Source organism: Pelmatolapia mariae, linkage group LG18, assembly GCF_036321145.2.
Source record: "Pelmatolapia mariae isolate MD_Pm_ZW linkage group LG18, Pm_UMD_F_2, whole genome shotgun sequence".
Taxonomy (NCBI): Eukaryota; Metazoa; Chordata; class Actinopteri; order Cichliformes; family Cichlidae; genus Pelmatolapia; species Pelmatolapia mariae.
Window position 1 is genome coordinate 25,861,685 of NC_086243.1, and position 129,466 is coordinate 25,991,150.

The 129,466-nt window shown below is 39.1% G+C and overlaps 1 protein-coding gene across 1 annotated transcript; it reads right to left on the reverse strand.

Annotated features, from left to right (window-relative positions):
• Positions 1-8,940: 8,940 nt before the first annotated feature.
• st6galnac3 (ST6 (alpha-N-acetyl-neuraminyl-2,3-beta-galactosyl-1,3)-N-acetylgalactosaminide alpha-2,6-sialyltransferase 3) lies at positions 8,941-111,295 on the reverse strand. The gene is made up of 5 exons (XM_063461622.1): positions 111,067-111,295; positions 78,677-78,856; positions 66,638-67,047; positions 21,161-21,268; positions 8,941-15,416 (listed from the first exon to the last, which is right to left on the reverse strand). Exons 1-5 carry the CDS (start codon positions 111,082-111,084, stop codon positions 15,227-15,229), a joined length of 906 nt encoding a protein of 301 aa, XP_063317692.1. The 5' UTR covers positions 111,085-111,295; the 3' UTR covers positions 8,941-15,226.
• Between the last annotated feature and the right edge of the window lie 18,171 nt (positions 111,296-129,466).

The window sequence follows — 129,466 nt, forward strand, 5'->3', positions numbered from 1 at the left end:
TTCGCTTATCATTGCCTACGGGCTTCAAAATGATGAGAACAGGTCAGTGAGGAAGCGTACTACCTACGGATCTCTGTGTACATGTACATGTATTTATCCATGTGAAACATTTCAGATTCTTATATATTCCACCTTGTTGGTGATCTTTTCTCCTCCCTGTTATTATGTGCTCCTCATAGCCTCCTTATAATATACAGAACCGCACTGCACACTTAACTACACCCTAAAACTGTTTGCACAGCATCTTTTTGTCCTTCTGTGTAGTATGTAAATTTATGTTGTTTACCTCAGGCTCTTTACTTTTTGTGTGTTTGTCATATTATTGCACTAGTGGTCTTGCTAAAACAATCAAAACTCAGTGTGCAGGAAACTTAATTCAAGCACAGCTGATGCAGTTGTCCATCCATCCATTTTCTGCCATTTATTCAGATCCGGGTCATTGGTCGTTACCCAGTACTCCCTCACCATCCACGTCCTCCAGTTTTTTCAGTGGGACACTGACGTGTTCCCAAATCCACTGAGACATAATCTCTGCAGCGCATCCCAGGTTCACAGAGGGGTCACTTCTGTGTAGGACACTCCCAAAATGCCTCACCTAGGAGGAGTCTGAGTCAGATGTCTCAGCCACCTCAACCAGCAACTTTTGATGATACAGTATAATCTACGGTTTACATTCCAGTAAATTTAAGCTGTTTTCAGACATTAAATCTGGAAATTGTCCAGGACCTCCATCCTGCGCCATGTGATAGTTGACAGAATCAAGAACTGGCAGGATAAAGACCATTTAAAGTGTGATCTGAATGAGCAGACTTTTATACAAAGCAATAAAGTCATTTATTGTTCACAAGTTTAAGACTGCAGTGAATGCACGAAAGATGCTCAGAATAACTGCTTGATAAGTCCTCCACTTATATCAGATGATATCAATCAAAAGAATATAGCTTTTAGGCAGACTGCTCCATCAGCTGGAGATATCACTAAGTAGTTATGAACTCATTTAATCAGGGTGGTGCTGCATTGCTAAAAAGATGTATAGAAGGATAGATTCACTTTGGAACAGCAACAAAAGTCAACATAAGGATGCTGGAAAGATGGTGGAAGAAATCAGATGATTTACAGCCAAAAGGGTTGGCTTCGTTCCCACGTGGGGCTGTTATTTATTTATTTATTTTTTCCACATTTCTTTTATTGTTGGACTCAGATAATTTTTCTTGCTGTTCAGCTTTGGTCTCACTTGCTGCTTGGTTAGTTTTTGGCAGTAAAATTATTTGGTTACAAAAGAAGAACAACCCTCTTTTTCATAATGAAACCGAATGTTAAAAAGCTAAAAAAAAAAAAATTGTTTGCAGTGTCCACCAGATATTTTACATAGCTTTTACTTTTCATACTTTTGTACCAGTAAAGAAAAATGGAAGATAACACACATCTGGTCTTGTAGTAGATACACTGGGGCACATACTTGTGGGACCGGTTACTGATAACAGGAATTACACGGGGAGGAAGCTGTTACCTATACAACAAAAGGTATAATATAATAACAATAGATATAGCAATTACAGTTACCTATGCACTTGCTGTTGAGGGGAAGGGAAGCAGCAGTTTTCAACTTAAAAGCAAGATGATGTCCATAGTTGATGGAAACACAAATAAAAGAGGAGGACCCATGACCCATGAAGAGTTTCTATAAGCTATGCTGAATGCTTAAATAGGCAGCTCCTCTCAAAAATATTACTGAAAAAAAGGATCACTATTAGATAGAAGTGTAAGCAGGAATTTAAGAAATCAAGACGACTATAGATAGTGAAGTGAGAAAAAACAGTTTTTCTATCTGAAATATAATGGAATCAAATGTACCTTGAAATTGTAGTACATGTTGTACTTCAGTAAACGGTTACCACCTACTGGGTTTAGTGGAGCTACTCGGTAGCCAACAGCAGAACACTCTGGGTGTGCTGGGAGGCTCCCAGGGGAGACTGTATGAATGTGAAGCAGGGTGTTCTGAGGAGAAGCGTTTATTTCCAGGAAGCGTTCTCAGTCAATAAGAGCTCCCCTTGATCCTCATGCACCTTGAAAGCAGCTGACGCCTCCCAGCAGTAGATTTGACAGAGCAGTCAATCAAGTCTGTCGGCTGTCACACACACCAGGGCGTCATCTGCATAAAACTGAGAAATGGAAACATGGAAAATGAATAAAGAAAACCTGTGGCTCGTGTATTTGCTGAAATATAAATAGGCATCTGAGGTTGGTGTGATTGATTGAGATGAGCAAAGGGAGGATTTCCAGGGAGAAGACCTTTTAGAACAATTCAATTACCTCCAGGCCCACAGGAAATGTGGGTTGCTATAAACTTTGATTACATCAAGGCAAGTGAAAGGATGGGTGGAGAGGGTTGTAAACAGGAACATTAACTGAAATGTTATGGCTTATGATCATATATTGCTCAGTCTTTACTCGAGTCAATGCAAACCACTTATTTCTGCTTTTAAAGTGCTTGAATAATTGTGCAAGATTATTGAAAGAGCACCAGCACAGACTCCAAAATAATATACTGTAGACATGCATGACAATACAGAGATTTATTTTGTCAGAGCTACGGCTGCAATTAGTCACAGTTGAATGTTTTCTGTTGCCTCAGATAATCTGAAAATCGTTGACATTTAGTGCCAGCCCATACACTTTATCCTCCCGATTCTTGACAGGCTCGATATGCGCGGAGAAAACGAAGACAGGAGGATGAGGGACTACTGGAGGAGGTGGGTGTAATCAATATAAACATGAGGTAATTAGTGTAGCACTCATATTTCTTTAGGGAGGTGGGCGTAAAAATGTGGCGATCAAAGTGATGTGTGCTCCGTGCAAGTCATTAATGAGGCACCAGCGCGGCTACAGGAATATATTGTTAAAGAGCCTTTAAGAAACCTGTATGGAATTAAATAAAACACTAGCTCCTGCTCAGTCTTTCACTCGCTTCGCAGTCTTTTTAAAAGCGTTACCAGACAGTGAAGGAACATATGACTGGACTCTTACTCCCACTGGGACTCTCATTTATTTCTGCTAAAAACTGGACACAGCTTCTAGACTTGTTGGCTGCGTTGAAACCAGTGAAATACACCAATTAACAGGATCTGGCGACAAAAACACGAGTGCTTTGCCAAGTGGACAGGAGAGAGTCCAAAAATCATGACTCCCATTCCGTTCACAGTCCACATGAAAAATACAAATGAGCAGAGACGGGGTTGCAGATATTTGAAGGTGCAAACAAGGAGCTTTACACAGCTGGAGATCAGCACTCGGGGGAAGGTGATATGTTGTGATGTGTTTTGGCTTGATGTTTTCCCCACACACACACCTGACTAATTGGCTGCATCTGTCAACAAACAACAAAACGGTCATTAGTGCAGGAGTAAAACACGAGGAAGACATAAGAGGAGTTTTCATTTGAGACAAGCAGACGGCTGGACTGAAATAAGTGTCAGAAACATGGTAATTTGGTTCAGTTACTTATTAAAAATGACGTTTGCATTCAGGGCACAAAAATTATGTGATGCAAGTAGAGATTTGTACAGATATCTTTGCCTGCAGGCTAGAAAAAGATCGGCATGATAACATTTTGCAGAAAACAACTCAGTGAGCCAGCAAACCACAACTGGTTATTTTCCACGGCATATATTCCACAGTAGCATGGATCTCCTTGCTCTGTGACTATATGTGATTGAAAACTGATTTTCAAATCATTTGTTAAAAACAGAAAGTGCTGAATAGGATGAATTTAATATGGGGAGTTTACCTGATAATTACCATGAAAAAAATGGGTTTTTTTCAGGCTTTATTCCCTTTTGTGTTTTATATTTTGTAAATTCCAAAGATCAGCGACAAATATCACTCATGTACAGTGCTACCTTAGGTCTTCTTCTTCTTTCGGCTGATCAACAGCAGATCATCTGCCTACATCTCACCCTTGCATCCTCTTCTGTGACTACAGTAATGAATCTTCTTTCTGTTTGACTTCTATCTGACAACTCTATTTTTTACATCCTTTACCTAACATGCCTACTATCTACACCTCCAAACCATCTCAAACTGAGCTGTCCGTCTGATGTACTGATTTCTTATCCTATCCATCCTGGTCACGCCCACAGAAAATCTTAGCATCTTCAGCACTGCCAGCTTGGCCTCCTGTCATGCCTATCAGCACCATATCTACTAACAAATATTTACCAGCAAGTTTTAATCAATGTTCAAATTCATAGCAACAAATGTGCTGTAAATATTTGTCAGTAAGAACAATGCTCTAATTAAGAAGTCATTCATTACTGGTATTCTGTTTGTCAATAAATTTTTGCAAAAGTGGCAAACTCTGGAGCTGAAAAAAGAGCCAACGCCTAAGTGATTCCACACAACTGTGAAAAGTAAAAAAAATAATAATAAAAAAAAATGTATGCATTAATATAGCTTGGCAGATGTTTATGGCTTTTTTTCTCTAATATACAATTCAATAGCTTTTTTGAAAGTTGGAGAACAACAAGAATGCTCATACTGGGTTACACTCTTTGTCTTCAGAACTGCTTTAATTCTTTGAGGCGTAGATTCAACAAGGTGCTGGAGACATTCATCAGAGATCTTTACATGACAGCATCACACAGTCAAAGCAGATTTACTGGCCACACATCCTTGATTTGAATACACATCCCAAAGGTGCTCTATTTGATTGAGATGTAGTATGTACTGGGCTTGTGCACAGCCAGTGTATTTATTCAAACATAAAATATGTCAGTCTCATTTTATATTAGGCTGTAACATTTTTTAGAGGCACGTAGAGAGAGACAGAGCTACTTTAGACTTTTTTGTTTCTTTTATCTGTTTTTCTTTTTTTCGCTTCATCCCTTATAATTACCACTGTGCGTGTCCCTGAGCCACGGTAATGGTACATGCTGCAGCACCATCTGGCCCTGGAGAGCACATCCTCCTGCAAATATGTTCCAGAGGTCAAACGCTCCGCAAGAACAAATTTGCAAACACCAAATTGAAAAGATTCCAGTTGTGTCATTGACCTTGTGCAGTTAGAACTGTGCACATAACAGAAAACGCTAATGTGCACCAGCTGCCAGGAAAACAACAAAAAAATGAAGGCAGGAAAAAAATCAGGTAAGCATGGGGTCAGACTGGAATTTAATTGAGTTCTTGCACAGTGAAGGTAAGCGAAGTGATAATGGCAGATTGTTTCTCTCTCCTCAGGGTAAGGTAGACTGAAAAAGTTATTTTCTACATTTACCCAACGGCTCATTAGTTTCTCTGTTGTTGTAAGCTTGTGCAAATTACATCATGTCCATTACTTCCATTGCTCAGAAAGCAAGCTCCCTGTATGGCTCCACCCAGCACTTCAGAGAAATGAATGGGCTGTGGAGCTTGCAGCTATTTAGTTATTAGTTAATACATCAGCCGTGTCATTGTACTGTCTACGGATTTCATAAAGAAGACTGAAGAGCATGCCGAGCTGATGTGGTCAGCTCTGAATATGGATTCCTGGCACCTTAGTTTATTATTTGATGTGATGTAACTCATATTTGTTTGTGACAAAGCACAATGGGGAGGTAAATTAATGTGTGTGTGTGTGTGTGTGTGTGTGATTAGAAGGGACAATGCTTAATGCTAAGTAATCTTAGAACAGAAAACTAACTCTCCTAGTTGCACTGGTCCAGAGCTCTTCCCGGCAGGTAGGTTGTTCCAAGTGTCACAGAGAACTTGCCACAGGTCACGAGTGTTTATTGGTGACATGACTGCTGACAGAAGTAACAGGATAAATCTTAAGCATATAGGGCAATACTCTCTGTCCACAGTCCAAACGGATAATGAGCCAAAAACAACTCCGTCGTTTCTCAATGCAAAGAAATGGGACATCCTTCAATGACCAAGTCAGTCATGTGATCAAAATCCAGAAGAGCATGCTTTTCAGATAGTGAATACAAAATTGAATACAGAAAGACAAACAATCAAGCAGCAACTGAAGAGGGCTGCAGCAAAGGCCTGCAGAGCATCTCAAAGGAGGGAACAGCATTTGGCGATATCTGCAGGTTTTGGACTTAACTGCAAAGGTTTTCAATCCAAGAACTCAAAACAACCGTTATATTTAAAATTGCCCGAGTTTCTCTAATTACTTCTGAGCATCTGAAAACTATTTATAGGGACTATGTATAAAAATGTCTATCTGTATTTCCTAAAAAGTTTAAACAATACTTTTGTTAAACTCCTTGAATTTTCTCCCGTGTTTCAAAATGTTGAGCCAGAAAGTCAACCATCATTTCCAGGAAGAGAACACGGTTAAAATAACCCAATCTAGGCAAATAGGAGGTGTGATGGGTGGTGAATTATAAATGTGTTGGTTCAGCCAAAAAGTGCACAATGCCCAGTGTCCTCCCACAAGTGCCTCAGGACATTACAATAGAACTAGAACCTTATGGTAATGATAGAGACTATAGATGTGCTCTTGGCATGGTCACGGTTGGATCCTCATTAAAGTCTCCTGTTTGTTCTCTGAGTTGCAGTTGGTCTCTGTGCACATTTGTACATCCAATAAGTCAGAACAGGACTTCTAAGCCATGAGGGAAAAGTTGTAAAAGTAGTGCTGGAAGCACAACACTGAATGATTTTTATAATCTCAAAAATCTCATTTGGAATATGCACTAATGTGACCAACTGACTTCTACAGGGCTCGGGACGGCGTTGCTGACACAGACACCGGTCAGCTCAAGCAGACAACAACTCAAACTGTCAGTTAATTAAACTAAAGCCAGAGGGAGCATAACAACAACATCCAAACATACTTTTCTGTGCTGTGGCTTGGCGTCCTCCTGGACACTACATGACTCTTTGATTAAACTTATGTAAATGTGCTATTCAAACACACCGTATCCACCAGCACGTACGTGAGCTGAAAACATTGAGCATCACGGCTCAATCGATTCATATTTAAAAAGAAAATACACTTTCTTTCTTTTTTTAAAGAACTAAGACTTCACTCCTATTGGTAGCAGGGCTTGAGAGGCCACGCTACCCCTGATGCCTTCATGTTATGTTTACAGTGTACTGAACAGTTTTGAAGAACAGGTAATTTCCTGAATGTGTGTGTTCAGTGGTAATGTTTTTCTGTGGATGCCAAGTTTTTTCCATTTCCCCCATGTTGTTACTGTAGGTTTAAGCTACAATAATTTACAATAAATTCCTGCTTTTCATCTTGGTTGTTTTTTTTTTCTATATTTAACCAAAAATCTATATTTAACTAAATCTCTTTTCTGATGTTCACAAAATGATTTGAGTTGCATTATTATAAGCGTCAATTCTAATTAAATTGCCACAAGCTCAAATGAAGAAGACTGTGAATGAATAAACTGCAACTGCAACACACTCATTAAAACATTAGTTAATGTACCAAATAAATAAAATCAAGTAAAAAGAAAGCAAAAAATGATGCATACTTTACTTTGGAAAGCATATCTAATATTAAAAATTAAGATGGACTCACTGGCAATTAGTTACACCTTGATAGTGATTCCCTTTCGTCTTCAGATCTGCCTTAATTCTTCATAGATTCAAGAAGGTGCTGTAGAGTTTGGTCCACGGTGACATGTCAGCATCACATAATTGTTTCAGATTGGTCTGCTGCACATCCATGATGTGAATCTCCTGTTCCACCACATTTCAAAGGTGCTCTATTTGATTGTGATCTGGTGGCTCTGGAGGCCATTTGAGTACTGGGAATGCATTCATGTTCAAAAGAACCCTATTTGTTATTACAACGATCAGCCGCAACATTAAAACAGGTGAAATTAATAACATTGATCATCTTGTCAACAATGTAATGTTCTGCTTAAAAACCCTGCATCGTGATCTTGATGTGGATGTTGATTTATAGTACTGCCTCGGATGTCAGACAGCCTACACTGTCGTTGGTGGTGATTGTTTTGCCATCTGTAAGCATGTGCTTGTCTGTCTCTATTGCTAAAACTGACCTCATCATAGTGGATTTAGGGTTTATAAATCTTAAACTATAAGAATGAGAAAAACTGGATGTTTACACTGGCAGAATACAAACTAGTGCATTAGCGTATTGAGCAAGTTGGCTGCAATTACAGCCTATTACAGTGAGTTTCAGGGTAGCTTATCCTTATGCTAATCAATATGCTATATTTACACTGAATATTGTTACCAAACAAAGCTATGGATTAGCTTAGTGTCCAAAGAGCAAGTACCAGACATTAGATCTGGAGACTGTGAAGGCCATCTGAATATACTAAACATGTTGTCATGTTAACCCCCCCCCCCCCAGTTATTTGATGATCTGAGCTTTTTCTGACACAACGATCCCCCACATCATTAAACAACAACCACAGGCCTGAACTGTTGATTAAAATAGGATGAATTGATGCTTTCATGTTGTTTACACCAAAATCGGGCTCTACCATCCAAATGTTGCAGCAGAAATTGGGACTCATCAGACCAGACCCATCAAACATTTTTTCTAATCTTCCATTGTCCAATTTTGGTGAGCTGATTACAATGTAGCCTCAGTTTCTTGATCTTAGCAGAGAGGAGTCACACCCAATGTGGTCTTCTGCTGCTGTAGCTCTTCTGCTTCAAGGTTTTCTTGGTTGTAATGAGTGGTTATTTCAGTTACTGGTGACTTCCTGTCAGTAAACCCAGTAATGCATTGAGTTGCTGCCATGTAATTGGCTGACTAGATATTTGCATTAATGAGGAGTTGAGCAGGTGGTTCTGAATTTGTCAATGTAGTATTTAGGTTACAGAGAGGAGAAAGAAAAACTCTTGTTTGTTTTCAGTCAGGATATTTCATTTTGCGTGCTTAAAGTTCAGCTGTTCTTGTTTCTAAAGTAACAAAAGTGCATTACCATACTGCTGCAGTGGCCTTTTAATTTTCTGTCTTGATTCTTTATTCATTACTGTGGCATAAAAAGCACAAGTGTAGGCATTATTATTTCAAACTTATGATCATTTATGCAGAGGTTACATAAAAACCAAAAACTCCCAGGAAGTGTCTGGACTCAGCACATCTCTGCTCCTCTACTGACGTTTTAAAATTCTCATGAGACACCAGATTTAAGATGACAGCTCAGCCGGCGCTCCATTCATATAACATGAACACATTTCACCAGTCGTCTTATATTCTTATCCTCCTTACTCGGCTTTGTTATAAAAAGAAATTAATCATATAAAAGGAGTTTTACGGTTTTCTTTAATCCCCACAGTGAATAAAAGACAGAGGACACACTTCACATTGGTAAAAATAAGAACATTCACAATATATCTAATTTTAGCTAATATGCAGACAGCAAATGACAGAAGTAACACATATAATCACTATTATTATTATTTTTAACGAAATGTACAATTCAATAACCTGCAAAAATCCATGCAGCATTTGGATGTTATTTCACCACTGATTAAAAAAAAAGGTGTGTTAGCTGTGTTAGCAAAACCACTTTTTTTTCATCATAGTGTCATTTTACATTCTATGCAACTTAAACACGCAAAGTTACACACTTCACAAGGACACTTAACCTGGACACGAAAAACAAACGTGTCAGGACACAAAATAACTGTAAGACATGCACAGAGGAAAGGAGATGACATAATTATGAATGTCATAATAAACTTTTCAATGTAAAAAAAGCACTTCAAGAGTTTGAAATGGCAACAAGTACGATAATTAGGAGGGAATAAATAATGTGCTACATAAAGAACTGAAGACAATCAAAAGTTTTGTCAAATTGTAACTAAATTCCAAACTGTAATTACTTTGACTATCACAGCAGGACACCCAGAAAAAATAATGAGTGTATTTTAAAACTGTGACGAATAATGAAATTCACGTCTTTGTTCTGCAAATGTCGAGACTCAAATGTTTTAATCAGGACTTCGGTTTGCTTTTAACTTCAACATTTGCCCCTAATTTTTATTTACACCGATCAGCCACAACATTAAAAACACTGACAGGTGAAATTAATTACACTTATCATCTTGTCAACAACGCAGTGTTCCGCTTAGAAAACTTACATCGCGTCGTACGCCATAGTTAGCGATACATTGTCATTTATAGGCATGTGCTAGTGTGTCTGCATTGCTCTTCCCTGTAAAACTGACCTGGTCATGTAGGACTAGTGCTAATAAATTCTAAGCTGGGAAAGCAAGAGTAGGGGTACCTACTCGAGACAAAAACTGCCCAGAAACAGATCAAAGAACATAAAAATGAGCCCAATGTGGTGATCCAGCCCCCAAACTTCTGCAGCATGTGTTAGATGCCCTACAACACACCCAGTCTACCGGATGACCTATGCATATGATCAGAGGTATTTTTGCTACAGAAAGGGGGACGGCTCAATATTTAGCAGCCAGTCTAAATGTTGTAGCTGATCTGTGTTTTCATTCGAGTGCAGACTTTTCTTCGGATTTAAAGACAATTTATACTTTTTCAAATTAAACAGCACTGCTCAGAACATGACTTGAGGTCATTTAAGGGATACTTTAAGGTCTGGATGAGAACAAAAGGGGTAAAATAGTTCAAAATTTTAGGACACAAAAAAATAGTTGAGTAAATCAATTCCATTCTCATATCTGTACAGTAAATATGAAGCTTCAGGCCCCCGACTTAAAGCTGCAAACAAGGGAAAACCACTTCATAGCTGGCCAGCTAGTAATGATTATGTAAAAGAGCAAAGTATTTGTAAACAAATAAGATATAAAACATTTTAATAGGAGAAGTTGAGAGATGCTATTAGGTGGATTTTTTTTACCTTTTATGACCCATTTTCATTTTTTATTCTAAGCTAACCTACTGTAACCTGTTGCTGGCTGTATATTTAGCTGGCAGATATGAATGCTCATATTTTCTTTAAAAAACAAACAAAAAAAGCTCTTGCATTTGAAAAAAAGAACTTCTGGAAATAAAGCTACCTAATTATTTGCCTGCATCTCAGCCCAGTCTTTTATTCAGTCCCCTTCCTGCGAGCCACAGATGATTCATGAGAGCCCATAAGAGGATGTATTCTTCATAATATACTGTATAATGCATCCTTGGGTTTTCATCCAGTGTGCTCCAGCTGAGAACAATGCAGTGTCTGTTGCTCAGGAAATAACCAACTACGTGGCCTGCAGCAGCAGAAAAAAAATGACTGCACAAAAACGAGTGCATCAACAAAAAAACAAACAAACAAACAAACAAAAAAGGCATCAATGCTTAAATTAAAAACATGCCACAAAAGGAGGATTGGAGATAAACAGAAAAAAACAGCACTCTTCTTCCACTTGTGAGTAAACAAACAAAAAAGCCTTCAAATAATTCATCAAAAAACCCTAAAAACACGTCAAACGTGTCTAACAGCAAGTCTCAGTTCCTTATATTGATGTGAAGCACTTTACAATGTGGGTTGAAAACTACAGCAGAAATGCAACTGCCTGTTGGAGAGCTGCCAGATGACTGCACAATCACGTGCTGAGCGAGATGTATAAAACATGTATGTTAAATGTTTAACATGCATGGCCTACTGTACCTATCCACGCTTCAGTGTCTACGGCTGTTTTTTCCCCACGGGAAGGGGAAGAAGTATGATTTCCAACTCTGCCGGCCCAGATTTCATTTTCATGCTCTAATACTTCACGTACATGTGGAGGACACTTTGATCCACTGCTACCCGTCGTGCTGGGATTCCAAACACCTCTTGAACACGCGCCATCCCCGAGGAAATCTGACCGCTGACCCCGCCTGTGTTACGGCCGTCTCCTATCCGCTGAGCTACACCGGGAGGAATTTAAAGCAGCGCGGCTTTACATTTTGCCGATGCTCTCATCAGCTGGGCTGACTTATAACGAGTGACAAGGTGACAACAGTTTTGAGTAGACATGCAGAGCTTTCGCTGTGCTCTCTTGGACTGAAACATACTGTTGTTTTCAAAAGTGCATCAGATACACAAGAACGCAGAAAGCTTGATTTTACTGATGCGCTAAAACTGCCCTAAAATTGACAATAAAATCCACATGCCAGCTTTTTCCACAGCTTTCAATCACAGAAGACTGTCTTCATCAGGGGAAGGCTTTGCTCAGCTGTCATACAGATCAAGCTGTCGAAGTGTAATCTCAATAGGATTTCTTATAAGCCTGCAAGAAAGTTCTGTCTAGACCATGGAAATAATGGTTAGACCCCATTACTGTAAGTTTCGTTCAAAACTTAAACTACTTTGTTAGTTTTTGATTGATTTTGATTTTAGGGATTCAAATAAATAAGCTTGAACACAAAAAATTGTAACAAAAAGCAGTTTTCACGCATGGACTGCTGCACAGAACCTTTCTAGGACTAACCCAACAAAGGTGGAGGTGAGACTGCAAATGTCTAATGCAATTAAATCAGGCATTAGCTGGTCTTTAACCTGCCAGCTCACTTGTACAAAGGCTGTATGACGTGTGCCAATGTGAGAGCAGAGCATCTAATATTACATGCAGTGAGTGCATAGTGTGTAATGCCTCCAGGAAGTCGTATTTAGGCAGCTCCCTCACCTAAACCACACAGAGTATTTCCAGGATGGCGAATGCATCTAAAACGGACTATTTCCTGCTGTGCGATACATATGAGGAAAGACAACTGTGGAAAATATCCCAACCTGATTCTCACAAAATTGTCCAAAGTGCATGTGTGAAAACGGCTTCAGGCAAACAACACTGACAGAGAGAGTTTAGAAAACTGTTACAAAGTAAACTGTTAGAGGTGGAGTCTGAAAGTCCTTTAGTGTACCTCTTCAAAGTAGAAAACTCTGAAAAAAGAAAAACCTTTAAAAGTACTTTGTGGAGTTTGTGACCTCTAATATTGCTCTGAATGTTTGTTTGTTTCTTTTTTTCTACGAGTGGCTCCACATTTTGTTTGTCACAAAATGGGGCTATGAGAGTGTTTTTAGAGTAGGGAGTCCATTCATTGTAGCTGTTAAACCTCAAGGATACGCACAATGACTTCTGAATGTAAATCTAACTGTTCTTTATTGATTAAACAAAAACTCCACAAGGTGCCTTTAAGCTTGAGGTGCATCCAATACCTTTGTTTTTCAAGGTCTCCAGCTACATCTTATGGGCCTTAAAAGCAGCTTAGATGTTGGGGGGGGGGATGCTATAAGGCCAACAAGTTAAGATCAAAAATGCGTTTTTTATATGGTCATTGCATCGTTACAGTTGTTTTTCCTACTTACTATCTGAATACATGTATGCAAGTTATAGCTGCCTTGAGGTTTTAGCAACATTAAGCGCCTTCTTAATCGTTCCTGTGCCATCAGCAAGTACATTCAGACACCTATGTTCTATGTTTTTACGGGTCTAGAAGGGTTCTCACACAAGATTACTAGGTTACAAATAACTTGCACAGAATCTGAAGCACTGAATTTCAATGTGTAGGTGGTACCTGGTTTCAAATGAAATGCAGTGAGTGCAGAGTTGCCGAAACTCTGCTGATATGTAAAAATATGACTTTTCACCCCCAAACCCCCATTTTTCTTATAAGTGAAAGTATTAGAAAAAGCTACAAATGGACCTTAAAAAAATCTAATGGATTTCATGCTTATGTTCAGTCAAGTTTTAACCTGTAAATTTGACCTGCAAATCACCACATCAGTGCTCACAGACAAACAGCATAGCCTCCGTGTGTTGTTAAGCATTGATTTGCAGCAATTCTGAGACTCTGGATCTCAGCTGCAATCACCAGGGATTGTTTGCATCGAGCAGTCTGTATTTGAAGTCTTTGAGTCGTTCCAGTCCTCCCCTCTGGGCCACCGCTCTGGCCAGGACACTAATCACAGCCTCAGGAGGGGCAGTCGTGGTCACATCCACAGCTACCAGCCAGCATACACACCTCACCACTTCACTGATTATTCTTCACCGTCCTGGAACAGATGGATTCAAATGTAATGGCCCAAGCCAAGAGACACGCACGCTCCATCCAGAGACAAATGGGAAGATGCGTTCACGCAGCGAAGCTTTACACAAAGAGGCACAAAGCTGGATGAGAGTACGAGAGAGAGCATCTTCCTTTGTGTCTATACGATGAACTGCAGAGTATGTTGCAGGCACAATGATAACAGAATACAATTAACTTCAAATGGTTTCGCTGCACATATAAATCTCTCTCTCCGCAGGGTCACAAATGACTTAACTCCTTCCGTAAAGACGAAGCTTCTAATTGCACATTGTTCTGTGCGCTGTGATACTCACACTGTCGATTGGCACACTGTTCAACAGAATTAACAATTTATCTCCGCGGGAATACATTAGCAAACTATCAGGACATCAGGCCAACACCACAACATGTGTCTTAATCGTCAATTTCACAGCATTATAAAAAGAAAAAAAAATAACATAAAGAGGACATCTTTGAGTTGCGTGTATGACCACACAGAAGCAAAAAAGCTGATTTACATCTCCACCTCTTGTTTACCTTCAAGTTTGACTGCAATCTGCTAGTGCTGTCTTTTTCTCGTGACCTTGTTTTGAAGTGTCTTTGAACAGAACAGAGTAAAATTGAATCTGACAGAGCATCTGCCTTCACTACTCGCTCAGTCAGAGATGAAGGCCTGAATGATACTCGTTATAGATTAATTACAGCCTGACAGAAGACAGACACGCAGAGGAAACAAAGCGGACGAGCTCGTCAGACGTCCAAGCTGATGCGACTCGCCTCCACGGCAGCAGCTAAGCGCTTCTTCTGCTACAGCCTTGAGAGAAAATGTAAATTCGGCCTCTGTGATGTGTAGAAAATACGGACATCTGAGCCACTGAGGTCACTGCGAGTTGACGGACGCTTGTTTCTTCTCCTTTTTTTAAAGTTCAAACCATCCTTCGCTAGACTCACAGAGCAGCGAGCGGATCGATTAGTCAGTGCAGAGCAGCAGGCCTCAGCTCTAAAATTCAGGAGAGGGCTTTAAATTCAAAAAAGCAGGAGATGTGTCATTGCTGTTCACGTTGGTCAAACTTTTATGTAATTTTTTTTCTTTTTTTTGTATGAGGCTCCATGTGTACCCAACCAGGACTTTAAAAACAACCTTTATTAATAGATATGTAGTGGAATTTGGGCAAAAATGGCTGTGTGTTGGTTAGTGTAACTGCAGAGATTCATTTTGTCTCTGTGGACGATAGTTATGATGATGATGATGATAATGATGCTTCCATGCTGCTTCAGCCAGGGTCACGACAGCTGCCACGGTGGGTTGAAGAACTTGATGGCATGAGACTTTGCCCACTTGGCAAAAACGGACTTCTCCGTGATGAAACGGTGTCCTCCATATGGGGCACTCTCATGCAGGAGATACTCAGCACACTCGTCTCGGCTGCCCGCCTCGTAATAATGGTAGGGAACTTTTTTGTAATCCTCTGTCCTAAAAAGAAGAAGAAGAAGAAGAAGATTATTTACACATTGTTTTAAAAAAACTTTCGTCTACAATTGTTTGGGAGTGGCACTATACCTCCTCTGCACATGTACAGACCACCTCTGCTATACCTCCCTGACTTTGTCTCCAAACGGCTCAACCTGAGCTGTCTGTCTAATAAACTCATTTCTAATTTTGTCTATCCTGGTCACTGTGGTGGGGCGTGGTCTGCCGTGCCGTGCAGGGAGGGCGGACGCACCTGCACGGCATCCGTAGTCACGCCCGCTGGGTTAAAACACGGGACTCAGGTGTGTGTGGAGGGTTGTTGTGGTGAGAAGGGCAATAAAAATGGCTCTGAATGATGATCTGTGGTCCCGCCGTGCCTTATTCTTGCCACATTGGGCTCCTCTTCCTCCGGCCGGCGCAGACCCTCGCGCGCCTCGTCCGCCGCCTCCGGTTGGAGCGCCGCTCCCGGCTGAAGCAGCCCTTCCCGCAGCGGCTCCTCTACCTCCAGCAGGTGTAGACCCTCGCGTGCCTCGTCCGCCGCCTTCGACTGGAGCGGCTCCTCCACCGCTCCCGGAAGGAGCAGCCCTTCACCCGGCTGCTCTTCCTCCTCCGGCCGGAGCGGACCGCTGCGCCCCTCGCCACCGTCGGGACACCCCTGTGGGGGTGGCGCCCAGGCCCAGAGCAGCGCCGCCAGATCCCCAATCCTTTTCAGGTGGCGCTCAGACTGGCCCCGCAGCTCTTCCTGCTGGCGACGCACCTCCGCCGCCTGCTCCCGCTGGGCAGCCGCCATTTCGGCCACCCTCTGGGCCAGCTCCTCCCTTCCCTGGCTCCGATAAGGACCCGCCGTGCCGCCTCCTGGGTTTCGGCACCAATGTGGCAAGAATAAGGCACGGCGGGACCACAGATCATCATTCAGAGCCATCTTTATTGCACTTCTCACCACAACAACCCCCCACACACACCTGAGTCCCGTGTTTTAACCCAGCGGGCGTGACTACGGATGCCGTGCAGGTGCGTCCGCCCTCCCTGCACGGCACGGCAGACCACGCCCCACCACAGTCACACTCAGTGAAAACCATAACATCTTTAACTTTGCCACCTCCAGCTTCGCCTTCTGTCTTTTTGTTAGTGCCACTGTCTCCAAACCATAGCAGTTCTCACTACAGTCTTTTCTTTCAGTCACAAATTACCCCTGACACTCATCTTCATCCGCTCCACCCTGTCTGCACTCTCTTCTTTGCCTATCTTGTCCAGTGTCCATTGGTTCAGATGGTTAACCTCAAATATTTAAACTCATCTACTTTCACTACCTCTACTCCTTGCAGCTCCACCTTTACACCCGTCTCCCTGCCATTCACAAATATGTATTCTGTCTTGCTTCTACTGACTTTCATTCCTCTTCTCTACAGAGCGTACCTCCACTGCTCCAGGCTCTCTTCTATCTCCTTCCTACTTTCACTACAGATCACAATGTCTTCTGTGCACTGAATAGTCCAGAGACTCCAGTCAACCTGCCCATCACCAAGCAAGAAAATGCTCAGAGCCAATGTAATTCCACCTTGAACCGTTATGTCACTCCTACTGTGAGCCTTACCACTGTCTTGCTGTCCTCATACATGCGCTGCATCACCCTTCAATACTTCTCTGCCACTCCTGACTTCCTCATGCAGTACCACAGTTCCTACAAAGGCATGGTGCAGCTTCTGACCCTCTCTGTACTTCTCCATTAACACTCTCAAAGCAAATATCACATTTATAGTGCTCTTTTTCGGCATGAAGCCATGCTGCTGCTCACTGATCGTCAGCTGTTTTCTCAGTCTAGCTTCAACAACTCTTTCCTATATCATCATGATATGGGTTATCAGCTTTATACCTCTGTAGTTACTACAGCTCTGCACATGACACTTGCTGTTGAAAATCAGTACCAATACACTTCTCTGTTCTTCAGGCATTCTCCAACAGTCTGGTTAAAAAGTCCACTGCCTTCTCTCCTAGACATCTCCATACCCTCCACAGGTATGTCACACCCATATCAGCTGCATTTCCACTCTTCACATCTGCCCTCACTTCCTCCTTCCTAATTCTCAGCACTTCCTGATTGACCAATTTTCCTCTTCTTGCTCTCATTTTCTTCATTCATGAGCTCCTCAAAGCACTCATTCCATTTTCTCAGTACACCCTCTTCACTTGGGGATGGCACTGCATATGTGGGAAAAAAGCTATTAAAAAAAATTCAGCCCACTCCTCATCTGTGTCTGAGATCAGCTTGAGGCTACATTAGCCACCACACATATTACATTGGAATTTCCAACTGACCTGTCAGTGGTTCAGTTGCACTGCGAGTACTGTGGGTGGTAGGTTTTGACAAGGAAGAAGAATGAGTGTGTTAAAAAAACATGATATCTCTAGTTCTGCTGTATCAATTCTGATGTTGGAGAAATGCACCGACATAGCATACAAAAGTCTAACAAAAGTGTATACTGTGGTAGTATAGTCATAAAAATTGAGTAAACTAACTGCACTGTAGCCAGGTAACCTTACCTTTATGAACATTTATGAAACTGAAAAAGACACCGGGTGTGTCAACGTGTGTATCAATTATTTGGAACTGAAATACTGACATCTTGTTATTAATATGAAAATGCTTGTGGTCCTAATCTTGCTTTTCAATTTAACTGATGTATTGATGGGACATGTTCAGCTTCGTGTAACGTCAATCTGCCTGCCTTTGAATTATCCATTAAGTACAAATCTTTTTGTTTACTTTTTTACACTTTGGTAACAGATTGTTCACCTCTGTACACCTTTGAATGTTGATTTAACCCTAACCTGAGAATAATGTTCCTCAATGTAAAATCTGGAGAAATCTATTGGATGCTCATGATCTTTGGACCCTCACAGCCGAGCATTAAAAACAGGCATGATTCTGTCCCATATCTCATACATAAATTTTAGTCCAGAGCACGAGATGTTCATGTTTTCCAAAAATTCATCTGACCCCAGAGCAGTTTTCCACTTTTATGTTTTTTGACTCCAAGAGGAAAAGGAGTATTTGGCTTGTTATCAGTGTTCAGTTCAAAAGTCTGATGTTATGGGAGTACATCACAGTCTGTAGACTTGGTGGCTTATACACCTGAAAACACACCATTAATGCTGAAAGGTACATACAGGTACATACTGCTTGCAGTCCAGATATCTCACCAATTGAAAACATTTGGAGCATCATGAAACAAAAAACATGACAAATGCAACCCTTGACTTTTAAGCAGCCAAGAATGGGACAACATTCCTCTCCCAGAATTTGAACACTTAATATGTTCTCTATTGTGAGTAAAACATGGGTTCATGGGTTTGTAAATCATTACATTCTGTTTTTCATTTTATACAGTGTCCCAGCTGTTTGGGAATTGGGTTTGTACATATGCTAAGCTATTTTATTTATCCAGGTGTACACATGTTTGTCAGGGAACATTTTTAATTTGCTATGGCAGACAGTGATGACAGCCTGCTCCTGTTTCAACATGGCAAATCCCACAGGCACAAATCGAGGTGAGTAAAGAAAAGGTTTTGGTTTTAGAAAAACAGCAGCCCATCCAACACTTTTGGGATGAATTGGAATAGGATCTCCAGGCCAGAGTTCATCACTCTACATCCTGTTAATGCTGTCGTGTATAAATAGGAGCAAATCCCTGCCTAAAGTCTCAAAAATTGTGAAAAAGCTGCTCTGCAAAGTAGAGACTGTTATAGTAGTAGAATATTTGTCTATTGTCTATCCATCCAGTTATCCAGCCAGCTTTTTAACTGCTTATCCAACTAAGGTAATAGCTCACAAACCTATCCCAGCTCTCACAGATACAAGGTACATCCTGGACAGGTCGCTAGTTCATCGCTGGGCTAACTCAGAGAGACAAGCATTCACAGCTAGGACCAATTTAGATTCATCACTTAACATAACATGCATGTGTGTAACCATAGCACCCCGAGAAAATGTGTTTGCACTAGTCGCTCAGGTTTAAAAAAAAACATATTGGTATTTATTTTTCTACTGCATATCAAATTAAAACCATGACTGATGTTTGAGTATTTACATATTGTTAAATATATACATATTGATGAATATATATTGTTAAAATTTTCAATCTTCTCTTTCTCACAGTTAAGAATATATTTAGCGTTCTTGGTTTTGGCTTAAAAGAAATAAAAATCTTAAGTAAGAAAACAAATTAATAAATTATTAAACCATTAAAACGAAGCTCCTTTGAGACGGTGTTCAGTAATTCGAGCTGATTCTGCCGCGAGCAAAGGCTTCTACTCGGCAGGTCTACCTTATTTGAAAAAAGGGGCTGCTGTCGGCACCCACATTTATTCAATAAATAGTCTTTTAACTAAACTCTGATTTACATCACAACAGATTCACTTCTATTCTGAGACAAAGTAAATCTGAAAACATGCAGCAAGCTCAGTAATGTACAGTAATGGATTTCACGATGCGTCACTCGGTTTAGAGTTTGCATTCAAAAGAAGGGATCAATAAAAACAGAAGGAAGCTTGGAGCAATGGATAAGGTTCATTGTGCACTCTGCCATTGGTTTCTAATGGCGAGTGACAGCTTTATGAGAGGATGACTTGTGTAACAATTGCACTGAGAGAATGAACACAGAGAGAAGGGAAACAGCCATCACGGCAGCCAGTGGCTCCACAGCGGGAAAGCGACCGTGGCTGTCTGCCAGCTTACAGTAATACAAAGCCCAATCACTGCCTCTCCTCTGTGTCACACAGTGAGCACCAGTGTTGACAAATAAATTCAATTTCACCCTCTCTGCAGCACCTGTTGAAGCACCACTGCCACAGAACCACTGGGGTCAATCCTAACTAAAACCATGAATATTGCCACACAAAAGTTTCCTTCTCCTTGTTGTTCTGGAGCATCCAGCTGACAAAAGCACTTTGCGTGACTCTAAACTGTCAATTCAGAAACTTGGTGAAACACAATATACTCCTGTCCTATGCGGGATGGAGGGAAATAAATGAGAGACAGTCAGGGAGAGAAGACTGGCCCTTAACTGCCTCACTGAATCATAAAATCCTCCGTGCTGGTTGAATTATCGCTTCGCTCTGCCATGTGTCTTTATTTCAGCTCCTGCTGTGCACGGGGAGCACAGAGAGGATAAAAGGCAGGATTTTCAGTGTGCATTAGGTAAAAGTGTTTGATTTGGGGGATAGAGAGAGCTCAGGTAGAGCTGCGAGAGGAGGCGAGATCATCAAGGCTGAGATGACTTGAGACTGAGCAGCCATGCCCAGAGCAAGAGCATCTTGTTTGTCATCCCTCCCATGGCCTCGCAGTCAGACAGTAATCACTCACCCCGGAGTCAGAGAGAAGACGACGGGCCCGATATACAAATAAAACTCGAAGCAGAGGAGGAATTGGGGTGCTGCAGCCCAGCCACCCGCAGCCAAAGAGAGACTGCTGCCTGCTGGGTATTCTAGGCAGGGAAACATAATGGTATTCACGGCACAGAGAACCCAATATGGATTTCAGCATAGAAACTCAGCCATTAAATCCAAACTGAGGCATTGGAAATGTAACAGGGCAGGCCGTGGTTATGGGAGGTTGTGATTGGCCGGCGCTGCGTTGAATGTGAATGGAGTTTTCAAAGTTTTGTAAGAACGCGTGCATTTTTCATGCAAGTATAGAGGAAGGAAGGTGTGGGAGCGGGTAGCGGGGAGTGTGACAGTTCATGTCTTACTTGCAATAGGTGTCATTTATCATGCCGTAGATATGGATCTCTTTGCACATGTCCATGGCGAGGATGAGCGTGAACCAGCCCGTGCTGAGGTAGGAGCCGGACTGGATCCTGCAACACACAAAGATAATGCACTGTAATATTCATTTGCATAAAAATCCTAATCATTTGCATTGAAATAAAAAAACAAGCACAAAGTTTTAAGTATGCCATTTTTCAGCCCTTTGTACACTTCTCTCTTGTGTGATTGTAATTCAGCTGATCTGAGAATTATAATTATCCTAACAGATGTTCTTAGTGTAGGCTGCTCTGGATCTGAGCCTCAGCTCAAATGTATATATATCTACAGAACAGCAAGAAAGCTGGCAGATGCATAACCATATGTCAAGTTTCACATGAGAAATGTTTCTAATTTTAGAGACCAAATAAATATTATGTACAGTGATAATTTAGGGGGTTGTAACATTCACAGTGGCTGTATATAAAAAGATTTGAAGGCTGAGAAATGCTTGATGTTGTTGATTAGCTTCATTCACAGCAGTCATCCCCTGTGAGTGAAGCAGGCCGGTCAATAACAACATGGATTATCCTTTCATCACCATCACCATCAGACCCGTAGTTTATGAGCTCTGACCCACCAAACTTGAAAAAAGAGAGCTTTGATCATTTTCAAACACAGAGGACACAGACTCAAGATTTTTTTTAAGAAACCTGATTAGTAACACCTGAAGTGGGTCATAAAATGTGCTTCCTTAGCCTCTTCCAGGCAGGGGCCCCCCCACATACCCCGAGGGCCACTCTTCTCTGCAATGCAAAACACCACCAGGAGCCTTAGACTGTGAGTAAATTAAATGCAGTGCACCGCATGACACCGATAATGATAAATGAAATGGGACATGACCACCGTGTAATGCAGCATCAATATGGAGAGGTGCAATGAAAATTCATTTAGAGCATCCAATTATACGACACCATCATTAAAATAAACAAATGAATAAATTAGGTCTGAAACTACAAATTATTTTCATTATTGTTCACTTCAGCTTATTTTTTTCTTAAAACCTGCCAGAAAACAGTGAAAGGTGTTTGTTATAGTTACGCACGTCCCGAGGAGGTGTGTTCAGACGGCTTGTTTTATTTTACCAACAACACAAAACCTTCAAGGACATTCAGTTCAATAACACATAGGACAAAGACAAGCTTAATAACGTTTAACAAAAATTAAAAGCTGGAATTTTTAATTTAAAGATGACTAAAAAGACTTATTGTTAGTTTTCACAAGTGGATATTGTGATCAAGAAAAAATCATTCCAAAAACAATAAATGTAGAGTATGACAACAGAAAGGGAGATGTAGTGGTCTTGAACACACTTCTTTACCTTCTGTAAACCATAAAAAAAGCACATAACTTAATATGACAGTTGAGTTCCTTTAACACTGGTGTGCTTTGATTCTTGGTTATATTTCTGCTGTTCTTATATATCAGTGTTATTTTTATATGTGGGATGTAACATCTGCACCTGTGATTTCTTTTTTATTGTGGTTATATTTATCCATCAGTTGCCACAAACACAAATGAATTCCCAAAAAGGTCAGTAAAGACTACTACTGCTACTGCTATGAGCTTTCATCGTGTGGGCTCAAGATTAAGTTCAGATTATTTAGTTCTGGACAAATGACTTCTTTCTATTTCTGTTTAAAGAGGCCAAAGCTGCAGAGTTATTAATGTTAGTAGATCAGTATGTGTAAAGACAGACTTAGAAAACAAACAAATATTACATCCTTTTTGAATTAATTGAATTAATTCATTAAATTGTTTGTAGGATGTTAATTAAACCCTTTTTTGTCTCCAAATTAAAATACAAACACAAAACCTGCAAACAATGCCTATTATTGAATTCAATACTTTGAAGATACTGTTTCAGGGTTAGGACCATGGACAGCACCCTTTTCCTTTAAACTTTAAAGCACACAGTGTGAACTATAGTAAAACTACTGTTGCTACATGCAAGAAGCCAGTACACAAAACTAGTCAGAAAATCTTGACAAACAGGAACTGTGCCAATTAAACTTCACAACCAAAACCAGCATTGTTCTGTAGTAAATACTGAGATAATCTTTTAAAAAGGGTTTCTTATGTGTTGCTCGTTTTCTGCAGATGATTTACAGTCTGATTTTCCATGTGAGATAAAGGTTGTATCCAAAAGCATTCACTCATTCACGCTTCTCTATTTTCTGTGTAGTGAGCTGTAGAAGATGATATAGTGAGCTCCCGAGGAAATTAATATTTTGGCCACCACTTCGGTCATTTTCTCATCATTCAGTTGCACTATAAAATAATAGATCATCTGCTAAAAAACTAAATAAATAAATAATAATATGATATTTGTAATACATAAATATTGTACAAAGCATATTCCCAGTTTGATAAATACAGTTTGTGGTGTGACGCAGAGTTCTCTTTCTCTGGCAATAGATACTAAATTTTTAATAGTGCAAACAGTTAATGTTATGTTGCTTAGGTCCCTTACCAAGTATGGTTAGACCAAACAAGCAAACACAACAGCACAAGAGTATCTGATTTCTCATTGAATTCCTTTTAGAAGCAAGTCTCAGAACATTTCTCTGCACTTATTCTAATGCAGTTATTTTGAAGGATAATCAAAACTAACAGTCACTGGGGCATAAAAAAAAACAACTTTGGTATCATTTTTGATATATACACACTACCAGTTCTTTTTCTTTACTACTTTCTACATTGTAGATACATTAACCATATGAAGCAACATATATGGAATTATGGAGCAAAGAAAAATATGATAAATAACTCTAAATATGGCTTATATTTTAGATTCCTGAAAGTAGCAATGCTTTGATTTGTTGATCGTGCTGCATAGCCTTGGCCTTCGCTCAATGAGCTTCATGATGCAGTAGTAGTAGTTTTCATGTCACAGGTGTACCTTGTCAGGGTTCATTTGGAATTTCTTACCTTCTTAATGGGATTGGAACCATCAGTTGTGTTGTACAGAAGTCAGGTTGGTACACAGCTTACAGTCCTATTTGATCCTTGTTAGAATTCATATTAGGAACCAATAAGCTAGGTAAAGAGAACATCCATCATTACTTTAAGAACTGAAGGTCAGTCAAACTTTGAATGTGTCCCCAAGTGCAGCTGGAAAATCATCAAGCACTACGACGAAACTGGCTCACAAGAGGACCGCCCCAGGAAAAGAAGACCAAGAGTCACCAGCCTCAGAAATCACAAGTTAACAGCATCTCAGATTAGAGCCCAGATAAATGCCACACAGAGTTCCAGTAGCAGACACATCTCTACATGAACTGATCAGAGGATTCTGCACAAATCAGCCCTTTATGGTCAAACAGCTGCTAAGAAGCCACAACTAATGAAAAGCAACAAGCAGAAGAGATTTGTTTGGGCCAAGAAACACTAGGACATTAGACCAGTGGAAATCTATGCTTTGGTGTAATGAGTCCATTTTTGACTTCTTTGGTTCCACCTGTGGTGTCTTTGTTTGACGTAGAAAAGGTGAACGGATGGTCTCTACATGCATGGTTCCCACCGTGAAGCACGGAGAAGGTGTGATGGTGTGGAGGTGCTTTGTTGGGGATTTATTCAAAATTGAAGGCACACTGATCCAGCATGGCTACCACAGCATCCTACTGCAGGATGCTGTAGTTTAGTTGGACCATCATTTATTTTTCAACAGGACAATGACCCCGAACAAACCTTCAGGCTGTGTAAGGGCTGTTTGACCAAGAAGGAGAGTGATGGTGCTGCGCTAGATAGCCTCCACAGTCACCTGACCTAAACCCAGTTGAGATGGTTTGGAATGAGATGGACCACAGACGGAAAGCAAAAGGACCAACAAGTGCTCAGCATCTCTGGGAACTCCTTCAAGACAGTTGGAAAACCATTTCAGGTGATGACCTCATGAAGCTTATCGAGAGAATGCCAAGAGTGTGCAAAGCAGTAATCAAAGCAAAGGGTGGCATTTTTTTAAGAATCTAAAATATAAGGATGTTTTGAGTTATTTCATACTTTTTTGTTTATCACACAATTCCATAAGTGTTCATTCATAATTTTGATGCCTTCAGTGAGACTCTACAATGTAAATACTCAAGAAAAACTTTTAATGAGAAGGTATGTCCAAGTCTTTGACTGTTAGTGTATATGCATATAAAATAATCAATATTAAATGTATGAATGCTGAATTAAGATAAGATAAGATACCTTTATTAGTCCCACAAGGGGAAATTTCATTTAACTTAATTGTGTGTTTGAATGTTTGTTTCTATCTGCTCCATGGGCTACAGCTTAACAGCATAATAGCTCTCTCTGTTATGGCGCCTCTGACGAAGCAATCAAAAACAGCAACACCAAGCAGATCATCAGAATCAACACCTGACCAAAGCAGAATGTAGGCTCATAGCCCAAATACAATTTCTTTGCTGGCTTGAGAGCTCGGAGCTAACATCTGTCAAGGCAGCAGTTGAAAATTCATCGCATGATGAACAGTTTCAATTCAGCTCAATTGGGGGGTTTTTATATAGCGCCAACTCACAACAATAGTCACCTTAAGGTGCTTTATATTGTAAGGTAAAACCCTACAGTACTGATAGAAAACTCCAACAATCAAAGCCAATTCCATGTGAAAAAAAAAACACTTTTGGAGTATCGGGGTGAGGTAAGACCAGTTTTTCATTGTTCTGCTACTGCACAGTAGCCAAAAATGCACATCAGCCTGTTATTAATGGAAAGTTGGTGATCCAGTGCAATTTATTTGTCTGTAAATAACGTGTAAGTGAATGTTTTTGGATATTTTGCTTGGAGATATTTTCATAATAGCCGGTGCATAGCTGATGCTGTATAGTGTTTGTTTATTTTGCGAATGCTTATTATTAGATCATCACTGGCTCTGCTAGAAAATAATAGTGTCTGTGAGCATTAAAGTAAAGACAGAATGCTTGCAGGCATTGTATTTTCGTTATGTGCTGAATTTGCCAATAATAATACAGTCCATGTATATGTGTGTAGCCTAGAACTCGTGTAGGTTTCTGAGGTAGTTATTATTTTACAGGAAAATGTTGGATTTTTATTAGACATTTAATATTTTTTCTAATAAGGGCATATATAAAGACAAACATCTGCATAGAAAACACCATAAGGACAAAAGCCTCAGCCACGAAGCTGCTGGCAAACAGTTTTTGTGCTGATGTTAATCCAGAGGAATTCAAACATTAAGGTGTGGCCCAATAATTTTTATACATTAACAGCTTTTTTCATATAAGTGCTGAGGCCGCTATCCTCAACTCATTCCTATTGCTTCATTTTCCCAGCATTCACATTATGAAGCATGTTCTCATAGCTGAGAATGTTATACAGTGCTTAGGCATTGACCATCTGTTGTACACCACTTTTTTGAGGCATGTCAAGGTTTTTCAACTACAAAACATTCAGTTCCCTTTTGACTTAAATAAGATTAGATCCTTTAATAGGCATGCCTCCGTATAGACAGCAGAAAAGGGAAAAAATCTTTCTATTGTGTATGTACACTTATTATAAAATGAAAATTATAGTTTCTGTTGGGGGTTTTAAAATGGTTAAAATGGTTCACAAAGTCTAAATTTCGGTTTGAATCTGAGGCTTTGTGCACATGATGTAAAATCAAGGTGAAATACAGCAGCAGTACTTTCACTCACGGATCCCACACAGCTGAACACACAATTGTATTGTTGCTGTTATCCAAAAGCCTCCTCGTAAAATAAACCTGAGCTCCCCAATAAACCTGAGGACTGTTTTTTTTTAACTAGTTTATACCATCCCCATGAAAGACCAGTGAAAGAATTCAATCAGTTTGTGGAAAAACTCTAACATTTCTATTTAACACACCTTCTCACGCCTATTCTTTTTCCATTTCTAAGGAATATATTACTCCCCTTTCTCATTACATCTGTCTTGTAACATATACTAAATGTTTTGCGAACTTTCCACCTTTTTAAAAGTCACATGCAATCATGGATATAGATGTTAGTGATGATAGATGTATTAGGGATTGCGAAGGGTGTTCAACTGACTGGGAAGGAATTTAAAAAATAAATAAATAAAAATAACTAAAAGTGAGCTGCACATGATTTACATTACGGTACAGTTACTTAAATCACAACCTTTTATTAGAATATATGGCCAGTGACTAATTTGTGAGGATACCATGTTTTTTGGAGCAGGTTCTGGCTCAACCTTACTTCTAGTACAGACACACACACACTTAGCCTTTGATACTATTGTTTTCATTTGCTTTAATCATGAGACTAATTCTTTGATATGAATCAAATCCAGCCTCAAGATAATACATAATACAGTTACATAAGAAAAATCATTAAAACTCACCAGTGAAGAATAGTTTAAACTTTCATTTTTATAGAATCCAATTATGCCCAATAGCTTTGGTTCAGACTTGCTGCATTATAACAAAGGCACCATCTAAATTTTGTATTCAGAAAAAGCAAAGGCGCACAAACACACAGGGGCATTTGGTTTGCAGTGACCTCCTTCAACATAGTCCAGAATTACTGCAAAATATTATGCAAACACATGCATCATTAAATGCAAGGGGGTCAAAATTTTAACATAGAAACATTTAACATTTACATACTGTGGGTTTCGCTATTTCAGTCACAACTGTGAGAGGTGGAGGGAGCAGGTGGATGTGTAGGGACACAACATGTAAGTCTTGAAAATTAAACAGTTTCTAGGATTAAACGTGACAGCCACACAGTGCTCTCTGCTCATTATGAAGTGCAATAATTGCTTTGAATTTTTCTGACTGGTTACTGTGAGCAATGCTCTGTGTCTTTGATGATAAAAATTGCTGAAGTTTTAGTTTCTGTAAGTAGCGGTCTTGTTAGGTTGCTTGTGTTTTTCTGCTGCTGCTGCTGCTGATCAGCAACTTTATTAACAACCATTTTCATCAAGTTTCATCATCTGTCACACGATTGTATGTCAGGTAAGTTATCTGGACACTTCATTTCACTCTCTGTATGTGTGTCACGTTCTTCTTTTCATGTTGTCTGGACAAACACAATAAATAAAGCAGTTCTTTTGCTTGTTGGTTAACATCAGACAAACAGTGGGAGCTTCCTGTGTGACGTTTGGATGTTTTTCCCCATGTCTGCGTGGGTTCTTCCTCCCACACGCTAAAGACAAACATGCTAGGTTAACTGATCATTCTAAATCTGCTCTATGCGTAAGTTTGTGTTTGTTTCTCTGTATTAGTCCTGTAACAAACTGGAAACCTTTGCAGGGTGTTCCCCGCCTCTTAAGTGGATGAACATGGATGGATGGGCTCATCTTCTAGCCATTATGTGAATGTTTTCTAGTACACTTATGTTGAACAAAACCAGAAACCTGGTTGACTCAGCTCTATTTTAGTCATGCCAGAATGTATCTCAACTATAGTCTTAAATTATTCAAACAACTACCAGATAGATTACATTGACATTTCACATGTTCATGGTGCCAAAAGGCTGAATCCTACTGACTCTGGTGATGGCCGGACTTTTTCTCTAATGTCCCCATGAAGTAAAAAATTATATTGTGTTAACTTTAATAATAAGACCTTTCATGATTTTTTTTAATCTTTATCTAACAGAGCTGGAATTAACAAGGATAAAACACAGATTAAACCATCAAGTGGATTTTGCAGAGTTTCCATCATAGTGCTAATATGTCATATTAACTAATTTAGCTGTTGCAGTTTATCAATCAATCAATCAATCAAATTTATTTATATAGCACATTTTAAAGACCGAAGTACACCAAAGTGCTTTCCAGTAAAATCATGATACAGATAAAAATCACAATATAAAATATAACTTACAGATATAAATAATAAATAGAATATAAAATAATTACATAATCTAAATGCAAAGCCAGATGTAAATTACCCTAATTAGCCTTGAATGTCACGTTAAACAAATACGTTTTATAGACGTGATTTAAAAGACTGAATGGAATCTGATGCACGAATATGAAGAGGAAGAGTATGTTAGTTAGAGTTATGTTACAAAAAGCAAAAAAAAGTTTTTAAAAGAAATTTAAAAAACAGGCAAATGTTTTAATTTAAAACTGTTTCATCTGTTTAGCTGATATCCATCCATTTATGGTGGGCTAGATGGTTCTTTACCATATGTGAACAATAAGCATGATTTGGTGCGCTCTTGTCAGTATAGGTTGTAAAGTGAGAAATAAACTCCCAGTTGTCTTCCTCTGTAGGCCAACAAAGCTCTGCTTTTCCATCTGTGCTTTACAATTACCATTATGGCAGATTGATAGCAAAACATTAACTGAGTGTAAAATTAAATTTACGAGGCTAAAACACATTTAAAATCATATGATAACCTCAATATCCTCTAGTGTCCACTTCAAAAACACCAAACTTTTATTTTATTTTTTGGATTAGAGTTAGAATGTTTGTGTTTGTATTTTAACAACATGATGAACTATCAGGACAAAGTTCATGACACCTCACCAAGAGAGGACAAAGAAAGAACCCATTAAATTTAGGTATGAATCCACTTCTTTGAAAATGCAAACAAGGGAAAAGACCTTTGCAAAAAAGTGTGCTCTCTGAGTGACTCTCTAGTGAATTCACTAGGTGGTTAAATAAGAAGCCAAACACTCAAATCACCAGTATCTTACAAAGCCAGAGTCTGGGTACAAACGAGCCAAAATAAATCCAGAAACCAATCAGAGATTAAACTAAAGAGTTAATAAAAAATGTGAACAGAAAGTAGTTTGTTTTTTGAGGTTTAGTGGTACAACAAAACCCTCATAAACACATAGACAGTGGGGTTGTGGGGAGGTGAAAATAAAAAAAAATGCAATTTGCTGTAATAAAGGAGTGGAGGAGCACAGAAGGGAAATGGCACATTATCACTGATACACAGCTCGGCAGCTCTCAGCTGTCAGAGTTGTCAACACATCACTATTACCCTGCATTATTCATTAGTAATTTGCCACTCTTGAGGCACACACGCAGACAGAGACGAATACAGGCACACATACACCACGTCCCAGTTGAGAGCTGGATGTCCTGGAGCAAAAAGGCAGTCAGGAATAAATAAAGGGGGTGGGATCCGCTGACCCGATGGCTAACGTTTCAAAGCAGATGTCTGGCAGTGAAGACGTGCCGAGAACGACTGAATTCAGGGTCTACAACGAGTAATGTGTTTACCTGTGACAATTATAATGGGACAAGAGAGCAGAAAAGATGCTGTTATTGTGTGGCCAATTTAAGAGAGATAAGACACGGTGTGAAGCTGCTTTGGCAGGCGACAAATAACATCCAGAGCCGGAGGACAGAGAGAATGCAATTTGCTTGTTTTGTTAAAGCAGAAAAATTCCGTCTTTTACTCAAAGACGGCAAACAAAATGTGTCATGATGTCTGGCTCAACACTGCCTGGCTTTTTAAGCAGTCTTTAAAGCCACTGAGACAGCTTTCTTGAAAAATAAAACAATAAATTGGGTTTGGGCATGAACCATGGGGATTAAAAAAAGAAATAAAAAATGTGCATAAAAAGCTCAGATAAATCCCTCTTTTCGTTGCTCTCCAACACAGACCTGAGACAAGTGAGGCGGGAGCGATTGGGACTGACATGCTAGGATGCTGCCATGCTACTGGCACTGGGAAATGAAGGGTGTTTGAGAAATGAAGTCAGATGCTCTGAGCGGGGTCTAAGTAAATAATCCCCTAAGTCGGACTGATCTGGAGCTTGTTGTGCTTTACCTGCCGAGCGCCAGGGGCTAAGGAGCGGTGGAGAACTGCCCAGGATCAGTGAGAGACTCCTCTACCTACGACTCTGTTCAATAACTCACACTTGACATTCACAGCAAGAGAGCTGTCCACGTGTGCAAGAAACTCTGCACTGACGACTGATTCAGTCGAGCCATGCTATCTAATGCCTCTGCAAGCTGCACAAATATGACATGACACCTGTCAGAAGTGCTTAGTGGAATATAACTCAGCTCTATTGTGAAAACTTGATCCTTACTCGGAGAGGAAATCCTTTTGACTCTGAAAACTGTTTTACAGTAGGCAAAAATAAATGATGTAATATCAGGCAAATGCACATATTCACATAATCGCCTGGCTGGGTGTCACTCTTTGACTGCATGTTTAAAAGAACACCTGCTCTGATTATGCACGACCCACTGCTGATATAACTGCCTTTGGCAGCTCATAAATCATGACTCAAGATACAAAGAAATGTAATAGAATTTATTATGGTCATTTACCTTTTTACTCAGTTAGATTATTGCATTGATTCAACTCTTGTGCCTAAATGTATAGATGTATCCTGCTGCAGCAGGTTAGCTTAGGGTAGTTAGCTTAGGCCAGAGGTTTCCAGGGATGTCTTCAACTGGTTGTTGGGGTGTTTTCCCTGACCAGTTGACTAGTAGCTGCTTGAGGTTGCTGGCTGATACCAGGTGAAAGTTGCTGCACCAAAAACTTCCTTGATATTGCTTTGCTCATTAGAAGATACCGACTGCAAACACTCACCATTTGCTCTCCAAGTTACAGTGAAACTTGGAAAAATTATGATACAAACCAGAAATTGAGAAGGTATGTCTTACCACAACAGCAATGGTTATTTAATGGTGAATGGGCTCCACCATTAAAGTAATGATTTTTGTTGCCGTCTGCATGGTTTCACTATCATTTAGCGAGCAGTTTGCAAGTGTTTGCAGGAAGTCGTCGCCTTTAATGCGAACTACTAGTGACTGCAACAAAAACCCCTTTCACTAGCAACTGACGGTTACCAGGGGCCATTTAAAAGTAGAATGGGAGGGAGAGCCTTCAGTTTTCAGGCCCCTCTTCTGTGGAACCAGCTTCCAGTTTGGATTCAGGAGACAGACACTATCTCTACTTTTAAGATTAAGCTTAAAACTTTCCTTTTTGGTAAAGCATATAGTTAGGGCTGGACCAGGTGTCCCTGAATCCTCCCTTAGTTATGCTGCAATAGACGTAGGCTGCCGGGGGATTCCCATGATGCATTGAGTTTTTCCTTTCCAGTCACCTTTCTCACTCACTATGTGTTAATAGACCTCTCTGCATTGAATCATACCTGTTATTAACCTCTGTCTCTCTTCCACAGCATGTCTTTCATCCTGTCTTCCTTCTCTCACCCCAACCGGTCGCAGCAGATGGCCGCCCCTCCCTGAGCCTGTTTCTGCTGGAGGCTTCTTCCTGTTAAAAGGGAGTTTTTCCTTCCCACCGTCGCCAAAGTGCTTGCTCATAGGGGGTCATATGATTGTTGGGTTTTTCTCTGTATCTATTATTGTACGATCTATTGTGCAATAGTTGTTGTGATTTGGCGCTATATAAATAAAATTGAATTGAATTGAACTTACCAAACTTTGGGCCCCTACAGCTTTTGCAATTAATTCCACAGTGACTACCAGTCGGGTACTAAACATTTTTTCCCATATGATTAGCAATTATCAGATGACCGGTCTCTAGGTCTGTTTGCCTGTGTCTTAGCACAAAGGTAGGATCATTGCTTTCTTTGCAGATTTTGTGTTAAGTTAAACTAATCTTGTATTAGTTGTTTAGAGAAAAGATCAAAGTCTGTATCCCCTTTCCAGAAATATCATAACTTTGGTTTTATTTTTGTTTCTTTTTGTAGCACAACCCTACATCCTCACTTTGGGTCTGCATCATTTGAAGAAAATCTGTCACATGTCAACATTGTTCAGTAATACTATGTGTCATAACAGTAATAGTGAATATTGTGTTTCTGAAACATAGGGTTGAGGGGTAACATGGTGTATATGAAGTATACAAAAATGGAAGAGGACATAAAATGAATCCTTAAGGAATGCCTCACTTCCAATAGTACAAATTGGGAATGAAGAATACTTTCCTATTAGAACATTCAAAGAATATGAGGAAAACCAGCCTAAAGCTTGACCATGCAGGTCAACTTTGTGCTCCAGATGTTATTAAAGAATGTCATGATGATGGTGTCAAAAGAATGGTAAAGGAATCAAAATGGACAGGTGAAAGGATATCATACACCTGAAAACTAGTTTACTATTGGTTGGTGGATGGAAATAAAATTATTATTTTAGTTAGCATCAGATGTGATTTAAAACCTAGTCTCTGTAGTTGACACCTTGTAAGATAAAAATATCTAAGATAAAAAGTATATCCAGTCTTCTCTTGTTTTGTAATTAATGTAAGGTCTTTTTATTATGACTGAGTGCACTATGTGGATATCCAAGGACATTTCAAGAAGTTATGTAAGAAGTTAAAAACATGTTATCAATTTTCATGAACATAAAGTGTACTAACCATAAAGTGCAATTTAAAAATAGTTTCACAAACTCTATTTTAGTAGGTTCACTTCCTCTGTCACACCAACACTCCCCATGTCCTCTTTCTTTCGAGATTCAGCAGGAACAACATCCCGAGGTAGGACTCTCAGGCAGAATAGGTAAACATAAAAATCACTTTTTATTTAGGTTGGAAGTCAAAGTCCATGAGGTGCAGAAATCCACAAAGAAAGCAACTAGAATCCAAAAAATCCAAGAAATGAACTGGGAAACACAGGGAGGATAAAGGGAATCCAAAAACAGGCTGGCGATACACAAAGAGGGACAAAGGACAAAAGGAACCTGAGACCAGGTATACACACAGAGGTACAAGGACAGCAAATCAAGGAGTTGAGGAACAAAACACAGCTGTAACCAATCATGACAACAAGACAAGGAAGTAAATTAAATATAGGGCACAAGAGACAAATGACTATCAAATAAAACAGGAAGTAACTACATGGGAGAATCATATGACAAAGATGAAGGATTAATAACTACATACAGTACAAAAAGAGGTCAGGCTATACTAAACTGATGCACAAAGTAATTAATATAAATCAATAAGGAAATATCTTTCACTTCTCCTCCTGCCTGACAACTACATATTCAACATCCTTTGTACAATACATTATCTCTCCCTCCTCTGCACAAGTCCAAACCATCTCAACCTCACCATGTTAAGAACATAACAAAAGGCTAAATCATCACCTGACCACATTCCCTTGTTTCAAGACTACAGTTCCACAAATTTAAATCTTTGTCATGGACAGTCTGCTCACGAATGGACTACAAACAGAAACCAGAAAGCTCCTGTATCAAAACTCTTGGCCTTTGCATAAAGATTTTTCAGATCTGTGTACAGACAGCCAAAGGAAAGTTTAATACTGGACACTGAAGGTGGTCAGTAAAAGGTAAAGCTCAATAATGCTGCAGTTCAAAGTTCTTCACTGAATTAAGCCTTAATCTTCCATTATACGTGGCTTTTCTGTAGTGTTTTTAATTCTACGTGTATGGACCAAATCACTTGGGTATTATTCATTGTTTATTTCTTATTCTGCCAGGTTTGCATTTGTTTGATTGAATCATGTTGACACATAAGTTACCCAAGAGATTTAAAAAGTCCAGAATACCTAAGGCATGTGGACTTCATATAGCCAGGTCTGTATTTCATATTAAAGTTAATTTGCACCACTGAAGTCAATGTGTCGGCAAAATCAGATTAGTTATTACAAATAAACACAACATTTTGTAAAGGCAGTTGACTCACAATCATGTGGATTCCCATAAATGTGCCAATTCTTTTACTTAGTTTTGTAAAGTCACTTAAAATTGTTGTTAAAATTGTGGTCCTTCTTTTAGTTTTTAGTCTGGCTGTGACTAACTATGATAACTCTGATTGTACTTACCTTATGTAACTCTTCCCATAGCACAAACATTATTTATTTATTTCGCTAGTTATCCATCCAACTAGGGAGTCTTTTTTCTTTTTTAAAAAAAATCTTTTTTACATGAGACCTGACAGCACACTTTATCAAAATCAATTCATATCCACATAATGCTTTTTGATTACGCTTCTTGTTAAATGATGTTTGAAATGCAAACTGTCCTTAAACAGCTGACGAGTCTATGTATCCCTGATTTCTTTTTTAAAAAAAACAACATAATTATATAAAAAAAACCTCAGTGTGACCAAATTTAGAATTGTTTTAACCTTGATATTTAGAGTTGTTTTTATTTGCTAATCAGCAAAGTGATACCAGCTCATTCCTTCTGCATCACAATCAGCATCCTTCTGTTACTTATTATTATGTGGAGCATTGCAGTGATTTTTTCTCTAGTAGTGTCTGGTTTTTCTGCCTCCAAACCTGCTGTATACCTAACGTTATATCAGTATTTAGGAGTTAAAGATGAGGATCAGTGAAGTACTTCCTATTCTTTCAGCCAGGTCGGTTTGAAGTTTACGTGGATAGACCTACACCCTCCCACACATCTATCAATTTACTTCAGACACAATCTTGTGAGAGCATTTTATCAGGCCAAGTTCCTTCCTCTCTGAGAAGAGGGTGGGCATTAAGTTAACCATCTATCTCTCTCTTAATCTCTTTTTCTCTCTTCTGTTTTGGCTCAAAGAAATTGCCACTCAAACAGAGCTTCAAATATACAGTATTGTCTGGGGTTTGCACAAGTACCATCCAACATAAAGCTGTTACATGAAGGACTTCTCACTCGCTCTGCAGCCTTAAAAATCGATCTGAACATGAACAGCAGACGGCATTGCTTCTGTCCCTCTATTTCTTCATCCGCATGTAATTTTCTTCTCCCTGCAGGGTGCAGCTTGATGCAAATGAGAGTTTGTTATTAATTGATTACTTCATACAGCAAGAGACCGTGAGACAAGTCACTGCGGTTGCCCGTGGGCGAGTTCCGTGTAGAGGAACGGCACACCATGTCTTCATGTGTCTCTGAAGTAGCTGAGGAGCCCCTGGGACAAAACAGTGACAAAATCCTGAGCAGAGCCGCGAGGTGAAAGCAGGGCATTTTGGTAACATTTTTCTTTAATACAGACCGCAGAGCACAGCAATTTAACGATAGGAATGAACAATGCAGCTGTGTGGGCTCGCTGAGGCGTTTCTTAATTCTGCCAGGAGGCAATGTGAAGCATCGGGGATGACCTCCAACAGCCCACATTATGAAAAAGACAATTTGCTTTCTATAATTCCAGTTTTGTTTACTTTTCTATGTGACTCTATTAATAACCAGGGAGATGATTTGGGCCCTCAGAGAGAAGACGCCTGTTGATGCAGAGAAGCTCCATCTCTTGTTCGGATGATGTCAGGACAAAAAAGGCCTTTATGTTTTTCCCTCTTCTCCAACGACTCTCTGAAATGGGTTTTTTGCTTTTATCCATACCAGCTAGCGTGGCTGAAATATCCAACAAGTCCTCAAGCTAAATGATCATGTTGGTCGTTTGCATCTGCAGTCTGAAATGACCCATGTAAGCTTTCCTGAAACAACATATAGGAGCGTTTCCAATTTCAAAGAAAGAAAAAGTCCAACTTTAGTTAGCATTAGTAAATAGTGATGTGGGTTAAAATCAACCCTTTTGAAAACTTTTAGCAGAAGTCTGAACTCTGTTTTATATGTTTTAAGGCAACAACATAATAAACTTGCATTGTTCAGAGGTTTTTATATCTCAGTAAATACTGGCTGGACTGAAAATTTGATAAGACATTCCTTTTACCCTTAGCATGAATTTTCAAAGCCATGTTTACCTTTTTAAGTAAAGTAAACCTATATGGCTATGAAAATAACTCAATAGCATTGTCACCTTTAGGAAGCCAGCACCTTGTGAACCTGTGGAGTGGAGGTTCCTTCCATCTTTTTTTATATCATTGAAATTGTTTGTTTCTGAACCACAATCAAAATGCTTTGCTGCTTGAACTTAAGTCCCTTAGGTCTATTTGTCCTTTTAGAAACACTTCCACGGATCTTGTCAGGTGTCTAGTTAGATTTAATGTGTTATCAAGCACCAGAATATTAATTACTTGCATAAAAGTCTGTTATGTGTGGTAAAAATAACCAGGACCTCACCATCAGTGTAGAACTGGCATGTTCTTAGCTCAATTTGAACATCCCACCTCCTGATTTTGCATGCATAAAATCACAGTGCCCATTTTGGAGGTAGTTTAGCTACGCTTGTTGGGAGCTATATTTTTATCCTTTTACATACACATGGTTTGCTTCAAACAAAAATGCCGGTCAGTCTTACACTGGCGAAATAGAAGCAAATATAGCCTCAAACAGAACTGATAATATTGCTGTGGTCTTCTTAAAAACAGTAATTTTTCCAAGATATCAAGCCACAAGTAATGTACGGTACTGCTTACAACATGAAGTGGCAATTACTGATTAATGGAATTGTTAATCATTAATATTTTTTTTATTTTTAACATTCATGTAGGCATACAAAGGTTCATTTTCTCTCCTGGTCACAGGAGTGTTCCAGTGTCATATTGTGCTACCTAATGCAAGAACTGGCTTTGAACAATAATAAAATTAGTGGTAGATAACTTGCATCAGGGTCTCTAATTTAAAACAGACACATCACGAGTCCTTGACTGGCTTCAGTAAACCCAGAACGAGCCAGAATATTCTGGTTTGTTGGAAGAGAAAACACACATTGTCTCATAAACATTTCAGTTTTTGGCAGTTTTTGATATTGAACAACCTTCATTTTTACAACAATAACATTCTGATGCGAGAATGACAAATTTCTTTGGCTGTAAGACTATAATCAAACCCACTGGGGCTGATGCCTCAGACACTCAGCTATTGCTTCTTAAATTAGTAGAAAAGTTCTAAGCTTTATTCGATCACAAAACCTTTAAAATAATAAACGTGCATCAGTAACACAATGTGCCACTGGAACATGAGAGTGCCAGTTGCTGAAAACGGGCCTATGCTTACTTTGTTAGGTCCACCAGTTAAACTGCTCATTGAGGCAAATGCCTAATCAGCCAATCAGGTGGATGCAGCTCAGTGCATTTAGTCAAGATGAGCTCGAGTTCAAATTTAGCACCATAATGGGGAAGAAAGGCAATTTAAGTGACATTGAAAAGGGAACAAATGAATCTAAGCAGAACTTCTGAAAACCTTTTATCTGCAACTAAACAATTCATACTTATTTCTGTGATATATGCATTAGTAAAACATGGTATCTTTAATTAAGACGGTCAAATTGAGATTTTACTGTGATACTAGTTTACAGGGCGTGTTGTATATGCACAGCAGTAGACGCGTAATTCAGCCAAGTTTTACTGTGTGTTTTGCTGTGGGTTTCTAATACAGTTCAACATCAAATGTTGACTGTTTCCTGTCTCATAGCAGCAGGAGGTAAACTGAAACCCCAGCCCTGCAGTACTACTGTTTCTCATTTTCTTGCAGAGCTATGAATTCTTGAATAACTTTTGCAGAAGGATGATAACATTTTGTTGTGGTATTGCATTCAGTACAGAAAATGTACTTCAGCTAACCATAAAATATCCATGCAGCATTGGCTACAGTCAAGGTCCACTGATATGTCTCATAATTAAAATCACTTTCAATCAACTACAAGGTTGCAGATGTTTTGGTTTGTTTCGTTCTTAATTTTGAGGTATTAGTTTTGATTATTTTCTTCTTCTGACTGTTACACCTTTAAATGAATTATGCTCATTATGAGCAAACATAGACCAGTGCAACAGTTCAAGCCAAAGTATAAAGAGCATTTACTGAATTTACATCTCGCCCGCTTGAATTTAAAAACCTTTATTGAGCTTCTACTCCTTTGATCCAAGTCATGTTTTATCCAAATTCCCTGTACTAAGCTTTTTAAAAATATATTCAATGTTTGTCCAAAAAATGTCATTTATTGAAGAGTTTCTGATTAATAAACTGCAAATAAACCACACACATTTTTACCCCAAATCCTTATCCAACAAATCGCTAAGCCGTAAGAGGAAAACCCCACTTAGTGCAGTCATACATGTCCAAGGTGTGATCTGGCTGGTCAACAAACAAATTTTGCCCTCTAATGATGGTGGCAATTGTACCATTTTGAGCCTGTGGTGTTTGCTGATGACCGGTCGATGTTGTACCCCGACTGGAGGTTTTTTAAGAAATGTATTTACTTATGAACATGCCGCAAGTGACTTTGCACTGTTAAAACGCAATAACTGGAACACAATAATTCCAAGAACAGACATTCATTCATATTTTGACATTCTGTAGAAAATAAACAAGGGTATTTAAATGAAATCTCCTTCTGCATGTAAAACTAGAAGTATTGATTGAAATTACAGGAAACATAAAAGTAAAAAAAACTGGACTTTAGCTGGGTTTCTGCATGCTTCATCACATTTATAGACACCTTTCCTTTAATCCAATACTTCACATAGCTAAAAGATTTATTGAGTGGTGGGTGTGTTTTTTGAGTCAATGCCACAGTGGCACTGTAAAATGTTGCTGAAATAGTCCCCAACAAGTCAAGTGGCTTTATTGTCATTTCAACCATGTGCAGTGATACAGTACCCATGGCGCTACATATAACATATAACAGACAGTCACAGGACTACATAAAGTGCAAGTGTGCAAGAATTGCAAAAACACGAAACAAAGACACTAGACAGAACAGAACGACACAGACACAAGACTGTGTCTGTGTCTGAAGCAACTTTCTATATATATTGTCTGCATTCCAAAAAAACCCACCAAAAATTCTTTCATTTTCTATTTTTGTCCTTAGACGTGCTGGGCTTCTTTATTTCTTTCTTCTTTTTTGCCAATCCTTCAAGGATTGGCAATATTGGATTTTAGTCCCCTGAGTATGGCTTTATATTTTTTCTGGTTCAATATTCATTGCCGTTTTCAAATTTTCATCTCTCTTTCGGTCACCCCTTTTTTCCACTTTTGTTCACGAGTTTTATCCCTTCTATCTACAATTTCTCTCTCTGACCCTTTCAACTATTTTCTCCCCATCCCCCTTCCTCTGCTTCTCTCTCTTCTGACCTTCTGTGTCCGACCTTCCCCTCTTCCACGAATTAATGGCCTCATACTCCTACTAAAGCAGATGTCAATACGAGCACAGTGAGGGGACAGAGTGCAGTATAAAAGGTACAAAGAGGCTTTGAACTCCCAGTGTGAAGGCTGATGTCCTAGCAAACAGCCAGCAGTCATATCACTGCTCTGACATTTTGCATGGAGGACTCTGTAAAGTGAAGTACCCACTGACTTGCTTATCCTGGGCAAAGGGAGATTTTCTCCACCAAAGCCAAATTGTGCACTGTTTCAGTGATGACAGGAGAATACTGCAGTGTCAACCATGATACGATGAAAATATCACCACAAACACTGACTGTCAACATTCCCTGGAAAACGTTCTGGGAAAATGTCAGAGCTTTAAAGCATGCTGCTGATTTTGATGTTTTGCTGATGTTTTGCTGTTAAAGTAAAAACGTCTCCCCATTCATGTTCTCAAATGTCATGATAATCAGCCCAAAAAACAAACTTTTCAACAAGTTTTGAAGGTGGTAGATGACCGATATAAGAAAAAAAAAAAAAACCAAAAAAGGTGCAATCAGTTGAAATTGGGAGTGCTAGAGAAAAATATGTTTGATTAACCTCAGGCAGTGGTGCAAAAGTAGTGGTGGGAGATTTATCATGGCAAAGATAATAAGCGTGGCCTATGGCCAAAATCTAGTAAGCACTTTTTATTTTGTTAAAGATTTTTTTCTCATGTTTTAGATAAGATTACTTACCTTCCGTCCCCAGAAGGCATTTCTTGTGCCATTTAATGTCATTTTTTTTGCAAAGTTGCATTTAAAGCCAAGTTAGAATTAATTTAAGATAGTAGAATATAAAATATTGTAGCATCTATATATTTTTATGAAATGCAAGCTAATTAGGAAGCAACATTTTCAAGCTGCATGCTGCCAAGCCAGGCTACTGATGTGTCATACTCTTCTCCAATTTGTTCAGTGTATCAGCAGAAAATTGTTTGCTAGCTGCTGTGCTACAGTATGTTGGTATATACAAGGCTAGAGTAAAATATTTGGATGCTTTGAGCCAATCTCTTATCACATGTTTTGCCTCTCCCTTATTAGAAAACATTATCTTAAGATTACTTTGGATATGCAGTGAGAAGATTATGGGCATTAAACCTATGCAGTCTAGTACTCCTAAAGCTAACTGCATGTTACCCAGCAGCAATGAGGCTATTTGAAGGTTAAATGTTGACTTGCTTGAAGGTTTAACAGAAAGGGGAACCACAGATATGTTCATCACAAAGAGAAAAGATCACAAATATATTAAAAAAATACTAAAGATGCATAGATGAGAAAAAATATTACTAAAAAGACAGCGCTCTAATCAGCCAATCACATGACAGCAGCTCAGTGCATTCAGGCATGTACACGCACTTAAAAACACCTGGTGAAGACCAAACTGAGCATCGCAATGGGAGGAAGGAAGATTATTTAAATGTGACACTGTTGTTGGTACCAGATTGGCTGGTCTGCGTCACCCACCTTTCTAATCTGGTGCGATGGATGACTTGCATCATGCACATCGAGCCAAAAACTCTGTGACTGTTGCTCTCATGTCAACATAGACACAAATGTCTGAGGAATGTTTCCTGCACCATGAACAATTACAGCAGTCCTGAAATCAAAAGGTCGTCCAACCTGATACTGTCAAGCTGTATCTTGGAGAATGTTAAGGAAATAAAATAGCAGTGACTGTAAAAAGCTAGTCTGCAAAGCTATGCATAGCATTTATAGTATCATACAAGAACCTTAAGTCATTGTTGACAGTCGCTTATAGCACTTTGACCAATATTATCAAGAATACATTATTTAACCTATGCTAAATATCGTTCTCACATTGCTGACTAAATTCTGCTCAAATCAGTTTGTAAAAGCATGAAGTGAATGAGCGATAAGACTCTTTCTATCCATCTATGTATCTATAGATGGATATAAAATGACGTTAAAAAGTCCATGTTGAACTTTTTATACCTAGAAAGCAATATTTTCAGCTTTCACACTGGGCTCATAGGTCTGAACCATACCGCTATTTTTCTCAGAATAATTCATATCGATCAACACTTCATATCTTTTGATGTTTATTTCATGTTCACATTGGAGCTACAGGTGGTGTGGTGACTAATTTAGCAGAAAACAAAAACAGCTGATCAAAACTGTTATTTATCATTTTAGTTACTCACTGACGAGTGACTCATAGGTTTTTGATTTGATCAGTGGATTTTATTAGTGGGACTGGATAAAATTAACTTTAAATGCAGAAAACAGGCTGGAATAATCTGGTATTCTGTGTTCCTGTAGAGTGAAGTGATAGTGCTGTGAACACTGCGTGGAATAACGGTGTAAAGATTTGGTTTTAGATCAGGATGCGTGGTGAAAACACAGAATGCAAATGTGCATAATTGCCTAATTACATGTGCCAGACTGACACTCTGCTCCTTACGCTTGACGTTTTCCCAACACAATGACATCAAAAGCTTACTGCTCACTTGCTGCCTAATGCATCCCAACTCTCGACAGGTGCCAATGTAACAAGACCATACGACTTACTCCGTTCACCTGTCAGTTGTTTTAATGTTTCAGCTGATCCGTGATCATTTTTACCTTTATAATCAGGTCTCTTGTTTATTAATTTACTAGTTCTTTTATAAATTTAGTTTAATCTGTTTTTATTAAAAGTGAAGACAGTGACTACAACATCAGTAAAACCCTGCAGATTTTCACACAAACTAAAAATTTGTTGAGAAAAGAAGTGCCGAGGTGCAGTATGTCATTTTTTGGCACTGCTCCCCTGCAGACGCTGTGCTGCTAGCACGGTCCAGGCTGCTGTGTTCATTGACACTCTGTATGTGGAGAACATCCATCATCCTAAGTTTCTCCACATTCGGTGCATTTGTCCTCTGTCACATTTAGAGCAACAAAAACAAAAACAAAAAAAACAACAGCAACACAAACACCCAAATGACTGACCAGATGGTGCTAGGTAGTGAAAGCCAAAAAAGAACATATTTCTCTGCATCCCTCCTGCATCATCGCAGCGCTCCTTCCCCCCTCCTGACATGCATGGAGCGCTCGGCGAGGGGTTTCCACTCATCTCCTTGTCTCTGCCTGGCAACTAGCACTTTAATAATTCTCTCAGAGCACAGGAAGGCATCTGATGCCTTTATACCCACCACAACTCCAGCAGTTTTCTCTCATTAATTTCACAGCACCCCAGCAACTCCGAGTCAAAGACTTAGGGAGAGAAGATAACATGCTTACATCTTACTCTATGTCTTTCTGGTCTAAGGTGCCTGTGCTGTTTGTTTTACAAAGTTTCTTCCTACATGTTTTAGAGCAAAAAACATTTAGAATTATGTCCTACTATCCTCTTGGTTGGCGTCAAGCCTTTCTTGTAATTCATTAAATCTAAACAATTCAGTGAGATTAAATTCATGGCTTTGCTGCACACAGCTTTGATAATAAATCATAATTAACTCCCTGTGTATTTCTACAATAGACCACTGACAGATGCAGTTACCTTTGCCAAAAAAAAATACTGACAAATTATTTGAAAAATTTGGACCTAATTAAAAAAAACCTTCTGAAAGCCCCGAGGATAAAGAAAAAAGTAATATTTCAAAGGAGAAAAATGGAATGATGGAGAAATATTTCCATTTGTTTCAGCTGGCTGCACTTAAATGTTTCAATGGTGAGTCAAAGTTAAAAGTAGGATAGATAGTTGTTTCACACAATTCCCACCCACAGTTTCTGTCGCTGTCTCAGTCACAGTAACACTCCAGCGAAAACTTCAAAGCAAATTTCTCTCCCATTTCTTCAAACTGATTGTATAACCTTGTTTCTCAATTTAAAAGACAAAGCCGGATTAGATAACTAGAGCTCAGCCTCGAATCAAAGGGTGTCACACATGCTAAGCATATTTTCTGTTACATTTCAGGGCATTTAACTGGCATGCTAATCCTCTGCGTCACACAATGAGCAGAACAACACTTTCCTTACTTGGGTTCAAGTAATTTTAGCATTTTTAGCTATGACTAGCTCATGTTTGTTTTTTCAGCTTTTAAAGTTTGCACTAAATTTCTTTGTTGTGTTATAGGTGATATAAAGCAGGTATAAAGCATATGTGTATCCAAGTTATTTACACGTGGAATACATTGCTCATAAACCAAAATAAATTATAAATTATAAATCACAAACCCTAAATAAACTATAGCTGCCAAATAATACATTATTAGTATATAAACTCATAACGTAATGTAACTACATATCCCCATGGTCCAGTTTGAAATGCTAAAATCTTCTCTGACTCTGCGACAACTTTAATCTAAAAAATGAAACCTTTAAGCCTTCGGTTTCCATTCATTCTTTTTTGATCCTCCGATTTAGTTGTTGAATTTGATTCTCCATCAACAGCTCCATTAAAAGTTCAAGTTCAAAAATGTCAGAAAAGGAAGAATAATACTAAGTGAATCATTTTTAAATCTCATAGCTTTATTCCATTAGTTCAGTTTCTTTTTAAAATGAGTATATTTCATGGCAATTTGAAACCAAATGCCAAAGCCCCACTCAAAAGTCCTTTAAGAAGGAAGAGAAGAAACCTGTAAAAGAAAAATCTATTTTATTTTAGAGCCAATGCCAAAGTATTGTCTCCTTTAAAGAATTAAACCAGAAAGATTCAGCCTGTAAAAATGCACTGTATTCAATAGTCATGGGTGCAGTAGAAATGCAGTAGATTTCTTTGTGTACAGCCTGTGATCAGCTGAGCTGTGCTGCTGCCCTTTGTGCATTTAAACTGAAGATTGAGGCTTATTTTCAATGTCGTTTGGTGATTTGGTCATTGGCTCGAATTTAAACTAGAGATTCCCAAATTGACCATAATGACCATAATAAAGTGACCATAATCTATCTGCTAAGGGAATGCACGTGACCATTTCCCTGGTTGGCAAATAGGCTGCTGTCACTCACCACAAGGCTGAAAATCAGCCACTTCTGGTCCCTAGCCAATAAATCAGTGTAGCTCTAATTTAAATTGATGTCTGATACAGCTAAGGTAACGTAACACTGACCATGAATACCACAGTCTGCTCTGTACCACTCTGATAAAGAGCATTACTGGAAACTGCAATATTACAATCTATCTAGATTAGCCAGAATTAAATTGTACTAAATTATCTAGTTTGTTTTTCAAGAACCATTTCAACATTAAAAAACTTGATCTATAGAGCCTGTGTCTTATTAACTAACTCTAACCTTAGTTAGAACACTCCAGATACTCTTTAAATTTCCAGTTTCTCAAATGCCACTTGCCTAGCAGTCTTTAAATATTAGAAGAATCTCACATTAACATTATTTTTCTTTTCCTGGGAAATACAGCATATGTATAAAATAAAACTTTACTCCATTTATGCTAGCGCTAACAAGAGGAGCTTACATGTAAGTACTCTGGCCACAATCCATCTATACAATCAATGCATCACACGAAGGAAAGAAAAAAATGATGTGTTGGGAACGCACGTGGACCGTGGGATGTCATTAGTTTCTTATTACTGAGCAATTATCTCCATGCCGTCAACTTCAAGCAATACCAGGTTGCAGTACACAAAAAATTAAGTCCCTTGACAGTATTTTGAATTAACCTGCCATTAATCAGAGTTAAATGCTCAATAACTAAAGGTCCCAGAATGCCATTCTGGATCATTCATTCCCACTTTAACACCTGTCTACAGGATTAAAGCAAAAACAAATCCTTTACACCTAAAATCTTTTAGTTACTTTTTTACCTGCACTCAGCTCCCATGTGAGGAATCAGTGACTTGTGATTATTTGAAATTGTATTTTTCCTAAGTGCTGCAGTTGATTTTTAATTTGATTTTTAAATGAATGTTCAACACCTGTTATTATTTATATTTAAACCACATGCTGAATATTTGACCTTTTTAAATAGCTTTTATGGGCTTTCTTTGATCAAACCAATTAGCCAGTTTTGTGATCCTTATGTTAAAAAGTTACTGGGCATCAAAAAAATTATGTAGAATTTTTAAACAGAAACATTCAACACATGTTTTTCATTTAACAGAAGGTAGTCAAACACCACCCCCACACCCGGCCAAAAAAAGCCGATTTCAAGCTTAAAATATTATAATGTATGTAAAATATTAATGTATGTACAAGATAAGTTAAATCAGGGTTGCTCGCACAGTCATGGACATTTCTGTCACCAATCTCAAGTCAAGTGGCTTTATTATCATTTCAACCATGTCCAGCGGTACAGTACACAGTGAAGCGAGATAACATTCCTCCAAGAGCATGGTGCTACATATAACATATAACCGACAATTAACACAGGACTACATAAAATGCAAGTGTGCAAAAATTGCACACAAAAAAAACCCAAAACAAAAAAAAGTACAACACCAGACAGATCCATTTGTGAGAAATTTATTAAGCTGATGAGGATTGTCTAACAGCACTTATTGTACTAAATACAGTATAATACAGGCTAAAATATAATATACACTCTATGTTTTGCTAATTCAGTGCAAACAGGTCCAGACTCCTACGCTAACATGATTGTAACCAATCACATAAGGGTGCTGGAGTCACCGCACCAGCAAAACGTAATGAATGCACTCTCCCACACGGGCCATTCGTGGCATGGTAATGAGCGTGAGCTTTAGTGTCATGGAAACGGGCCACCTGTCAACCAGTAACTTTCCCACAACCTACCTATCACCTGTCAGCTGTGCTTTTGGTAGGGTGCGGTCGAAGGGGACAGGGTGAGACACGGACTCTGTGAGTGACAGGTTTGAATTTTAAATGAGAGAAAGAAATCCCTGCAACAACAACAACAACAAAACCAAAAAGTCTCCACAGCAACAAACCTGAACTGAATATGAATTACACTTGACTGATTAAATACTGGTATTATTTTCATTTCCATTTCCATATAATATGACTGTCACTTTAAGTATAAAGTAACAATAACAACAATGACAATACATATTTGTGCCTTTCTTGGTTTATTTGCAAGGAGAAATTCCCTTAAAGTCAGTGTGCATATTTTTTTTTTCTGTCTTTCAAATGAAAGTGGCAAAAACTGGAGCTGTGGTCTGACGTGACTTGTTTTAATCCAAACAGACTGATAATCTTGAAACACAAAAGATTAAAGCTCCAGTTCATCGGGAGTTCAAGTGGTGACTTTTGATACATCTGCAGACTTGCTAAACAACTGGCAAGATAGTGTGTGCATATCCTGTACAGTATTTACTTGTGCCTGCACACTGAATTACAGCTCCACTAAATGTTAAATGATTGAAATAGGCAACATTTTGTACCTTTTATATCAACGTAAATGTTGCCTCTTTTCAGTCGAATAAAATTTCATTCAGTGTGCAGACACATTTTTTTTCCTTGATTAAAAGGTCGTCTGAGTGATGGAAACAAAATAAGTTAAAATTGCAATAGACCCTTCATTCATCAGTCATTTCTTTCAGTTGATTTCTTTAACATGACCTTTTCTGTATTTGTCCAGGCAACAACAATCCTGTATTTAAATGTCTTGAAATAAATATATAAATTTGCAGAATTTGTAATCAAGGGAAAAAGGTACCATAAACAAGTACTGACCAATCATGATCTTAGGGAGGAAGGCCTTAAAGAGACAGGAATTGAAATAGACTGTTGTCAAGGAGCTGGACTGAGGTGCTACTATTTTAGTCAAGTCGCAAAATAAAAATACAGAGCATAAGAACTGAGATTGATAGATTTCTTTTAAAGCTCACAGACTTGTGAAGCAAACATCGCATGTGCCAGGTTAGATTAGACTAGTTTAGATGAAACTTTATTAATCCCTCGGGTGGGTTCCTCCGGGAAATTCAGTTATAAAAGGAGGTTATAAAAAGGTTATAAAAGGTTATAAAAAGGAGAGGGACCACTAGAAGACAAACAAGCCACAGAACACCAAACACTAGCAGTACCAGTGTGTAGTGCAAGGGAAAGCATGGCACTGTGGCAGTTAGTACTGGTGCCTAATAGCAAGAAGTAATCCATCTTCCTCCCACAGTCCAAACACATGCAGTTAGTGGGATTATGTTAATTAGGTTAATTGATTCTAAATGGGTGTTTACCCCGCCTCTTGACCTATGACGACTGGAATAGGGTCCAGTATCCTTGCACCCTAAATTGTATAAGCAATGGCTGGATGGGTACTTTGTAACTGAGGCCTAAGTTAATATTCACTGTTGTTCCGCCTGGATGGCAAAGTGTGGGCAATAGGAAAAGATGTGTATTCCCTGACCAGTTTGGGGCGGTTGCTTGAGATTTTCCACTAAGTGAAAATTGGTCACAAAGGTCCTTGTAGTTGCTTTGGTAAGTAACAGATTGAGACAGTTGCCTGTAGTCTGTACAGAAGACACGTTATCTGCAATCACAAGCACACTCCTGGCTTACTTTTTTTAAACTTAAAAATTATTTTACCTTTGAAGGCCACTGGTCTCAGTCTCTACAATTTTCAAGTTTCACTTCCACTCATGCACGTTGTGCTAAAACACAAAAGCATCTATACTGCTGGTGCGTCATGTGCTTTGGCTTGTTTTTCCTTCTAATTTGGGTAACCCTGCACACGTGGTGTTCAAGACACAAGTCTGTAAGCAGGTCTGTCTCTACAAGCATCTCTACAATCCATCAGTGTGGGAGCACAGGACTCCCAGATGGCACTGAGCTCACGGAGGGAGAAGGCTGCAAAGGTTGGTATAGATGAAACTGCTGTGTTTGTGTTTAAATAATGCACCTTCTGTACATTATACCTTCTGTTGCTATTACGATGGTACAGCGCTGCACTTTTCTTAGCAACAACAACATCATTTAAGGGAAGACCTCAAGCCCAGTATAAGCCTAGCGCTGTACTGACGTCAGCGTTTACAAGAACAGTGACTACTGTGTCAAACACAGGTACTGCTTCAAACATTGGCTTAAGGGAAGAATGATGGAGCATTTTAAACAGCTTTTACTGACTAAATTAACAATTTCACTCCGAAAAAAAAATCAAAACCAACTGGCAAATTACTAAAACATGAAAGCAAACTTACGCTGCAGGTCTTTTTCATAGCTTCTGCAGTTAATTAAACACTATTCACTTTGGGAAGGTAATATTTCATTTCAAATGTCACTGACAAAAATTCTCTGCATCTCATGGAACAATATCTTGATATAAAGAAACCTAGACTTCATGGTCGATAAGCCTATTAGCTCCACTTATCAAAGCTCTGACAAACAGCCCCAAGCAAAAGAATCCCATCATTATCCATGACCCGAGCCAAGACCTTAACTCACTTCACAGGAGAAAACAGCATTTGTTTTGCTAAAAGAGTCTGATTTATGCATTATTCAAAGAAGGATGAAGCGTCTTGGAACTGAAAGCTTCGTGCCAGTTGACAGGTTTATCATAAAAAAAAAAAAAGAAGAAGCTTTGCTACATAACAGCTTACAGTCTTTGTCGTCAAAGAGAAGCAAAGCCTGCCAGTGTTAGTGCCATGTTCTTCTTACCAGACATGGCAACAATGCTGTCTCTGTGGCTCTGTGCACAGCAGCCATCAACCATTTATGAAGATTTACTGCGCAGAAAAAGCGAAGTAACAAATGGCTGAAGGTCAGCGGAGGTGAGCAGAAGCCTGAATAGGTTTGTTAAAAGAGCACCTTTTTTATGACTCCAGAAAGGAGAATGTAGAAAAACAGTGTGAGGTAACTGGCAGACTCTGAAAGCTCTGCAGCCTATTCAGCATGTTAATGGGATGCCTGTCCAAGTCCGGGGAGTAAAAACCAAGGATTAGCAAAACAGATGAGGACTAACTTATGAGATTTCTCCAGGGACAGAGATCAAGACAAAAACCTAAAACCAAGAATTACACACAGAACTACTGATTATCATTGATTTAAAGCTTAATAATCAATTAAATCCGACTGGTACTGTTGAATAATTTACAGCAGAGTCCTCTTGGGCATCACAATAGGGACTAATCCCAATAACTGTGGTACTATTAAGTCCTCCCGAGCCGCTCTCAAGCCACACCAGGTCACCTCTCTTACAGTAAAGAAGATTTATGGTGGTTCACATAGAAATGTGCTAGGATCTTAATGGGTAACACCCTCTCACTCCTAGTTTTACAGCTGACTTACAGTGCTTTTCATGTTCATCACTGCACATTATGATCACGGTAAACGATGCTGCACACAAATCAGAATACTGAAAGATGCGCTACAAGGAACAAAGAAATGATTTTTCCTTCTTTCAACGTGTAACAAATTTATTAACCTGACACATTTACACAAAGCCACATACTGCATACTGAAGATTAAGCTTCCATATTAAGATTTCAACTCTACATCAATCACAACACTGAATCAGCTGTTCATTGTTACAGGCATCGATCTGGTCAAAGTCAAAGTAGTTACAATGTAGTTACAAACTACATGATTAATGTAAATCACTTCATCAAAATTTTATTCCTTTTGCGCTTTAGAGTAACTTTCACTTACCCTTGATTATTTCTTTATTTTAAAAAAGAGAAAGAAAAAAAAACTACGCATATTCTCTTCGGCGTTCATACTAAGAAGTTAACGACCTGCAGGGGAGAAACGAGAGACAAAGACACTGCAAAAGATGCAGGTGGTCTGAAAACAGGGAGGTGATCTGGCCCATTCAGCACTTTTAGCAGCTCTGGAGGCAATTACGACACTTTAAAACTCTTAGTGTTTGATTGCTGCAATTTGTGCAAGAAAATTTCACTGCTCTGAGTCATAACTTGGCCAAGAAACCACAAAAAAAAAAGAGGCCCCTGAAACTGACAGTGATCACATTTTTAAGCTTCTCAGTAACCCAGTACAAGCTGTATGTGCATTCATGTAACCAGAAACACCAAATAGTTGCTTTTACATTCTCTTAATTAGCTTAAAACTGACTAAGACAAACGAGAAAAGAGTTGTAGCCCTCAGCATAATTCACTAAATCTATTGTACATTCTCCCCGAAGCATCATGGGAACTGATGATCTGTGAGTTTTTAACTTCTAAAACTTTAAAATTATTAAAATTTGCTTAACAACATTAAAATGGCCCCATGTTAATGCTAGAGCTACAATTAATCAAGTGATCAGTCAGTCGATTGACAGAAAACTAATTTATTTAATATTCATTCGATTGGAAAAAGCCATTTTAAATTTATTCATGCATCCATTTTCCCCAACTCCTTATCCATTTCAGGGTAATTTTAAATCATAAATTACAGAAATTACTGATTTGAGCATTATCCTACTGGAAACAGTCATCAGAAGATGGGTATACTGTGGTTATAAAGCAACAATACTCAGATATGGTCTTGCATTTAAACAATCCTCAGTTGTTACTAATGAGCCCGAAGTGTGCCAAGGAAATATCCCCCACACCATCACCGGTCCGCACCATTTATACAAGGCTTCAGTGGTTCAATGTGTTGTGCGTTCAGAGACGGTCTTCTGCATACCTTGGTTGTTTTGGACTGAGTTACTGTTGCCTTCCTATCAGCTCGAAGCAGTCTGGCCATTCTCCTCTGACCTCTGGTACCAACAAGGCATTTTCACCCAAAGAACTGCTGCTCACTGGATATTTTCTCTTTTTCAAACCATTTTCTGTAAACCCTAGAAATGGTTTTGTGGGAAAATCCCAGTAGATCAGCAGTTTCTAAAATACTCAGATGAGTCTATCTGGCACCACCAACCATGCCATGTTCAAAGTCACTGAAATCATATTTCCCTTCCATCCTGATGCTCAGTTTGATCTTCAACAGGTGCTCTTAACCATGTCTGCATGCCTAAATGCACTAAGTTGCTGACATGTGTGTGTGTATATATATATATATATATATATATATATATATATATATATATATATATATATATATATATATATACATACATACATATATATACATATACGTATGTATATATGTAAGTGTGTGTGTGTGTGTGTGTGTGTGTGTCTGTGTGTCTCGACTTTGAAACCTTAAACACAGTAGGCTCAGAGGGAGCAACTGTTTGTATCTCTTAAATACTTGATATCAAATACCACACTGCTCTGTTACTAACAGTTTTTAATAGTCTATTCATTTAGGAGAAACAAACATTACATTACTGAGCTGGAAGCCTTGTGCTGGGATTACTATGATTTGTGTGTCAATGCATTTAAAAATCAAAAAGAAAATGCAAAGCAGTAAATCACAGCCCCAGAAGCTGTTGTTTGTCGGGCAAAAGAAGAAAAAAAAAGAAAAAGAAAAAGGGTGAATTATTATTTGTCACTTGCTGGGACGCTCTCAGAAGAAAAAGCGCAGCTCTGTTTGGGGAGATGAGGGCTTGACAATTTTACAAGAAGATTTTAATACTGCTGCCAAGAGGTGATTGCCTCCCTTTTCACACAGTACTGTACAACTGTAATCTGAAGTGACTAGTTCACATCCAATTTAGGGCTGAACATATAACAGAACACCACTGACAGGATGCATTACAGCTGAGGCAGCATAGACTATTATGGTCGCACTCATTCTTCTTGCTTAGGACAATGATGGGCGATCCATCTTTGTCAGCCACGCGACAGTAAGTGCATTACTTAAGATCACACTGTGAGTGTTGTATGAAATTATGCAGCAGGCTGCACACTTTGTATTTTATGTTTTGCAGATTATTTGATTGAAATTCAACAGTACAGCAAATGTAAAAAGAAAAACAAAGCAAAAAAAACCCCAAGTTGTTCAACAGCCTAAACATCACAGAAAAGCTTGTTCGAGTCATACACTGTTAGGGGATCCGTGCGAGCAAGTTATCTGGTCTGCTGAGAGATTCAGAATTCAGCACCTGCTGCAGTTAAAATGTCAAACGCTGGACTGGGAAAAGGAGAAGGGAGGATAGTGAGGAGGGGGAGGAGGAGGAGGACTGGTAAAAATTTACAGCAGTATACCTGTGAAAGACTCTCATGCCTGACCACAGCGTACCACATTTCAAGCAGTTTCAGGCTCTCACCTTCACGCCAAAACAATCAGCCTCTACACAATCACAGAGACAGTCACATCAGTTGCTTTTTTTTCCCAGCAATGATTCAGACAAAAACACAACTCTTTCTGGATTGCTCATGGTCATCTGTAGACCTGATTAACCCTTCAGATGCTCCGTCACAATTGAGTCAAATCTGACTGAGAGAAATCAGCGGTTGTCTGGTGATTGACAACAAAAAAGTTGAATGCAAAGACTGGCTGAAAGCAGTTGAGGCGACCAACTGGTTGCCCAGAGGTGGAGTGTGCGTAAAACACACGCAAGAAGCACGGATCTCACATGAAGCATAAAAAAGCAACAAATCTTCAGATCTGTGAAGGAGAAACCTGATTAAAAAAAATGACTTTTTTACACATTTTTATTATTACATCTCTATTTTCATTTCTTCTACTGCTCCTAATGCTCTCTTTTATATTCTACAGTTATTCTTCCCTCCTGAGTCATATTACTTTTTGCTGTTACAGCTTTATAATTTCTCATCCAAGACCAATGAGGTTTTATCTTATCTTCGAATGCCTGAATAAGGGCAATGTAGTTCTTTAAAGGACAAATAAAATGCTTATAAAAAGCATACAGCAAAAATGGAAGAAACTGAGCTGGAGACACCAGTGTACAGATATATTCCTAATACACAGTGACATACTGTGAAGCTTTCTGTTAGGAGGACGTTTTATCTCTTTAGGGTGCTATTTTCTGAGGCCACACAGGCATTTGATCTAATAAGGCTTATTAGATGAGGCTGGCTTGCCACATGACCAGTGATGCAGGTGTGTGTTTGGGTGTGTGTTCACCCAATGAAGCTTATTCGGGAGCTGCAAAAAAGAGCAGAAAATGCATTTAAAGCTTATGTGCCTGCGGACTAACCATCATGTCTACCTGAATTACTGCCCAGCTGGCAGAATAACCAATTCATGTGAGCCTGACATGACTTTGTTAGAGTCAACTGCAGAAAGATTTTATTCAAAAAGCAAGGAGGCTTCTATAAAAGGAGGTATGACAAATGTCTGCCATTTTTAAGCGTATTGTTGGTGACATGAAAGCTGAGAGAGCTGTCTGACATTTTCCTGCCAAGAATAATCAGATCGTATAGAAAAGCAAAAAAATTAATACACCCTGTGGCCATAAAATTATGTTGACACTTATATAGACATGACAATGACCCATGTAAGTGATGCTGCTCACTCAGTACTTACCCAAATATGGAGACAGAATATTTGTGTATAGCCCCAGTGTTTACCCATGTTACTGTGCACAGCATATTTGTAAATATAGGTTGTAAAATAACACTAAAAGACAGATTTGATCTAATAATATGCTAATTAGCCATGTGCTCTTGTTCCTCATGATAATTATCCGTGTGGTGCTGTGGTGATTATTGCATGCTAGTCAGGTATGCCGTTGAAAGACCGTCCAGTTAAAGAACGAACTGAATAATCAAGTTTGTTTTTCTTTCAAGATCCAATCATGATAAAGTGATAATGCTTCTGATAAAAAATATTTTTCTTGTTTTTCCTTTTTTGTTTCATCTCATTCATCATATTCAATTCCCTGTCTAAAAAAAGCAGATAAGATTCAAACCTTGGATTTGGAGACACTTTCCAACTAATACTTGTGGTCATATCCGTAAATGTAAGTAAAAGACAGACTTTGCATATCCCGTGTAAATGTGGTGCACAAAACACAGACCCTTGGGCTAATTTTTAAATCACGTCCACTGCTAATACTAATCCTATGAGAGTAAGGCTTAAGGCTTAAGGCTTTCATTGGACTTGTCTGCAACCATGAACTATGGCACTCAGAGCAGGTCACCTCATAGAAAACAACCGCTCTCCAAACAGCAAAAAAACAACAACAGCATTTTAATGCAGGAGTTTGTCTAAAGGCACCTTGACACTACCCAGTGGTCTTTTGTGAACTCAATAGATTATGGTTGAATAGGTCGGATGGAGCATACATTACAGTGTATGCTTTAAAGAAAATGCATCACGAAAAACAACCATCATAAGTGGGAATAACCAATAAAGATATCTTACAAGATAATGGTGGGTTCCTGCACAGCTAGATTTCTACAGACGGTGGGTGATAATGACCAGAGAGATGCTCACACCAGAGACAAAAAGACCTGGCTTAACTGAAGCTGACCTGTAATGGCCCCAAACATTATCTAACATTACTGCTAGCAAAGAAGATGCAACCAATTATTAAATCCAAGGATTCACTTATTCTTCCACCAGCCCAGGGATTGTTTAATAAGCGTGCTAATGAATGTGTTACCACTACACAGATTTAGTATTTGAGATTAGACATTCTTGTGGCCATAGGGTTTAATGTTTACTTTTACACAAAAAGTGATTAAAGAACTCAATTCTTTAATCTTAGTATAATACATTAAATTCCTGTCTGTCTGTGTGTTTGTTTGGCGCTTTGTCCTCAAACTCTGAGCTGAGTTCCCCTGGAGGTTCTTAATTATATGGGATATTATGATGCCATTTTGTTGCCTGGCAACCACCCAGCAAAGGGATACATATATAGCACCCCCCCGCCCCATTTTGTTTTACTTTGTCATTGTGATTGAGTATATCAGTTTGTCAACAGTACAAAAATGCAAAACAATACAGTATGTACAAATGCTTCTGATTAAAATGTATAAAATACAGTGAGAATCACTGCTTTTATCATAGATGGGACAAAAGGATTTGTGCCTTTTTGACATTCCAGATGGATCCATTGGAAAACCCAATGTCCACTCCCTTGCTAATAGCTTTGCTAGCATCACCCAAATGTGATTACATCACTAGCACAGAAATGGAAATGGATTTTAAGGAAGACTGCACTTTGCCTCCAGCTGATAGTTTGCTTTTTGTCAACAATTGCCTTTCTTTCTCTGATGAGGTCACGAGTCACTGATCCCTTCTTCCTTTAGGAGGGAACACTGACGACTTTCCTGTTCCTCTAAATTGGCAGCCTTTGACCCAGTGAACAGCCAGCCGGAACGCCATGTTATTTGTGTTTCAGGGTTTCCAGTGGCTTCATTTAATAAGATAATTTCATAGCAATTACAAGCTTTCAGCACTGAAATGTAATGTCATTATATGCTTGCTCAGTGACAAATTCTTGGTGTTGGCAAAGCGCAACATGCTCTGTGCTGATTTTAGGGCCGCGTACAGTGGAAATCACAACTTTATGTGGTGCGAAACAATGAATTCTCTTGCTCTCTTTTCTCTTTAAACTGCTCGTTGTTATGAGCATGAAATTACAGTTAAGTGGTGATGCTGCAAACACTGCGATTCAATCTTCCACGTGAACCGACCGCAGCAATCCTATCTGCTGTTTCTTCTCTTGACATCCAAAACACAAAGCAATTACAGACACAGTCACGTACTGCGCGCCCTGTAAACACAAGACCGGCACTGCTGCAGAGTTATTTGACATTGAAGCCAGTGGCTGCTCTCAATCGCATCAGGACACAGATTGCATCAACAAAGTTCAGTAATTGAAACTTTCAATCACATTCCTTCATTTGAGTTAGAATATTTCATGGTCAGACAGCAATTCTCAGCTTTTAAGTCTGTCACACTTCAAAGCTTCTGTGTGCTGGAAGTATTTTGTCAAAGCCACAAGGCATTGAGGCAGCAACAAAGAGGAGAACCACATCTGTAAGGTGAAATTCTAGTTACTTATTTATTACAGATCTTCTATGTAATAATCTGACTGACGAGGACAGGTTACACAATACCGTCTGCAAATTAAGCTTTTGTTGTTGTCAAGACACCAAAATAAATATGTGGCAGCTTTTCAAGACATTAACAAGATGAAAGAGATCATTTGCTGTCAGTACAAGTAGTTTATCATCAAGAACACCCTAAAAACAGTCAGAAAATTTGTTTTGAGTCATTAATAATTACATGAAGAAATGTGCACAATGGTTGATTAAAATCCATTCTTGAGATTTAAAAAAGAAAAAGAAAAAAAAGAGGCAGACGATGAATAGAAAGGCACTGAATATAGACATGGTTACTTCCATGTAGATATTATATTATACCCTATTAGTATGTGAAGCCCTGGTTTCAAGTGTGCCAAGCTGACTCTAAAAACCTCCCATCCAAATATTTTTGGATGACATGGAGTGAAAATCTGTTAGCTAACACTAGCAAGCTTGGTTAGTGAGCTGCAAGGATAAACTGTAAACTGTGTATCAGACAGGGTACAACTAGAACTATCAATGACAAAAAAAAAAACAACTCTTCCTAAATGCAAAATTTTCTGTTCATAATAAAATAAGTTACTGAACTTGTAACTTTTTTTTGTTCATTCCTCATACCAAGGCTGCTAGCTTGTGGTTGGCTCTGAGCACTGGATAGCTTTAGCTACGTTTTCCTATGTTAGCTTTTTAAAAATATCTATGTCCAGCTCAGTGAGGCTGATTTCTATCCTATTTGGTCTGTTGTTAAAAGCATTTTCGCTTTGTGTCTTTGATCATAGTGAGGAACTTTCTATGCTAGCAACATTTTAGCATGTGGCTCTGAGTGGGTGCAACTATTTACCTGCACCACTGTGTGAATGTTGCCCATTTGCAAAATGCAATTTGCAAAATGGACCAGCTGTCAGTCTAATGCATGACACTGACAGCTGGTCATCCGTCCAGAGCAGAAACACTGGAAAACAACTTGTTCCGATTCATGGCAGGTCTATTTAAAAGGATGAGTTATTTAAAAAGGCTTTATTCAATCATAATCAACTTTTCAGTAATTATTATTATTATTATTATTAGACTTTCATTATCTAAAATTGTTTTCAATTATGCTTTCTAGAAGACTTTAACTGGTTAAAATCATTTGTGTCTTTGCAAACTGTACTAACTTTGACTCTATTGACTGTATTGAGTTTGAACCATCTTAGTGCGCACATTTTATGACCCTGCTCTTTAATAATTATAATAATAGCAATTAAATTAATTAAGCCACACCAGGTTCTGGTCTGTTTTCTATCGGGTTAACCAATGAAATGAAATGAAAGCAGCTACAGCCAACAGCAGACACAGAATGGCACTCTGTCGCAAAGTTTCCAGGACCATCGGCTGTATTCATCAAGAATGTAAAATGAGATTTTTGCAGTTGCAGTCCAACCACAGGTTTGGGGATTGATAAAGTTGAAACTAGAGCCAAAACTCAGACCAACTGTGCCAAAGATATCCTCCTGAAAAATCTAGCTCTCTCACAGACAAATGGAAGACTAAATTCCAGTTTTATTTGAGTGTTTACATATATGAGAGGTTTTTCTATTTTTATTAAACAAAAATCTTCCTTAAAGCCCAGAAAATCCCCGTGAATGCCTTCCCAGTTATTTCTCTATTGAGAAAACTCAGGTGTTTCTAAATGACAAAAGCGCCTCGTCGGTAAAGAGCTGTTCGCATTGAGAATCTCGTAGACTGTGATTATAACACAGAAGAGAAGCTGTTGAACTGAATGGTGTTTCATTTGAAACTATTTTGGGATGAGTAAGTGCTGACTGCCAGGGGCACTCACACCAATGTGAAGTGGACGGCTGGAGATTTTGAAGCATGGCTGCACAGCCATGACATTCACACTAATAAAAACAGATTAAAATATAATTCTCAACATACATTTGGAGGCACACGAGAGTGGAGCATCTGCTATTAAGTTCATCTGTGACCAGAGTGACTCACTCCTGAAGATGAACTGCAGATGAATCATCCATTTTTGATTCTTGTGCCTGAGGCATTAACAACATCTTCTTTTCAGCTTTGTGTCCAACTTCTGACTTCATGTTTGTTGAAATCAATTCTGACAAATGTTACTGCTGAACTTATACGATTCCCATTTGACCAGTTTGATTTGTTGTTATTGATTAACCACCCTGAGCACTGCTTATGTTCATCTGAAGCCCAAAGTAAGAAACCGAAGTCCTGTGATTGGAGATTTTACCATTAGTGTCCTTTCTTTTTCTTATAGTAGCAGGAGCTGGAGCCACATCTGACTCTCAAAGATTCTAATTTCAGGATTGGGGATTACTTTAAAATTTTAACTGGAGTACACAAAAATAAATGAGCTATAACTAAATGACACCTGTGTTCTCTTGAAATTAATGGTCATCTTTGGAGTTTTTGACCATGGGCCATGAGTTAGACTAATGTTTTGATTAGAAGGTACCTAAACAGTTTCTATCCCCTGCACTAATATGCGGACTAATGACCAGCACAAGCTGAGACAAACAATTCTGCCAAGTGCACCTGCAAATACAAATGAATACCAGCCCCTTACTTCTAGGGTAAAGCCTGCACAGAGATAACAGGTAATTTTTAATCTTTTACCTTGCATGATTTATTGCATGGGTGGAGAAATATGAACTGCATTAAAGTAATCAGTGAAATTGTAATTAAAGCTCATTTATGAAGTTTTTTTAACCTCTGGTAATGTTTAATGAGCAGATCCATGTAATGAATATTGTGCTCTGATTGTTTGCCTGATGAAGACCCAGCAGCGTCAAAATGTTGCTTCTTGTCAGTCAGATGAAATTTATAAGAAACCTGTAATTTTCTACTTTTTATAGAGTTCATTGCACCCTAGCTGGCCTAAATATGTATACGCCATCTCGTTTTGCTGATTTTAATCTTGTGTTCCACCATGAACAAAAACACAATTCCTTTCTTCTTACATGGAAATTCAAATCAGGTCAGTTTGGATGTGGTGTATGAAAGCATATGGATCTCCAGGCATCGGCAGGAGTTTGTCAGTCGTCACATGCAGCCCCTTCAAATCTTCATGACAGAAAGCTCAGGAAGGAACAGATCTCAAATGCTGCCTTTTCTCTTAGTCCCAAACAGTACTTATTTGCAAGATCTTGCATAAACACAGCCTGTCTATTAAGATTTTCTTCCCTGGAGCCACGTTTTCTGGATAGCATTCCTAAGTTGCTGTAAAAACTATCTGAATATCAATTTTTTGAAAGTTACCGAGGCATGGCTCATCTACTATGACAACAAAAGGATGTAGAATTTGTTATGCTATATTCCTGCTGCATCAAAACTTAGCTGCAACTCTATCGACTATCAACTCTATGCAACTCTGAGATTCAGTAACATCAGCATCACTGACTCATTGCTGTATGACCGTTATTTCTTATTTTCAAATCTTATTAAGACGGAAATAAAATTGGCTGTATTCACTTGCCTTTTTTTTAAATCCCACTCTGGACTGATGATAAGTAGATGACCTACTGTGCTTCAAAATTTTAAAACTGTCTTTCATCTATAAAGTGGGATGAAAGACTTTTTGTGGGGAAGACTGAACAACAAAAAAATTACAGCAGAGCACACGAACAAAGGGAAGCAGTGAAGTGTACATGCGGGGGTCCCTGATTGGCAGATTAGGAACAGGTGTGGAAGAAACCTCAGGTGAGCCTGATGAGGGAGGGCCAGACAATTATAAAGGAGGGGAAAACTATCACAATAAGAAAGTAAAACTGACAGAAGCACAAGAATCAATCATCACAGAGAAGCTTTATTCAGCTGCTCCCTCAGTCAGAAGGGGTCGTCACAGTGGATGGCCCCACATCTTTTATTTAGAAGATTTTTACGCCCTTCCTGATGCACCCTTCAAGGGATTTGTATTTCGACCCGGTCTCGAGCCAGGGATCTTTTGTTAGTTAGATAAATGTATAACTTGAACGTAAACTCAATAAAACTTCCAAACCATGACTTCCTCTTGTGCTCGTCTGATTGTAAGAGTTGTGGTTTAAGGTTTAGGAGTGTCACAGAAGATTTTCTGATTTCAAAATGTGCTGTGGCAGTCTAAAGTTTGAGAATGGCTGTTTCTACTCTATTCAAAAGCATCTTAACAAGAGTCCTGTGGGTGGTTAACAAGTTTTAAGTCAGCCAACACTGCAGTATTTTTAAAACAGAAAGAACACATGTGTATTGCAAATTGTTTTAAGCCTGCAGCGTATTATAGTTTGATTGAAAAACGACTATAAAAAACTGTATCGGTAGTCTGTGTCTGAATAACTTCAAAGTTTTCTTGTACTTTACAAAGAAAACAGTTACAGGTGTGAAAAACCTGTTAATTGCTTCAACTGAACTAATCAAATGAAAGCAATTGTTTTGTTTTTTAAAGTAAGTAAAATTATCAAAAGTCAAGTTGTAATGTTGTAGGAAGATTGTAACCAAGGTTTTATATCTATTTCATAGGTTACCATGGAAGACCTTTCACTGTATGACTTTGTTTTAAATAGATCTTCCCATCACATCTAGTTTGATTTCGTGTGTGTGTGTCAACAACTTGGAAAAGACTGACAGTTTAAAACAACACTGCAATGCATTTCTAATTCAAGGAGTTTACATTCTGAATTCTACTTCAAAGAAATAAGGAGTCACTGGTTTTAACAAAAGGTCAGACTACAAAAAAAAAAAAAAAACATCCAATGCAGTTCTGAAAAATGTAACAATTACTGGATTATTGATTGTTATTATTTAAGAAAGTTGTTGGTTGCATTTCTGTTGTCACACAAGATCCCCGGTTCGATCTGGGGGTAAAACACAAATTTCCTTTGGGTTTGATTCAGGAAGGGCATCGGGGTAAAAACCACCAAATTAAACATGCAGAGCTACCCGCTGTGGGGACTTCTTCTGAATGAAGGAGCAGTAGCTGTTGTCTTCATACAGCTCAACCTTCTGACACCTCAGGTCGAGTTCCTGCACACTCACCAGATGCTGGTTTGACAAGCTCGAGCACAACAATTCAGAAAGGCATCTTGGGATTTCACTATGTCAAGGCTGATGAGCATTAACTATAATTTTTATACTGACTTTAAATTGTACTGGCAGCCAACACAGGCCAGCACTGCTGTAATGTGCTCCATTATCTTTCTACTTGTTAGAAAAAATAGCTGCAGCATTTTTAACCATTGAAGACATTATATAAAACTCTGGCTGATTATGTGTTACTTTTTTTTTAAGTCAGATTAGCATTTTAAAAAGCTGAAATATGTCTGATCTTTAAGATGTTTCACAGCTAAAACAAATACAGTTGTGACTGTACATATTTAAAGCAGGTCTATAAAGCAGTTTTTAATATTCTCAGTCACTCACAAATGGCAGTAGAGCTGCCAAGTAAGACGTCTTCTTGCCATTAGGAGGAGCTTGGCCTTCAAAGATTGCTGTGGCCCATGCTGCTCCCAGCGATCAAACCACCAAGCCACCTGGGAACAGCGCACCACCCACTCTGCCACCTGAGCCAAGTCTGCAGCATTAGGCAATAAAGACTCACAGGAAGAAAGAACATTGCTCACACTATCATAAACAGAAGGGTGGTGACACACTTGTGAAAACTCACACATTCATTTCACAATCTACTTCCACACACATTTGAACAGAAACACACGGTCGTGCCATGAAGGAGCAGGTGGCCGGGAAGCAGAGACCCAGGTCACGCAGGCCTAGGTGGCAGTGCTATAAAGTGACAGTGTGATTAAAGTCCTGTGTCGTCGTCAGGCCCGTTATCTACCGCCGCTAACAGGCCAGTGCCGATACGCTCCGACAGCCGGCGACTGCAGCTCAGGAGGTGGTGCTGATAACACCCAGCCTCAGCTCGTGCAACTTCCAGCCGCAGTGCGCAATTATGAATCATATGTTTAAGTGGCTGTCAAATACATTCACGTGCAGGACTGTTCATTATCATGGCTCCAGATAGAAGCTGGATTGGTCATTTCCTGTTTATCGCTTTTAGATTATCATCATTACCTCTTAGTTCTCAGAAGAGGATGGATGAGGAGAGAGACACGGAGGACACTAATGGTCTTGACTTGATTTGAACCCAAGACGTCACCATGCCATTAGACTTGAGACAAACAGATACTTTTCTGTGAGAAGATTTTTAATTTATTAATATGTACTCACTTGTCTTTTGTGTCAATAATTGGATTAAAATGAAGCTTTCTCAGAATGTTCCACATCTCAGCACATCCTAAAAGAACAAATTAGTTTATTTTTTCCCCAAACATTTATATTTGTTCGCTCTCTGATGTATTGCTGCATCACCACAATCCATTTGTACTCTCTTTCAAGCTGTGAGAAGCTCTTTGAATTTTCTTTGAGGAACACGTTCTGCGACAATAGACAATCGACTCTATCCTCAATCCAGTCCACATGCACGATTTTTGAGTTCGTTTACAAAAAACTGTCAACGTGTATGGCATGGATACTAGAAAAGCAGAATCTTCCAGTGTGACACCTCACTACAGAAAAATTCATTTTTATTTTTCTTTCTAAAGTTTAACTGAATATTTACTCAGTAACATAAGGGTTTAAGAAAATGGATGATAATGATTTGCCACCTGGTGATCAACTACAGAGGTATTGTTAGACTAACAACTGATTTTGACTTCTGCAGTGAATCTTGGCTGCCGTGAGTGGTCGCCATCATTACCATCATTAATGCTTCTGCATGGTTTTTTATGTGTTAATTACCTTGTGCTCATGTCACAGTGTTTTTTACCAGCCACTATGTGTTTGTACTTTCCATCACAATCATTCTAATAGTTTCAGCAATCTCCCCCTTAGGACTTTGCTGACATCTGTGAGTCCTTATGTTGAGGCTATGGCTTTTATATCGAGGCAATCCTCTGACTGATGCATTCAAAAACTGTGGCAAAAAATAACCCTAAATTCATAGGAGGAATCTACAGTACACAATCGCAATCACAATAGGTGTGGGCTGCATTGAGAAAATGTGTCACATTTCCATGGATGTGCTAGTCAGGCCCAAAAATGCAGCCAACAGAGTGCCTGCAGTGACCCGATCCACAACAATGCATCCAGGTTGCTGCTGTCTGAGGGCTGAATTATTTTACTGAAAAAAAATAGCCCTAATCTAGGAGTGATTCGTCTTTTCTGAAGCGTAAAACATTTGGTGTCCTGGACATTGTGAGCCCGGAGGCTGTAGTGTATACCATGAGATTTTAAAAGCTTAGCTTAAAGGTGTGCTACACATGAATAGTGCTAATAAAAGCTGTACTGTTGTAGAATGACAAGTAGATGGTTTAAGGACTTGAGTCTGTTTAACAAACAAGGGAAACGACTTTGCAGCATGCTGAAGAAGAAGAGGAGAGCCTCAGTTAACATATATCTGCGAGGCTCAGACACAGAAACAACATTAAAGAGGGTCTATACGTCCTAACTATAACAAAGAAACAGTATACACTTAGTAAATAACGGGGCCCGACAACTTTAGAAGATTTTGAATTTCTCATCTACACTTATCTATGCAAACGATCGCATATAAACAGAGTCTGCTCAGCTTTAGCACATCATTGGTTTCCTAATATCTTCTTTCTTATATGTTTATCAAAAGAAAGACCTAAACAAAGACAAAAGCAGGAGAATAACCAGCAAAAAGTGAGTGTTAATAAAGCCAATAAGGAAAGACTACAGTCTGACTGCAGTCCAGATAAATACAGAGTCCAATGTACAAACACATCAGAAAATGCATGGAACAACAAACAGACAAACTGATAGAGCGAGAGACAGGATTAGGAAGGCAGAGAGATGATGGATGAAACTAATGAGGGCGGGGCACAAAAGACAAACAGGGAAGATAAGCATCAAAGACGCGGGAAAAAACTAAAGACTAAGAACGTGGCGCATTATGCCAGGCGCTGCCTCACACTGTGATCCTGGTCGTGACGTGGTCTGCACCTCCTTTTGACCTGCTCCTGACTTAAATCAGCTTAATTGAGGTGGTCTTCACTGTAGCTCCATTTAGATTATCATAACCTCTTTTCTAATTACCCCACAGTTTAATTTCCTCTGTCCAGAGATGACTGAGCTTCCTGACAGGCTGAGAGACAGTTACACGGTTGGCTGGCTAATCAGTCAGCGCTCACGCCTCTCTCCCCTTGATCAAGTAAGCAAGTCGAAGCTGGGACGGCACGTCTCCTAGGCTGCTTGCGGCAATCTGGATAATTAGAGTTGTGTTCGATCAGTGTTCCATCTTTGCCAAGCTGATGATTATCCCCGCATGCAGAAAGCAGTGACAGTAAACCAGCAAACACAGACACGCACAAATTACAAGGTAACGGCAGACAAGCTGCTGTGGCATTTTAAGAGTTATCATATTGCTGTAGACATTAATAAATGTAGTTTGCATGGATAAGAGAAGGAAAGGACCATGTTTTTATGGATATTTCATGTCTGAGTGAAATAAAGAATTTCAGAGCAGTGCCTTAGTGTATTATTTCAACATAACGGCAATTATCCCCTTCGCTACCTCTGATTACATTAAAATACTGAAATAAGTGCAGCAAAGTTTGAGGCAAGCACAAAAAAAATGATAGACAAACATACAAACGAACCTCTCAGTGCTCATCACATTTTCATTTGACGGGGTTCTTGTTACACATCGAGTTTGGTCTGTGATACCAATCAGTAACGACTGAAGTGCTGCATCTCACCCAGGAGCATTATGTTGCGTAATGAGATTCTTCTCCCCGAGCATCCCTCCCTAATCCCACGCTTCTATCTGTGCTTTGTGGGCCTTCGCAACAGCTGAGCCAAGATGAACATGGACGCTCTACATGAAATTCAGTGTTAACCCTGCCATCATGAATAACAGCGAGACAATGGAGCCGAAATGGAATGGATGCTACGCCCATTACCAAACACGTTAATCCTCTTAAGAAGTTAAGGCAGGTCTTGATGACATGTGGGCAAGGCAGAGGTATAAAGCGCTGCAGAAATGAGCAGAGACTAATCTGAGAAATTAGGTTCATCCTAAACAAAAGCAGGCCTCGAGCTTTGATCCCATATTCATTAACCTGCAATTCTCTCTGGGGAATTGACAGGAAAAAAAATAACCAGGTGAGCCACTCTTTAAGTTGCGGTTTGCAGTTTTAACACAGGTTGTAGTAAAATATCCCTAAAAACTTTCACTGATCTGCAACTTAAATCAATTCACTGCTTTTCAGAATGTGCCAAGACGCTGTCGGAGAAGTTGTGAGACCAGCTGTGTCTGGGGGTGCTTAGAAAGACTGCCAGAATCATGCTACCTCATTAACCAGATTTCTCCCAGACCAGCATTTGGCTGATGCCTATAACCCAGGCACAGCACACTTCTAAGGCGCTGTGTAAGAGCTCATTTTTCAAAAAATGGCCCCCAGTGCCATGCAGAGCCTCTTTAGAGGCAAAGTTAAGTAACTCACTTTGATGAAGCCTCGTGAGAGGGAAGATTTGAGACAAGAAAAGCACAGAGCAATGAACAGACCATCAGTACTGATAAGATCAATATTATAGCAACAAACAGAGGGGTAGATGTCAAAGTGCTGAGCAGCAAATCTGTCAGAGTGAAAAAGTGGAGGTCTGCTGTGGAATTCAGTGATGCTGTGCCAAAAACAAAAACAGGGCAACTGCAGTTTGACTCACCTGTCTCTTCCAGTCTCCTTCTTAAAGACCATGTCGCAGTGGTTCATCCTGTCCTCTGTGGTGACAAAGATGCGGGCGTGAGGGTAGTTTTCCGACGCCTGCCGCAGCATGTTGTACACAATGCCTTTCCCGTCTTTCCTCATGTTCCGGAGCGGCCCCCACACAACGTAGACCGTGTCGTTGGCCTGGCCGAAGAAGTACTGGGGCTTCTGCAGCAGCAGAGGAACGCTGGTATGAGAGACGACCCTCAGAGTCGTGCGTCGGCCCACATCGTTCTCAAACCCCCGTGTGGGTGCGTTGTTCATCCGCCAGATGCAGGGAGAACGATCTATCTGCGGGCCAGCGCCCTGGCCCAACATCTGACCAGAGCTGGACACGATGCTGCACAGTTCGCAGTTCAGCTTCAAGGGCTGGAGGAGAGGAAGCAAGTCCATTAGAACTTTAAGGGCACTTGCAGAGCACCTGCAAGTGCCCCTGCAAATTTTTTGCTTCCAAATTTAGACTTCCAGCCTCTCCTATCACACATTTTCATAGCAAGGACCAAAGACCAAAATGAATCAACAGTGATTATGGCTAATGAAGGTAACAGACAAATAAGAAGCACCTGTGATCTATATCTCACGTATTTTCAAAGGGCATGCAGCTGAATTAGTGCGTTTCAACTAGGGCTGGGCTATATCATACCGTTCACGATAATACCGGTGTAATGTTGGGCAACGATAGGAAAATGAAATATCGCATAGAATATGGGTAAAACGCGCATTCGCAGTGCCGTTGTTTACATACGCACATGGCGGCAACGCAGAATGAGAAGAGCGAAAGTGGATCGTTGAATGAAACGGATGAACCAGAATTGGTTTGTAAAAATGCTGCAACTTCAGTGGTGTGGAACTGGTTTGGCTTTCGTCCGTCAGATACACAACAAAGCACTATTTTTGGTAGAGCATGCTAGCGGGCCGTCGTTATTACCGTGTTTTTTGGAAAATACAGCACACTTAAAATCAATCCTTTGATTTTTCTGAAAATCGACAGTGCCCTTTATAATCCCGTGTGCCTTATGTATGAATTCTGGTTGTGTTTACTGACCTCGAAACGATTTTATGTGGTACACGGCGCTCGAAAATCTGTCAAATGTTTTAGTACGACTTTGGTAAGCTACGAACCCGCACCGCTTGATGGATTGTCGGAGCATTACGGCTATCGTAGGCAGGAGCCTCGCGGAGTGATACGTACTGTGCTTCAACATAATATTACCATATTGTGTGTGTGTATAACCTCTTTTTAAGCTTTGTGGATATTATACATGGTTATGCTGAGGATATGTCGGCCAATTTCCACTCGAAATGCCTTTTGGTTAAACTGTCAGCAAGGAATTTGCATTTGCACTGTTAAATTTTTATATAACTTTAATGCAGATAAAAAACAGCTGCTTGTTTACATACATTGATGTTTTTTTGTTTTTTGTTTGCACTAATAAAGTTGAGGAGTTGTAAAGTATTTTGTCTAGTGTCAATTATATCGTCAGTTATATCGTTATCGCAAATTTTCAAATGTATATCGTGATAAATATTTTTGGTCCTATCGCCCTGCTCTAGTTTCAACTACTGAAAACAGCACAGTCCATGAGATCATTGTGAAACAACACGTACGCTGTCCATGGTCCTGAAATGAATCCAGTTCAGTTTATCTAATATTTCACTGTTTATTAGAGTGTAATAAAACTTTACTGAGGAAAAATGTGTTTTTAAAATTTATTAACATAAATAATTTGATCAGAACAAAAACAAACAGCACCATAAAACTACCAAACCATTGCAAAACATCAAAATAAAATATGGGCTGCTATTAAGACTTTGTATTCCTGACATCCATCCAAGGCCTGATTATTTTCAGGATAGGGTTCAAAGTCAATGCCGCCATCTTGTCATTTTCTTCATTCTTCAGTCATTTGGCTTTGAACCCCACTGTGCATGCTGTGAAATTTGTGCCACAGAAGCCACGTTTAAAAGAACCCAACACCAAAAATTGAATTTTGTTGCCACTGTTATTATCACTGGCGTGGCTCCTTTAGGTTTGAGGTTCCAGGTTCATTTACCTTGTGCAAATCTTTGGTTAAGAATCAATTTTAACGGTAACACTGGAAAGCCTGAACATTTTTAACTTCCAAAGAAGTTAAAGAAAGTTTGTTTAGGCCTGCATTGTTGTCTGATTTGTGTGAGTTAAATAATCAAACAACACTCAGCAACTTTCATCAGTTTCTATCAGTGCAAGTTCAGCAGGACTGTGGAACAGTTCATAAAATAAAGCCACAAGAAAGCAAGATAATTAGAACAGCCAGCAAGCAGAAAGGAAATTTATCACAGTGCGAAATACTGCAGCGCTTTATCACCGGCTTCTATTGCTGGAGAACAAGGTCTTTACATGCACCATCAACAAGAAGATACGAATACATGAAAACCGACAGGGAAATATATTAAATACACTGAAATTATCAAGGCAAAACAAAATAATGTCCTCCTACAGAATCTTAATGATGTTAGAAAATTCTATGATAGCTGTCTTACTGATAAATATTCTGCTAAAACGAACTCCTGAAAACACATTAAACAGCAGTTTTTTTTAAAGATTAAAAGCACATTAAAAACCTTAAACACGTGAAAAGAGGAGACTTTTATATTCAGTCTTTAAATTGTGCAAACTGGCCACTTTATAAGGTACACCTTGCTAGTACTGTGTTGGACCCCTCTTTTTCCCTGATGAACCGTTGACAAAAGCAGGATGGATCCATGCTTTCATGCTGTTTACACCAAATTCTGACCTTACCATTTAGCTATTGCAGCAGAAACAAGTGGTTCCTTGAATTACTGCTGCCTTCCTATCCCAGTAGATCAGGGCCTCGAGGCCTCAAGGACCGGTGTCCTGCAGGTTTTAGATATCACCCTGGATCAACACACCTGAATCAAATGATTAGTTCATTATCAGCCCTCTGGAGAACTTCAAGACATGTTGAGGAGGTCATTTAGCCATTTAAATCAGCTGTGATGGATCAAGGACACATCTAAAACCTGCAGGCCTGGAGTTCCCCACCCCTGCAGTAGATCATCAGTTTCTGAACTACTCAGATCAGCCCGTCTGGCATCAACAACCTTGCCATGTTCAAATTAATTGTGCCTAATAAAGGGACCCATGAGTGTACATTCCTTTTCATTAAATTAAATAAGTTTTAAATACTGAATAAGTGGTTTCCTTCAAAATTATAATGCGTTTGACGCAGTTTCGTCTTGTTTTGTTAGAGTTGTGATATATTTTATATGTGTTCAGTAATATTATTAAAGTGATGTTTTGGCAAGGGACTTTAAACAAAATGCATTTGGTGATTATTCATAAAAAAATATTAATCAGGGTTTTACGGGCCTCTATAATTTTCTTTTATTCCCTAAGACTGATGTCACACTGCCCAGAACTAACATAGATTAAGTTAATTGAATATGGGACCTCAGAGGTTACAGCTGCGAGGATGACAGAGAAGCAAGCAAGCTGTGTCATTTATCTTACTGTTACTGTATATATATTTTTTTATATATCTTATTATATGTTACAGGAGCAAGGGGATTTGTAATGAATCTTCAGTAAGAGCCCTTAGCTACGCTTTGCCAACCGAGGAAAAAAGCCCTAACTGAATCCAAAATGGGAGATTTACCTAATTGAAGCTAATATGCTTGGTTTGTTTTGATGAGATTAAACTTACTTAAGTAAATGAATGCACGGCAAAGTTGGAAAAAGAAAACGCACTGTGTCACGACTAAACCCTGTTCATCATTTGCTTAATGGAGAATAACTGTAATGTCACTGGTCTGAATGCAAATTGCATTTTTGCTGCACTTTTAATGCACTCTGGTTTCGAACGCAAAACTCTTTGGCATTTGATCAACAAACATAAGAGTTTTAGAGTGCAAGCAGAATCGCACAAGACAATCCACTAAAAACTGTTACAGCTCCGTGGCTTATCAGCACTCACAACACGCTTACGACACAAGATCGGTTGCTGCAAAAGGGAACTACACACAACTACCATTGGTTTTCTTTTGTATCTGACATGTTTCTTTCATACATAACTCCAGCTGAGGCTGCTGGTATTGCCTTCTCTTTCATGTATGGATTCAATCACGGGTTAAGAAAGGATTTCTGGACCCAGTCTCCATTTACTGGGTGGTTGAGATACACATCACCGCAGCCTTGAGCCGTCAGCAGCTCGTCCATCATCACCCGCTCCCCTCAGCCTAGCCCATAACTCCATCACGCCTTTTAGCACACACAGATTGGCTGGGCTCTGTGGGGAGCACTGACTGGCTAACTGTATGTGAAACATATGGGTTTGTCACTGGAAACCTACCAACAAGGAGCCCCTGAGCAAGGCATTTCACCATACTTCTACTGCAGTGTAGCTGCTCAGTGACAAATAAACAAAGATTGAGGTTTTGCTCACAGTATATGAAGCAGAAAATTAACAAAAGGAAATTTTCCTCCATTAAAATGGTGTATTTAAAAAAAAATTTTTAAAGGCATGTGAGCAGTTTACAGTCACACAAATAAAAACAGCAGTGAACATTATTGTTTCTAATCTCATTTGCATGCATTACAGAAGAGTGGAAACCTCATCTAATAACTACAAACCCCGTTGGAACACTTTTTATTCAGTATGCACTAGAATCTGGCTCCCAATAAATCTGAGTTTTACGTCCTATAAATCAATAAAAATGTTACGGCCTCCTCCTCTTCCTCTCCTCGCTTTGATTCATGTTTCAGTTCCATGTTCACGATGGTGCTGTTTCAGTGTGGCCTGCAGTAATCGCAAACAGAGTGCACTTTTATAATCCGAGTAATTCGGGCACTCTGATAAGTACGAAATCTACTCACCAAAGCTTTAGATTTTTAATGCATGAGCGTGTTAAAAATAAAGTGGGTTATTTAAAAAGCAGGCTTAATGCCGGGGACACAGCCATCATTAAATTATAGCACTGGGGTGTGAACTTAACCTTGGCTTGTTCATTAAAATGCTCTGAACACGATTAATTAATAAGCAATAATTATTACATTAACTTGCCAAATATTTCATTGTAAGACGCCTCTCTGGGACTTCGAAGTCTTTCTGCTTAAAAAATTAGCTTCAGCTGTCTCCATGGGGCAAAGTGGTTCATTTCAAATGCTTCTCTTGGGGCATTTACATTAAAATAAAGGAGAAAAGCACAGTTCACATTTGAAACCCCTTCTCAGAAACAAATGATTAAGAGGTACATTAACTAAACATGAAAATATTCATACGCTTAGTTCTGTACGAGCTATTTATGAGTTCTTTTAATAATAACCACAGGTCGTCCAGTGGGAGGCAACCTTTTTTGAAACTTTGATTACTTTAGATTCTTTGTAGTGATTTAGTTTTTTATTTGTTCAGTTAATCTTGAGTGGCTTACAGTTTGTTTTATATAATGCAAGTAACATGGCAAGTATAGGACCAGGTAAAGTTCTGTGGATGTTTTGTTTGATTGTTTTACTGCTTTTATTCTTTTGTTTTGTTTTGTTTTTATACATAACTGATGATGTAGTGCTAATTACCCATGTTAACAGAGTGAAACGGCAAAAGTGAGGTGGTGACCATAATAACGATAATAGCTTTTAGCATAGTACTCTCACTGTGAGCATGCAGTCCCTGTGTTTGTCGACTACTTGTGCTTTGAAACCTCAAGTCTGACCTTTGGCTGTTGCCATCTTGGGATTCTGGAGCTAGAAGAGGCATGCAAAGGGTGGAGTGTCTAGGACATTACTCACGGGCATGGTTTTCAAATACACGGCCTCCACTTACTAAAGCATACCCAGTTTTATCATTTCATGGCTCACTCACACTACAGTGAAAGCAGGACCGCAACCTCCTTGTGACAAAGAAAATTGGGTGGTCTTCCAGTGATTCAATTACATTTTTTCACATTCAGTAACTGGTTGGAAGGAGTTGTGGTCACCAGCTAGTTGCCCAGAGTTTAAGCATGCCACACTCTTACCCTCTGGGCGAACACTTTTAATCAACAGGCGATTGCACAGGTCACCCAGAGGGAGGCAACCTGTCTCTAATCAAAGACTTAACTATTTATAATAAATCACAGGCAGACTGGCAAAGGTTTCCAAACACGTCACAGGCGAGTCTGTGCACAACTCGCCTGTGACATGTCTCTTTGCTTAAGGGGACTTGACTTAACTAGTTGCCAACTGGTTGCATTCTGGTTATATTCCTCTTTAACAGTAAGGCTGCCAAGTACCTATGTCATTTTGCAGTCAAATCGTCATCCTGCACCAACTACATTACTATTTGTTGAGGAATTTCTGAATTTCTGCTTTAGATCTATGAGATTCTGGTTGAATTCTGCATGTAAGTAGTTTATGTGAATTTCTGTGTACACAGATGGCAATAGATTTGCAATTTTAACCAATTCATCACAGTTAATTGCTGTGTTATCACAAACTGATAGCAGACTGCCTCCATCATATTGCTGTTTTATGGCCGTCTCAACACAACAAAGGCACCCTGAAGACAGCAACTGACAGCGAGTGATTACACACCAAGTCGCTGTCTATGAAGCAACTGTTTCAAGTGCAACAAAACACAACTTTGTTGCACATGGTTACAATAATTCTGATCATGCTCCAGGCTCCAACACTGTTTTCAAAAAGTGCGACTGTGACATTATCCTACATGGAAACATATTTCACAAAATAAACATGACGTTATACTGAAGAATCCTTGGATTTAATGCTTGAGAACATGAAAGAAAAACAAAGTGTCCCAAGGTCATAAACAAGTAAGCAATGGGGTGATTGTTTTTTCCCCACAAACTACCACGAAATCACACATCTTTCTCCAACCAGAGGAGTCGCCCCCTGCTGGATATTAGAAAAAATGTTGCTTGAAACCTGCATTGTCTTTTTACTTCAACACAGCTACAAGCACAACCTTGAGCTGCTAGCATGGCAGTGGACTTGCATGCTGTAATATTTTAAGCTTTAAACTTTTAGACCAGGAGTCACCAAACATCCCTCACTAGATTAAAGGCTTTGTTATACATGTTTAATTAATCCTATTAATCCTTGTCTAAACAACAAATGGTGCTAAATGAATGTTTACAGCACCATTACGCTGCTTCCCCTACCTAGAGTGCTTTCTGGGTTGGGTAACTTACAAATTACTTTCAAATTAGAGGCTCAATATTTAGAAGTAGCAGCAGCTAACTTACACTCGCTGGCCACTTTGTGAGGTTAACCTGTTCAACTGCTCAGTAGCATAAATATCTAATCAGCCGATCACATGGCAGCAACTTAATATATTTAGGAATGTAAACTAGGCCAAGGCAACCCACTGAAATTCAAACTGAGTATTTGAATGGAAAAGAAAGGTGATTTAAATAACGTGGCATGGTTGTTGTTAGACTGGCTGATCTGAGTGTTTCAGAAACTGCTGATCCAATGGGATTTTCCTGCACAACCATCTCTGGGGTTTACAGCGAACCCCCCCCCCCCAAAAAAAAAAAAAAAAAAAATTAAGATATCCAGCAGTTCTGTGAGTGAAAATGTCATGCTTGCAAAGGTCAGAAGTTGACTGGAAGATATAAATACGATCTCTTATTACAATCCAAGTTATGCAGAAGAGCATCTGGGAATGTACAACATATCAAACCTTGAAGCAGATTTGCTATAGAAGGTAAAGCTCAAATCATCTTAAACTGGCTCCTTGAACATGACAACGAGTTTGCTGTACTCAAATGACCTCCACAGTCACCAGATGTAGTGAAACGGGAGAGTCCCATCACGCATGTGTGGTCAACATATCTACAACTGTGTGATACTATCATGTCAATATGGACCAAAATCTCTCAGAAATGTTTCCAACACCTTGTTGAATTTATGCTACAATGAATTAAAGAAGTTCTGACTGCAAAAGGTTTGATCCAGTTGCAAAGTGATTGAAGAGTGTAAATGTCTTTCTGACATCTTATCTGACATTTAATCACAAATCCTATTTCATAACAAGGTAAACCTGGATACTACAAATAAATACAAAAAACATTTCATCATTATAAACTAATAAAAATAAGAAAAAAAGGCATTTTAACCAGATGTTTCCCAGACATTCTAATCTAAACACCAACACTAACTCTGAAACACATAATTCTTCACTAACACAGGTTTAATTGTTTGGCATTATTTGAGCAATCAAAGCAGATGGTTTTAGATGTTATGTAACAGATGTTTATGAAGACAAGTTTTAATTGGTGCGAGCAATTTTATTCTATCTCTTGTCTGCAAGGAGCTGATAACAACTTAGAGAGGACTTACATACAATAATGCATATTTTATTAGCCGGTGCAACACGGGCCACAAACAAGAAGCTTTCTCATTAACGTCCATTAATATCCACAAAGTGCTCCAAAACTCAGACCACTTTCGAAACATACACAGTGGAAAACGTTGTGAGAAAGGCCTGCATTTACAATACAATGAGTTTCTCCCTCGCTCTGTGATGGACCAGACATATGGATGTAAAGTGCCACAAGAAAAATGTTTTCTATTTCTCCTGAAAGCAGCGCAGGAACAATTTATCACAGCTGGAGACAGACTCAATCAAATGAATAAAATAAGGCAGGCCATACCCCTGCTACCGGGTTATGCATTATACATGTTTGCGAGAGGTTTATAACACTTCAAATGACACCTCACTGGGGATCATGTGAGATTGCCTTACTGTCCAGGTGAAATGCTACAGCTTCTAAAGGTGCTGCTGTGTACTTAACAGAGGCTGACAGCTCACACAGCAGGCCTTCATTCCCGACTTCATCACTTACGACACCTGGCGCGGGAGTATCGCCTTGACCAGACCTCCACAATTTCATCCATCCTTTGTCAGAAATTTCATAAGAGTGCAGAGCACTTTTGACACTCATTCTCAGGCCAATCACTGCCTTCCTGATTAGATATAGAGAACTCACTGGTGGGGGAATTTGAGCCAAAAGAGGCCTAATTCTGTAGAAGCTGCCAGTCTTTTTACGATGATTTACATAAATCTCCATGGGGAGAGGGCAGTGATTTAAGCAGTCTTGTCTGGAGGCAGAAGGAGGTGCAGACGTAGAGACTGGTGTAAAGTGTGATTGCCTCTGGGCCCATGTTGTGTGGATGAAACTCTCCAGAGGCAGAGGATGGCGCTCTGCATTAATCTGCGAGTATCATCCTGCTGAATATAAGACATCCACTTCACATGAATTGATTTCGAATTCTCATTTTCACCCGGAAATGTTACATACATTCATGCTTAGTAAAATGTACATTTTTTAAAACATTTTTTTAGTATGGCTACTCAATATCCAATAGCATAAGAACAACGGGCTGTGTTTAAACAGGCTGCCTTCCCAAACAATAAACACAGCTTGGTTTTTACATTTTGATGTGGTGGGAATTAAAAGGCTTTGATATTTCAATTTCCATAAATTGTGCAGGGAATATACAGCACAAAGCTGTTTGAAGGCAGAGGAATGGGATCACGGACACGGGTGTTTGGGATTAAAAATAAATAACACTCACAAGGGACATCAAAACGAGCATTTTCAGATCCATCACAGGGAATCTGATATAATAAATTAAGAAAACTCTTAAGGGGGTGCTCTATTTTGAATAGACTACACCTTCATTGTGAAGGTGAATGCTTATAGAATATAAATGTACTGCAGGAGAAAAGGTTACTCATGTATGAAGCATTATTATATTAAAAATGTGTTGTATTATTAAATGTTTACAAAAAAAACAGTGGGGAAAATAAGTATTTGATGCCCTGCTGAATTTGTAAGTGTGATTGCTTACTAAGAAATTAACAGTCACTAATTTTATGGTTGTTTCATTTTAATGGAGAGAGACAGAAACAGATTATATATTTGATCGCCTACAATCCCTGATTCCTGCACACACAGATGAGAGATTACAATCAGTCAGTTACTCCTGATCTCATCTTGTTTCATGTATAAAGCACACCTGACCACAGAATCAGTTTGTTTCATTCCAGCTCTTCCACCAGCATAGGGAAGACCAAAGAACTGTCAAGGCTAGAATGATTATTCAAAAAAGGAAGAAATATAAAAAGAACATCAGTTGCCCTCAGTCTAACACCATGTACTTCCATCCCTCAGCCAGAAGATTGAAGTTGGGTCATAGATGGGTCTTCCAGTATGACAAATGACCCAAAACATACCGCTAAAGCAACAAAGGAGTGGCTGATGAAGAAGCACATCAAGGTCATGGAGTAGCAAACCTCAATTCTACAGAAAATCAGTGGAGTTGGCTGAAGCTATGAGTTGGCAAGTGTCAGCCAAGAAACCTAAAGGCTCTAAAGTGTTTCTGTAAAGAGGAGTGGGCCAAAAAAAAACTCCTGAGATCTGTTCAAATCTGATGACCAACTGCAAGAAATGAAATGAAAATTAAACTGCCATAAAAATTAGAGACACTTACACTTCTTAAGTGAGCAAATTCAGCTGGCATTAAGATAATTATTTCCCCTAATGTATATCTATGGAAAATGTGAGATGCCTTTATCATAAGCAGCAGAAACATTTTCCTCTAAAATAAAATATGTGAAAGATACTTTGTTAATATTGTGAACATTAAAGCCAAATATTGAAGAATTACACCTGCACCTTTGTCATTAATTTAAAAACATCTTTTAATCTGCTTATACTCTCTTAATCTTCTTCGTTTGCCTTGATAGCTGAAATGTGACCATTTTTCACTTTTTTACCTTCGGTTTTGTTTGTTAGTTTTTACTGAAATCCTGAATTCTGTTATTTACTGAGAACTTCTTGGCTCTTCATCACATTTGAAGTTAACCCTTTGGCTTTTATTATGGTTTAAAAGTGTGTGTGTGTTTATGTGTGGGGCGTGGCCAATTTGATTGGCAAGGGTGCAGACACAAGCAGCTGGAGCCAATCACATCAATCCAAGGCTTCACCTCTGCTAACTGAGGTCACTGAACTCCACTGTGTTGCAGTACTGGTTGTTTTTGAGGGCATTTAACGAAACTGATTGACACAATATTAAATCCTGCTGTGTGGGACAACAGTCTGCACTGCTCAGTATTTTATCAGTTTGTTACTTAGCTTAATTAGTAAAATAATTCCCAACTTAAAGAGCTGGATAGAAGTTCACACCCCATATTTTTTTTTATTAACTCTAAGAGGAGTTAATAAAGGGGAGAAGGGTGAGAAGGGGGTCTTTTGACCCCCATAGAAATAAATGTAAAATCAGTGCTGCAGCACGCTGGATTGTTTTCACACATTTTGATGTGACGGTTGCTATAACATGAGGCTGAGCTAGCTAGATGTAAAGAAATAAATATATTGGGGACTGTAGTTAGATAAAAGAATAATTAAAAAATATATATTTAAAAAAAAAACACATAAAAATGAAGTTTGAGTTCTTTAAGAAATGGCGTCTTTGCCATCACAGTTGCTGTTGCAAGAGGGATCATTTTGTTCCAGAGAGCTTGAATCCTGGTGGGTCTATTGTTAATCTTTAGTGATTAAAAAATGAAATCATAAAAGATATATTTAACTTAAATCAAAATCTTTTGTTGTTTATTTTGCCTAAAGACAATCGTGTTCATTTCCCTTACTTTGACTTGATACATTTAGCTTAGTTTGCTGCACCTTGCCTGCAGAGGCACCTGACCCCCAAAGTTTGAAATCCACTGAATTAGCATTTTTTTAATTTCATATGGAAATCATCAGCATCTATTATCAGCATATGTTGATAATTTAACATTCATCACATTTACATACAGTTTGGAAAACGATTGATAACAGTCTTCTGATTTTTTTTATGCGAATAATATGAAAAAACACATGAGAATAGAAGTGCAAATGTTACCTAGCATCTACAAATAAATGAATACTTAGTGAGATGTAACAGCTTAATCTATGTGTGCCTTCCCTGTAGTTCCAGGTGTTTGTTCCTCACCTCCTGTTTGGGAATGCTGACGTATCCCAGGTGGGGCTTGTAAGGCTTGTATGGCTGCTTGGAGAACAACGTCTCGCCAAATACAGGCTGAAAGAGGAAGGAGGGCTTCTCAGAATAGTTCACCACCACCACAAAGAGCGACACTGCCACAATCAGACTGGTCGCGATCAGGGACTTCCTCTGTGGAGGGAGAGAAAGCACATTCATGAGAAGCCTGACCAGTGCACAGAATAAAACCTGAATATATGTTAGAGCAAATCTAAATGTGGCCTTTCAGTATTTTCTGTGGTTTAACAGCTTGGGCTGAATGATAAGCAGAGAAGAAGATTTGCAGTTTCATTGTAAAACTGTAACTGTGAAAGTCAACTATTCGTTTTGAAAATAAAATAGCATGATAAAAACATATTTACACTAAAAAGTCCAATTTAAACATAATTGTGTATTAGATTCCAGATGCCAACAGTGCATACAGTTGTGCTTTTAGAATTAGACGCTTCATGAAACTTAGTGGGGAAAACAACATCTTTAACATTTAATAACACTGAGCTCAAAGGAAAAGATCAGTGAAAACAAGTTCAGCCAACAGTGGCACGATTCTTTCAGCAAACTCAATACATGTTGACGCTGCAAACCCCTAAACTAGATTTGATTTTATTCTTCAAAGATTTCAAAACAGAAAGTTAAAGCTTTAAGTTTAAGTTGTTATTTCACTTAACAAGACATCACAAGACGAATACAAACACAAATATATTGAGTACATTACAATACAACATGATATACACACATTTCTCTAACTGTAATTTTGTGTGGTGATTTATTTTCACTCCAGATAATCTCACAAGGTCACGCTCTGCTGTTTGTTTGTTAGTTACTGAGCGTGTTCATTTTGCACAGCTAAATAGGAAAAATTGAAGGTGCTTTTCCAGGCAGTCATTTACCAGGATGATTGCTCGTGCACATCACCAGAAATTCATGGAATTTGAGCTTTATTTTTGTTAAATATGATGCCGCATTTTTATGTCCTAATACCACCGCATACAGTTAGGTTCACGGATTTTTAGCACTATGACCCAGCTTTTGTTATTTTGCCTTTGTATATGACAAACAAAATGTAGCTTAAATTATAAAAAATTTAAAGTATTGCATCAACTGTTTTAGGAAATTCTCCATTTTTCAGAGGCTGACATGATTTTAAATATGAGCGTTCACATCACCAAATACTGTTTCCTTCTTTGATATGCTCTGTTAGACCCTTACTGCAGCCGCCTTCAGTTGGTGCTTGTTTGTGCAACTGTCTGCCTTCAGTTTTTTTGTATTTGATAACTAAAAAAACATGCTCCGCTAGGTTGAGATCACGGGACTGACTTAACCATTAAAAAAAATGTCCCATTTCTTTACCTTCAGAAACTCTGGGGTTGCTTTTGCAGTATGTTTTGGGTCATTATCCATTCGCACTATACAGGACTGTCCGATCAGTTTTGCAGCATTTGGCTGACTCTGAGCAGAGAGTGGGGTCCTGTACACTTCAAAATTCATCCTGCGGCTTCTATCAGCAGTCACATCATTAATAAACACCAGTGGCCCAGTTCCACTGGCAGCCATGCATGCCCTTGCAATAACATTGCCTTCACCATGTTTGACAGATGTGTTGTGTTTTTTGGACCATGAGCTCTTCTTCACTCACCTCCTTTCACTCTCTAGTTGTTTATACATATACACCATTTTGCATGTGTGTTATTTGTCCCATCTCTCTCCCCTCATACCCCACCGGTCACAACATAGCTGCACCTCCCTGAGCTTGGTTCTCCTGAAGGTCTCATCCTGTTAAAAGGGAGTTTTTTGGTCCCACTTTTGCCAATAGCTTGCTTGCAGGGGGTCATCTGATGGGACTTCTGTCTATTTTTGTAGGGTCTTTAACTTACAATATAAAGTGCCTTAATGCAATGTTAATTAAATTGCATCAAAGTTCTCTTCTTGGTTATATCTATGCAAAGAGGGATTTTTTTAATAATTGGATGCTCTTTTAGATGTTTTGTGGCAAACTTGGCCTTCTTGTTCTTGTTCACACCTTTGTAATCCCTCTATGTTCATGTAGATTTTAACAATGGTACATCTACTTCATTAAGAGTGTTCTTGACTTGGTTAGATGTTGTGAGGATGCAATAATTTTGTTAAACCTCTTGAATTAAAAGTGAAAGCCTGATTAATGACATCTCCGTTGTGTGCTTAAAATGCAATTCTTTAGTGTATACAAGAGGTAAATTGTGTTACTGTTCAGAACTTTATGGCCCTAATTGTATTACTAATTGTATTACATTAGGTTGGAGAAGGAAGACAACCTTGTGCATGAGGCTTATTCAGTCACAAGAACCTCTGTAACAGATTTTTTTTGACTATTTTGGGGAAATCTGAATGGGTCAGTCAGTGTTTTGAGTTCAAGACAAGCCTAACTGCTTGTTGAATATCCAATGACTCACTGAGTTGCCCTATTTGTGTAGAGTACAAAAAAACTCAATACAAGACCGTACCTCCTGTGTGCCCATGTCTTTTCTCCACTATATCAATTTTTTGTCATAATAAATTTATCTATTTTTATACTCTTCATCTCTCCTGAAAGATTACTTCTGCAAGAAGAAAACCAGGCCCCACTGTACTTTCCACAACAACTCGCTAATAAATAATAGAGAATTGTATTTGCCTGGCTTGTAGTCATAATCCTGAAACAGAGTAAACACGACCATCGGTTTTGATCAAAACTCAAAAAATGGTTTGTTTTCATGATACTGTAAAAAGAGTTCACCACTGCTAGATACTGATACATCTACTAATACAGCTTAACTGTCTGAGTAAAACCTCCTACAGAACAAATGAGGATATAAGTGCATCTTTCTAGGGCCCACAGAGATATGAGCACTCGTACTGTGAGAGGATGTTTTCAAGTCAGAAACTTTATAAGGGAAGAAAATGAAAGTTAAATTCAATCATTATGTTTTCAATTACAGACTTGTGAGTCACAATATCCTCTTCCTTTCACTTCAAATACATCGAATATGAAAAGATTCCTGTGAAGTCCTCCTCCTTCCTATGTAGTCAATTTGCAGAGATTAACCCTTAATCTCTGCTCACTGACACACGCAATTTCACTCTTTCTAGTGTGACTGAGCCAACACACCTTGAAAAAGCTGAGCTGGCACAGGCAAAGTCCTAATCAATTCAGTAGGAGCGTCACAGCTCAGCTTGAGGTTACTCGACAGACGTTCGTGGCTCTCAGATGATGATTGTGTTCTACTTTTCATCTGGTTGCACTAATGCACTGACTGTGCATAAATGATATGAGCTTCTTTTCTGTTTCAATATTTTTACTAATGAAGCAACAGCTGGGGCTGCATTAATACAAACGGTGCACAACAGCCCCACGATCATATGGAGGTAAGAGGTATTACGACCTGGCTTAAAGAGCTGAGTGATGAATAATGGATAAAAGATGGAGGACGAGGAAAGGTCTCACAGACAAGAAGATATTGGCAGGGCAGAGCTGGAGATCAATAGATACAAGAGAGAAAGAATCGGACTGTGGTGAAAGAAATCTGAGGCATGCTACAACAGCTCTCAGCCAGAGGGTGATGATAGACTGCAGCAGAGCCAGAGATGCTTTATTTTTTTTTCTCTTTAATTCCAGGAAACTTTAATAATGCGCTGCTAATATAACACACGACAGCAGGAAAGTCTGGGTTTTTAAGAAGGTGCTGTTTTGCAAATTCTTTGAATTTATCTGCTGGTGGGAAGATTGGATGTGGCGCGTGGTAATGGTGAAGCCCCCACCGCCAGCCTGCCTGCACCACCACAAGCTCTGATCTCCAACATCAAACATCCCAAGGGAGACACCGGAGGCTGTGCTCTTCAGAGATGAGATCAAACATTTGGTGTGCGGTGGGAGTGGGGTTGAAAAAGACGGCGACCATTTGCTGCCCTGACAAGCCTATCACACTTTACCAGTTGCATGTTTGTTGCATCATACATCATTTCATGGCATTACAACCATCTTTGATCATAAACAGACTCTCAACTTTGATCTGGCATGAAAACAGCACAAAGGGGACCAATGAGAAATACTTTTTCCACTCGATCAGTACTTTACAAAATAATATATAACACTTTCCTGAAAGAACAGTCAGTTATATTCCATCCCCCCAAAAAAAGAACAAAAAATGGCAGGTCGAGGTTTCTTAAAATGTGCTGTAATAGCCAGTCATCAAGAGTCCATAATGGAGCATGAAACCAATCCTTTATAAAGCAGGAGGGTTCATCATGAGGGGAAAAAAAACAACCCTCGGCTCAGTCTGCAGAGCTGCAGCATCCATCTGTTCTCATGAGGACAGAAAATTTCCTTGTCTCCTTCAACCTCAATCTGGCCACAAATCACAGGGGAAATGATGTGTCAAAGACTGGAGGCGATTGGAGGGCTCCATGTGGGCGTTGTGGGGCACTGAACCTCCACTAGCTCGAGTGAAAGACTCACAACTTCTCTCCTCGTTTGCTCATCCATCAGGGTGATCACGAGTCAGCCTGTTGAGGCGTGTGACACGGAAATTGAAAGGCTCAGTATCAAAGGAGGAGTACAGTCGGGGAGTGGGACCATTAACACCATCATGGAGGCAGCAGAACAGCTATAAAGTTTCAACATTAGAGCTTTCGGTCAATGTTAAAACATTTCGCTTGAGCAATATGACTCCATATGCAGCTGCAACGACCTTGTTTGCCATCACGAGATCAGACAATGATGGCCATTAACGGCACAGGCACTTAACGGCTGTAGCCTGGGAACGTTTCATATAATGCGCGCCGTCTGAAGGCTCTGAGTTGTCTATTTTTAAAAGTGCTAAAACCTACTCTTAGGAGATATTGATCTCAGTTCACCGGCAGACTGTGTGGGATCACTGGGCTCTGGTACATGAGAGAGCCATAATTTCCCCCCAGTCCCTCCTGCAGGGAGCCTGTATGAGCAGATTGCACACAGGAAGCGAAACTAGCAGAAGGTTATTGATGGCCAGCTTGTCCATTTGTGGCAATGACCAAACTGACTTGTCAGTTGTGCAGAAATTGACCAATAGCAAGCTATGTGTTGCTATAAAGTACACTCAATCAGATGTCTGTATTTCTGTTTTATGCTATTTATTTTTACAGCTTTAGCTTTAGAGATCATACAAACACGTTTTTCTTTGTCTATAGTAATTCATCTGTAACAATACTACAGTAATATATGTAAAGCTTCATAATAATAAACTCAAAATAAAATTAAAAAAATAAACCTCAGAAACATTTTTAGCTGATTAGTCAGTGTCACTGACTTCAAATGAAGTACTGTGCAACAGTTTTGAGCCATTTCTTATTTCTTTATGTTTTGCTAGTAAAATAGGAAACACAGTAGGTGCAGCAATTTACTGAAATGTGTTCACACATACACAGAAATACAGTTCATAAGATAAAAACAGAGTTTGTACAATTCTGTAGGTGCTCACTGTTGTAGCTCTCAGGTACAACACAGGCTGCCGTGCCAAAGTGTCTACAGATACAACTTAAAATTGGTTCTTTACTAAGTTGTCTGTGTGTGTAGATACTATATTGGCTCATTTTTATGCTTGAATGATTTATTGGTCAGTGTCTTAACCACAAAAAAACCCCATTCCTCTGAAAATGGTAAATTGGTCAGGTACAAAGACTGGACTAAAAATGAGTGATAAAGCAGACCATGTCCAAAGAACACCCACACCTGCTGAGGTGGTAGCGAGGATGGTTGTGGTGGATTGGTTGGGACCTCTGTTTGTAGTTTTAGTTTTTCCATTCAGTTTTTCACAGTCCTCAGTCTTATAGTAAGATAAGATTGTCATACCTTTATTTTGACCAAGTAAGTAATTATTGTATTTGGGTTTATAATGCACGACCAAGGCGGTGATTTCAGAATTCCTGGAATAACACCACCCATCCCATCTGTAAACATTTAAAAATGTTTCACTCCTTCACTGAGGGCATTTTTACTTACAATGGAGTGTTATCACTTTTGTTTATGAAAAAGATCTGATACCTTCACTAAATATTACTAACTACATAAATCACTAGGGCAATTTTCTTACTAAATATACAACAAAAAAGGTATAATAAATCTGTAAACTGCAGAATAATCAACAAGTCGTGCTCAATTCACTTGTGTGATGAATAAAAATTCAAAGCAAATTAGCTGTTTATTTCCTCATGCATATATAGTGCATTCAAAATTTCACCTCCATCAGGCTCTATCTGAGCATGAAGAGAATACAATTTCCCACAAAGACTAATGCTCCAGCTCAGTAAACAACAGGGCCACACAGTAGTTCAATCCAAAAAGCTAATGGCGGTGGGTATTGGAATAATGAGAGGCTCAACCTGAAGAAAATGGCTCATGAAAAAACATATCTGGTAGCTATTTTTGAGTGTCTCATGGGCAATGGGCAAAAAACAGAAAATTACATTTGCAATGCAAAAACGCTACCTCGCTGGCTCCTGATTCTCTCCACCACGGTCCAGCGAGCAGTTAAAATCCAATTTCAATTAAGGTGTTTGAGAAAATATTTGAGGAGCCTTACTCTCACTCTTCCTCTTCCTCTTCATAGTACTAGTGTTTCTCTCCAAGGCAATAAGACAGAAATATAAACAAAGAACCACTCCTGAGATTAGAAGAGGGCCCAGGCACATTACTTCACTCGTGTCATATTTCCAGCAAAGGTCTCGCTTCAAAAGCCATCCAAGTACAAGATAACAAACTATTCTTTTCCCGGCGGAGGAAGAGGCCGAGTCTTTGCTGCCAGTAACACGGTCACGCACAGGTTCCCCTTCAAATTTCACCCACGGGAGCCTAGACTGCCACAGGAACTGAGAAATGCTGTTAATATAATTTGCAGCTGTATCTGCATTTAGATTAGGTTTATCACTGTCTTATCAAGTTAATTGAGGAGTTATTTCTACATTTAAACTTAATCTGCTTCAGTACAGTTTCATGAAGGCATCACGTGTGTCACACTCACAAGTTCATGCTCTCACTTCTGTCTTTGAAAGGAATGTGTGGAGCGGCTATAGCGATCCATCTTGTCAAAATGGGATAAAAACATATAGAGGGTATTTTATTATTTTCTGTTAGAGTTTCACTTCACCAGGCAGTGGGATAGTTCCAGTGTTAGCAGAACTACAGGCCTAAAGAGCCAACATAAATGTTATGACAAGAACCACTTCATGCTCAGCTGATATCTGTCGCATATGGTCCCTAATTACTGCCATCGGAATCATTCATTGTTATTCCCAGTTTATCCTATGTTCCTTCTATTAATGCTGGAAGTGGGAAATGAACTCCCTGGTGCATGTCTCGCTCTCTCATGAGTGGTATCACATTTCCATTTTTGTCTTTGGGCTATGCAACATGGAGGATGGAGAGTTACAATAATAAGTGGATGACAACAGTACTGGTTACAACCTTACAGAAAAGTATATGACAATTGGATCAGATCACCCTACAGTGCCAAGTGTGAAAAAAAGGTATGCCAAGTCAAAAGTATTCTAGTTTAGATTTATGTTACAAAATGTAAACATGCCTACTGACAGCATTTTCCACCTTTGTTTTTCAGAAACTAAACTGTAGAGTCTAGACCTAAAGGGGAAAATCCAATAATATTCATATTTAAAGGTGCAAAAAGGCAAACCCTGTAGTGCTTAAGTTTTCATTTTCAAGAGATGAATATAGTTGTATTGTGGTTATTGACTACAATATCCTTGAAGATTTTGATTCTGAATAAATATAGAGTTGATGCTGCTTTGTTGTAGAAAAATGAACTGTTGGCATAACTATGATCGTATAAAGTAGCATTATGAATTTAAACTTGACATGGGTTTAAAGTCTTAGCCACCCCTCATTTCTTTATATTTAAAGAAAGGTAGGAAAATGGGAACTAGGTGCAGCGATTTATTGAAGCATGTGCAAACATAAATGGAAATCAAGTCCATCCATCCATCCATTTGCTTCCGCTTATCCTTTTTCAGGGTCGCGGGGGGCGCTGGAGCCTATCCCAGCTGTCATAGGGCGAAAGGGTACACCCTGGACAGGTCGCCGGTCTGTCGCAGGGCTAAATAAAGTATATGGGGTAAAACCAGAGCTTCTTCAAAGCTTTTCTTTGGATGATGGCTGCATGTTTTTGATCTCATCTCTGTTTAACCCTCTCGAGGCAGGCGTTGCCGATTTGCAACAGTTAAAAACTAACAACCTGATTACCCCACATACATATTTTATGAGGTTTTTTTTTTTTTGATAATTTTCCCCAAATATCAGATTTTTCCTGTAACTAAAACTTAATTTGAGCCTGAGAGGGTTAAAAAGACTTCTGGTTTCTGGGAGGCCAATCCATGACCTATAGTGTTTGTGTGTTTGGGATGATTGTCATGCTGAAAAAGTAACCCACTGCCAATCAGACACTTTCCGGATGGTGCTGCAAAATAGCTCAAAATCTGACAGTGCTTTGCTGTGTTCATAATTCCATAAAATTTGACAAGATCTCCAAGACCACTGACTGAAATATAGCCCCAAACCACTGTGTTTTACAGATAGCTCTCACTGTACTTCTCTCCTGACCTCATCCAAATATTCTGATGATGAAATGAACCAAAAATTTGCTCCAAGTTTCCCTTCCCTAAGAATGGCTTCTTGACAGCCACCCTTTAACTCGGACCATTTCCAATGAGGCTTCGCGAACAGTATCTGGATCAAGTAAAGGGAAAGATGCATCACTTCAGTCCTGTGTCAGGTGGCTCCAGCCCAGCTCCAAAGATATTTAAAACCTCCAAAGAGAAGAACTCACCTGGAATACTCACCTGCCTGCTAACATCCACTTCTCACTTGGATCCCACCTGCCTCCAGAGATATCGCCCCATACCTATGCCTCTCTCAAGTCAAGTTAAACTGTTCCATTCTTTTTCTGTCACACTTGGACATAGTTCAATCCCTTATGGACCCCTGGCTAACTCATTCCCTCCTCCTTCAACAGAACACCCGTTGTTGTTCCAGTTAACAGTTATCTTCTTCTAACATTATCTTCTTCATTGTGTGAAAATAAATCTCCTAACTGCATTCAACGTGTTGAGTCTGAATTCAGTGTCTTCCCTTGTCTTATATGGGGTTTTTTTTTAGTTGTAAGCTAAATCATTACTTTATAGTGATGATATGATACTTTTCATGAATCTCTTATTAAAGACTAGCACCCCAATTAATATGAATTGCAGATGCACTTTGGCAACCAAGCTGAACAGGGTAAAATCTGATTTTAAAATCAGGCAAAACACCAAACTATGGCTTCAAAATAACATCCGCAAACTACTAAGTGAGTTGATTGTGAATGTATCTGTCCAGTATTTTGAACGTTGCTTAAGGCACCATCTGCAGTTTTATTCAGATTGAGATTTAACAATATTGTGAAATTCATATCAAAAAACTTAAGTCAACATCCTTTTATTAGAGGTACACCCAAGCCCTTGAGTAAATCACTATAAATAAACCCTATAAGTAGTATTTTCTTTTTATATATATTGGTTGTGACTGACTTGGACAGCTATAGAGGAACTTGCTATCTTGTGAAATTACTTTCATACCCCTGGCACAGCAATGGATGCAGACGGAGAGAGACGAGGAGAGTTCAGATCCAGGAATTACCAAGGCTGGAGAAAACAGCTCAAATTAATGCAGAGTGGGAGCAACGTGGTCCTCCACTACACTGACGTCTCAGGAAAATCTCAGGCAGAGGTGTTTTGCATGTCTGTGTTGATCCATTCCTCTCTTGTACACTTTTTAGCATTTTCAAAATTATGCAGAAGGGTTGAGTTAGGCACAGAGCTGGGAGTGAGGGGGGTATATTATTTCTATTTTTGTTTTAAACAGGCTCACAGTAAAGCACGTCTACTTTAAAACTGTATAAGAACCAGAAACTGGTTTATTGCAAAGTAAAATTTCTCACATAAATTCCTTTGTTGTTGAGGTGTGCTAAAAAGTAAGAAAAATAAAAAGGACTGATTTGTAAATAGTATATATATATATAAATGTAAAATGCACTCCACAACTCTGTTTCTATTTTCGCTGCCCTGATGAACTACAGCTGCAGCCGTAAAAATGAATGAGCAGCAGCAAAGTTCATTGCTCATTTGGGGGTTTAAAAACCTGATGATCCCAACCAAGCCCAGCAGAGGGGGCAGTCCCCTCACACAGCTGTCATGTGGCGAACATATGGGAGCAGAAGAGCACTGGTTGCAGCCTTGCATCTTAAAAACTGATCTGTGGAGCTCCTCTGACTAAGCCACTGGCCTGGAGAAACCCTCCAAAACACTCACTAGGTTAGTTACAGTAAGTTAATCCAGAAGAACAAGGTTGATTTTCTGAATGAACACCAGAACCAAATCCAGTCAACGTGTTTCATTCATTTACTTTGCCCATGGTGTGCCCAGTAATGTGCTTCTCATAATCCAAAAAACACGCTTCAAAATAAATCACTTCTAGTGAACATGTGTATGCAGCAGGTTTAAAAGGCAACCGAAATGACAGCTCCACTAGGCTGTGAGCGCTTTCATTTCTTGACAGAAAAAAAGAAAATTGAAAAGAAATTTGAATTGTTACTCGCTCACGATTAGTTTGCTGACAAGTGTGGCATTTGAGGCATAATGTACTTGGCTATAGTTGGGAAATATAATAACACAGAACATGCAAGTAGTACTGAAACAATTAGTTAAATATTGTGAGTCTTCATGAATGACAAATGAGAGAAATACATCAGTCTTTGCTTTTCAGAGATTTAATATATACAATTTATATATTACTGGACATTAAAGACCTCAACTTGGGTTCTTGGTGTTCTCTCTAATAATTACAGAGAAGTTGTAAAAAACAATAATTTCTTTCTACCATATTTTTAAAAATAGTCACCATTCTGGGCTAAGGTTGTATTTACTGACATACGTTAAATCCAATATTCCAATCTTATTATTACCAGTGAGTAATGCCAATCGTGTTATATGACTGAAAAATTCAAACAACCATTGAGTGAAATTTTCTTAGTTCCGGTATCTGTCACGATTTATATATACTGTGTAATATGCACAGCCACTTTACTGGGTACACCTAATCTAATCAGCCAATCACATGATAGCAATTCATTGTGTTGAGGCATTGACAAGACAACAAGAAGTCAAGACAACCTGCTGAACTTCAAACCGAGAATGAGGAATAAAGGTGATTTAAGTGAACATGGCATGGTTGTTCATGCAAGAACAGGATTTTCCCACAACCATCTTAAAGAGAATGGTCTAAAAAAAGAGAAACTATCCAAAAGTATCTAATTGATGCCAGAGGTCAGAGAATAGCCAGACTGCTTCAAGCTGATAGGAGGGCAACAGTAACTCATATAACCACTCATTATAACCAAGAGGAGGATCTGTGAATGCACAACATGTCAAGCCTGGAAGCAAATGGGCCACAGCAGCAGAAAACCACACCGTGTTCCACTACTGTCAGCCAAGAACAGGAGACTGGGGCTACAATTCACACAAGCTCACCAAAGTTGGACAACAGAAGACTGAAGAAACATTGCAGATTGATGAAAAAACATCTCATAAGTCTTGATTTCTGCTGCAACATTCAGATGGTAGGGTCAGACAAAGCATGGATCCATCCACCTTTTCATGAAACTGTAATGATGTTAGGGAAATTTTCTTGGCATGCTTAATGCCCACAGTGGACCAATCTTCTTACATCTGCTTCCAGCAGGATAACACACCATGTCACAAAGCTCAAATCATCTCAACCTGTCTTCTTGAACATGACAGTGAATCCACAGTCACCAGATCTCGATGCAACAGGGGATATTCACATCTGATAAATCTGCAACTGTGTGACCAAAATCTCTAAAGAATGTTTCCAGGAAATTTTTTGACAAAGGGGGTCAGGGGACAGTGCTGGCAAGGTGTAATTGAAAATACATGTAACAGTCTCCGGAGCAACGGTTACAAAATAATATAAAAACAAAATAAACAATAACTAACCAGCATCTTACAGATGGAAACATGACCAAAAATTAAAAAAGAACTCATATGCTGCTTTCCTTCTGGCAGTCATTATTCAGTCAAAACTTAAGGAAGCCATGCTCGTCAAAGAGGTATAATGGATGTAATGATGAACATCCAGCTTTCGTTTCAGAGATGCTCATTCTTGCTTGCAGACCAATTTGCAGGAAATGAAGTCGCAGCAGAAACCATCATTTCTCTTAAAAGATAAAAGGGATAAACACATAATATGTGGTGCACCAATCTCCAACTCATTTTTGTGTATTTTATCAAGTAAGTACAGCTGTCCATGCTGTGTAAATGAAACTTCACTCATTCCCAATATGGGCACAGTGACCTTCCTCCTGTACAATAACAAAATGTCCTGATGACGCCCTTGGAGCATGTTACTTCCGTGGTATCACCCTTATCAGCGGCGACATATGAAAAGCAAATCCTTAAATCCGGGTCAAATGAACACTAATCTGGTCTACTGGCATGAAACTGGATCGTTTTGGTACAGACCATCATGAACAATCTTAATCTGGACCCCAAAAAAGAAATCAGGTTGTTTTTGTGTGGATGAGATTCTGCAGGTGGCAACAATAAGGACTTAACACCCTTTTTTTCTGTATAAACTCAAATACCGCAAATCCCAGTCTTCATCAGTAGATGACGTCAATCGCTGCGTACATGTGTTCACCAGCACACGTGTACTTGTATGTGCGTCTGCGACAGGAAAGCACCAAAAACCCATTTGACTAATGCATATCTGATATCAAATGGAATATAATCCCCACAAGTACGAAGGATTAAACACTCTGCAATATTCACTTCCCCCCCTCTGGATCCAGCAAACTTTTGGGACAAGAGGAAAAGAGCGCCATATGTTCAGAAAAAAACAGTCTGGTGATGCTCTATGCTCTGCTGCGTAGGCTGATGCTCACTCACTTGAGAAAGTGAAGAATTTGTCAAAGTGAAAGGGGGGGCTGCTCTTTGTGGCACTTTGAAAAGCTGAAAACTGGAATATCTGTGCGCTGAGTGAATGAGTCTACCTGTCAGGACGAGAAAAAAAAAGCATACTGAGAATTCATTATTTTTGGCAGTAAATTATTGTACTCCATAAAGACTCTCTGCTATGTGACTTTCTTCCCCGCAGCACTTCTGTAAGCCCATTTGTCTCATTTGATGATGTTCTGTCTCAAGGTCACAACACACAACAATGTGAAGCAGAAAGCTTGTATTTTCAATTTTATGCTTATTTATTTTTCTGCTTTACTGATTTTTTTTTCAAAGATTTACTTTGCAGATTCAGATAAGCAGCTGAGATCCTCAATCTGAAAACTGCCCTGTGTACTGAGGGCAACATCTCCCAGGATGCACAAAGAAGGTGTATCCAGTGTGAATGGGACATAGAACTGTAATAATACTATCTAACCTATCTAAAAACAACATAACTGTATCACAAACTAATTAAGAGGTACTTTAAATTTATTTTACTATTTATTATACTATAATTAATATGATATTATTTTTAATGATTTAAAGCCCAAACCTGGTCAAAGTAGTGTTGTTTGCCTTTGCCTGAAACTCCAAAATAAATTTTAACACTCATTTTTTTTCAGGTTGTTTTTCTTTTTTTCATATGGAGCTTTTCACTAAAAGACATGCTGTTTTACACAGCAAGCGCTACATATTTGATGTGGTTAATGTTATGTGCATCTTTAACTAAATAAACTGATCATCACTAACGCTCTTCTGTGTTCTCCTGCTGTGTTTTAAATGGTTCAGGCCCAGATTATACATCGTTTGACTGCACAAAGCCTCACAATTCAAGCTGCTTTAGATCCCAACAGAACAGCAACAACAGTTCCTTACAGCGCAGAAAGAGTGCACACGCTGCAAAAAGTTAGTTTATGACACTTTCTGTCATCTGTATGAGCATATACTTGTTGGATTTCGATCAACTGCTCATAAAACTTCAGCAAACAAAATGATTCCAATCTTTTTGCCCTTTTTTTTCTTTAAGGAAAATAGGGGTGAAAGTCAAGGTGTTAATGTATGTTTGTTGAACCTGGTTCAAGCCAATTAACTGTAAATCAAAAAATCAATAAACCTTAATAGCTCTCAGTGCGAAGGCGAGCAAGCCTGGCTATGAAGATACAGTAACTCCATTTATCAGACCACCTGCTCACTTTTGCTTTATGATGGAAAAATGATGACTAAACGTTCCCTCGTCTATAACATCTATAACTCCTATTGTCAGGGGTTATTTTTGGAGAGAGCCAAAATGCCTCCTGGCATTCAGCCAGTCACACAAAATGACTTCTGCCGCTCACTTATGACAAGAGTCATTTCAGCTTTATCCTTCTGTCATATCTGAGTTTTTAAGGGCTGGCTCTCATAGCCGCAGATGGCCATTGGGCAGAAGAGATCGCACTGCCGGCCAAGGACAAAGCTACTGTACAGTAATGCATCAGTTGCACTCAATCCAGCACAAATGTCCCAAATTTGGGCCACAAGTCGTGACTGCAACCACTTTGCAAGACAAACTTTACTGAAACAAAAAGAAAAAGGAGAAAAACCAACATGAATGAGAACGCAGATGCTGCAAACTTAGCTTTGAAATTCTATGGAGTTCTTTACAGCAGAATACCAATTATTGTCCCTGTCTTTGTGTTTGAAGGGCGAAGGCAGGGGGGGAATCTGGCTGTTGAGAAAAACATCGACCAGAGAAAATCCATTTTAATTTGCCAAATGCCAGAGCAGGATTACTGACATTTAGCAACTGATATTTCCCCTGAAACTCAATAGGATCCCTCCATAACTTCATAATAAAGCCTCATCTCATTGCAAGTGATTATGCACAGCATGACTGCTCACACACAGAAATCTGAGTATATGTATTTATCAAAAGTGCAAACACAGAGACATTTGAGAATGTGCAAAGATTAGAAAGACAGATGCAATGCATCATCTGCAGGACGCAGGAGCAAACAGCGCTGACAGTTTCTTTCAACACTTGACTAAACAGAAGTTCGGCCTCTGCAGAGATTTTTTAAAAAGGTGTTATTTGTTAAAGAAATGCATTTGACAAGAAAATGTCTCCTCGAGGATGCTAGAGACGGGGAAGCAGGAATGTATGTAGAGTTCTAAAGTGGTTCAGCATCAAAAGGGAATTTGTCCTGTTTGAAGTTCAGCCTTCAGAGGGATGACGACTACAATACCTAGAGGTGACAAATGCATTGTTGTAAGAGGCAAAGTTATTTGTTTTGCCTTTGACTTTGAGAGATCCTTTTACTACAATAACTGCAGAGTTGGGGGTGCCCCTATAGATCGGTTTATTGAGCAGGAATCCCATATACCAACGGCTATAGTCCTTAATGCAGTGGCCTGGCTTGAGTCTTCCCCAGACAATTTCCTGCATGTCACTCACCCTCTTTCTCTCTCCACGTTCGTATCTACTCTACACTGTGCTGTGTAACAAAGGTCTAAAATGCTCCAAAATATATAAACATGCAACATATAGAAATATATATTTAGAATATATATATAAAAATAAAGAAAGTGCACAGAAAGCTCAGCTGATACACTAGATACTCATTAATGAACACCGTTAGTGTTGCTACAGCATCCTTGCATTTCGCTAACGATTAATGCAGATCCCCAGTACATTAGCCAGAAACATTTTCCACACGTCTGTCAAGATGAGGCTACAAGTTGATGAGCATAAGAAAAGACGGATGTGGAGGAATATCTTCCTGAGCAGTGGAACAAATAGGATATGTTGGATTAGACAGAGCATGTGTTGCATTTAGGACATATTTTTATATTTTTAAGTCATGTCTCACCCTGAGCATGTATAGCTTTTATTGTGGAGGAGAAAATCTGAGTCAGCTGCACCCTCGTTGTTTACAGCGGTAGAAATTTCTGTGAGCTTTCTAACAGCGAATGCACTCAAATGATTTGCAAGCACACCTCTTTGTTTTTCATTAATCCTCTTAGATTGTGAAGGTGCTTTAAGAGCTTCACCGACGGCATTATGAAACTTAAAGTGGAGCAGCTGTTGCACACAATAAACAACCCAGCCAGGTGAATCGAAGGCCACCAAACGAGCCTGCTATGCGGCACACGCAGGTGTTCACTCTGCAAAATAACAATAAAGTTTGCCGAGTCTGTCAAAGCCTCTGTGGATAGCTGCCACTCTGTGTTAGGAGAATGGTAGCATTCAATGTGTGTGAGTGTGTGGGAGCAGGTTTGGGAGGAGGTGGTAGAGGTGTCACAGTCAACAACAAAAATACAGCACCCGACGCTGCAGTTGTGAGGGAGATCAATAATAAGCCAAAATACAAATGTGGACACAGAACGGCCGCTGAACCTCAAACACGACATGAAACGAGAGCAGTGAGCCTCGCTGAGCAGATGCAACATCACCCAGAGTGCACAGTGGCATTTTGAAATGCTGCCCACTCCCTTTTTCCACACTGACCACAACAAAAGTTTGGAGGCACAAGCGAACATAAAAGTAGCCGGCGGTTTTTATTTCATGGGGGACAAAAAAAAGACTGGCCTTTATTTAATGCCCTCACTTAACCGCCAGGCTTTATTTGTGTCTGTCAACCTCTTCGGTTCACGCCGGCAATCAGCTTCCCAGCGCTGGTGTCCAGAGCACTGCCGGACTTCCAGTGGGGATAATAACAGAGGCGCTGCAACCTTTTATTAGCCTGGTCAAAAGCCCTCAGGAAAGAGCCTATACTATGACCAGACATGTTTCCCACTGAGCACATCACTGAGTTTATAGCTCTACCTGACACTTCAATGAGAGGGGAAACTGAATCAAAGCCAGGATATTCGTCAAGGATATCTGATGCTGTATATGTCATCCACAATTCAGCAGCGGGATGGAAATAAATCCTAACATGTCAGGGCAATAAATTAAGCTAAAAAGCTGGTCTGCCGGGAGCAGGCGTGGCACACAGCTCACAGTTAGACAACACTAATGCAATTACAGGGATTTTCTGCTTGCTCAGAGGCTCGGTTCAAGGGCGGAGCGCAGAGAGCTGAAGGCGAGCTGCACACAATCAGGCGTTTCTCAGGGTAGCAGCCAAGCCTGATCTTGCCACCTCACTCTGTGGAAAAGCCGTTGAGAAAATGCATATAGGATTACAGCAGTATGGTTATGAGATCCAGGGTATTCTGCACGTCTGATGAACCTAACCTGTGCCAAACTCAGCTTTGCTGGTTTGGGTTATTGAAGGTTATGAAAACAAAATCATTTTTTGAACAGCCACAAGGATGTGAGCTGTGACCTACAACAGGATTCTAGAAAATTACCCCACTAAATTGATACCCTGAAGAAGGACTTTGCTTGCCCCTTTGCTCCCACTAGCTGTATGGTCAGGGTCAGGTACAAACAAGCCACTGATACAAAAATACCGAGTTTCAGTATTTTGTATATTTCAGCAAAACAACACTTGAACCATTCCTTCATTCCTGCAACCTTCCTACTCAGTCTGACACCTCAAACTATCCCTTTGATTCTTTTTTTATAATTTGGGCAGTGTTTCTAAGCCGCATCCAAGTCTATGGAGAGCATAACTCCTTACCAAACATGGCCTCTGCTGATCTGTCTCTTCTGGGGCTTTGGATCGCCGCTGTGCCAACGGGCAGTTAGGCCTTGCCAAGAGTACAACAAGCTCTTAGACCTTGCCAAGCGTACAATGTGCGGACGGGGACTTGCCAAATGTAATCCAGCAATAGTGCAACACGCTCAAATGAATCCAACTGGCTGTAGGTTGTAACTCTCTGTAACTCTGTCACTTTATGCTTGGAAATGAACAGAAACTGAAGGAATAAATGCTCCTAAAAGCTGATAATTGTGCAGAAATTTGTGGTTAAGAGTGCTGGAAAGCGTCCCAGGGAAGAAAAGGGTAGCAGAAAACTAAACTGTTTAAATCTAGAAAGTGTGGTTTCCAATAGCTGTCTGCATTCCTGGGTGTCTGATCGATTCATGCTGCTCTCTTCCTTTTTGTCAATTCTGGTCTCAAACTCTCTCTAACACTCATTGTCATTTTCATCATCATTACTTTGATCCATTGATCTTCTTGCCTCATTGCTTATCTGTCATCCTGCCTTTCAGAACGTCCTTCCTGCAACACTTCACCTCATCCTGGATGTTCAGAGAGACTCATCTGAAGTCTCCATCAACCATCTGCTAACTCTGTTCCCTTGCCACCATCATCTGTGACTCTGGGGTTCTGTCCTATTTACCACCTAGGTGTAGGACACCGTTCTACCATATTGCTTCAGAGTATAATCTAATTACTCAAATTACACTCCTTTTTGTTGTTAGACCAACAGTCCAAAACACAAAAAAAGGTTCAGATCACATAATGGAAGACAAGACAGAGCACATGTTTTCACATTTTCGAAAATGGTAACACTAAAGTTTAAACATTAGTTCCCTGAAAAACGATAATTACAAAAAATAATGTTTTCAACTTTCGTTTTGATGTAAAATCAACCCTAAGTCCAGTGTTTCACTTAATGTTTCACCTTGATTTAAGCTTATTAGCACCTTATAAACACCTGAACTCGAACATCTTGAACAGAAGTTTCCAGTGGTTATTCTGGTTATTCTGCTGTGACAATTCAGTGCAACTGGTAGGCAACTGTAACCAGAACCTACAGCAGGTCTAAAAATTAGCTACGCTGAGCTCACCAAGAACGGGGTCTACTCAGCAGCTGCTGTTCAAGACAGCGGAGCTGGAGTTCATTTCAAATTAAGAATTCATGTGATGTGATGATTAACCGTAAAAGTAATTTTCAAGTAGAAGCACTTTACCAAACATTTGCTGACTATAACATATCACAGGGTAATGTTCATGTTCTTTTCATTCTCCCTTCTTTTCTCATTTTTTTTTACTTTAGAGGGTTGGTCAAAGAAAATAATAAATGCTAGAAAAATTAACTTTGTGGAGAATGACAATGAGCATTCACATTTTTAATTAATCAGAAATCACAGTGAAAATAATAATGTTTTTTAAAAACCGGATTGCTGATTCACTTCCCTAGCACTTTTAATTTCTGCTCCGTACTCTACCTGAATATTCACCAAATCACAGACAGGGCCTCTCTCAGCAGGTGTTCACAGCTCAGAGACAAATCTGCCGTCATACATACACAGCATGTCCATCCGGTATTTGCCATTTCCACGCTGCTGTTAGGTTGGCTGGTGGCCGCCTGGATGATTCTCTAACCCAAAAGTCCAAAGCTGGTCCAGGGAACCATCAGGGCCGGATGCTGCCATCTGACCACCAAGGATCTGCCACTTTGGCAGGTTTGTCTCTGACTCACTGACTCAGTGTTATCTACAAGTGGAAGTTAAAATCCCAGTTGACAGTGAATTGTTGAGAGGCCAGTCTTAATCCTGAAGTGGCGTGTGACCCTTTAAGCCCCACAGACCTGCTGTCCGAGAGGTCCTGAACGTGTTTGTGTTGGGCATGTGCTGTTACTTATCTATGTAGCTATGTGACACACTGGTAAAATGCTTGCCACACAGCTAATTTGATATGCCTACAAAGAAAAACAGAGGAGGAGGTGCTAAATCCAGATGCAGCCAGCTGCCTCACATTTCCCCGCTACAACTGCTTCTGCTGACTCTTAAATGTGTGCAATGGTAAATGACTGGAGGAACAACTTTAAAAACAGAAGCACTTAATTACTGAAAAAAAACATTGCCAAGTTTGGTACCAACAGTTTTTATGTATTTTCCCCAAATCAAGGGACCATATGGATGTTTGGGGGGGGGGGGTTTATTGCGATTTAAGCCAAACCCCTGAGAATAACTCCCGTGTTTCTGAAAGTTAGGATTTCATTTCAGTCAAAGACTGAAGCAACCTAAACTTTTCTGATGAAAATACAGCTATAAGAGTGCGGTCGACTGTAATGATTATAGAAAAACAATGGCAGATTAATAACTGCACTCAAATCTTTTCTGCATGAATTGTCACTCTGTCCTCTTGTTTCGGGGTAATTAAAGTTTAAAACTTCAACCTTGACATTACAGCTCCACTGTGAACGCATGTACAGTAATAATAGGGGTTATGGCCCAGAGGTTCTTTGTGAGCGACGTGTAATTTTATGCTGCTGACCGTGACTGCAATTATAGCGGGACTTAATTTGTAGGCTGCCATATCACCTCTTTCATTAAACTGTGTGTCGTTTCTTTGTGTTTAGTCCAGTAAAGGGACGAGAAAAAAAAAAAAAGGATGGCCAGTGCTGGCAGCTCAACTCGTATCGGAAGAGCTCAAGCAGCCTGAACTGGCAGAGCAGCACATGATTAAACACAACAGGATTAGAGACTGGCTGAACAACACAACCAATGAGAAGGAGTAAGACAAAATCAGAAGTCTTTCCCAGATGCTGATAAGATCCCTTGTGTAAGTGAGAGGTCACTACTACGACCGCTGCACTGTGGATTAACGCCAGATCTGGAGGGAGGTGATCGCCCTTGGTTACCACTGTGGATAAGCTAACCTTGTACTAGCTTCTGCAGCAGTGTGTGTATGTGCACAACAGATGTAGGTTACATTACCATAATAAAGCAGCCACACGCTTAAATGGTACTCTGTTGGCTCAAAAGGGTTCAGAGGATGGACTGCAACAGCAGAGCAAAAGACAAAGACTTTCTTTTAGGTCTTTGAGTCAGGAAAAGGACAGCTAAAGTTTGAATGAAATCTGATTTCTCCTCACGTTTTATTTCTAAAATATTATGGAACATAGCTGCACCATTTTTTTTACTGAAACTTTCACGTTCCTGCAATGATGGTACAATATGAAATGTCTTCATGCGTGGCTGAATTCGCTCCTTTTGCAGTGGCTCTTGAAATAACTTAGAATCAATATTTCTAATAGGGCTGCTGTGTCAACAAACAATGATGACAATGTGACAATATGAACAAGGTTACTGGCATGCTCTGTAAAAAAGACAGATATAGCTAGAATAGCTTCACCCACTGGTTTTGATTTTTGATTTTTAAGTGTCAGTGTTGTGCTGGCCACCGCCAGAAACGACCACATTTAGACGAGAATGTCGAGAAAAGTTATCAGCTGCCACTAGCAAGCTTGGTTAGCACGCTGCAAACATAGAACTGTGCGGGGGCAACACACAGACACTAATTAGTGCTAATTAGGATGCTAACAAATACTACACTCAACAAAACATCAAGATAAACGTCTTGGATAGTCTTCCCCACACAGCAAGCAATATTTTGTATACAGTATTTCAATGAAAATGCTTTAAAATGCACCAACCCACCAAAAAGGTCCAATTTAGTGACTTCAATTAGCTGAACTGAAGCATCTACAGCTGCCTGTGTTGGACCACCTGCCAATCAAAGCATATCGATAAACCTATGGATGCCTATGGATAAACTATCTAATATTGATGTACTACTCTGATGGAGATTCTCATCAGTATGACCATCTAACGTAGTGTAAAACAGAGGACCTATGTGAATTCCCGTGCCCAACAACTTTCCAAAACCCAGCCATGTCCATGCTTGATAACCTTGCCACATGTAGCTGCATGTTGCTTTCCTAACACTACCGCAGCTTAGAGGTTGTGTACCATGCTCAATTAAAAGCATGCCATCCTGACCTGTTCATTCATTCAATTTGAGGCTGCAAGGTGTCCAACTTTTTAGCGGGGTATCACCCACCCCTAGCTCATAGCTATTACTAGCTATTATTTTAAAACTTTTCACAAATGCAAATTAAACAAATTAAAACACAAAAAGAGGTATAAACTCACAAGTAGGGCTGGGCCATATCATACCGTTCACGGTAATACCGGTATAATGTTGGGCAATGATAAGAAAATGAAATATTGTGATAGAATATGGGTAAACGCGCATGCGCAGTGCCTTTGTTTTCATATGCACATGGCGAAAAAGGCACGGCGGCGACGGAGAATGAGAAGGGCGAAAGCAGATCGTTGAATGAAACGGATGAACCAGAATTGGTTTGTAAAAATGCTGCAACTTCAGTGGTGTGGAACTGGTTTAGCTTTCGTCCGTCAGATACACAACAAAGCACTATTTTTGGTAGAGCATGCTAGCGGGCCGTCGTTATTACCGTGTTTTTTGGAAAATACGGCACACTTAAAATCAATCCTTTGATTTTTCTGAAAATCAACAGTGCCTCTTATAATCCCGTGTGCCTTATGTATGAATTCTGGTTGTGTTTACACCACGTTGTGGTACACGGCGCTCAAAAATCTGTCAAATGTTTTAGTACGACTTTGCTAAGCTACGAACCCGCACCGCTTGATGGATTGTCGGAGGATTACGGCTATTGTAGGCAGGAGCCTCGCAGAGTGATATGTACTGTGCTTCAACATAATATTACCGTATTGTGTGTGTATAACCTCTTTTTAAGTTTTGTGGATATTATACATGGTTATGCTGAGGATATGTCGGCCAATTTCCACTGGAAATGCCTTTTGGTTAAACTGTCAGCAAGGAATTTGCATTTGCACTGTTAAATTTTTATATAACTTTAATACAAAAAACTGCTGCTTGTTTAAGTGAAAATACATTGATGGGGTTTTTTTGCACTAATAAAAAAGTGGAGTTGTAAAGTATTTTGTCTAGTGTCAATTATATCGTCAGTTATATCGTTATCGCAAATTTTCAAATGTATATCGTGATAAATATTTTTGGTCATATCACCCTGCTCTACTCACAAGCCTCTTTGTTTGGGTAACACAAATATCTAATCAGTTGCATTGCAGTAATTCAGTACATTTCAGCACGTAGTCAGTATGTTGAAGTTCAAAACAAGCTTTAAAATGGGGAAGAAAGGTGATCTTTAGTGACTTTTCAAGTAGCATTGGTGCTGGTGCCACACAGGTTGAGTTTATTCTCACACAAAATATCCAGTAAGTGACAGTTTTCTGATGTCGGAGATCAGAGGGGAATGGCCAGACTGCTTCGAGCTGACAGGAAGGCAACAGTAACTCAACCACTCATTACAACCAAGTTACGTGCAACATTTCGTATCTTAAAGCATATGGGGTACAGCAGCCGAAGACCACAGCGGCCAAGAACATAAAACTGAGGTTACAGTTTGCATCGGCTCACCAAAAATGTCCACTGCCCTCTGTCCAAGACATCATCATACCTTTATAGCTATGCCATCTGGACAAACCACCTGATAGTCTTCATTATCTTGATAGCTGCCCTCACTTCCTCCTTACTAATCCTCTGGCTACAACCTACCTGAGTATTATTGCTTTCTGACCACAGTGTTGTCATGGCTGCTTCCAGCAGGATAATGCACCACGTCACAAAGCTTAAATAATCTAAAACCGTTTTGTTTTATTTTTTTACAGGACAATGAGTTCACTGTACTCATTGTCCTGTACCCAGTCCCCAGATCTCAATCCAATAGAACTACATCTTTGGGATGTGTGGAACAGCAGATTAACATGATGGATGTGCAGCAGGGAAATTTGCAGCAACTGTATAATCCAAGATGTAACTAAGTAAATGTCCAGTGAGTTTATATCCTAAAACCTCTCTGATTTTAAGCATTAATTGGATAGCTCGATTTTTACTTTTCAGACAAAACTAAACAGTTATGGTTTTGGGTTCAGGGTATATCCGAATTCGGATTCAGCAAACTTCAACTAAACTTCTGCTGAAGTAGTTAAGAACGTATCACAGTTCCACATACCCTTACTGCGTAAGAACCTATTTAACTGTAAGTAATTGACCTATTCTACTTTAGGACTAAAAAGTTTTTGTCTCCCTGTGCGACCAGGCAACTATAAAACAGTAGATTCTGAGACTTCTCCTGTAAACTTCACACTCAAGAAGTGAAACAGATAAAGGGAAGAATGGTACAAGAGGGAATCTGAGCAGGGATTTGATAACAGTTTGAATACAAACTGGAGTATCTTCTTCATTCAACATCCTGCCAGTACCCCGTGCTTTCTCTAAAACTGTGACGGGACACGTTTTATCAGCTCCCTTTCTATAGCAACATAATCACATGGGACAAGAGGGACTCGGAGAAGTGCCATTCATCCCTGAAACTCTTAAGAAATGGGACACTCACTGCATTCCCCATAGTTGTAAAAGCACCGCTCTACACCCACTAATGACGGTCTGTCTGTGTGTGCAGGCATTAATTAATCTAAAATTTCGGCTTGTGTGTTTTGGTTGGTGTGCACCCGCATCACCCCGTTGGGCGAATTTGCTGCTCTGGCCCTGTTCTGCCATATGTGGTTAGCAGTAACAGCAGAATAGCTGTCTTTTGATGTGATGTGATAGAGGGCTTATTCTGAACTGTTAGCACAGAGGACAACAGCGACAGCCTTTCCCAGCTTAAGCACAGCTCTTCACGGACGAGCTCACTCCAATTAAAACAAAAGATGACAAAGGGGGAACTCTGCATGTCACATCTCTTTTTTCAGACCCTACTTGGTATGAAACTGTGAATAAAACAATGTGTTTGTGTATATTTACATAGTCACTATGATAAAACTGGGACAAACACATTAAAATGTCTATCTAAAAATACATTTATTCTTGTTTATGTCATTTTCAGTCTTTGTCCCTTGTTGAGCCAATACATCTGAAAGCATATTGGTCAAACACATAAAATAACCTTCACCTATGGTCACAAGCTTTAGGTTGTGACCAAAAGGATGAGATCGTGGGTACAAGGACTGCAAATGAGCTTCTTCCAAAGGGTGGCAATGCTCTCCTTTGGAGAATGGCTGGAGCTCAGTCATTCATGAGGAGTTCAGAGAAGAGGAGCTACTCCTCCACATCGAAGGGAACCAGTTGAGGTGGTTGAGGTGACTTCTGGGCATCCCCTAGGTTAGGTTTTTCACTTCTACCAGGAGGCCCTGGAATAGACCCGAGACACGCTGGAGTGATAACATCTTTGCTGGGGAAATGAAGATCTGTGTGTCTCTGTTTAGACTGTTGCTCTCTCGACCTGGACCCAGATAAATGGGAGAAAATGGATGGAACATTATGCAGAAAGTGATGAGTCCATGGACGGCGAGCTAAGTCTAACAGACAAGGAGGATGGATGCAGAAGCAAAGAAATTGTGAAAGACAACAAGACTGCTCTGAAAGAAAATCTCTGATTTTGGAGGAAAACTTGCTGCACTGACTGGGACCTGTTTGTTCCAGACATGGAAAATCTTCATGCGTTCATGTATGAGAGCAATCCAAGGTGTGGAGCTGCAAAAACAAATTAGTTTTTCAGCTCCTCTGAAATCACCTATCACAACAAGAAAACAGTCATTTTGTGTGCTGATATAATTGCTACTCTTACTCCAGCACAAACACACACTAAACAGAGTGACTATTTGGACAGTTAGGTCACTCAGTCTACAAGCATTCCCAGAGGGAGAATTCTAATGCAGCTAGCAAAAGAAGCAATTCAATGCATGTAATTTCTGAGTTTACTCAGATGCAGTTTAATGAGACTCTTCATTTCCCAGATCTTTAAAATAGGGGTTGAGAGTGCTGAGCTAGTATGACCCAGAGACCCACAATAGTCACAATAATGCATCCTCTTGGATGCAATAAACCAGAATTACCCTATAAGTTTACAAATGGTGACCAAGATACTGTACGCCCTGATAAAAGCACTTCACAAATCAAAAACAATCTTGTCAGTGTTTCCCTGGGCCACGAAAATAACCTTAACAGCGTCCTTTTAAAATTCAGCAGCATACATGATGCTGCAATAACCTGATATCTGCTAACATGTCGGCCCTCCACATCCGCCTTTAATTCATGGAGTCATTTGTTTACCTAATATTAGTTAGTGGTTAAAATTTTGGTTGGCAGTAAACCTTGAAAATAAAATAATAAATAATAAAGAGGTGATGGAAAAACTGGTGTATGGAGAAAAAAATCATAATATTCCTGAAATATGTAACTTCAACATCCCCCCAAGTTTCCACTTAAGAGAAAACTGCCAGAAAGATTAAAATGTCAGGCATTATTCCTCAATAACAAAAACACAAATGTCACCGTGAATTTCATCACTCTGTGGTTTTATTGGTGCTCTTCTAACTGCACTGAATCAATGGAAAGTCATTTTCTAAAGACTGCTATTATCTACACATATTCAGCAGAAATGGAACACAATGATTTGCATATTTTGTTTGTTTTGGGGTTTTTTTTCATTTTGCAGTTTCATTTTTGCAGCACCTAAATTACATCATCTATCCATCCTTTATTGCCTATTTAAGAATGTAAAAAGAAACCAATATGCACAGACATCTAAGAAATCCATGAAAACGCTATACAGCTACTGGACAAATCAACATTTAAACATATTACAAGAACATATGACAGTAAATTGTTGACATTTACCTTAAAACTCGTGCAGAGATTATATAAATGATATGATAAAGCCAATGTGATGCTGGAGGTCCTCAGCTAATAGCTCCTTTAAGGGGGATCGTTTCTGTTTATTCCCAGCTCTATATTTATTCTTGGATTCTACTAGAATAGTTTTGCATGTTTGACAGTTTCACCTTTACTTACCTTAGCATGCCATACTGAGCCTTGGTATACACACTTAGTGCATCCTGCCTCAAGCAAACTTTTACCTTCTCTATATTTACGCTAACTTCATTCTGATTGGATCGATTCACAATCAGAAAGTTTCTGCACTCACAGCCAGGGTGTGCGTCTCATTTGATAATGTTAAGGACATCTACTATTGTGTAGATACATTGTTTACTTAGTACTTACAAGTGCACGTACGTAGTACTTGTAGACAGACTAATCTCACTATTTAAACTTTGGCCATGTTTTGTATGATCACTATAGCAGCGTATGTATATTAGAAAAAAAGAAAATTTATTATACGATTGAAGTATTAAAGACACAAACATCTGTATTAGGTGGGTTTGGATTTATGTACCTCATAGCCACTATCTACATCAGAATAATACGAAGCTGCGTTTTAACTCAGCTAACAAGAAACAAGGACATTGGTATCATTTAATTTAAAGTTACAGCTCATTTACTTGCGTCCACTTCTCGTTTACATTTCGTTCAGTCACTCTGAAACTTGTACCGTGTAATTATATTTTCTTTTTTCCCCGTTTTTGATATTACAGTGTCAAATCTAGTGTGAAATTAACTGCTGTCTCCCATAACAAAAACAGCCTAACGGAGCAGATGCGGGTGTGACAGTAAAGTTTTTGAAGTGACATATTGTTTCTTGATGAAGCTGAAGAGGAGGTCGTGGGTGTTTGGATACTGTCAGTCATCTTTCAACTATAGCAAAAAAATAAAAAGGATAATATATTAAATGTGGCAAAAACACATTATGTTAATGGTGATGAACTGATTTTGTGTATGCTTTTTTTAAGAGAAAGGGAAATGAACATGTAAAATCCTCTTAGAAGGCACAACGCAATATCTTCAACTACTCTTACAGCATCAAAAACCTCACGATCGAGCACAACGGACTAAGAAGTTACCATATTAAGCTTTAAGCACACAAGTTACAACACAAAACTCACTCACGCCTATTGTTGGGTACCCCATTCAACTGCTCAATAACACAAATGTCTAACCAGCCAATCACATGATCGCAACTCAATCCATTCAGGTAAGATGTCCTGCTGAAGTTCAAACCAGTATCAAAATGTGGAAGACAGATCATTTAAGTGATGAGTTGGGTGTTGGTGCTTAACAAGCTGCTGAGTATTTAATCAACTGTTGATCTGCTGGGATTTACCACACAATCATGAGTTTACAGAGAATGGTCTGGAAAAAAAATTAAAAAAAAATATCCACTGAGTGACTGATCAAAAATGCCTGTTTGATGTCAGAGTCAGAGGAGAATGGCCAAACACTTTGAGCTGATAGGACAGCAACAGCAACTCAAATAACCACTCATTGCAACTAAGTTATGCAGATGAGCATCTCAAACCTTAAAGGAGATGGGCTACAGCAGCAGAACACCACACCACATTCCACTACAATCAGCGAAGAACAGAAAACTAAGAGTACAATTCACATCAGTTAAGAAAAAACAAGACTTTAAAAATGTTCCCTGGTCTGATAAGCGTCAATTTCTTTTGCAATATTAGATTGACTGGGTCAGAATTTAGTGTAAAAATCAGCAAAGAGTGGATCCACCCTGCCTTGAATCAACAGCTCAGGCCTATACTGTTGTAATGTTGGAGGGGATATGTTCTTGGTACACTTTGGGCCCTTTATTACCAACTGAGCATTTTTTTAAAGTCTGACAATCCACCTGAATATTGTGTTTGACCATGTCCATTAATTTATGATCACACTGTACCATCATCCTCCAAACTGGTTTCTTGAACATTAAAATTAGTTCACTGCACTCAAATGGCCTCCTTGGTCTCAGTTAGAGCTCAATCCAGCACCTTTGAGATGCGGTGAAACGGGAAATTTGCATCATAGATGTGTGATGCTAATACATCAAATATGGAACAAAATCTCAGTGGAATGTTACAAGCCCCTTGTTAAATCTGTGCCACAAAGAAATAAGGCAGTTCTGAAGATTAAAGGGGTCCAACCCAGTACTAGCAAGGTGCACCTAATAAAGTGGCCAGTGAATATGTAACATCAAAATCAACTTCAATTGCTTCAGTCCTGACAAACACACTCATTCTTGCTTCACAGTTTTAAAGATTTTTGCTTTTTTCTTGGTCTTAAGTGATATAAAGATGAACGTCCTATAAAACTGAAAGGGGAACATGAATCTGAAGTTTTTTACTACTTTTTTGTTTTTACATTATAAAGACCAAACAATTTACTCACCAATATATCAGTCATAAATGTAAATGTTGTCTGTAACCTCTTTACAGCTTTTCCCACATGTCTATGTATATATAGTTTCTAAAGCACAACATGCATGCAATAACTTAGAAACACTGGCAACACAGTAACATAAGTCATATTTAACACTTGCTTTGCAAAGATTCTGCAATTATCTGCAGGATGGTAGAGCTGGGAGATAGAACGATAACGATATGTATTGCAAAATAACTTTTTCTCGATAGAAAAATTAAACTATTGCGATAGACCTCATCTCTCTTGTCCTCTTAAAAAAGAGAAGAACAGCCAATCCAAATTAAGTAGCGCAGAGCCGAACCAATCACAGCCGCAGCGTCACGTCACGTGACTTGTTACGTACAGCACAAGTGCCAAGGCGCACATGTGTATTTGTTTTTGCAGCCGGGCTGCCCAGGTAATGGAGGAAATGAGTTTGCCGACTAGAGAAAAATCAACCGAGAGCGTGAGCGAAGGTTACCAAAGAAAAAACGATGATGGTTCCAATGCCGGAGAGCTTGTCGAACGGAAGGGCCATAGAAGTTCCGTAGTGTCAAGGTATTTCGGCTATTTCAAGTCTGACAAAAAACAGAGTAGCGCGCACTGTAAATTGTGCCGAAAGCAAGTCTGGAAAGACAATAAACCGGTGCATGCTCAATCAATCATGCTTTGTCAATTTGATATTGACAAAAGTTAGTCAATTTTGTCTGTTCTTCTGTAAAACGAACTAAGATTTATTTTTAGAATTAAAATTTTGTTTCTAAGTGGAATTGACAATTTAGTAGTCTGTTTTGTTTGTTCTATTTTGAAACTTAAACGCTTTAGCGGCTGCCTTTTGTGTAGTTTGCAATATTTGCCTTTATTTATCTGAAACTGAAGTCTCATGTTCCTTAAGTACATCTACCCTGTTGAACTTATTATGGGAAATAAATATTTAAATCAAAACAAGCTGCAGATTATTTCACATTTTACTTGTGAGCAACGGCACATTTAAATCTTACAAATATAGTTATTTGGCTTATATCGTGATATATATCGTTATCGCCTGAAATGAAAAAAACATATCGTGATATGAAAAAATCTTATATCGCCCAGCTCTACAGGATGGTTAATAGAAAAAACTCAAACATGCTATTTTCTTCATGCACACTTATACAATCAGCTGATTTTACTTCGCATGCAAGGAGGAGGAAACTGTTGGTGCGGTCTGCAACTTTTGAGGAGTGCAGATATCAACATTTTTGTTACTGCACGAAACAACGAGAGCGTGATGATAAAGTGCAAACTGTGTCCAGGACAGAAACAGCTACATTACGCTGCATAACACACAATACCAACTGTTTTCAATCATCTGCACAGACAGCATGCCAACACAAAGCTAGCAAAAAACCCAGAGTGATGTTTAAGTTAAGTTCACACCGACCCCAACCCTGCATCCAGAGCCTGATCGTCAACAGGTAACAAAGGCAGCGATGAGCAGACAACACGGTCAAAAAGTGGAGATTAAAAATGACAGCAAAATTGTATGACTGCAAAATGACTGTGTGGTTTACATATCATACACGTGTGGGATCATGATATTTTCCTGTAGTTATTTGAATGGGAGAGCCATGAAAGCAGAACAAAACACAGAAATGAACAGGAAATGAACAGGAAATGAACAGGAAATGAACAGTAGGTTTCTCGGGTTCGGATCCGGGAAAACTGGGTTTGGTCAGACAAAACTTGTCAACAACAGCAGTTTTAATCATTGATTTATCATTTAAATGATCTATTGTTATGTTAGGTCAAGTTCCAGTTAGTTTGTTTTTTGGTCTTGTATTCTTGTATAATCTTTCCTTGAGCAATCCATTGTCTTCTGATTGATTTAAATGAATCCGTCAAAGTAGCTGGAAACAGATTGTACCAACCAGGATAGTACCAACCATGCCAGTCAGTGTCCTTTTATCACCATGACGTGGCTACATTTCAGTTTACACCGTGAGTTACCATGTAGGTTTCAGAAGGGTCTGTGGTTACACCAAATCTATTATGACACATAGCTATAAATCCCTAGTTGAATAAACAGTGTAGGTATGTCATAACCACAAAGCTTTTTTAAATCCTACACCGTAACGTGACATAAACTTCACTAAAAATTATGGCTGGGAGCGGCATTGGCCATTTGTAAAGGCTACATCATAAGCTCTACATGGAATCAACAGAGGTCTAAATTAAGCCCAACAATGGTCCAGAGACCTGTCATGGGGCAAAAGGTCGACCATCCTCACGGCCCTGAATCGGACAAGAAAATGAATGACAACACTGAGCTCTCCATCTGTGATTAAAAATGTCCACTTTCTTCTGACAATCTATAGACCAAAAAAGCTTAACTGACAAACCAGATACTTTGAAAATATCTTTAAGAGTTAAGCAATAACCATTTTAACTAAATATCTGTTGGCTTGACAGGAAAAAAAGCTGCCCATACTATCACTACCTTCACAATTCAAGCCTAAATTATAACTTGGGAAAACCAATCAGTATAATTAGTTTAGTTTAGTTAGATTCATTAAGCAACATTTTAAAACACTCTTTGCTTCTGAAACTCATAATCCCTAAATTTTCACTGTCAGCTAAGCAAGCTTTAACCTGCTGAGCAGATTTCAGACACTATGTTGTGGTTCCCAAACTTTCTCAGGTATACACCACTTCAGAAGTTGAAAAAAGGTTATTTCTCCACACCTTACAGTTTTTTACTAAATCCTTTACATCATTAATCATTTATCTTAATTTCACTGTATATTTTCAGCAGACTGTCCATGCCCTGCACTTTGAACCACTGGACTATGTGTAGAACTCTGGAAAGCGGTGGTCGATATTTTTCATGATATTCCTATATTTCAAGAAGTTATTTAAATCATAAAGACAATACCTGCTACTGTCATCCTTTATTAAGAGAAATCGGTGTGTAGTCCCATTAAAGAAGTTCCAAACGAAGTGAAATCTGCTTCTTGTGAAGGACGTCAGAGATTTGTTAACTTTCCCTCAGCTCACGTGATGTGAACACCTGGACATGTCAGGAAGGATGTTGTGTGCACAGCTGGCTGGCCTGCTGATGCTGCCATTTATGTATTTATTTATTTATTTGCTTGCTTGTTAAGTAAACACAAACATGGGTTGAAAACAAAACTCAAACACAGGAATCTGCTTCCATCATATTTGCACAAGGCCCCCCAAAACACACACAAAAAAACCCAGCAGACAGGAACCAGAGGAGGGTTAATTGCCTCCGCCGAGCATCACCGCTGCCACATGCAGCTGCCCGGATCACGTTTCAGCGCACATCTGCTAAAATGCACACTGGCGGAAAGCCGGCCACGTCTCAGCCTCCTTATGTGCGTTTCCTCCTTTAATGACAGCAGCATATGAGTAAGAGAAACCCCCTCTTACCTTCCACATCCAGGCCATTCTTATTTCCACGGAGACAATGGTGGACCGCCTGTTTTCTTCAGCCCCTAAACGCGCTCAGCACCTCCGTCTGCAAGCACGTTTCCTCACGTGCTCATCACAGGAGCAGATGCGGGTGCAGTGCGGTGGTATGCGGGGATCGGCTCCATAAATGTTGGAGTGTACCGTTATTCGTCTCCTCTCTCTGCTTTTTTTTTTCCTCCCATGGAGCTGCTGGGACCTGCAACGACGCCGCGCTGCTACTGGCCGGCTGAGACGCGTAGCCCCGCCCCGTGTGCGTCATGTGACCGCCGCTGATGCCCTGGCGTTTTACAACATCAGGAACATGAGGACGAGGGGAAACAATAATAACAGAGAGTGCTGTGTGTTGAGTGTAGGCAGAGACGGATTTTAAGGTTATGCAGTACCGCGCAAAAGTACCGCCCTTCATTTCTTCATAATTTGCTTCCAAAGAGCCAGACTCGTTTTTCAAAGTGGTCTTGGATTTTTCCAGACATTCCGATGGTCTTCCAAAGTTTTTTTTCTTTTTTTTTGGAACATGGGCTGTTTTTTCACTCATTTTTAGTCCAGTCCATCTGATCATTTTCAGAGGACTGTTTCTTGTTTTTTGCGGTTTTTGTTTTTTAATTAAGCCACTTAGTGAAAGAATCAATTTCAAATTGCATTTCTACCTCAGTATGGTGTACAGTGTGTACAAGTGGAGGATAAAAGAAGAAGTGACAGGCTTAAAAAATTATCTACTGCAGATAAACAGTATTTGATTGTCATGTTCTTGAGGAGAAAAAGTAAAAGACCTGACACAGGACCAGAGAAATGTATCCGGCCCTCCAGTTGATCCATATAGTGTCCAATAAGCCTCATTAGAAATGGTCTCGGTGGGAGAGTGGCAGTGGCATCGGGTCTCATGGACTTTTTAGTTCGCATTATTGTTAATGTACACAGAGGATGTCAGGAGGTGCATCAGTGTATACAGCCATTTGTAAAACACGGGGAAGGCTCTGTCATGGGTGTGGCTGCATTTCAGCCAGTAGTTTTGGAGATCTTGTCAAAATTGATGGAATTCTGAAAGTAGAAGAGCATCGTTAGATTTTGATCCAATCTGAAAGTCTTCTGATTGACAATGTTTTGGTTTTTCAACATGACAATGAAACACCGAGACACACTGCCAATAAAAGTAAAGCTGGATAGAAAAACACTAAATGAAACTTCATTAGTCATGGATTGGCTTCCTAGGAGCCCAGATCTCAAAATTATTGAAGCAGTGTGGGATCATTTTGATGGAGAACATAACAAAAAGTAGCCAGCATCCAAAGAAGAGCTTTGAATGTCCTTCGAGAAGCCCGGAGAACTCGAGACTTTTGAACAGTGCTGTGTTTAAACAATGTTACTGCCATAGATATAGTGTGAATCTAACTATATGTCACTTACTGTTGCCTGAAATTTGCTCAAATAAGTGTACTGGATGGCGTACACTGTTTGAGTTAAGACATGAGTGCTTTTCCAACCAGAGAGGAGTTGTTTTTGTTTTTATTTAATATCCCTTTTGAAACATAATGCAGTGAGGCTCCCAGGTAGTCTGACATTATTATTATGATGATGATTATTATTATTATCATATTAGAGTCAAGACAAATAAAGGCATTTTTTAGTCTTCTTTTGAGATATGAGAGCCGAACGTGACAGCTTAAAATGTCTGGCTAATATCAAGCTTAACCTGATATAACTATGCAGTCAATGAAAAATCCATTTATTTAAATTTACTGCTGGACTTAATAGATCAGATAATTTTCAGCAAGATTTCTGCTCATGTTCAGAACTGTCTGCACAATTACACTTTTACACATCTTTGATCTGTGTTTTGGATGCTTTTTACCTCAGCTACATCACTGAAGCTAACCAAAATGAGAAGGAAAGGGAGCATTATGCAAAGCGTTTATGAGTAACTTTACCATGAAACAGTTACTACTTTCATGAACTTGGTGATATGATGTGGTCCTGAATTATATCTAATCTATAGAAAAAAGTGCTGTCAGTCATATTCACTGATATTTCATTTTTTCTCATCTCTTTCTCTGTTTTCCTCTTCTGAATTCATTAAAGTCAAAGTATAGGTGAACAAGTAATCATTACTGTACAAAATCAGAGTAAAAATACATATAGACAACTATTTATATTCTGTGTGTTATTAACAGGATGGCAATCTTCATCTTTATTTTTTAACAAAAGAGTTATCTGATACCAATACTGGGTGTTGTTTACCTTTGAGGCACACTAATCTGATCAGACAATATACTCCAGTAGTCCTTGAAATTCAAAAAGTTCTAAACTGGTAAATTGTAAAAAATCAACATGTGATTTTACCAATGCCAAGACAAACAAAATTAAAATTGAATCATAAGTCAGGCAGAAAGGGGCATAATGATAACACAGTGCACCATTGTGAGAATTCAGAACTTAGTAGGCAGGAAGATATTAAAAATCTAATCTGGGATTTTAATGTGAGGTTTTCAACATTTAAACTGATTTATTTTTCTTTTTTTATTTAGCTGGCTCTGTGAACCCTAAACACAGCTGTTACCTTTGAACTGGCAATACAGGTCAAATGTGCTCGAGGGCCTACAGCTGGACTGCAGCTGATGGGCCCTGGAGCTGAGGGTGGCCCAGTTTAAACTAAAATAATGACAAAGTCAATGTTAATTCAATTCCATTCATATCATTTTGGTTTAGTTTTACTAATATAAATTCACATTCACAGCCACCTAAAGACACTTTATATTGTAAAGACCCTACAGTATTAGAAAGATGTTTAAAGTCCATTTGTCTCATTAACGGTGGATCTTAGAAGGTTAACCAAAGCTATAGGTAACTGAGTATGCTTTCAATCATTTAAGGATCTCACATGTGTTAATTCACTTGTGCTTTGCTTTCCATGTCACAATGGTCTGCACAGGTCATAGTGATGTAAGTTTCATTCAAGGATATAAGAAGCGTGTGGATGTCAGTGCACAGTGAGGTACATTTTTCTTCAGCCACTCCTTTGTTACCTTGGTTTTGGGTCATTCTTATGCATGAAGACCCATCCATGAGTCATCTTCAGTGTTTTGGCTGAGAGAAGGAGGCTCTTGTTTAGGATTTTGAACCCTTAATAGAAAAACAGCTGCAAAGCATAATGTTTCCTCCTCCGTGCTTAAGTGTGGGGGTGGTGTGATTTTGGTTTCATCTGACCACAGCAGTTTCTCTGAGTCTCTGGCAAATTTAAGATAGTTCTGTACATGTTCCTTCTTGAGCAGAGGGACCTTGTGGACCCTGCATTGTGCGTTACCTCCCAGTTTTGGGCTGATCCGCCACCTTTCTCATGATCATTCTAACCCCATGAGGCAAGAACTTGCATGGAGCTCCAGACTGGGGGCAATTGGTGGTCATTTTTATTTCTTTCATTTCCAAATAATCACACCAATATTTGTCATTTTCTCACCAAGCTTCTTGCAGATGGTCTTGTAGTCCATGCCAGCCTTGTGCAGGTCAACGGTCTGCTTCTTGATGTCCTTTGACAGCTCTTTGGTCTTTCCCATGATGGTGGAGGGGGAAAAATCATTGTGAGGACATGTGTGCACAAATATACACAAAGTAAGCTGCAATCAGTAAGAGTATCTGTAATTGACTAACTGTATGACACACAGCCAGTCTGGGAATTCCGGTTGAGTTATTTCACTCACTGATATGCAAAGCGACTTATATCTTTTATGTAATGTATTTTTTTCTGGATTTTTGGTTGATATTCTTTCTCTCTCTCTGCTAAAATGAAACTACTATAAAAATTAGAGACTGTTCAATACAAATTCAACAGGGGATTCCCCCACTGTGTACAGACACCCGCACAGAGTCCTCGCTCTTTACATCCAAATAATTATTTCCCTCACTGTACGTACAACTGCTTAAAAATTGAGACAGACCCCATACACTCCCATATAAAAAAAAAAAAAAAGCTTTACCACCCCACCACCACCCCCTTCAACACAGCGGCACAGTGTTTCTTTTTTCTATTTTTAAACCCATTTAGGAGTCACCACAGCAGATTATCTCCTTCCTTCCCTATCCCCTGCATCTTCTGTCACACAAATCCTCTGCATCTATGAACTTTCTCTGGGTCTTCCTCTTTTCATCCTGTCTGGCAGCTCCAACTTCATTACACCCGCCATCCCTCCTCTGCACATGTTCAAAACATCTCAGACTTTCCTCTCTAACTTCTCCAAACGCTCAGTCTGAGCTGTCATGAGCACAATTACTCAGTGAGAGGGTTTGTACCGTTTGATCATATTTAGTGTTCAGTTGTACTGAGACACACAGGTGCACCTTGCTAACCAAGCCAGCTAGCCAGTGCTGATACTTTCCTGGGTCTGCCTTGTCATCCAAATAAAGTCACATACATCTTTAAAGCAAAGAAAAATGGCAAAAGTCATGCTGGCAATAAGTTTTCAAGCAGCAGAATACAAGCCAACGAGACAGCAGCATAAAAATAGATATACTTCTGGGGTGTTCATGTGTGCCCACATGCAGATTCATACTGCTCGAGTATAATCCTGACTTTGTCACTGATTGGCTTAATATTGAAAACTATAAAAAACTATAACATTTAAACCCCTAATGAACTTGTTGACAGATGGCATTCATCAACAGATATTTTATATTGGTGTTTTTTCTTCTACTAATAAATAATCAGATGTACTTAAATGTAGTAGATTTTTTTTTGCACATGTATATTTTCAGTACATATTCCTGATTAGACTTGTGTGCCTTTACTCAAATAACATTAAAAACACAGTAAAAATTGAAGTACTGCCACCATAGAGTTAAGGCTTCAATTTACATAGAGGGCAGGTTGACAACAGTTGGGAAGGTAAAAAGTTAAGGCTATATGTATTTCTTTCACGACAGGACATTTATAGATGCAATTTGTGTTGAAATATCCATCAGCCCTACTGTTATATTTTTGGGAGCTTATAATTTTTAAATTAACTGTGGGAAGAAGCTACGCTGAAACAAGGGCAATAAACTAGAAAATCTTTTTATGTTTGTTTGCAACATCAAAATACTTCAGAGGAAACACACTATATGGGGAGATGCATGAAAAAAAAAAACGTTTCTCTGACTCAAATCAACAAGCTCTTTTCTGGAAGCAGGATACTGAGTTGTACAAAGAGAGTATCAAGTGCAGTTTAATGTGGAGAAGAAGTCACGTTGGGAGAAAATCAGTGTTCCAAAAGATGCTTTCTTTTTATCTTGTCAGATCAAGATTAACCTCTGGGAACATGTTATCTTGTAAGAACAACATCCATATGTTGTTCTTACAGCAAGTCCTGCTGGAACACGATCGCCGTTCCAAAGATAGCACATTTTAATCTTGTGAGGATAAGATATTTTCTTGTGGGAATGCGATCAGTTTGTTGTGAAGTTATTGCAGTGTGAGAAAACAAGAACAGAAGTTGCAGGAGCAGGTCATTACATTACAGAAACAAGATCAATTTGTAGAAAGAATTATTGAAATGAAAATCATGCAAGTCTAGATAATCTTGCTGTGCTGTGGTGACAGCTCCTTCCATTTGCCACAGATTTGACATTTTCCAGTGTAGTCGTTCTCCCAGCGGGCTCTTTGGGCCAGCACCACCTTTTGTAAGGAGTGTCAGGAAAATGTAGAATAATTTAATTTTTCAAGTGTGTCCTCTGACTGTAATAAGTCTTTGGGGATGCAGCCACACTGCTGCCAAGTTTCATTTCACCTCACTGCATGATGCAGATGTTATTTAGCTCTTTTTTGCTTTGAGACTGGAGCCAGAGTCAGCCAGCCCACAGGATTGACTCATAAAATCAAATTCACAGCAACAATAAAAATGTAGCAAATAGTTAAAAACTTAAATCACCGTTGTGGTTGTTTTCTCTCCCTGTATTTTTACTGGGTGTTGTTTATCAGGCAGTTTCTTGGAGTGGACTTAATTATGTAAGACAGACACACACTTATTTTATGGCTATATCAGTAATGCTGAGAGAAAATAGTTTGTTTTTAAGCTCGCAGCTCTATTTGATTTGTTTTTCTTTTATAATTACAAAAACCTATGTGAGAACATTTTTGTTGTTTGAGCAAAGTCAAACTCAAGTGCTGATTTCACCTGAATGCAAAACTGTGGCATTGAAGAAAATTGATCAATTACCTCCAAGAGCAGTAATCAGTGCTGAAGTTGTGAAAGTTTCTAAATTAAATCCTGAAATATTGAAATATTGAGAAGTGAGCCAAATTAGATTTTGTCATTTTTCCACTTGTATCTTAGCTTTTTGTTGTTGTTGTTGTGAAATTCCAGCAAACAGGTGCCGTTTGAGGTAACACAAGGAGTTGAGGCTACCTCAGGATACCTTAAGAGTCTGTTACACAGCAGGAAAATTACAGTGACGCTGCTGGTAATGTCAGTGAGAACATGCAAATACCACACAGCATGCACACAGGTGACTGATGAGCTCGAACGAGGTCATGAAGGGACGAGGATAACCACTGAGCCAGTGGACTACCACTGTGTGAGGTCATTAGTGTGTTTGATTACCTTATTTTTAATCATCAATATTCCCATAATATTCATAAAGTCTTACTGTTTTATTAAGCCTTTTTTTTCTCTATTAGCCTTTTTATTGTAGTTCTGTGTTATTAGAATTTATTACAGGGCTCCACAAGTTACTCTTTATTTAAATAGTCTGGAGAAAGAAACAAGAGAATCATATTATTACCAGTAAAACAGATAGCCAAAACAGAAAACACAATCAAAAACAACCTGTGGCTTTTCTATGCAGTGTTTCCATGTTCTAGCTTGTCCTTGTGTTTGTTATGGATACCCTGGCTTCCCCCGACAGTCCAGAGGCATGCACTTCAGGTTAACTGGTGATTTTAAATTGGCCGTATAGGTGTGAGTGTGGCCATCTGTCTCTCTGTATTAGCCCAGTAATATATTGGCAGCCTGTTCAGGGTGTAACCCACCTCTCACCCCATGACAGCTGGGATAGGGTGCAGCCTAACTGTGACCCTGTACAGGATTGTGAAAGAGGATGGACGGATGGAATCAGAAAATAAAAAATTAAAAGGTTTTCAAGCTAACCATCAGTTACCAAAACTTTTCTCACTCAGAGTCAACAGCTGTATGTACTGTTGATCCCATAACAGTTTGTGCTTCTTGTGGAACAGTTTTTGCTCCAACACAGGGAATTTAATAAAAGTGATTGTGGAGCACCAGTGTGCTACTCACCACTTTTGGATGAATGCAACTTTGTGTGCTTATCCAATATGAAATGCAAGTTAAAGGGTGGCTCCTTTGACAGTGATATTGCTAATGTGCACCAGCAAGTAATCAGAATGGCACTTCCAGGGAGCCGTGCAAATGTGGCAGGAGCAGTGTATGGCTGCTGAAAGGGAGGACTTCAAAGAAAAAGGCTGAATTTAAATGAGGTTTTTGCTTTTTATAGGTGCAGTGGTGGAAATTTTTGATGGCACCTCATAAATTTATCATGTAACTCCAAAATAGTGGTATTCATGAACATGGATGGATGAAGGGCTTGCCGTTTTTACATTTTCTTTCATTATTACACATTGCCAAGAGATCGGTGAATAAGGAATATTTTTGAAATGAGGTTGCTTCTTTGTCGCATTTAATTCATACAAAATCACAGAGATGGACATGGCTGAAGAGTTTAGGTATTTGCAATGCTTTGCTACAAGGAAAAAAGTCACTAAACAGAAATGGCTGCAGCCAAACCCTCCAACAGAGGACCAATCGATGGCAGCTGTCAGCAAAATAAAGTATGGAGAATCTGACCTTTATCTTTAAGACTGCAATATGATAAAAAAAAAAAATTTAAAATGCTAAAAAAAAAATAGCTATATAGAGCAAACTTTTGTGGATTTTCCTCTAGTCACCTGAATTTAAACCTACTTAAGTCTATGAAAGCTAAGCGTTGGTGACATCCATAAACTGTATATTAAAGATGGACATTGTGACATTACACACTGGTTAGTGAAGTCCTGTTGTGCAAGCAGAAGGTGGGTGTTAAAGGTCAAGATCAGTCTGTGAGTGTGTGTGAATATTAGATAAAATCACTTGTACAAAAAATGTTTGTGTGAAAGTAATCATTAATGGGTGATTGAGGCATGCTGTATAAAGTGCTCAAGTAGAGTAGAAAAGTTAATTATTTAAGAATCAGTCCATTTATCCTCTACCATGATTTTCCCATAGACTTCTATTCATCTGATTTTTGCCGCCAAAGAAGTCGCCCCCTGCTGGCCTTTGGGGGCAATACAGGTTTAAGGCAATTCTGCACTGGCTTCTTTCAGAATCAGGAGCTATGTTAATCTTTTTACATACAGACAACTCAAAAAGATCCTCTTTGAGGCATTTTCACACCATTCAAAGACATTATGGATGATCAGGTTTGAATCATATGCTGCTGCCATCAAAGCAGAAGAGGGTAAAATAAATACAAAGATATTCTGAAATTAATGTTATAAGAGATTCTTTTTTTAACTTACCATTCATATTGTTAAGCTGTTATTTATTTTAATAAAAAAGTTTCATTTAACACGATGACCACACTGTGTACATCCATGCTGATGAGATACAATAGATCAATCCATATGATGACGGCCTGGTCAATGTTAACTACCTTCTGAAAATACCAATGTAAATAAAGTTGTCTCCTTTCAAAGAGTTTGCTTAAAGGGGATCTCAAACTGTTACTTGAATGAAATCCTGTCTTGCCAAGGTGTCACATACCTTTATGAGAGAAGGATTAAATATATTGTAGAAACCTCATTTTAAAAAGCCAAGGACACACAAACACAAGTTGTGGCCACACAACCATCAAATTTCAATTTAACCTTCTTTGACAGCACATATTTGGAGAGCTGATTTGGTTTGAGACATTGATTTTTATGTTCTTTCACAGAAACTCTTGGAAATATCAGAGAAAGTGATAGAAACTTGGCAAACATCCTGTCTGTCTTTCCCATCACGCTATTCTGATGCTGCCTTTGTGTTCCTCCTGCCTGTATGGGAGGCTGTAATTGAGTTCAGCTGCAGCCTGCCTCCCTGCCAGATGACATGACACCTTGAGTAAACAGAAATTTTCCAAGATGTCAGTCTTGTTTGCAAATGAAAGAAACCAATCTCAGGTTCTCTTTTTTTTTTAACAAAAAATATTTGATATACACCAGCTGCAATTACTGAAGCACAAACAAGCATGAATTCACGAGGTACAGACACTTGCTGCTAGAAAAGAAGCACACACCCACACCTATAAAACCCTCTGAGTGGGTAACCACAGCCTGCTGGTACACCTCACTTCTTTTGATTAGGTTCTACAGCATTGATTAAACTTCTCAGTTATTTTCGGCAGGTGTGAAGCAGGTCCTCTCAACAAATCAATAGCTCTATCGGGGATATCACCAAATCTCCTTCTTTCTCGCCGTCTCCATCTCTTCTCTTTTAAAGCTTTTCAAACAGAGCATGAAAAAAGTAACCCTCAAACGCTGGAAGTGCAACATCATGGATTAAAATTCTCAGAGTAGTGTGTGCGTGCCACTGAAAGAGAAAGTCAAGGTCATCTGCATCTGAAATTACCTCTGGATGATTAAGGGACTACGGATCATACTCTGTCACCTTTCATGATGTGATAAGCACCTATCAGTCTCGAGGAAGCATAGGAAGGTATCACTACACCTTCAAGTTAGAAACTGTCTCAGATGGGTGTCTCTGCTTTGTACAGTGGATCAAATGACCGACAGCTTCACCTTCAACTAGCAGCACGTGAACTTCCAGTTGACTTTCCAATATAGAAACAAAGTGTTTTGTCCCACTTCCACAGGCCTGATGTGTACAAACCAAATGCATGCATGTACATATTTACTTAGTATACTGTGCCATGGCCAAAAAAAATCCTCACATCAAGTCATATTTAAATATCCACCCTCAGCAGCAATAAAACTCTAGGGTTTCTCGCTTGTGTACTGATGGGACTGTGTGTTATGTTGGTAGTGTTCCAGTGTGGGCACACAACATGTTAAAATCCTACATGGATTTAGTCTGTGGTATGGATTTAGGACAGAGCTTAAAGTCTTCCCCCTTGCTAGCAGCTCTAGAAAGCTATAACATGATGCTGACATTAACACTAACAAGTTAATAAAACCAAAATATTCATCTCCTTAGCATGCTGGCATGTCAACGTTTGCTGTTCAAAGATTTTTGCTTTACAGGTACTTGGTTACAGACGTGAACTGCTCCACTGCATTTTTGCCTGATGATGGATGTAGAAGGAAGCTTTGTGATGACAGAGTTATTGCACTAAACAGGAATATGTGCAAGCGAAACTAACAAACAGCTGTGGAGATTTTCCACTCTGAACATTTTGGGAAACAAAAATCAGGAGGATTCTTCCTCTGAGGACCATGCATATCAGTACAAAGGTTTGTTCCAGTAAATCTGTTATTTTTATTTCTAAAACTCAAGATAATTCAGCCATCCAGATTGTATTTTTTCACTGAAGGCATTACAGCAAGAAAACACTAAACATTACTTTTGTTTCAACAGCATGGCATTGTGATAAAAGTCCAGAGGTTGGCCTCCCTGCAGATAAGGGCCACCCTATTAAAAATGTTTGCACCACCGTGAAACAAATAATATGACAAAGGAGATCAACTGAAATCCTGTCTCAAGCAAGAATATGGGGGAAAACAGCCAAACTACATCAATAGATATCAGCTCCCAAATGCTCACAGAGTGCTGTTAAAAGAAGAAACCATGCAGCACGAGCCGCTTATCTGACATTAGTTATCACTGCGTCCAAATGCTCTTTCAGTTTCCAAAAGCAAACAGCCACCGAGGCATGGATTAAAGTTAAACATGGTTCAAATTATTTACAACTCTAATAAAATATAAGTGAATTTAGGAGCTTAATGTTGTTAGATTATTAATATTAAGTTAGCTAAATAAATGCCACTACATATCATGTTTTCTCTGAAGACAGAGATATTGTGCAAATGCACAAGCACATGGAAGATGAAGGTTAAAGGTTAAATTGTTCTAAATAAAAGTGCGTGTTGAGAGTGCCTGATTAGCAGAGACAAATACAACCACATGGTAGGAAGAAGACCAGCCAATAGAACATCTGATATAACCACATCCACAACACACTGTCAGTGACTGATATGTTGAAAAAGTTGTGATCCCTGGTTTCAGTTCACACTGGAATAAATCAGAGACTGAAGTGTTACAATATTTTTTGTCCTAAACACCGTAATACACCCGAAAATGAATATTCAAAAAATAAGGAACACAACACTAGAATAAAATAGAATAGCCCTTTATTTTCATTGTACATGTACAACAAAAAGGGAACGAACCTCATCTAGTGCAGCAGACTCTTGGGCTCAGAAATGGGGTTAAGTCAACCTTTAACAAGCTGACAGTAAACACTCTCCTTTCCTAACTAGGGGGACCAGGTGGGACTGCACAGCACATTTATCCCTTGTCCTCCTGCCCCAAATATTGAAACAATGTCCTACATTTTGATTTGCTCTAGTTTTTGAAAGTCAACACTGAGAAACTTTTATTGAGTGGCTGTGGAAAAAAACTGCCACTCAAAAGAATTTAATCTTCTGCAGATTAACACTTCACTGTCTTTTGCTCCCTATGCCACCCCTAAAGTGGAAAATTGCAGATTTTTCATAGAAAATAGAAAAACACAAATGAATGAGAATCATACCATAGCGAAGACTGAGAATTACTTCCCACTGGTTTCACCCAACTATTAGAAATGTCAGAGAGTTTGTTATGCTTCTATCAGTTATGTGTGAGCTCAAAACAAGATGTACCAGTTGATGGATGAATCCCACTTAAACCCAAATGATTACCAAGCAACTGAAGTGACAGGTAACAACAGTGTGATCACATTAGCCACACACTGGTAAAATCAGTCCATACATTCACCTCAGTTTGTTTTGCAGTTATTTCAAGCAATATAATCAATTAATGTCTTTACTTAAACCTAACAGTGATATTTTGAAGTGCACCTATAATAGCATTTAGTGGTTTTACAAAAAAAAAAAAAAAGTTTTTTGTTACTAATTATGTTTCTCTTTCTTTGAGTTACCTGAAGGTGGCTGTTTTCTGTCTGGGCAAAAGTTGTGGTCAAGAGCTGAGGAGCTGGATGGTCGTGCTTGGCAGGACCAACCAAGTGCTTGTCAGAAACGGGGATGTTTTAGGTTTACTTATGTAGTTTCGAGCTTAGTTAGTATTGGTGTTTGTTTTCGTTTGTTTGTTTGTTGTAAATGGTTTGGCCAAACCACTATAAAGGTTACCCTTCTGTGTCTTTGTGTTCAGGTCAGTTTGTGAGTTGTGTCCACTTTGTTTGGTTAATTTTCTGGAAGTTACTGTTTGAGTAGAGTTATATTTAGTTGACCTCTTTTATAGGCCTGCCAATTATATTTTGAACTTTGTCTGTTTAAACTTTTTGGGGTTGGTTAAAATTAAAAAGCCCATTTTTGAAGACATTTTTCCTGTGTCTTCTATGCCTTTGCTGCTTGGTCCCTCACAGACGGTTTTAAACATTACTGTTAGAAACATAATGAGGAGAAACTTCTTCCTCCAGGCTATTCGGGCCCTGAACCAGGTGTAAGACTGGACTCTCTCACACACATCACATCACCGCACGCACTCTGTTTATTTGCACACTAATTATAATTTATTATCTCTTTTTTTTCTTTCATAATTTCTTTCATAAATCGTTATTTGCACATTCTTTTTACTGTAAATTTCTGAGTTAAAATCTGTAAATTTTGTAGTAATCTGTAAATCTTGCTGTCATTCTTACTGTCATTTAATGGTCGGGCATTGCACAGCAATAAGCATTTCACCACTGTGTATGGTTGTGTGTGTGTGACAAATAAAATTTGAATTTGAACTAATTTTTTTCAGCTTGTTCCACTTGGGCCTATTTCTCCTGCCATAGGCTAAGTGACGGGTTACACCCTGGACAAGTCACCAAGTGTTCAAACCTGTGGGCAATTTGGAATCAACAGTTAATGACCAGTTAGTTAACCCTAACCTAAACAATATCTTTGGACTGTGGGAGAGAAACCCTAATTCCCAATAAAATCCTATAAGAACTTGGACTATATCCACTATTCATCACTAATCTATTCAGTAATCTATTCAGTATTTAACTCAATCAATTAAAAAACATAAAAAAACGAGTGATCCCCTTAAGTAAAGTCTGTAGTATTCATCCTCAATATGTCATGACAATTCATCTAAAAGTTTTTCACCAATGAGAAATTGTGTGCCTTCAGCACACAGTTAAAACAAACACCTTTTTTAAAAGTGAGAATGTGAGAAAAAAAATTTAGAATTTTTTTAATGCTTCAGATTAATGTTTGCTCACATTTCAATAGAATGAGTTGAGATTTGCCATTTTAGACGAGCTTCTCTTGCGTCTGATAACAAAAACTGCCTGCAGAGAGAGAAAAAAGACATCGTATCTGAAGTGTTCCCACAGAAGCTTGTGATAAAAAGGTGTGGGGAAAAAAGTACCTCAGGACAAAAAGCTAAAATCGTATAAATGTGTAAAAATAGAGGGTAACAGAGAGAAAGGCGGACAGCCTAATAGTCATAACAGATTTAGACTGCTTGAAGGAAGCATTGCCCTGAGGTTCATTTAAGTACTTTACTCTCATCAGCGAGGAAAAGATCTAAAACTGTGAAAAGAAAAGAGAAGCCAGTGCAGTTTTTTCTCCCAGAGCTATTGTCTAAAAATACTGGACACCATGCTGCGAAGTATGGCTCTGATTTCAGTTTCACACAACCTCTATCCATTTGCTTGATGAGAACAGTCGGCGTTGGTCTGGTTCCCAGGCTTCAGTTCGGTGCAGTGAACCCAGTAAGAAGATGCCTGAGTGATGATGCCCTCTCTGCCCCCTGAAATCCTCCTCCTGTGCTGACAGACACAGACACAAAGACACTGAAAGAGGCTCTCAGCTGATGGAGACAAGTCTGTAAGTACTATTGTAACAATAATAATTGCAGATATAAGTGATGTCAAAGCATACCTCAGCATGTACAGTGGGGGATTAAATTTCTAATACCACTAAGTAGGAATTCCTCTGTTTTATATTACATACATACACATAGTCAAGCTGCATGTTCTCCACATTTGTTCAAACCTGAAAATCCATTTTATCCCAGCAGGATCTTGAAATGTTCTGAAAAAAACACCAGAGACGTAATTTCTCTTTCACTGTCTTCCCATGGCTCCAAAATTTTTCAACAGGTTTGTGGTCAATTACAGGAAAATCTTTGGTCTTAAAGGCTTAGAATAAGTATATAAGAAATTAACATATAGGCTCGGGTCTGAAAAGAGAAACCTCAACCTTGCATTCTTTTTAATGGCCAGCGGGGGGAAATGTCCCGTGGTTGCAAAAAGAAGTCCGGCTGCAAAGAAGTCTGTAACAAAATGACTCCACTTCTCACTTGTTTCAACACCTCAGGAGACATTTTTGCAAAAAGAGTATGATTTCAATCTCCTTTTTTCAATCTTTTTTCATATGACATTAGCTCTGACAAGTGGCTATCATGTAAGCAACCAATGTCCTTGGTTTATCTACCAGTGGGAAGTGTCACAGTGACTACATCCATGTTTTATAGTCCATATAGCCTTCAAAGCTGTGTTTGAACTCACTTTTCTGCTGGAGTATGAATCATTCTTCACAAAGATGCAAACCAGTGGGTCGAAGATGCCTCTGAAGAGTAGACTGCTACTCTTCTTGGTCTAGGAGGAGTGGATTCAAAGCTCAGAGCAGTGACTTCAGACTTCACTCTGGGTTCATCCTATTGCCATTCAACTTTGTCTTGGATTCAGCAGTAAACAGGAGTTTTTCCCTCTTTCTCCATGAAATGCTGGCATGTCTTAGCCCAACACGGATGTTTTTTAAGACACCACTTGAGACACTACTTGTAGACAACAGATTTTTAACAAGGTTTTTGGTGAAAGGTCTTAGCAAATTCTGTCTGTGATGAAGCTGTTTTTCTGTCTCCCAGTGAATGCAACCTACAAATCTAATTTCAGAGTGGAAAATAATAAACTTATACCAGGGTTCTTTATGTAAGGTTTATAGCATGAAGCCAGAGATCTGAGAGATTTGGGGAAATTTGTGAATTGAGCTGCCCAAGCAGGATTAAAGCAGGATTAAAGACCAGGATTTTATTCTCACTGAGGAAGAGCAAATTCTGGGTGTAATTGAAATATAAGTGATTGGGCACTAACATGCATTTTAATATGGACCCAAGAGGGATAATAGAATAGGACCCAAAATAAAGCCCTGGGGTACACCACAAGTCAAAACAGCCTATTATAAAAACTAATACTAATTGAAAATAACCTGTTAGACAGATATGAATTGAATTTAGTACAGTGGACACAGATATATTGTTAAAAATGATTCACTGATCATGAAATATTGAATAGCCAGCCTTGGGAAATGGATTTCTCCAGAAAAGGTACCTACTGTGGCTCTGTTCTGGCCATTACTTTGCCTTAAATCTGGGCTTCTTATAAGAGTGTGGTGAGGTGTGTTCTGTAGCTCAGCTGCAGGGGAAGGGTTGGCCAACTTGGCTGGTAACGATCATCTAATCATGCCTCCTCTATTTCAGTAGCACATTGGGACCTGGAAGAGGAAGAGAGCTGAGTTGGAGCAGCAGTGCGAGGAAACTGGGCAAACAAGAGAGAAAGAGACAGCGGCTGCAGCAGCTTGGAAACAGCTCTGTAAATAAAAATCACAAATATTATAACCACTGTGTGTGTCATGCTTTCTAAAACCCATTTCTGCTGAAAGTCTCTTTGGGGAGTATGGGAAAAATGGCATCGGTGTTCCAATCAGTGGGTTTCAGATTAACAATATTAGTTAAGTATGGCTGTGAGGTTGTCTCAAACTGATCAAAAACCGTGAAAAAATCAAATAGTTAAAAAAAGATATGGCATATGGTTAATCTGAGTACAGCAACCTTACCCACAAAAGAATTTAGATGTCGGAGAGACTGAATTAAAAAATATTAATATTAATATTTTATTTTAAATTTCTTAAAATTTTAGAAGACCCAAGAAGTTTGTCTTCCTTCCATTTCTGCTCTACTCTCCTGTATTGCTGTCTGAGTACAGAGGTAGTCTCATTAAGCCATGACTGGGATTTTACTTTGGAGTGGTGTGACCTTAATGAGCCAACAATGTTCAGGATAGTGAAGCAAGTGTTGTTAAAATAATTTAAGATATGGTATGCAGAGAGATGAACTGGGGGGGTGAGAGAGTAATGAATCATAAAGTGTTGCCTAAAAGCTAAAACGAGCTTGTCGGTGGTAACAGATGTGATAGAACATGAGCATCAAATAGAAGCACATCTTTGGACCATTATTTCTGGAAGGCTGACCTTCCTGATCAGGACAAAAAACTGCAATTTCAATTTCACTGGTATGCCCTGATAATCCAAAGCATAAAACTAAATCAAACAGATAAAACTACATTGCTCAAATTTTTTATCATGTTAGAAATTGTGCAGAATTTTTTTTAAAATGGGCTTATTTCACTGCACTAGCCTTGAGCACACAAATCCCACTCGCCAGCTTTTCAAATCATTTTGTTTATGAACAGCAGCCAACCGGAAGAAAGCTGGCTTAAAGGTAGAGTAGTATCAAGACCTACTGTAAGATAAATACGTTTTTTTTAAACAGTGGATCATTCAAAGCCATTGTAGCAGAATCCAAATAAAAACAAGGACCCTGAAAATGATTGTAATCAGTTGGACCGTAAAATGTAAAGGTGATTAGGAGATCCTGACAAAATGATCGCACTATCAGCAAAATTTAACAGCTGCTGTGGAATCTCACACTGTGCTTCAGCAGGTGGACTTTTCCAGGTCGTCACATTTGAAATCTTCATATGTAGCTTTTTCTTGGCTGCTTTCTGAGCTCCTCATTTAAAAATCAGCTGTATTATAAATTTGGTCACACATTACCACACGTATCACCAAGAAATCTCTGTTAGCTTTTTTTCTCTATTATTGAATGCACTGACAGCTTTTTATAATTAAAAATGGGCTGAATTATAATTTTGGTGAAATATAATGGCAATTTTAGCTTTAATTCAGCATTTAATTCAACATATTTTCACAAAGATTATTTAGAGTATTTTCTCTGGATTGATCTCAAACAACAAACACTTCTTCAGAAAACTCTTAATTTTCACAGTTGTCTTATAATGAACATTTTAATATTACATAGTGATCTGGTAGTTGTGGCTTTCCAGACCAGACCTGTGTAAACCACAAATTTCACACATCTATTTCAGAAGCTATACTCACACTTTGTATCGCCTCCAGCCACAGAAACAGCGGATATTCTGCTGTCCTGTGTTCCTCCGCTTTCAAGACGGCTCACAAGAATGAATCATTTTGACTCACTATGACAAATTTCTCTCTTCCGCCACTGAGAACAAGCATAAATTGAAATGTAATTACCACAAGTTCTTTTGGACACTGTGTCATTTTGTTAATGTATGAATGATTCATCTCAGAACACAAGGTCCATTTGTATTAATAAATGAATTGCAGACGGAGTCCGTTCCCAGGTAAAAATTTAGTTTCCATTTTCATTTTCCCTTCAGCAGCTTTAAGGACATTTTTATTCTTTCTGAACTCTGATCCATGTCATCATCACAGTCCAAAATTTGTGCTTTACTGCCTCCTAGTGAATACAACAGTAGGTGATAATGGGTTAGAAAGATTTGTCAGATTATCAGGTATCACTGTAGGGCAATAAATATGACATCTGCTGCTTTTCACATACATCATACCAAAGAAAAATCTAGCACCCAGTGGTCCATTTACCAGCTGTTATGGAGCTTTTCATCATCTCATGTTTTTCTTGTTATTGTGGAAATGTAGCTGCAACCTGTCATTTCAAAAGTTATGGAAGAAGCTGTTCAGGGAAAGATGAACGAGAGGTGTGAAGATCTGCATCATAAAAGCAGATGTCAAAAAGTGCATAACTCATTTAGGTTTTTATTCCAGATTTATTGTAAATTTAAAAAAGGGAAGATTTGGATTCTAATTTATAAGAAATATTTAATGCTCTGTTCTGGCTATTACTTGATTTCATCAGGCTTAACATTATGACCACCTGCCTAATATTGCATTTGTCCCCCTTTTGCTGCAAAAAGAACCCTGACCTGTCGAAGCATGGATTTCATGGACCCCTGAGGACGTGCAACCAAGATGTTAGCAACAGATCCTCAGCCACAGCCATCAGGGAAT

Excerpts from the sequence above, each read along its gene's own strand:
- st6galnac3 (XM_063461622.1), bottom strand. Across the intron at positions 67,048-78,676 it reads TCAGCATTCCCAAACAGGAG|CCCTTGAAGCTGAACTGCGA; the intron begins GTGAGGAACAAA and ends CCTCTCCTCCAG. Across the intron at positions 21,269-66,637 it reads AAGGAGACTGGAAGAGACAG|GATCCAGTCCGGCTCCTACC; the intron begins GTGAGTCAAACT and ends TGTGTGTTGCAG.